Source organism: Cydia pomonella, unplaced genomic scaffold, assembly GCF_033807575.1.
Source record: "Cydia pomonella isolate Wapato2018A unplaced genomic scaffold, ilCydPomo1 PGA_scaffold_163, whole genome shotgun sequence".
Lineage (NCBI taxonomy): Eukaryota > Metazoa > Arthropoda > Insecta > Lepidoptera > Tortricidae > Cydia > Cydia pomonella.
In genome coordinates this window covers 106,283-227,969 of record NW_026907805.1, presented here as the reverse complement: position 1 = coordinate 227,969, position 121,687 = coordinate 106,283, and the positions used below count along the sequence as shown (strand labels likewise).

Below are 121,687 nucleotides of genomic sequence, written 5' to 3'. Positions count from 1 at the left end.
AAGGTCACGGTGGACGAATATAGGCCTCTTGGTGCTATGTGGGATCGTTGATATCGGCGTTAGGCTTTGTAGTGTCGCTCGAAGTTTCTCGACGAATTCGGAGTCCATGGTGACGTCATCGCGCGTAGGTAATAATAGTTCGCCGGGTAATCGTACACTGCAGCCGTAAGTGAGTAGGGCTGGGCTTACACCGGTGTCTGTTCGTAGTGCGGCTCGTAGTCCAAGTAGAACACTAGGTATTGTGTCGATCCATGACTTCTCGCTTTGTAGTCTAGCTTTGAGTGCGGCCTTGAGACTTCTATGGAAACGTTCTATCATAGCGTTCGATTCAGGGTGGTACGGCGTTGAACGGGTTCTTTCGATGCCGAGTAGGCGTGTGAGTGACGCAAATACTCGACTTTCGAATTGCCGTCCTTGATCGGTCGTGATCGTAGCGGGGCAGCCGAAGCGGGAAATCCAGCCTTCGTATAGTGCTTTGGCGACGTCTTCGGCGGTGATCTCGCATAAAGGTATCGCTTCGGGCCATCTAGTTGCGCGATCGATCATTGTGAGTAAGTAGCGATGTCCACTGGCGGCCGTAGGTAGAGGTCCTACAAGGTCGATGTGTATATGTTCGAACCTTGTAGTTGGCGGGAAACTTGAAAGAGGGCTTGAAGTGTGTCGTTGAATCTTGGCGCGTTGGCAGTGTACGCATACTTTTGCCCATTTGCCTACATCGGCATTTAGGCCGGGCCAAAAGTAGCGTTGTGCGACGAGTTTTCGTGACGTTTTGATTCCGGGATGACTGATGTTATGTACTGCGTTGAAAGCGGCACGGCGATACTCTTCTGGTACGTAAGGTCGTAAGTGCGGCGTTGATGTTTCGCAGAATAGTTTGTAGGTAGTTCCGGGAATTTCAACTTGTTTTATTATTAAGTTATCTTGCTGTGCGAGTGTTTTGATTGTGTTGCTATCTCGCTCTTGCGCTTCTGCCAGTAGTTTGTAGTCGATCGGAGATGGACAGGAGATGGCTTCGATGCGAGATAGGGCGTCGGCAGCGGCATTTTGGGTTCCAGGAATGTGTCGTATATCGGTTGTAAATTCACTAATATACAACAGCTGACGAGTGCGGCGCGGTGACTCGTTGTTTGTACTTGTTTTCGTAAATGCGTATGTAAGCGGTTTGTGGTCGGTGAATATGATCAATTCTCTTCCTTCGAACATTTTTCTGAAGTGCTTCGTACTTAGGTAGATAGCGAGTAGCTCACGGTCGAAAGTGCTGTATCTAGTCTGGGCGTCGGAGAATTTCTTGGAAAAATAGCCAAGTGGTTGCCAAGCGTCGTTGACGAATTGGTTTAACGAAGCTCCCGCGGCTTTGTCGCTTGCGTCACAGAAGATTGCTAGCGGTGCGTGGTGGGAGGGGTGCGCGAGCAAGGCGGCGTTTTGTATGCTCACTTTGCACGCGTTGAATGCTTCGTCGGCTTCGTTGTCCCAGCTGATTTCTGTCTTGTCGCGCTTCTTCGCATTGTGTAGGTATTTGCAGAGCGGTGCTTGAATCTGTGCGGCGTTTTTGATGTTTTCGCGGTAAAAATTCAACATGCCGAGAAATCTTCGAAGTTCGTCGATGTTTTTCGGCTTAGGGTAGTCGATGATTGCTTGCACTTTTTCGGTAGGCGGTCGTATGCCATCTTTGCTGACTTCGTAGCCCAAGAATTTGACCGATGGCTGACCGAATACGCATTTCGACGGGTTGATTGTTATGCCGTAGTCTTCGAGTCGGCGTAGTACGGCGCGTAGGTGTTGCTCGTGTGTTTTTTCGTCGGCCGATGCAACAAGTAGGTCGTCGACGAATGGGAACACGAAGTCAAGGTCGCGTAGTACTTCGTGAATAAAGCGTTGAAACGTCTGTCCGCAGTTTTTGAGTCCGGGGCACATTCTCGGAAATTCGAATAGGCCGAATGGTGTTATGATGGCGCTCTTCTCGACATCTTGCTCTGCTATTGGTAGTTGCTGGTATGCGCGGTTGAGGTCCAATGTTGAGAATATTTGTTTGCCGGCGAGTTGGTAGGTAAAATCACGTATGCGTGGGATTGGGTAGCGGTCGGGCTTAGTGATTGCGTTAAGCCGTCGGTAATCTCCACACACACGTAATTCGCCGTTCTTCTTAGGTACCACGTGAAGAGGTGATGCCCAAGGGCTTTTGCTTGGTCTGCATAGGCCCTGCTCCATCATGTTGGCAAATTCCTTCTTCACGAGTTCGTAGCGGTGCGGTGCGATTGGACGTGGTCTGCAGTGAAGTGGTGGTCCAGTTGTTTCAATGAAGTGTTCGACGTTGTGTTTCGGGCTGAGTTTCATGGATGTTAGGCGAGTGGTACCAGGGTAGTCGGCAAGAATGTTGTGGTACGACTGTTGCACGTCTATACTGCGCACGGTAGGTATGTTAGCGTCAGTACAGAGCTGTGCGTTAGTGTACAGTAGGGTCTTGCCGTCGATCAATCTTCTCTTGGTGATGTCCACGACGATGTGGTGGTAGTCCAGGAGATCTGCGCCGATGATGGGTTTCGAAACTGCAGCGATGATGAATTTCCACCGGAATGGTCGGCGTAGGTTGAGATCGAGTTCTAGCGTCTTCTCGCCATAGGTAGGAATGACGGTGTTGTTAGCGGCGTAGAGTTGAAATGGAAGTGGTTGCGCCTTCGTGCCGGGTGTCTTTGGTAGAACGGAGATGTTCGCGCCGGTGTCTACCAAGAAGACGAGTTTGCTGGTTCGGTCTCGTACGAAGAGGCGGTGGGATTTGGTGGTAACGCCGGTTTCCGCCGCAGCCAGCGTTACATTTAGTTTTCCGACGCTGGTGATGATGGCGGGATCGGCTTGAAGCTGCACGGTTGTGCGCATTTCTGTGCGTCCATGCCGAAACGTCGATGGTAATGGCAGTACGGCAGTGGTGAGTTTCTTGGGCTACGCGGTCTTCGATCTTGCGATTGAGAGTTGTTACGGGTACGTGATGGAAATCGTCTGCTTGAGCGGCTGTAGCGTTGATTGTAGTTTTCACGCGGTCTCGAGCGAAGCTCGGCGACTTCGAGTGAGAGTCTTCTTATTTCGCCGATGAGGTATTGCGTGTCGAGAGCTGACGCAGTTGGTTGAGGTAGTGGCGGTGGTAACGAAGGTGGTATGACGGCGGGAGGAGCGACTGCGGCGATTTGGTTCGATGATGATGGCGTGTGCTCCATCATTTTGTCGGCGAGCAGCGCGAGGTCCTCGAGCGTAGTTTTGATCTGGAACGCTTCGCTGACGGTGAGCACGGAGCGTACGTGTGGCGGAAGATGATCGAGCCACATCATCTGTATCGTTGTCTCGGGAAACTTGTCCTTATTCAACGTCTGCATCCGTCGTAACAGCTGACTGGGCTTCTGCTCCCCGAGCTCGACCTGAGATAGCAGTTTCTTCGTCTGCGCGCTGTTACTCTCCTCGTATACAGAGATGAGTCTGTTTTTTATCGCTGTATAATAATTCTCTTCAGGCGGTGAGTAGATGAGGTCGCTAATGTTCTGTATGTCTTGCTTTTCTAGCTGCGCGATAACCATCTGAGCGAGCTGCGCCTGGCTTCTCTTCAGCTCTGCCGTTGCCGCCTCGAAACTGCAAAACCAGAGTACTGGTTGGTCTCGCCAGAACGGTGGGACGCGAAGAGAGAGCGATATCGCCGCCACGTCGTGGGATAAAGTTGCTGCTGCTGAAGATGGGCTGCTCTCTTCTTGCGGAGTAACGTCGTCCTTCGGGTTGGGAGACATCTTCTTGCTTGATTATCTTCTGCTCAGTCGGTGGTCACCACTATGGTGATGTGTATACCATGTAGGCAGGTATCAGAAGGTTCTTGGAGTGAAAGACGTTTTTAGCTATGTACAAGATTGAATGAATTTATTTACAAAAATGCGCGTAATTTATACAAAATTAGAGAAATGTAAGAAAGAGATCTATATACAGGAAAGAGCGTGATAAATAATAGTAGCCGCGCGGGACGCGCGGGGTGAGGTGCGCGGGCGCGAGGTTGCGGCGCGTGGCCGCGGCATTCGCGCGCGCCTATAAAATAAAGCGAGCCAACGTTCCCGTCCTTTTCTCGGCCGGCCTCCGTAGGGTGCACATCGTGTCGTCGGTGCGCCGTGTCCCGCTCCGCTGCTTGACACTCGCTGGTAGAAGACACGAAGAGGATGCTGCAGGCTCCGCATATGCATAAACTGCCCTTGTCAGGGCAACATAAAACTGCTCTTGTTAGAGCAAACGTCACCGTTTCTCTGCTTAACCGCAGAGTGTCAATCGATCGATCTATAAACTGTTCTTATCAGAACAATTTCACTGTTTCTATAACGGACACGACGTCGGTCGATGTATATGTTTAAGTATGTATATATGTCCCCACAATAGTATAATATGATCTACTTAGTTGGGTCATAAGTTCTGTCACAAAGGTTTTGACTGATAAAATGTAATATAAAGCATTTAATAAAAAAAGTTTGCCATGAATTGAAAGCTTATTTTATACTGATCAAAACGTAATATAATTAGTTTAAAATTTAAGTCACGTCTTAATTTACTACTTGTTTACTTTGGGATTGATGTTAAATGCAAATACGCGGCTGGATTGCGAAAAATTATACTTTACCAAAGGAAGTAAAAATCAGAGTCACATTAATAAAATAGGTACAATCGTTTATTTGTTTGAACCTACTTTATTAGAATGTTATTTTATCACCTGCAATTAGTTTTCCGACAAGTCTGTACTTCAGCTAATACCCTTCAAACTTAGGGTATTTTTCAGTGATTTGCAAATTTTTGACTGCCATCCTACGAGTACGTTTGGTAAAACACGTACAGTTGCAGGTTGGCAATACCAATACACATAAATTATATATTTTAAGGAAGATAAAAGATCCAGCTTTTATTTTATGTAAGATTCGACCATGTAAACAAGAAAAATAAATAACTAGGGATCAAAATCATCTCGAACAGGTCGCGTATTTTATGCATGTTTTTTATAACATTTTTCTGAATATTGCATAGAATTGTGCAAAACTGAGACAGAAAATTTAGTTTCTAGGTAGGTAGTATCCTATAGCTTTTTTATCAGTCAAAACCTTTTTGACAGAACTTATGACCTGGCTAAGTATAACCTGAATGTAAGCCTTACACATTCCCGTCGTGATTTATTGCATTGTTATTGAAATCACGAAAGTTACTCGCACATCAGCGGTCAGCTGCGCGTATATAAGCAGGTGACTGTAACAGCGCGTGCGTGGAATACTGCGACGATATTTACGCTGCGCTGGCGACCTTTGAAAGTGAAACTTGTGACGCAACGACAGTGTGCTCTAATAGGGCAGTTAGTATTTCTCGTTTGTATGCGAAAAGTGTGGGAATATATGCATAGCAGCGCGAATGCAATGTGATGCGCTCAAGAAATGGTCCATTACTGCAGTCATCAAATTTGGAAATTGAACAGGAACTTTCATTGCTTGAAGATTTTCGGCCTGTGCTTTTAAAGTTTCGGAATAACTAAAACTAAACAATGATGAATTGTTGGTCGTAGATCTCTAAAATTTCTATTTGCTCTCCAGGATGGTTTTTAGGCAATGATTTGGTACCTGACTAGTTGTTTAACACTTAGTAATGACGGATACTTTGACTGAATGCGAACAAATGGGAAATTCGAATCTAAATATCTGTGTACCTTTTAAGCACGTAATTCTCATGACGCCACTACACAGGGAATCTCATTCAGTACGGATGAAACGAAGGCTAATGATAGAGGACCTTAAAAACCTTAACAGCGTACAGAGGTAAGGCAAGGCTACTTACATTTTCAGTAACGATTCCATCTTCTTCTCCATGGCGAAGATGGAGTCGGAGGTCTGCGCGGTGAGCACCCGGCAGAAGGTGCGCTTCGCGCACTGGTGGTCGCGCCAGTCCGTCTGCCGCACCAGCTCCATCGCCGCCGCCGTCAGCGACGACCCACCCTCGTTGCCGTCTAGGTGCTGCAGCTCATCGGGCATGTCTTCAGACAGAGACCGTCTTTGACGCTTCGTCCTCCGTAAATCCTTGCCGTGATAACTATCGCCCTGGATTAACACATCTCGCTTTGATCTCTTCGCTTCATCGGGAGACATCACCACGTACACGTTCTCACTCGGCATTTTGTAATTGTCATCGTACACCTTCTGTCGGCTGATGAATTTTTTGTCGATGTCGTACGGAGCGCCGGTTAGAGCGCGCTTGTGTTCCTTCTCTAACTCGTCGTAGTCCTCGCTTAAGCTCGCACTTCGCATTAAGTTGCCATCGAACAGCCTGCCCATAGCTACGGCGCCTATTCCGAGCGCCGCGCCTCCGGCCATCAAGCCTATAGCGGGCAACATTGCCGGAGCTCCAGACGCAACCGCGGCAACACCGATCTTATCCTGAGCATATCTCTGTGTTTGTAAAGAGTTTGACGGATACAGACCTAAGTTGTGTGATATTTTTTGCGTAGCCTCGACTAACGGATCAAAAATAGGTTGCGTTACTTTAGCAATAGGATCAGTTATCGGCTTGGCTAACTGATGGACGGTCTGGGTCGCGGTATGGAACGTGTCCTTCATGGAGTCGGTGAACTTCTTCCAGAGGGAGGGCTCGGGCACTCGCTTGATGTAGCCGTAGCTGTAGGGGTAGCGCGGGCTGGTGTGACTGCGGTCGTAGTACGAGAACTTGTTGTACTCGTCCTCGTAGTAACGGTTGGCGTTGGTGGGGCCCTGCGAGCGCTGCTGGCCGTATCCGTCGATGGGCTCCATGGGATACGGGTGAGCGCTCTTCGGTACATTCGTGGTGTAGTATTTTACTTTACGTTCCTTGTTTTCGTAATATTCTGGATTGTCGCGTGTGACTTTAGCGGGTTGCACGCCTAGATCGGGGTGCGCGTATTGGAGGACGGGGTTTCTAACGCTCTCGTCGAAGCCGGGCTTGGCGTTCTTGGGCGTGTACATGGCGGAGTTGGGGTAGTTGACCTCGCCGGGGTGCTGCAGCATGCGCCGCTGGATGTGGCTCTCGGCGTACTCGAGGTCGCCGGTGTGCGCGCGGGAGCTCCGCCCGCTGAAGTAATCGCGTTTCGATTCCTGCTCGTTAATTTGCTTAATATATTCAATGAGTTTCGAGTTGGCGACTTTCGAATTATCGGCTTTAGTGAAAGGACCGTATCCGGATTTCAGATAATGGTTTTCTTTTTTGTGCTTATATGCGAACGTTGGGTTGTCGCTGGTCATGTAGGGGCCGATACTGTCGCCCTCGTCGAACTTGATATTGTCGTGTTTGGTGAAGGGTCCGTCTTTCGGTTCGAAATTGTCGTCTTTGGTGAACGGGCCGAAGTTTTGCGCGGGGTCGGCAACAGATACGTCAGGATACACGTCAGCCTCCGGTATGGCCTTGGGGGGAGTATATCCTTCTGGGTACGGTTGAAGCTCACCGTTGACAACCCTCGCGTTGCGCCACGTTTTCTTGTCGGATTCGTCGTCGGGCATTCTTACGCCCTGGATTTCAGGAATCCCGTCATCACCGAGTGTCAGAATAGACCTGCCACGTTTGTTGAACTTGTCCAAAACCTTCTTCGTATAGACGGGGTCTGAACTAATAATAACGGGATCCGGCACTTTCGAAGACCGTCCTTCGCCATCGGAAACTTTCGTGCTGACGACTTCGATGTAGACAGGATTCCTGTCGTTCTTTATAACCGGATTACTGGGATCGAACCTATAGTTCTTAATAGGGCCTCCGTAATCCAAAAAGCTGGTCGATGTGATGTATACCTTTTTGTTCTCGGTTCTCTTCTCGTTGTCGTACGTGGGGTAGTAACTGGAAGTCTCCGGGTCCGCCTGCGGCTGTTTGCCGTCCTCCTGAATGTGGGACTCGGGGTAGACGGACACGGGCGACCAGTTGCCGTACTCCGCTTTGATGTCGCTGGGTTCCTCGGAGTTTTTACGGTTTAAGTAATAATCGAATCCAGCTAGGTCGCTGTTAAGCGATCCTACGTAATTGAGCTTTCTTTGGTCTCTGCTTTCGGTTTTGTTTTTGTTTTCCTCTGTGATGTTTAGTTTGATGTCATTTGCGTCCTTGATAGGGAGGGTGGTTGGGGCGATAGTTGTGCTGGCTAGGGTCGTAGATCTATCCTTTTTCTTGACTATAAGTTGAGTCATGTGCCCCGTCCTGGTGCGAACGTTGAGGGTGGTGGTGGCGTCGGGGTTGAGGCTGCGCGAGACCTTGAGCTCGGTGCGCGTGGTGCGCGCGGGCAGCAGCGTGGTGCGGATGACGGTGGTGGTGGCATTGTCGTCAGAGCCGTACACGCACGCCACTAGCCAGAGCACGGCGCACGTCCGTATTACGGGAATCATCTGGAACAAAAGAAACAACTGATAAGATTTAATGCCATTTTAGAAAGCGGGTTAATTTTGTACTTTTAACAGCTTCACTACGAGAAGGTGCCGAAAGACCCCATGCAAAGTATGGTTACGAGTTTTTGATTTTTTTGTTATTTGTGTACTAATATTATCCTACATACCAAATTTCAGCTTCCTAAGACTTCAGGAAGTACCCTAAGGGTTTCGATGATCATCAGTGAGTGAGTGAGTGAGTGAGTGAGTGAGTGAGTGAGTCAGTGACGAAATCGGGTTTTTTTTAGATATGAAAAAATCTAGAGTATGATAGCTATACAATTGAATTTTTTTGGCTTAATAAGTCCACTATTGACATTATATCCCGAGATTTTTGTTTACCTGGTATCATTCAAACCCAAGTTATGAGAGTTCAAAAAAACGACGAAGCGCTTCGAGAAAAGGTAAGTAGCGCCGTTGCACTTCGCTTTGCTCGTCTACCGCACCCCAGATGTTATGAGAAACTCAACCCTCACCCTCAGATAGAAAACGGCAGCATAAACCATGATAACGACGTGTCAGCCATTTTATGCAAGTAACTCAAATTAATTACATATACATGCGTGCGTGCTAGCTATTAGTCTATTCATTTATTGATATTACTGCGATTACCTGATCAGTTGATTACTATCAATACCTATATAATATTAGCCAATGAGCATTGGTCGCGTTTTCTACACGCATAACACTTAAACCCTCATAGTGAGTGAAAGTGGCAGGAAACCTATAAAGCTATGAAAAGCGGTGTGATTTTCCGAGCGTTTTAACATTAACACTGCGTGAATAATAAACACACTTGAGTGATGTTTATGTTTGTAAACAGGGACAATGAAAAGTGGCAATAAAAGTCTAAATGGTTCTTTAAATTTTCTTGTCATTTATAACAACAAAACATTGTGCACGAAGCGGCAAAGTATTCCATTTGCATTTGTATCGACTGTAAGTTACACTTCGGGTAATTTTACCTTTTAAGACAAGTTCCTGTAAAAAGGGAAAATAGAAAATGCGTAGTTTGGTTAATTGATGGAAGAAAAAGTATAGACATATTTTTTTCTTCTGTGAGTTTTTAGAAATTTAAGTAGCAACAGCAAACGGTGATCTTACGAAGATTAACCCGACCCAATATGGCGTTCAAATTGTCGTCTTGATGTATATATGACACCGTAAGATAATATAACGTAGGTTAGGTTAAATTAGTCTGTAATCTAACTGCCGTCAGTTTATAATGTAACTAGCGACATTATAAACTGACGAGTATTTACAATTTTACGGTGTCATATATATTGACGGCCGATCGTAAAGTTCCTGTGAAATGTTTTGACGGTGGTCATATTGAATTAAACCAATAGATAGGCAAGTTAAGTTTGTTAGGTTAGGTTAGATTAGGTTGGGTGCTTAAGGGAACGAGACAATGATTTTCACGTTTCACGATATGCCTAGGAAATTCATGATCTGCCTGATTTTACGATCAGCCGCCGACGTATATTTTGGTGCGAGCGAGTCATAACATAACTACCTATCAAATAACCTGACCTAACGTATTTTTTTTAAGTAGGAATGCCGCTGTGCTATGCGTCGGCGCCGGCGCACATCAAAGAGCGCGGAGAAACGCGGCGGAAAACGGATGAGTCAGCGAGAAACTCCGACTATTCGAGACAGAGAAACGAAAAAGAAAATACGGCTATATGTGTTTAAACAAGTTTCATGATTTTGGTTTACTTTGCGGCACCTTCATTCTCGATAGATCCAGTCTATAGATCCAAATTGGATCTAGTGAGAAATGTTTTTCTTGTTAGATCCAAATAAATATCTTGTTTTAAATACTTACTGGCGTATATTGTATATTAAAGAACGCGAAGTAAGAAACATTTCTTGTGCCGATAAATACATATGTAGCCTGTGCCGACATCGACAGTAACATATTTTGATTTACATAAAAATTATACTAAAATAAATGGTCACACAGAAAACTTGTCTTTTTTTTAAATTTTGGGGGACGACATGCGGCAAGTCAAAAATTTTCATGCATAGAAAATTTAATATTTAAGATCCCCTTCTTAAATGAATCTGTGAGTCAAACGAATTAACTCTCACCATCACATCATCTTCCTCGAATTATCCGGCATTCTTGCCGCGGCTCATCGGGGTTGCGGATCCGCTCGACAACTAATCCCAATAATTGGCGTAGGCACTAATTTTTACTAAAGCGACTGCCATATATTTGACCTTCCAACCCAGAGGGAACTAGGCCTTATCGGGATAAGTCCGGTTTCCTCACGATGTTTTCCTCACCGAAAAGCGAATGGTATCAAATGATATTTCGTACATATTAAGTTCTGAAAAACTCATTGGTACAAGACAGGATTAGAACCCGCGTCCTTCGGATTAAAAGTCGCACGCTCTTAACGCTAGGCCATGCACCAGCGCCACCAGCGGTCAAAATAACAACTTTGCAAAAGTAAATTTCATCATCATCATTTGTCGTAATTCGTACCTTTTTTGTCGTGTTAGACGCCACTATTAAGTTTTCTACTCATAAAAAAATGTTAAAATAATTAGTTTAACACATATTCACTGTCAAGAACCCGCCAGGTGGGTTCATTTTGTATTGGAAATGGGGCGCTTGGCACTGAAAGTATTAAGGTATTATTCGAATACACTTCAGTTAAAGCGTGAAAGTTTCTTTCGCAGTCATAATATTGGTCAGTAAAGTAATCATGAATTTAATCACCAAATGGTCCTCTGCCCCGCCTTGGACATCAGTCACGCTCTGATAATTTCCTTTATCCGACGACGATGCCATACAAACGTGTGGATTTACATAATAATGGTCCATTACTGACAACGATAGACCATGAAAGCTATTCTTTGTTCTCAGACGTGACAAAATACTTGTAAATGGCTGTTATGCAACTGAATGTGTTAACATACAACTATTATTGTGAGTTGAAAAAAAAGTTACTTAGGTATAGGTGCATGGGCAGATCAAATTAGAATTTTTCGAAAAATTTATTCCCAAGAATCTGGAAATTGTTTGAACATCTTTATTTAGTCTTAATTACGTTTAATCCGCGTTTGTACAATCCCAGGAGGTGTGCATAAATTTTTACTCTTTTTAAGTTTTTTGCTTGTAGATCGAAAACAGTAAATCCGACTTAAAATTTGTTTTGATGATAATTGATATCTGAGGATTCAAAACGCACCTTAATATGAATTCGTAGACAAAATTGTAAAAAAATGGCCACCATTTTGAATTTCTTTATTTTTGGTATGATCATGTTAAAAATACGATATCCTTGGCTTCACCAGTGTTGATCCATCCTTGCTGGTGGTGCCATTGTAATCGATGGTGGGGTCTTCTGCATCGAGTAGTTTGGCAATGCAAGGAACAATTTATATAAAGCTCTCAAAATGTATGCACACCTCCTGGGATTGCGCAAGCTCGGATTACACGCAATTTGGACCAGATGAAGGTATTAAAACGATTTCCAGCTTACTGGGAATTAATTCCTCAAACCGCTTTTTATGGATATAATGTAATTGGCATAACAGGCAATATAAGTATCTGAATGAAGGGACATAAATATATGACCACGAACTTTATTCGGGTCACACGAACAGGCCGCCGCCATACAATCGAAGTCATCTTAACGACATTCTAAAGTAACATGACATTTAACATTAATATATAGTTTTTGTTGCTAGAAATTGGAATTATACATATTTTTATACATATATTATTATGTTAAATGATATATTAAATGCTCATTGCCAAGTTTCATGTAATATTAGCATGTAGACAATTTTGTCCCTTTGGCAAACTCTACTTTTTTCGTGAGGGAGTTCCATTTCTATGTGAAAATGTATGTAGAGATTTAAAAAATCCTTTTTAGGGTTCCGTAGCCAAATGGCATAAAACGGAACCCTTATAGTTTCGCCATGTCCGTCTGTCTGTCTGTCTGTCTGTCTGTCTGTCCGAGGCTTTGCTCCGTGGTCGTTAGTGCTAGAAAGCTGAAATTTGGCATGGATATATAAATCAATAAAGCCGACAAAGTCGTACCATAAAATCTTAAAATTTAATTTTTTTAGGGTACCTCCCCTACACGTAAAGTGGGGGTGAAATTTTTTTTTCGCTCCATCCCTAGAGTGTGGGGTATCGTTGGAAAGGTCTTTCAAAACTAATACGGGTTTTCAAGAAACATTTTTTGATAAAGTGAATATATTCGGAGATAATCGCTTCGAAAGAAAAAAAAAATGTGCCCCCCCCCCTCTAACTTTTGAACCATAGGTCCAAAAAAAATGAAAAAAAATCGTGGAAGTAGAGCTTAAGAAAGACATTAAATGAAAACTATAGCGGACATGATCAGTTTAGCTGTTTTTGAGTTATCGCAAAAAGTTTTCCCTTCATAGTAAAAAGACTTATTTTAATTAGGTACTGATTATGCAAATTTGCCTATTTGTTTAACTCAGGTGAAAGGTACCGTTTCATCCCTTGGTTAACAATTTACTATACTTTAAGCTCCAGTTTAGCTTATTGTGACGGAAGAGTAACTACGGAACCCTACACTGAGCGTGGCCCGACATGCTCTTGGCCGGTTATATTTAATATTTTAACACCCAGAGTTTCTAAATGCTATTCTACCTTTCTCAGCAAGGACTACCTAATCAGCAATTAAGACTGTACTTATCAATAAATACAACTGGAAACGTTAATTTGACGACCGGTTTGGCCTAGTGGGTAGTGACCCTGCCTACGAAGCTGATGGTCCCGGGTTCAAATCCTGGTAAGGGCATTTGTTCGTGTGATGAGCATGGATATTTGTTCCTGAGTCATGGGTGTTTTCTATGTATTTAAGTATTTATACATATTTATGTATTATATATATCGTTGTCTAAGTACCCTCAACACAAGCCTTATTGAGCTTACTGTGGGACTTAGTCAATTTGTGTAATAATGTCCTATAAATATTTATTTATTTATTTATTATTTTATTAATTACATGGTACGGCACTGAAATCTAATCTGATACGCTGCTGTCTCTGTTTCCCCTCGACTTAAGTTACCACTTAACACACATCTATGGTACATTTGTTTTCAGTTGAACACCGTTACCCTGCATACTATACCATAGCCGTATAATTTGAGCCTAAAATAAATAGCTAGTGATATAGCCGAGGGATCCGACGAATATTTATTTTTAAAAGAAGTATATATTTATATAATAGGTAAAAGGTGCGATGACCAAATCTTCCGTCCCTCTTGACGCCCCCTTTTAATAATTAAATGTGAAACTCTCAGGAAAACCTGCATTTTTGATTTACGCTCTTTAACCTGTCTATAATATACAGAAAATTTCTTGAGAACTGTACCCCTAGTGTAAATAAATTCCATTTCGAAACGTGACGTGATTTCTAAATCCAATACAAAATGAGACTAAATGTTTGCGTTTAGTCTCATTTTGTATTGGATTTAGAAAGAGCGCGAAAAGGGACGTTTTGGAAACTCAAAATCCTATACAAAATGAGACTTAACGCAAACGCGTTCGTCACGTTATGATGTCGATCAAATTTACACTAGGGGTACTGATTCCACTTAATGGCTCGTAAAGAACCTGTCATTGTTTCTCGATTTCTTTAACTTTCCTAGAGGACACTTATCTAATGAACAAGAGTTGCACCGGCCATATTGTCGGTTTCCTAGAAAGTTGCCCTTTAACCGACTGTAACGAGCGGGCTATGTGTGCGTTGTGACTATTGTGAGCCGGCAACTGGAGCGTTCAGCGATTAATTACACAATGTTCAACATGACATACCTAGCTAATTAAGTAATTAGATATCGCGTGATAAGAAGGAGATATGTACGGCGAGCTGCAAAATTGTATGGACACATTATGAATTAACACATTCATAAAGTAGCCATAGTGTTCACTCGCCGTCAGATATATCGGAGAGGCCGAGGTGCTCAAAAATATCTGAACACGCACTAACGCCTTGACAATAGAGATGAGTTCATATATTTGTGAGTGCCTTAGCGGCTCCGATATATGTGCTGGTGACTGAACAGTCGAGTTCACAAATAAAACATCTTCACTAGCCAACGCTCCAAAATATATTTACACGCCTCTAAGATATTGATATTAAGGTCGGGTTGTCGTGTAAACTTATTTTTGGAACGTTGGCTGAAATTACTAAGACATTTAGGGGTTTCTTTATATTGGACATTTCAAAGCGTCGTATTGAACAACGGACTTAGCTTAAATCCAAGATGGTTAAACATTGAAATATCACTTTGGAATCGCATCTGCACCGAATTAGTGCGATAACCAACTGAACAGATCAGCGGAAGTCGGATGTATCATGTAAGTAATTAAATCTGTAATATCGATTAATTCGATAAATCACTTTCTAAATGACCTATGCTGATAGAGATATTACACGCATTCATCGATCAATATGATAGATGGTGTGGATGGACATGATTTGTTTCCGAAAGGTCAGGCGTGCTGGGACTTAATAACCATCCATACCGACTAATCACTAATACGCATGTATTATTATGTTCGCCGTTATCAACCTGATACAGTGACATTTGCTTTATCACGTGGATAGCAGCGTCCGTCCTACGCTACGCCCGCAAGTGCTTGTGCATTGTGCAAGAAGTGCCGTCATACTACGCAAGCGACGGCGATGTTACATTTGATTCTAATATATAATTCCACAGGAGTACACTACAAATGCCGAGCGCACGCGCGTGGGAGCTGTGTGATTAAATTATGCATTATCCATAGATGCATCCCGCCGTATGTAATATAAGATATAAGTGTTAATTGGAGTAAAATGTCTCTCAGTTTGTTTCTGCGATAAAAAGAAGATTAAAAAAAACAATGTAAGTAAGAATGTTAATGGTAAATACACTTGTCTTCTAATATAATTATTTTTGTAACATATAGCAATAAATATATTGGTGTTGTAGTACCTCTGAGCAATCATAAATATTATCATCAAATGGTACCCACGTTTCCAAATCTCTTCGCATTCCAAGGTACAGGCATAAAATTAACAATGTAAAATAATTAATCAATTTCTTAATTACTGCCTACTTATGTCAGCCTCGTTCGCCGATAGAATCCCCTTTGTCAATATGTCATAATAGACATGACATTATACGATCATCTTTACATAATTCTCGCGCTTTCCGCGTTTCCCCAGTTTCATTACAGGCATTGTGTAATTCTCTCACGGTCTCTATTGGAAACTGTTCCATATTGCTCTCGACAAAAAACAATTCACGTCGCCGTCTATCAGTCTAACTAACTTATGCCCTTTTGTTTATCAATTAATTCTTATTGTTAGAAACAAGTCGTATTCACGTTTGGTACAAGTATAATGCCTTGATAGACACGACTGCTATCGACTATCTACGACCGTTCATCACGGATTCTATTATTATTTAGAAGCTATAAAACAACCTTAGATATATGATTTTTTTGGATACATGGGTCATTACGGAATGGCAGTTATGACACTTTTATTAGTGGGTGAGGTGATTGAACTATATATTCTGATTGTGCTTTGTTACTAACATGTGTGAAAGAAGATAGAAGAAGTACCTTATTTAAAACTATCAAGAATTCAAGAAGAAAATCACCAATAGTGGATGTTTCAACCCACGAATGTGCCAGGAAGGCAGCCATCAGAGAAAAATAACAGCGTATGGAGCTTGTACATGTAAATAATGACCACGACTATGTACTCTGTCAAAAGTAAAAGAACAAAAAATATTATATCTATATGGCTTCAATATGGTTACATGTTTTATAACTAGATCGTTGTAAGTTCAAAGTTGTTGGTTTTTAAAGTTGATCATTCATAAGTGCCTAGTGGTTGTAGTTTGCCATCTGAGATTGATCGATCGATCGATGTACTGTATGTTACTTTAGCAGAGTCGCTGCTAACTGGTGTGGTGTGACATCATCTTTTTTGTTCATAATTTATAATATTATAATATTTCCAAACAATTTTTTGGCCTAATCCTGGCACTTTATCAACTAAAAATTCCGATTGTAACAGTTATACTGGCCAATGAGAAACATCAGCCCAAATATCGAATGAATTAAAGAAATTATACCTAATTATAGAACTTAGTAGCTATCCGCTGCATCCGTGTCAGCTGCAAGACATTACGCGTTAAGAAACCATTTCATGCTAAATTGTTTATACTTTCTAGAGAAATCGCCAGCTCCGTTCATAAAACTGTGTATTCAGCCATCAACGCTATCAAGTATCAATGGATATTTCTGTGAAATCTGTTCAATTTCATGGGATCTACGCAGAACGACCCAAGAGACGCAATTAAACAAGACGATTAAAATCCCAACCTAATGCATTAAAGTTACATTTGCAGATATGTAGGTGAAAATCACATTTGAAATGTAATGTATAGTCGCCATCAGATAAATCAGATCGGCCAAGGTGCTCAAATATATCTTTTTTTTTTTTTTTTTTTTTTTATTTATTATAACATTAAAATATAAAATATGTGTACCACAAAACAAAATATTCGCCAAACTGCGAGACAGTTTGTTGGCGATGAGCTCGCTCGTTATACTTATAAAAAGGTACATAATTTTGCACTGTCCTACCGTCCCGGCATGGCCACGCTGAACACGCAGCTCAACGATAATAGAGGATTTGTTCAGATATTTGGGAACACCTTGGCCGCTACCATGTTCAATTCAATTAATTTATTTAGACACATAGTTGACATAGTAAACTTACAGTACAGTCACCGAGACTTACATGTTAAATCTTAATTTTATGTTAAGTTTGTTCTTATTGTAACATAAAAATGTAATACAAATATAATCAATATGATATAACTGATGGCAACTGTGTTACTCGTACTATCTAAAGATTAGTCTTTGATTAGGCTTTAATTGGCTACGTGACAGTTTTTTGTAAATAATGTCAATCGATCTTGATTTTCCTGAGGATCAAATGTCTATATAGGACTCATGACATTTGAGAAGAGAGAGAATGAGAGTTAAAGTATGACGCTCGCACTCGACGATTGAAACGCCTCTAACAAAATTATAATGTAATGTGACGTCACATTACATTGGTCTGTCCTAAATGTATGGAAGATCAAGGAAATTGCCATTTTGACCTTGAAATATTGCGTATAGTTGGCATACAATTCATTTTTCAATAAAATGTAAGGAATCGAATGGTACCATTTCCTTTTTTGTTTTGGAAAGTAAAAAAAATATTTTTTACTTTCCAAAAGCCTTGTATTTTTCTAAAATCTCAATATAATTTTTTAAATTCCACTTTTTTGTAATGGATGGCTTTTTTTCTAACCATTTAGCTGAATTTTGTTATAATATTCGACATGTATCAAGTACCTAATTGAGTATTGAAAAACCGGCCAAGAGCATGTCGGGCCATGCTCAGAGTAGGGTTCCGCAGTTACTCTTCCGTCACAATAAGCTAAACTGGACCTTAAAGTATGGTAGATTGTTAACCAAGAGGTGAACTGTGGGTGTACGTCTTTTTACTATGAAGGGGAAACTTTTTGCGATAACTCAAAAACAGCTAAACTGATCATATCCGCTATAGTTTTCATTTAATGTCTTTCTTAAGCTCTACTTCCAAGATTTTTTTTCATATTTTTTGGAGCTATGGTTCAAAAGTTAGAGGGGGGGACACATTTTTTTTTCTTTCGGAGCATTTATCTCCGAATATATTCGCTTTATCAAGAAATGTTTGTTGAAGACCCCTATTAGTTCTGAAAGACCTTTCCAACGATATCCCACACTGTAGGGTTGAAGCAAAAAAAAATGTTCACCCCCACTTTACGTGTAGGGGACGTACCCTAAAAAAAATTAAATTTTTAGATTTTATTGTACGACTTTGTCGGCTTTATTGATTTATATATCCATGCCAAATTTCAGCTTTCTAGCACTAACGACCACGGAGCAAAGCCTCGGACAGACAGACAGACAGACAGACGGACATGGCGAAACTATAAGGGTTCCTAGTTGACTACGGAACCCTAAAAAGGTAGTGATATCGCCGCACGTATATCATTATTAAAGTTGTGAGAAGCCATTATCCGGATAATCCAGATGTAATTTAAGATATAAGATTTTCTCGAAAATAATCTGTTTAATATTAAGTAATAATAATCACTAGTTCCGCCTCGCTCGCACACCGGACGCTTTCCCGGGCTCGTTAGAATTATCTGCCATCTGTGTGTGGTTAATTATATCAAGACATTCCAGCCACACACCGTGTTCCAGCGACTAAAAGTCTCAGAAATCCAGTCAGATATACAAACTCTAATTACACATTAGAAGGTAAGCAACTCGAGTTCAAGGTACAATGGTTTTGTGAGATATAGAGTCGCTGCTGCCGCGCAGACGAGGATAGTTGGCCCATGTTCAAGAGGACGGCCGAGCCATGAAAGTGAAACCAGTGACTGCTAACTCTTGTATGGTAAACATGTAATTACGATCGCTATCGTCGAGAAAATATATCACACTTATAAAATGTATTACACGTAACAAGCTACGCTCTAACGCCTCGGTTAATGCTCAATGTGTGCAATTGGCCAATAATCTCGTTATATTCGCGACTAAGTAAATAATTTCAAATATTGATATATCCAACTTCAGATGAAGTAGTTTGCTTCTACCAATTGTACTTTCTCAGTGACTGCCATGAAAATGCTACTAGACCACCGATTATTAGTTACTCGTATAACGTCAAAAACTGTCTTGTGTTTGATCGTGGTTTACGAGTAAACTATTCTCAAGATGCTGAAGGGTTAATTCTCAAAATACACAGATTTTAAAAGAAAACTTGGCATGTTGTGGACAATCGTTAACAGCTTGTGTGTATTTACAACTAATGATTGTGTTCATAGAAAAGAAGTACCCATTAAGCCGCAAAATAATAAGGGTTGAATCCGAAAATTATTCTTGGTAGCCGTTCATTTTTGATATGTCCAAGGGAGGTACGTGAACCTTGCAATGTATGACGCTAAAATGAGTTTGGATATATATTTTTTTAACACAAGCTTACGGCCCGCCTGATGGTAAGCAGTCACCGTAGCCTATTGACGCTTGCAACTCCAGAGGTGTTACATGCGCATTGCCGACCCTTTAAAAACCTGTACACTCCTTTTTTCAAGAACCCCATACTGTATATATGATATTGATTAAAAGTAACAAACTCTGTTCACTTCTCGCTGCGCAGTGGTATATAGCAACCAAACTAGGTCGATGATAGGCGTTTGACCAAGTTCACGGCCACGCCGGATCAAGTTGGCCCTCGATGGGGTTCTAGATGTCTGTGACGGGGTCACTCGTTTCATCGCTGGCAACTACAGGTACTGTTAACTGACCTTACTGCAACAAGATAAGCTAGGTACTTCAATATAGTGTTGTTTAACCTGTAAACGGATTTAATAAGCTCAATAGATCAATCTCTACATTAGGATGCCCTTGACCTCGATGTAGGTAGGCCCTAGGTCTAGGGCGATAAATATTACCTGTTCTGTTTCCTAGCCAGCTGATTCAATTACGAGACATTTGATCAAGCCAGTAAACATCCTGAACATAGACACCGAAGCAGAAATACTTTATTGACTAACTATGATTGAATCTGGGACAACTTAACTTTCTTTTCAATGTATGGTAATTTTTCTGGATTATATTTATGACACAATTTTAACTGTGTTTGTAATCCGGTTAAGATACGTTCTTACTACCATTTAAATTGTATATGCTGTTAATGCTCTGAAGGAGTTGACGAAATCCAATATTTATTTATGCACTGTGCACAAAAAGTCGACACGGCCCGAAGTGTCCGTCCGAGATTTACGTTATGCCATTCGGGCTGCCAAACGCCTCATGCATTATTCGGTGGTAAGTAGTTCGCAATCGGCGCGGCGCCGGCACATGCATTATTCCGCGCCACGCATGCGCGGTGGCGATTTGGCTACGTATTTAGACAGCTTACCGAGTGCAGGGGCCTACATGTTTTACCACGGTAACAACTGATATCTGACACTAAAAATTTCCTGTTAATATTTATTTGTAAGACCTGCGGTAGTAGCATGGTTTCATTTTTATCGCCTGCCACTATGACGGTCAGTTCGCATTTACATACTTGTTAGAATGTGATAGGCATGGTGACAGGCGATAAAAATAAAGAATTTCTGTCATTTAACTGATTTTATGTTTCGGTGAACATGTCGCGCGCGTGACTAAAAATAAAAACACGTGAGTGGAATCCGTAGAACTAGTTAAATGTTAGTATGTCTCAGGACAGTTCAAATTCAATATCCGTCATCCTTCTTCATTTTACTTTTTTTAAATTTTTAGGACCGCATGATTTCCTTTATTATATGCTCGTAAAGTTTAGTTGTTTCAGTTGTTTGACTTCAAGTATTCTGTAGAATCTGGAATACGTTTTAGAGAATATATCTGAAACTCGTTAGCTTCTTTAGAAATAATGAACTATTCATTATAGGTCTGAGGTTAGGTCTTAGTCTTTATTACAGGTCTTAACACGCTTCAAAAAGACTCGAAAGATAACTTAAAAAAAACTCAATAGAAAACTCGGTGAAGAAGAATTAAGTTTTTATCATGGACAAACTAAAACAAGTGCTTCCTATTCAAACTCAACACAAAACTATAAGTTCTTCCCAACGAACTCGAGCTTTGTAACTATTACAGTACGTATAATCTCAAGTCTATGGAGTTCTTTAAGCAGGTGGAATGCGTGCTCTTATAAGCGCCCGCCAAAGTTGAGACGTGTTCTGAGACTGCAACTAGAAATGAGGTAATGAGGCTCATTGCATTTCGTTCTGAAGGCTTCGTTCGTATTTTCTGTTGGATTTCGCAATACTTACCAAGGACCGATAAATTGCAAGCATTTCGAAATGTGACAGACTTCTCCTTAATTGATTTCGAATTTCCACAGATCTAGATTGCAGACGCTTACGCTTAGAGATAATTGAATCGGCAAAAGGAAAGCCATCGCGTATATGAACAATACATGAGTGCGAAAGAGGCAGACTGCAAATTAAAAAGCGGGACCATTTTTGAGCTTCAAATCGGCCGCTAGCGGCCACTTGAATGTACCAAAACGTAAGGTTAGCAGAATAGAAATTATGAAAAGCTGAATTCACGAGATACGGTGGACGGTTATATCTTGGAATATACTGATACAAAGCAAATAATTTACGCAATCACTCGAACATGATGATAGATGATGATGGTAGATCTGTGCGTATTCCACATTTTCCTGGAGGCCACCTTTATGGGAAAAGTATTAGTAGCAAAGCAACTGTTTACATCGGGACACGAACATGAACATTTTATATAATAAGCTGCATGCATAATGGACAAGCACTCATGGAAGATGGACAACATTTAAAATTCAAAAATGTATTCTGCAAGTAGGCCTCTGTAGTAGGGCTCTTTCACAAGTCAAGATATAATGTTGATAGTGACACCATATAATGACAAGAAAAATGGCACTGTAGAGCCATATTCTTTGTAATACTTAGTTCATTTCTTATTTTAAGGCATTTTTGACTTTATTTATTTTTTATATCGAGAAAGTTCTATAAAATTCATAATCAAAGTGGAGTTAAATACTTTCCCAGTGCTGAAATGATAACGATTGGTTTTAAATATTTAAATTAGGTAGAAATTACAAAATAAGTATATATTGGTAGTTTGCGTTAACCATTCAGTTCATGATAGTTTATTAATAAAATAACAACTCAGGAAAATTTAAACAGCTAGGAAGTTGTAGATCCGACAGTAGTACTTAGTTATTAACGATAAGACCCATTTTTAGGGTTCCGTAGCCAAATGGCAAAAAACGGAACCCGTATAGATTCGTCATGTCCGTCTGTCTGTCCGTTTATGCCACAGCCACTTTTTTCCGAAACTATAAGAGCTATACTGTTCAAACTTGGTAAGTAGATGTATTCTATGAACCGCATTAAGATTTTCACACAAAAATAGAAAGAAAACAATAAATTTTGGGGGCTCCCCATACTTAGAACTGAAACTCAAAAAATCTTTTTTCATCCAACCCATACGTGTGGAGGATAGGTCTTCAAAAATGATATTGAGGTTTCTAATATAATATTTTTCTAAACTGAACAGTTTGCGCGAGAGACACTTCCAAAGTGGTAAAATGTGTCCCCCCCCCTGTAACTTCTAAAATAAGAGAATGATAAACCTAAAAAAATATATAATATACTAATGTATATGCAATATCGCATGGTAATCCATGCAAACTTTCTCCGAAAATTGGTTTGAATGAGATCTAGTAAGTAGTTTTTTTTAATACGTCATAAATGGTACGGAATCCTTCCTGGGCGAGTCCAACTCGCACTTGGCCGCTTTTTTTCAAGTATAGTGCGGAAATTTTAAAGCCTAAACACTAGACATAGTTAAGTAATGAACACAGCACAAGCCAAGGCCTATTGCGATTGTAAAGATAACACACGAATGTGAACCATAACTCTTGAATATAAACTCTATATTTGTAACACACTTAAAACTGGAAGCTACTAATACCTAACTACTTAGAAACGGAAGGAAAAACATTAGCATCCGTAATAAATAAAACAATTAATATTAATACGTATACATAATGTATGTACGAGGTCGATTATGCCACGTTATGTCATAACTATTCGAGGTATTTGATATTACTGAGTGAGAGGAGATAAACGAATGATGTCAGTATTGTCAGTTATTTATATTAATTTAAAATTTATTGGCGTCAAAAAATGTGAAGCGCGGCGCGCGTTTATGTCTTTTACACATCACATTGAGTAACTTGACAAACTGCTCAGTAGGAGCAGTCCAGATTGTAAGTATTGGGTCAACGTGGTGTTATTTTAGTAACACTCCTGTTAATGCTAATAAGAAGCTGTTAAACGTTTTATACCTTAGCTTATTCAACGGCATTAATTACAGATTTCTGCGGGTTGTTCACGTCCCCGACGAACTAGAACTTTTGTGGAATACCCCGGTAGTCGAGTTCATTTATGATTTCTTTCAAACTGAGGGTCGTGACTTGGAAATATAGACATCGACTAATGAGTTTCCTAGAATTTATTTTTCGCCGAACATACTTTTAGGATGCAATCCAAGACAATCAAGAGTTGCTCAACACAGCGTCGTCCCGAAGATTTAACATCGAACGTAATGTAGGTATTTATAAAACAAAATTTCTGACTCACTTGTACCGTGATGTTTACTAAATTAATGTAATTAAATTTTTTTTTTTTTTTTTTTTTTTTTTTTTTTTTTTTTTTTTTTTTTTTTTTTTTTTTTTTTTTTTTTTTTTTTTTTATAACGATAGGCAAGCGTTTGACCACGATCTCACCTGATGGTAAGTGATGATGCGGTCTACGGTGGAGCACGCTTACCTATGAGATACCTATTTACCCTAGCCTTGAAGAGACCCAGATTGTACTCATGCGGAAACACAGACTCGGGCAGGGCATTCCACTCCTTGGCAGTTCGCATAAGAAATGTTGAAGCAAAACGCTTCGTGCGTATTTGTGGAATACCTACCATGAAGCGGTGCCGGAGTGCCGATTGTCTGGTAGTCCGATGGTGAAATGGGGACGGAGGAATAAGGTTGTGCAGTTCCTCGGCACACTCTCCGAAATGTATCCTGTAAAAGATCGTTAGGCTGGCAACCTTGCGACGATGCTCCAGACTTTGGAGTCGAGCATTCGTCAGATCGTCATCATTAATGATTCTCTTGGCTCTCCTCTCAACTGACTCGAGCGCCTCAAGCTGGTATTTTGCTGAACCATCCCACAGATGCGAACAGTATTCCACACACGATCGCACTTGTGCTAGGTAAAGGTCGAGCAGTTGCCTAGGTGTAAAATACTGCCTCACCTTGTTGAGGATGCCCAGCTTTTTTGCTGCTAACTGTGCTTTCGACTCGATGTGCGGGCCGAAGTTGAGTTTCGAAGTCAGCGAGATTCCGAGAAGCTCAAGATGGTCGGTTATCGGAAGGGATACATTTCGGAAAGTAGGAGTCAGATGGAATGGACTCCGTTTGGAAATGATTTTTTCCTGGGTTTAGATCGTCATTGTACTGAAATAAGCATTTAAATTTATCTGACACTGTTTCTATAGTCTGTAATAGACTTTAAGGCCATGATGATTCCATTGAAATCATGTTCATTTGTATATTTTTGTTAAGGTGAGTGCTTGTCGTATAAGTCGTGAGGTGAGTGAAGGGTGTCACTTACTGGACATTATCATATGGGGCACTAGGACATTGACCATATGTGTTCAATCCCATTTTAAATATGCTAATCCCTGTTAGATCCTACGGAAGTGAATAATCGATGTTACGGCATCGGAAACCGGCGCGAATCGAAATAAGAAAGCATCGCATTCCGATATAATTATAAAACCGCTCGTGTTTGGGCGCGCGGTGAAAGCACGGTTACGTCAGGGGGCCGATTCGAACCAACATTTTAATCAAAAATAAATTAATTTGATACTTCATGGGTGACTATATATGTACCTATTGATAGGTTTCTCTAATTTTTTGGAAAAAAAAACTATATATATCTACTATTCTTGTGCTGTAGGATCTAATTAAAGTGGGCAAAAAAAATGTTTGTTTCGCACCAACATAATCCGTAGATGAGTTACTAAAATGGACCTTAAAAACCTTAAGGATAGTGTACATAAAGAAAAGCAAAGTAAAAAGAAAGAAACATAATACTACTACTATATTATATTGTGTAATTAGTAATGTATGGGTCTCGTTATGCGAAATAAATGTTTTTTTTTTTAAATACCCCTACTTTTGGGCTAACTATACTCGTCCCTCCCTATCGTGACATCAACCCGATACCTATTATCAGCGGGCGGTCAAGACGCTCGGTCATACACCTCAGCATGCTGTTGCCACCTCCGCGCACTCGTTTCAGCAGTGCAGCTATTTTTTTTCGCCTAATGGCAAAGAAGTCGTCAGCGGCAAACATGCCAGATACACTGCACTGCTCCCGCAGCCTCAGCAGCATCCTAGGAAATAGCGTCGGTTCCACGTGTTCGTTACACCGTGCAAACCTGGGTGATAATATTGCCTCTTAGTTAGTCTTACAACCATCACCGCTCACACTTAAAATTATTATGATTTATTACAATTCTATATGTGACAACATAAATTGGCTTTGAAATTTTATTGTAATTTATTTTTTATTTTATTTCTAAGAAAAACTTAAAGAAAAAGTAACAAAATATGATCCGAAATAAAAACAGTAAGCCAATTATAAGTTTTCACAGGTAGAGGTAATATCTGGGTTAACGCTGTTAGTATTCCATGTACTAAATAAATATGTTTAAATGCTGTTAGTCGCGCATGCATTTTTTCGTACTTGTTGGCTCATGTATTGGCGGGCGCAAGACAACTACACATACTACCTAATCTACCTAAGTATAAATGGCAGGCGCATTATCATTCGCCACAAAGTGGCATCATTTCGATATCTAAACGTTGGTTTGAATTGGCCTCCAACGCGCAGCCGGACGGCTCCGACCGGCTCCGGCTCGAATGAGATTCCCACGAACATTACATGTTGTACAATTATACCATATTGGCATAATATACTACATTAATATAAACATTATTGTTAAGGCGGCAGCCGTTCAGATTTTAATATATGGAGTGGTGGGGGATTTAATACGCACGTGACTTTAGCGTTTTCTTATATATATATGTATATTACATAATTGTAATCCGTACAGTCGAGTTCATAAATATGTGTAAATTTTTTCACCTTATTGCAAAGGATTAAGGTGGAGAAATGTGTACATATTTATGAACTTGACTGTACTATATATTGTTGATAAGTATTATAACATGTATGTACGAAAGTAACTCTGTCTTCTAATACCAAGCCACCAGAGTCGAACCAAGCTAAATCGGTAGCGACTTGGATAGCATAGACTGTGCAAGTGTTATTTTAAATGTCATAATTACATAGAAGTTTCCATAAAATTTGTAGAATATATCTTGAAATAACATAAAGACGCTTAATAGATAATTAGTGTTAACGGCGATCTTTAATTTGGAGATATGACGTAACGCGTTCATTAGAAGCCATTGCGTAAGTTTCGTGAAATGCTTTTCCTAAAAGGGGTCAGTGCTTATTAATAATTAATTAACTTTTTCTCTGCTGGTGGAGATGGTTTACATTTTGTTGTGCGAGTGTGTCGTCGCGTTAATAACGTCTACGTTATTGTTTTCTTGAGGCTTATCCTTTTTGGAAATAAATAATAGTCAAACACAAATAGCCATCAAACATGTCAAAAGTGAACTTGTACAGTCAAGGTTTTAAATATCGACACGAACAGGGTTCCAAAAATATGTATACACGTCCTTATTACCTATTCATTAAGGTAGTGTGTACATATTTTTGGCACTTTGTCCGGGTATATATTTAATACCTTGACTGTACTCGAAATTAAAAACACAATACTGTAAATGAGTAGGTACAACTAGTTAGATGGTTAACGAAGCTGTGACCCCTGAGGTCCCAAGAGCCCGTGCTCCCATATTTCAGTAAAGTGACCTCGCGGCCTTGAGGCCCCGAGAAGTTTGGGACCCTTGTAGGGCTTGTACAAGTACATGCTCGTGTAACAGACACCGCGAAGGAAGGGTTATTCTAATTAACTCCATTTCGGAAATAATCAATACTTTATTTTTATCTCATAAGGCCCTTACGAGCGTATACACTTACATATTGATTAATGTTTAGTACGAGTGTATACTCTGACGATCGGTGTTCGAAATGACATTGATATGTGAATGTCACAGTTTTCAATTGTTTGGTTGAATTAAATGTAATGCCCGTGTTACAACAACGCTATATGCAAAATGTTTTTACATAAACAAAATAATAAAAATAATAATATTTTTTTTTTTTTTTTTAATGGATACATTCGGCGCACGTGCAATATAATTCTCTAGATTTTGCCAGTTTTTAAGTAGTGTTTAGCATTGGAATAACAAACGAACAAACAAATGATACGTTAAAATTTTGACGACCGGTGTGGCCTAGTGGGTAGTGACCCTGCCCATGAAGCCGATCGATGGTCCCGGGTTCAAATCCTGGTAAGGGCATTTATTTGTGTGATGAGCACGGATATTTGTTCCTGAGTCATGAGTGTTTCCTATGTATTTAAGTATTTATAAATATTTATATATTATATATATCCTTGTCTAAGTACCCACAAGACAAGCCTTATTGAGCTTACTGTGGGACTTAGTCAATTTGTGTAATAATGTCCTATAATATTAATTTATTTAATTGTTTTTGAACAAACAGGCCATTTCGAACGTACACTGATATCAGAATGACATCTAACTGATTTCATTCAGCTAGCGTGCATTTCGCTAGTACTTGTCCGTACATGTATTGGCGCGAGCGAGACGCACGATAACTAAATAACATATAAAATATAATTCTCTTATCAGTGTGCGTTCTAATTGGCCTGTAAAGTAATGAAAAGGCTTTAGAAGAGCGCCGAGCGTCGTCGACAAATTACCTATGTGCGTCGGAAAGTCCACAAATTGTGAAAATATCGCATGAATGAATATCAAAGACTTTGATACTATCTTTTTCGTATTGGGATCGAAATTATCCATTCCCAAAATGTTTCCTTTATTTTCCGATATTTTCGAGAACTTTTCCAACTTTTTGGAAACTTTCCGCAATCTGCACATCTGTAACATCTATAGATCGCTTTTTTTGTATTAAATTATAAATGGGCAAACTGACAGTCTGACCGGCTAGCATGAGTGGTATTCTCGCGCGCGAGTGCTGAAGCTGCGCAAAATAAATGGAGTCGCGCGCGAGAACCCACTCACGCTAGCAAGTCAGGCCAGTGTATGTAAACATTGTCACACATATAACAAACAAATTAGTGTAGGTAGTAGTAATCCGCTCGCACGCCAGCTAAATATCTGACCTTGTTGCCCGAGAGCCGGCAGGTCTCGTATCGTAATGCGATCGTCGCGCCCACCATTGTTACTACTTCAACCTGCGCACACGCAAGGTGCCACTTATTAAATTTCATAAAGGCTCATTTAGACGGTGCGCATCAGTCACCTGTTTCACCAACTCGACACCTGACAATGATAATTTCCTGTACATTTCTAGGTAGGTAAGTAACGGCTGTATAATCTATCGCATCAAAATTTTCTTGTTTGACCGCAATGTACGGTGAACTGTCAATGTCAGGGAACAATTATTGTCGCCGTTGTGGAAAAGGGGTGCGCATTTTCATCGGACTTTGACGTTTGTGTTCGTTTCAACACTGTGTTGCTAGCCGTATCGAATCCTACACTCGCAATAGTGATTTTGTGCTGCCTCAGGATCCTTAACATATACATATATTTAATTTCGTCTTCGTTATTAAAAAAACACTTCCATTATAAACTATTCCTGGCTTTCTGTTTTATTTAATTTTAATTTCACCTTTGCTAAGGTTATTTTTGTAACATTTTAGTATTGTCAGTTTTCAAAAGTTATAGCGACAGTTGTTAAAGAGGTCAGCTCTCATTCTATGGCGATATAATCAGTTTCTGTATGTGTATACCTACACAATGTTTGTGATTGCGCCGAGTGATGGTCGTTAAACGCATTTAGCGGCGAGTTATCGGCGCGTGACGGTTCTCGCCGGCGCTATGTGGGTCACTGGCTTAGCGATAAATGACAAACATACGTATAAGATATATTATAAGAGATATTAATGCACACATGCTATTAGACTGCTATCCATGCTAGTAACTGCCAACGCCAAATACTTTTCTAAGCAGAGATGACATATGTAGACAGTTCCCGGTGAAAAGTATCCGCCACAATTGAATTGTTCTTTACATTACTATCTCTTTTTGTTGAGCTATCAGATAATGGCAGATACTCTTAATGCATAGTCTGATATGCTAGTTTTGATGCTGACTGTACGTGTAGTTCTGAACTGTAGTTTGTCATCGGAGCAATTATAAAATGAGTCGTTAATTGACGGGAAATAAAAGCGCATGCGCCTTTCTTTGACATGCATGCCGCGCATGCGCATAAAAGGCGTGATTATGGCAGTTGTGGCTGATTGAGACGTTCCTCGGCCAATCAATCAAATTACCTGACGTCCGTTAGGCTGCGTTTCCACTGCTAAGATATTTTCTATAAAAAAAATAAATAAATAAATAAACGTTTATTCACATTTCATGCCTTATAAATATTTACAATATACTTCTGCCAAACCACAGAGTGGTTTGTTGGCAGACGAAGCTCCTATAATATGCAAATAAGAAATAGCTAAGTAGGTACTTATTTATATCGTCACCGGCGTCAATAGTAGCGGATGAAAGAACGCGTCAAAGGTATCTGCCAGCCTGGTATAATCTTTTAAATAGGGGTAAATCTATCAGTGTCAATTTAGTTTAGTTTAGTTTTAATTTAGTAATAATAACTTTGTATGCACTATGGGTACTGACTGCCTGAAATAAAAGCCTTTTATTTTTTTATTATTTATTTATTTATTTTATTTTATTTATACAGTTTGCATTCAAAAGTATTTATTACAGTTTAATTTTTCTGCATATAGAGACGCATCTCTTTTGTTTTTCAATAGTCAACAGCCGATTGATATGATATTAGGTTCCAAACATCTGCTAAAAGTAAGAGCTAAAAATGCTTTGTTTCTGAAAAACTCTTTACACAGAGTAGCTATGGTGAGATTACAAAACTGGAAGTAAAAATCTCCTCAATATTTCACAGACAGCAAAACCAATCGGAAAAATGCCCTGCAATTGGGCTTTGGCTAATTGTATTGTTAACTGGAAAGTCAATGGATGAATTAATGGTTCCGATTCTCATGGGAACGAGAATGATTGGGCAACGGCAAGTGCACAATGGTTGGGTGCAACCGGCGGGGCGCGGGCGCGGGCACGTTGTACAGGCAGGGTGTTGGTTTAACACTGACTTGGCTAACAACAGTTTCTTTTTATGATATAGGTAGGAGGCAAACGAGCCTGATGGTAAGCGATTACCGCCGCCCATGGACACCCGCAACAACAGAGGGGTTGTAGGGCTTTGCCGGTCCTTAAGGTTTTAAAGTCGTGTCAGTCCGGAAATACTCCGCCGACAGTTCACTTCATAGTTTAACAGTGCGAGGAAGGAAGTTTCTGGAGAAACCCACAGTTGAGGACTGCCGACTAAATTAAGCGGTCGCGCTCCCATTCTAAATTAGGTAGTACGGGAGCGCTTATCCGCTCCGCTCCGTTTAGTAGTTGAGGCTTGAGGCTGTCTGTTTCTAGGTCTACGTCATAGCATGATAATAACAACTCTATCAATTGCGCGGTGTTACAAAGTGTCATTCCTTTCTGCCCTTTAGTTCGTTTACAAGAATGTCGTCCAAAATTTCGATTTGCTGTTAATTGCTAGTCTTCCATCTATGCGTTGCGTCACGTAGCTCACGCGACATTAAAGCGTGTGCACGTCGCGTGCAAGATTCCTCAGGCAAAACGTTTGGCATTCATCACGAAATATGTACCTAACTATGTAGGTACGAGTAGGTGTACTAATGAAGGTAGAAAAACCTAACTGGAACTTGAATGACGAAAAAGAAAATGGATGTTGGTGCGTTACTCAATATACCTAGTTGCGTTCATACATATAACCCGATTCCCATCATTGATTAACCTAATTTATTCATCAACGTGTCTACGTTTGTATGTAACGTTAGGTACTTTTATAGTGGCATATTTCATCATCATATCCATCATACTCTGAGTATAATTTATTAGTTACGGCTGTTTCAATTCGTAATAATTCTTGTTAATTAATTATGTATTATGCAGAAACGTCTACAAACGATGCCGTACTTAGAAATAAAGTCAAAGTGGAAACGTCACTGTCCCGGGCGATATTCAGCGGGTAGGTCTCGGTAGCTAATTGGTAGAGCAGCGAGCTTTTATCCCGGCGTTGCAAATTTGAGTCCCGCCCGAGACTGTGAGTTTTTCCACTTTTCCTTTATTTCTAAGTATTATTCGTATCAAAATTCAAGTCGTCAATTTATTGTATATAGACCTAACAAGTTAATTATGATAATGGTAATTTTTGTTGCCTGGTTTCAATTTTGATAACAATAAAACATTCCTATGTATTACATACTTTTGTTTGTAGCTATTCTATATGAACTCGTTTGGTTTAATCAAACCTAGCTGTAATCGCGTAGGCTGCATTTTGCATTCGAAGCGAGTCTGCTGTAGGTCAGTATCTACAAGCAGACACCCACATCGTTCATAAATACTCCGATTAGTGTTCGTATGAACTCGTAAATTACTCGGCGATAGATAACTCCGCCCTTATCATTTATAATCATTTTATTAAACGTTCACGATCTTTATATTATTAGCTCGCTATAGCTATTAGTAGTTGTGATAGTTTAAAGTTTGTGTTTACATTAGTTGACTTAAATATTCGATAGCCGACGTTGCTTTGTTATTGTCGGACATTCACGTTGTTATTTTTTTTTTCAAAAAGTATGGTACATTTGTAGCTTATATTGAGTTCGCCAAACTTGACATTTTATGGCGTTAATCGGAGATTAAGTCTAAGTCACAAAAAAGCGAGCGTTTTATAAAATCTTTTGGTAAGTAGATGTCAAACATGACAAAGGTCACACGTACGAAACGACGACGTATATACAAAACAAAACATTAACACGTTTACGAGTAAGATGAACGAAGACCGTGAAAGCTTACCAAAGTTTATAAACGTTTGCTAATATGATTATGAGTACGCCACTAGGCTCGGCACACGGCGGGTCATTCATGGCGGTTACATAACGTCACGCTCGCAGGTGATTGATGGCGGGTCGCGGCGACCTACCGCTTGCATAAGGCGCCGACCGGGCTTCAGATGAGTGAGCTTATGCCGATGTTTTAATAGCAGGCTTTAGACATTAACGAGCTCATGGGCCACCTAAACTGTAACTTCCCATATTTTTATATAGGAATCAAAATTTTCTATTTTCAAAATGAAAGTATCCTTAATTTCTTTTGTGTCCTGAAATTTCCGAGAACTCATCAAACTTTTTGGAATCTTTCTGCAACTAGCAAATGTGCACCTGTCAAGTTATTCTTTCTACTTCTTGATGTTAGTATAATATAGGAGTAGGTCAGTGTCGGTGACGGATGGCCTTGCTAACCATGTTACCATAGATAAAGCAGTTGTTAAATTCAACAAGTTGTTTCGTACTCTATAGAAGGTGTAACAAAAATAGTGGGCATTCGTTTAAGAGCATATTCGGTATCGTGTTCTGATTAGGAAAAAGAATAAGAAATGTTTTTTGACGCCAAAAATTTTTAGTTAACGAAGGGTTGCTCGACTAGAACGACCTGCCCCGTAAAAAAATGTTTCACGTCAAAAATGTTTTCTTCTACTTTTTCCTAATCAAAATACGATACCCAATATGCCGTTAAACGGATGACCATTATTTTTGTTACCCCTTGTAGGTCATCAGAGACTTAGGGCCAGTTGCACCGACCACACTTAACAGACTGATCAACGTCACTTAACAAACAACTATGAAAATTCCCATACAATAAAATTTAACGAATGCTTTAACGGTGACAGATGGTCTAGTACAACCGACCCTCAGATTTACGAGTACGTCTTTCCTGTAGACTTTAAGGTCCTTTAAGCCTAATTTTCGATTGGATTCAGATTAAACAACTAAACAAATCTGATCGCATACAAGATAAATTAGAAAAGAAAGGTATGGTTTGGATAGTGTCCGTAAATCTAACGTCATACGTTACTATTTTCCATGAACAATACGACTTAGTACCTGAAACCCAGCTAGTCGATAATGCTCAATAGTAAGCTAACTTTACCTGTCCACAATCCTACCAAACCCGTCCAGTGGACAACCAACATTTTCTACCCGAGTTACTCCAGGTCACACTTTCATGCACTTTCTTCGTTACGCAAGCCGAGGTCAACTCACCGTGCTGTCGCCGTAGAAAGCGAAAACTTAACGCATGCCCACACTTCACACTCACAAGAAACAAAACACTGCACTTGAAACTTATAAAAAATCAAAGTTCTCGTTCGGAGATTTGAAATTAGAATCTCGCACTGTTAGTCTGTGATTGGTGCGCGTCGGTTGGCTCGTCAGGTGCAACTGCGCCGGCGCCGCGGTGGTAGAGAGAGCGTGTTGTGCAAGAGGGAGTGGAAATGGCAGCGATCTGTTACAAAACATCTTTTTTTAGACGTGAAAACTGTGACATGTTTACATAAATATGAGGGTGGATTAAGTGACAGACGTGGAATTTATATTGAAAGTGTGTTAGTGTAGGTAATATTGTTTTTGATGCACTGATTTGCTAAATTCATCACATCTAGGTAGAGCTTTTGTAAGTCAATAGGTAATACATATATATGATGTCCATGCGCAGATCGCGATCTCGGTACGCAGGTATCATGCTCCATACTACTTGTGACTCTCATTTCTTTTATTTTGCTAAGCCTAAGAATTTTCATTTGTACCAATTGATAATAATTAATTTAATTTTCACTGCTTCCAGGACTATGTTAATTTTTTTTTGTATGTACATACGAATGTACGAGTGTCTACCTACTCAATATCAGTTTCACGCAAGTTTAGTAAAATAATAACAGTGACAGTTGGTCAAAAGCCTAGAGGCCAATTCAAACTTACATTGTGAAATTAAAATGATGTCATCGCCCGTGCGTCTCGCTCGCGCCATTACATGTACGGACAAGTACGAACGAAATCGCAACGGACATAATTTTCATGACACAATGTGAGTTTGAATTGGTTTCTTGGTTTAGGAACGTGCGGTAAATTGTCTGCAGCAGCGTTGCGTGTGCGTACGCAGCTGATGCAACGCGCGGAAGAATGGAAGGAATACGAGACAGACTGTCAAGCGAGATTTTTGAAATAACGTTCACCTGATCTGTGGACGTTGAATTAATCCCAACGAAGTAGATACAAACCATTGAATGGTGAACCCTTTGCTATTGTTTTTGCATGAGGCTTACGAGTCGTTTGTTAGCAACTTAGCAGTATGGACGGTGCGACCAGTTGTCAACTATCGTCTCTGTTGACCGACAATTTGTAAACCTGAAAAAGACAAAACGTCCTTCACTATGCGATGCTGAGTTAAAGGTACTGATAGAGTGGAGCATTTACTCTAGCAGGACATCGGGCATTCACAGTTTCGGTGAATTGTTTGACGAACGCGGGTAGGTACATTCTTCTGATGTTCACGAGAATGCTCATTACAAGTCTATCAGCATCTTTAATGTGTAACTATCGGTAGGTACTTACAGATTTGTAGACCCAGTTTTCTTTTATATTTATTTTATAATGTGTAAATGAACTACAATATACCTATACGTTAGCTTGAAATTGTTTAGCTACAGTCGTAGAGTTTCACAGAGGTAAATATTTTCCACTGTGTTTCAGTTAGCAAGTCTAGATGGCTTCGGCCCATAACCTCTTGGGCGGCGCCATACTCGTACACAAAGTGAATAGGAATAATTATGTGTTTTTCATCCCTCGTAGCCTACATAACTGGCCGCGTGCCACATTCCCGCGGTATTCAGGCTAACTTTCACTACATCTCCGGCATTACATATTGTTACCTAACACTTTGATTTGTCGATGTAAGGTGCCGACTGTCGTGGTACTGTTCTCATTGCTTGGCGCAACGAGTCCAGGTGACCGACAAACCTACGTAAAGTGACCTGTAGTATTGGCATTTTCACGCCATACCTGGTGCCTCAAGATTAGGAAAGCCGACCCCGCGTAGCGGGATGAGGCGAGGATAAAGAAGAAGACCTATTATGATAGTTCTTGCTGTGCGGATGGGATTATACATTGCATACTCCTACTCGTACATGGTCATATTTAATTGGAGAACAGGCACATGTCTGTGAAACGTGAAGCATCGTAACCGAGACCAGTGTTGTCAGGCGTACGATAATTGTCGTACACGTACGATAATTTAGGCTCCGGTACGTTGTACGTTCCAAAGAGCATTATCGTACGCAAAAGTACGATAATTTCAGCCCTTAGACGATGCCACCAAAAGTTTAGTTTTTGAAGCAAAATATGACACTTTCCTTGAGAAAAAGGCTACAATTAGCACCTTTTGGGTGTTCGGCTCCTTGGTTTACCTCAAAAATATCGAAATTTCCTGTAAACCGTTTGGATCTATCACAAAAATACACAAATATAAAACTGTTTTTTTGCGCCATTTAGACGAAAATTTTGTTTTTATTTGATTATACATTGGACGTGTAAGGTTATTTTGCAAGAAATTTTGGGAGTAGTGCCTTTTTGATAGGCGTACGATAATTTTTTCACCAGTACGATAATTTTGACACTCAAATACGATAATTCTCTTCCGCGCACCTGGCAACACTGACCGAGACCGAGGCTGAAGGAGTACCCTTATGAGAGTCTTCACATATCAGACAAGTCTAGAGGAAGGTTGGGATCAAACAGCCATGTTTTGATTCTTCAAGCCGTTCAAGTCTTCAAGATTCTAAAGTAGTTGAGTACGACGTTTTATTTTATTTCGATATTGAATTTCTGTTCTTGTTTTAGTGGAAAGCCGTGCTTATTAAGTAACTCAAAAAAAAAATTTTTGATTGTTGTCAAAATGTTTTTCAGCTAAAAGTGCTATTATACAAACGAGTATGATCTGAATGTCGCTGATTATTGTCTTTGGCTACTTAACGATATTTATACTAGTTAACGCAATTATTCGACTCGCCCAGGCTTCGTAAGCGATGAGATTACTCTGGTCATTGAAATTGAAGTTAAGGTGCGGGCTGACCTTAAATGACATGGTTTGTATTGTACTACGCACGTGGTATGCATGGGATGATATGATGCCAATGTTAGAGTGCGTCTGGGATGACCCACGAGCGGTGGTGTTAGGATTTTAAAGAAGTTTATGCAATGCAGTCTATTTAAGTATTTGCGGAGATTAATAAAGCTTTTTAAATTTAGGTTTGGGTCTGTATATATATTAAGAAGTTATAAGATACTATCTTCTATGTGAAGTTTTGGTAAATAAACACTCGATCTCGAATTAAAAGAAGAATGGTCTTCTAAAATACTGTCATAATTAGATTCGTTATTAAGAATATTTTCAACGAAAAGTATGACGTTGTTAAATTAGTTAGGTAGGTACCTACTTTTATTTACGGTGCTGTGCACGTGCACACATCACGCACGGTTATCCTGAGGCAGGTCGCTGTGGTCTGTGGTTTTACGGCGGATGCACGTTTGACCCAGTCACTAAGAGGATAGCAAGTTTAATCCTCCGCTCACTGCCCTTTGCATCACCTGTAATTATGTATCGCTCCTAAGGCCCTGACCTGGAAAATGCCCGGGAAAAGGAAACATGGTCGCCCTACATTTACTAGGTGCCTTTCCGTGGAGCAAGAGTGGCGTGGCAAGAGTTGGGTGTATTGGGGATGGGATGGGACGAGGTTAGACAAACTGTTCAGGACCGGAAGCAGTGGAAGAATATCATTCGAGCCCTACACCCCAAGAGAGGGTAACTGGACGAAAAGAAAAGAAGAGTCCTTCCAGATAAGGACTCTTCTCTTCTTTTCGTAAGCAGCAGAGTCTCTAAGTAGCAGAGAAGTAAGGTGTGCGGCTTCGGAATTGGAAGTCATGGGTTCGAACCTTGCCTCATTTCAATGAGTCCTGGTACTTTTTTTACTGTGTCCATTTGACATTTAAGTAGTAACTTACGAGAAGAAAAAATTTATGTGAAAACATGCATTAATTCGTGAAATGCGTAAGCTGTAGTTTCATGTTTTCTTGTAAAAAGTGGTCTGTGTTCTGTAGAGGGTCGAACAGTCAGCAAAACTATTTGCTTAGCACCCTAACGCAGACATATATGTAAACATGTTTGCAGGATAAATGAATTTTACCGGCATTCATGGCACCAGCCAAATACATAATCTCATTTTAGACCGGTGAGTTTTAATAGATATTGGGCATTTAGTTAGACTCACATGACTCTCATTTGGCAGATGAAAAACACTTAGACAGGAGATCATCTATCAACACCTTTACATTGTTGATAATTGATAAGCGATCAGCCAGGATTGATTCCTCATAACCATTTATTTTTATCGTGGTGAGGTCATGATCTCTATGTACCTACTGCACGTTTAGTCGTTCACTTAACAAAAGTCTAGACTTCTGCATGCGTCCGTTTCTCTTTACAACCCATCATAATAAATGACACGGCTTTAATGCGAGGTTCAAAGATCGCGTTAGTAACTTTTGCAACCATTTTGCAACACAATACATCGCAAATAGTTTCTTTGGTTGTAATAATTACATGTCAAGCTGCGGCAAATCATCTGTTTGTGTAATTCATTGCCTTTCGTTTTCTATTTGCGGGAAGGTATTAGTTATCGCTTCGAGTGTTGAAAATATGTGTTTAAAGTGTTTGGACAGTGAAAATGGTTTTTAGCGAGTGTTGCGTGATTTCCATGTTAGGGTGTAAACTTTTCTTTTGATATTTAGTGCCTTATCTGACTAGAACCTTTTATCACCTTCATAAATCTTGTTTTTTAACACATAAATTTGGCGAAATGTGTCCTTTATGAATTATAAAAAATCTTAAAACAAGTAAAAATCATATTGCTTGAGAACTAACTGTATATTGATATATATATATTGAAGTTTGTAAAGTAAAAAATACCTCGACCCATAGCCACACGCCACACCTGTCCCCAGAAGAAACCAGGAGTTGAAGATAATTCTTGTACTAGTTTTTTGGCTAGGTTTTTACTTATGACTTTGTTTTGATTAGTTTTAATTGTTGTTAATTTAGTGTTAATGTTACCTTATTTTTAGATTTAGCTGTTGTAATTTGAGAATACTTTATTTGTTTTATTATAATTGTTAATAAGTGTAATTAAAATAAGCTGTAGTTGCAGGCGTCTATAGGTTCCAGTGACTACTTGTCATCAGGCTGGCCGTATGCTTGTTTGCCTCAGACGTGGTATAAAAAAGTATGAATTTACTAAATATACCTTTTTATAAGGTTACTCACGAGTGCGCACAAGCGTTCTGTACAAATAACCTATGCACAGTAGCGCGAGCGCGGCCAAGCCACCAGTTGAGCAGTAAGAAAGCGCGAAGCGAGGCTCCCGTGAAAATCTACCTATTTTCACTTGTACGGCCACGGCTCACTCATGCAGCACTCTATCAACTGTCATGTCCATTGCCCAGACTATATTAGCCTGTATTTAATAATGAATAATTGAATTTTTGCATTTATTTATTATTGCAGGACACTTTCTGCAGCTAAAGATGAAAGGATTAACCGATGTTCTTTTATTATTTATTCTATTATATGTAAGTACTTTTAATGAAAATGGGTAATTTAACGCAGAATAACATAAATTCAGTCATCGGAGTATACACTTGGTACGATTCATCTTTGCACAACTCACAAGAAAAAATGGTGGTCGGCGTTCGCGATCACGTGATCTACGATTTTAAATTAAAAAAAATCTCGTGTGTTTATAATAAAATAGTATTCAATTGTATTTCTTATGATAAAATTATATACCTACAAGTAACACACCTTCATAATTTAATTTTGTTAGATGAAAGAAACTACCTTATTGTTTTCAGACATGGGCGTGTCAGCGGTACTGCTGAACATAATGGGCAACGGGATGGTCCTAAGTTTCCCCTCGGCTCTGCTGCCGGGGCTGAAGGCTGATGACTCCACCATCAGCACTGATCCCGACACGATGTCCTGGCTCTGTACGTGTCATCGGTACATTCTATAAGCTTATGTGCATTATTAGGACATGATTTACTAAATGAAATAGATTTCCCGGGTTTGGATCCTGGTAAGGGGATTTATTTACTTACGTGTTTATTACAGATAAGTATTTGTTTTGAGTAATGTATATTTTTTTGAATGAATGAATTTATTTCATAAACATCAAATTACATAGATTTCCTTAAATTAGAGACTCTGCTTCCTAAATAGGTATAACCTGTACTTTAGGATAAACAGCGCTCCTCCCCAAAAATTTAGTTGCAGGAGATTTTTTATTTATATAAAAAAATTCAAATAAAAAAAAAAATTCAAAAAAATTCAAATTTTTTTTATTCTGTGTCTTTATTAAACACATTATTTTTATATAAATAATATATATGATAAGTTAACTAATACTTATACAAGAATTATATAATAACTCCGATCTAAAGCCCCAACTTGAGTAATAATTTTTTGGTGTAAAAAATCTGGTTGGGAGTGTCCCCCCAACGAACATAATCTTTCGCATTCGACATTGTTTATAGTGTCCCAGCGAGGCTAGGGTAACGCCTTATTATATTCAGAATATTCGAACACTAAATTCAGCTAATTATTTCCTCGGTCACGTAAAAGTGCCCCTTCAGAGAAATGCCCACATTTCAATATATGTTCAACACGCGCCAAGCGTGCAATTATCTTATCAACAATCTTAACCATGTCACGCCGTCAGCCGCAGGCTCCGGGCACATTCCTTGTCATGATGTCGGCTATCGACTCGACTAATGTCTAATTAATAAACCAATGCATGCGAATAGTCCGCATTATAATATTAAGTGACACAGGCGAACTTTCAAACACACGCTCCCGGACGTCAGACGCAAATATTTTGCACGTAATACTAAAATTGAGTAACGTAACAGCTGAATACCGTTATGTACATCTTATTTAAGCAAAAAAAGACGTTAGCTTACGTGTCATAAGACACACTTGAGAATTTTGCAACTTCAAAACGGTTGCTAAAATATATCACCTTAAAAATGCCGCTTGCATTTCAAATACTATTTTGTATCCACGTTAAAATTGCGGTTTTTTAAGGTAAAAACATCTTTATATCATTAGAGGTAAGGTTTATTATAACTGTTCCTTGTAGCTGCCGTCAGTAGGTATAGTGAAAGCAAGCTGTGTGGTAATAAAACGTAGCTTTTGTTTGTGGTTTTAATCAAAGATGTGTGTGCAGAGCTTTATGACATGTGTAATGCTAACAGGATTCGTAAACAGGCTTTTGTTTAACAAGTTTGTATTAAAACATGTGAAAAAAAAAAAAGAAAAAAAAAAAAGGAGGAGAAAAGTAGACAATGTTGTTGAGTAATAAATTCATTCGTTTTGAAACTTACACTATATATTATGCATTATTTGCTAACTTTCATTCGCGCTTGTAAAATATGGGGAAAAAGGAAATGAACTAATTGAGGCTTGTAAAGTTTCCAGGGGGCTTTTTTTTATATTATTGGGGAGGGGGGGGATTTTTAAGGGGGCTAGTCGGTTTTTAAATTTTCACCCGTTCGGGGATAATTATTCAAGCTTTACAACATTTAAGAATGTGTAGGTATTATGTTCCAAATTTCAAATTCCTTTTGTCAAGACCAGCAGTTCGGATGGTGCGTTTTCTCTATGTATATATATGCGCGCCGTTTTCACGTTTTGTTTAATATTATGTTTCATCCACGTTAAGCACATAGGTACTCGGCTGTTGTATAGAGCTTATGGTTTAGTATCACATATTTGCATAACCTTTTGCAGAACTTTGTTAGCCTATTATATATAATCGAAGTCTCGTTATAATTTGAATTTACAAATTTACAGTTAGCTATTCCTATTAACCAAATCTCACGATTACAATACATCAAAGCCCAAAGCCCTAATAAAAGTAGCGCCCTACGCAATTGGCTTGTACCTTTTAATCCCATTAGACGCACCTATATTTCTTCAAACCCGTTCTAGATCGATCTCCTGGGACGTTATTCCAACACCCTGCAATACATATCTGGCGAATCGAACGTTCTGACCTTCTGACCAGTGTGATAAGTGATAATCACCAAGTAATGAAAGTTATTACTTGCAAGTATTTTAGATGAAAATAATTTACAATAACTGCTATTGCAATTTGAATCCTACTGCGTAATTATTAAGTAAGTTATTGTTTAAATGTTTTTTTTTTTAAGTTTATATCTTATAATAATTAGAATTATATTCTTTTATCGTTGGCCCGCGACTTCGAATGCGTGTAATGATGATGGTTGATAAAATATCCTATACCTATCTCCGGGCCTCAAACTATCCCTACACCAAATTTCAACTCAATCGGTCGCGAAGAGGTAACCGACAGACAGACAGACGGACAGATAGAGTTACTTTCGCATTTATAATGATGTATTAGTAGGGATTGGGTTACTAAGGTTTATTATGGTCATGTATGTATGTATGTATGTATAAACTTTAATTCGGCTTTTAAAGAGCTTCATAATACGGGTAAGCAGTTCCCTTTTTGAATGTCTGATACTCGTCCCTAAGCGCTAAACTGTTAAATGGGTATCCCTTATAACGTTTATGCCATTTTCAACTTTCTCTTCATGAAAATAGAATCAATATTGCTATTTTTTGTTAAAGTGAAGAACTGGTTGTGTAGCGCGTTGACAGCACAGGTGTCATACATTTTTGAATTAGGAAGGGGATTCCCTTTCATCTGCAGCGGTAGCTCTGAAAGCCCTTCCTAAAGTTAAGCAAAGTGAACGGGTAATCAATTGAAACGGAAAGCGAACCCATTGGGCTATTCGATAAACGACTAAGTCAGTTAAAGGAAGGGGTAGACGGGTCCCTTTCATTATAACACCTAAAACAACATGGTGCATCGCAGCACATTATCGCATCGTTTCACATGTTTCAGAAAACAGTAGAATCGGACCAGGTTAACCTTGCATGCATACTATCTCTCTTTGTTCTATTCAAGTGCAAAGTTAGGTTCGACGCGGGCTCTATTTGTATGTGTCTGTCAGTGAACTGGAGGGCTAGTCAAGATGATACCAGTTGATAGGAACAGCCAATGGAAACTTTAATAATGTACGGGTTAAATAGTCACTAGACTTTGTAGCGTTTGCCAATGTACGGTTGTGATATTGGCTAGGCCCCCTGGTCTCGTGGGCATTCGCCTGCGCCGGCGCACAACAACCAGCTCACGCGTCCTGCATTTACGCAGACGCGCGCCGCTTCCGCCGCGCACCGCCAAAAGGCCGCGTGGGCGTTTAGCGTAATCGACTGACCGGCAATTACTCTTCGTCTCCGTGGCAAAATGGCCATTAATTCATGGCAAATACTGCCGTCAGACGTGTGGGGAGCCGCCGTAATGAGGCTTGGGAACGTTGCAATCGATACCAGTCGTATTTAACTCTCATTACATGTTCTATAAGATATCAAGAGTATCGCCCTGCCCTGCACACGAACTAAAATAACTATTGACGTCCGGGAATTGTGCCAAACAAAAACATTCAAGGTGTTTGAAGAGCATGACATTTATGACAATTATGACGATTTTTTATTATCTCCCATTCTAAGGTGAATCCCTTAGGCTAGGTTCACACGGCGTTAATTTTCCCCGTATGCGGCGTGTATGCGGGAAAGCCGTCTAGCCGTGTGAACGATTTTGTACATTGTCATACAAATTTTGCTGTCACTATATGGTATTCAATAAACTTCCGTATACGGTATACGGGAAAAATTAACGCTGTGTGTACCTAGCTTCAATTTACCTGGATCATACACAATTGTCAAGTTAAATCATAAACCATTAAATATAGCAACCCTTTTCAAAAGCTACCCTACTAAGGCTGTGAGGAAGACTTCGTTTCTAGCGATAAGATCGCCTGTTACTATCCTTAATTTACACTGTAATTTCCTCTATGATTTTGTTTTCTTTTGCGGTAAGTACAGTAAATAATACTTACCTACTTATTTACTTACCTTTTCCGTCACCGACTGGACTTGCGCCTGTGCTCTTAATCCGTGCTGTCGGGTGTGGGACGTTGAATGAGCATGAGCTTTCACATCACTTTTATTTACCACCCAGATGTTCAGCTTTCGTAAAAAGTAAGTATAATGGACAATTTTAAATTCATAAATTTAACGCGATTACCTGTGTAACCATACAGGTTTATTAAAAATATTTGTCCATTAAGTCGAAAGTGGTGGACCCGCGCGATATCGATTTTTACACTATTTGATGTATATTAATTATTAACCATAGCTATGCGTACGTTTGATTTTATTCCATTTTTATTTTATGATTGTAAATTAGGCGCTCAAAACAGATTATCATCCAAATGTTTAATTGGTCCTAACTTTAAAAAAATCTAACGTTAATACACATCAAATTGTCTAAGAATATTTTCCATAATGTGAATATTCAGAGAAGAAAATGGAGATTACTTTTGTACGGAGAAGCGGCCGTCCATTTTCCTCTTAAGCTCTGGTTACCTAGGATAGCGGTGCCGTTGTGGTGAACTAGCCGGTGTGGTGCCGTTATATGTACAGCTGCCGTATCCATACTAAATACTACTCCATCCATATTGAGCCGTAATACTTAGTATAGATGGAGACGGCAGCTATATGACGGCACCGCTATCCTAGGAGCTTAACAGTTCGGCAATGGTTGTTGCTGCTGTTGTTGTTTGTGGTTGTTCCGTTATACATTCTGGGAGCCTGTCCAAGATGACAATCGTGTACCTATCGACGAACGCGAAACGATAAGTTAAAATGTGTCCATACATTATTTAAGTTTAGATTGGCGTTTTCTCGGGTGAACTAGGGGGGGCAAGTTGATATCGACGGAGGCCTAGGGGGGGGGGCAGACGCTGCAGAGGGGCATACGTTGTATGTAACGTTTGAGCTCTAGGAGGGGGCAGCTGTACTTGTACCTGACCATACTTAGCTATGCCTCTCATATTCATATGGCGTTGTTCATAAACATTTGTCAAACCGTTGATAATTGTTTGCCTCTATCTGTTTGTTGGAAATGGACAAGACAGCAGCGGCCTGTAAGTGGTTGCCAAGTTTTATGAATATAGGGTTGGGGTGGTGAATGACACTGTAATGAATGAATTGGAGTACGTAAGTAATAACAAAAACAAAAATATTTATTTCCTTTAGTTTACACTGAACGAAATAAAATGTTATCGTTATCGCAAAGCCAAGCAAAACAGAGAGAGTTCAGCCAAGCTAATTCCACACAGACTTTGCAGTCGCAGAGTGTCGCAGTGCCACCATAAATATATTATATTACTTTTACTATAAACGTCAAATTACTATGAAAACATTTACACATGTACAATAGCATTGCCACACTTTGTTATGTCACTGTGGCTATAAAATGAAAACATAACGTTTATAATGGTATCGCCACACTATGTCATGTCACTCGGATTATAGACGTTAAATTAGCTACTATGAAAACATGACGTTTAAGATAGTGGCATTTGTACACTTTGTTACGTTAATTCCGGTGCAAATTCGCGGTTCCAAAAAATCGGATAAGTTCACGGATTATGTATGTATGTATACACTTTATTGTACATATACATTATTACAGGAAACAAAGGAGACTTTCTTTTTGGAAACGGAAAATTTCCATTGCTATACAAAAATATGACAAGTTTCAGAAATTTTGCAATTCAAACCACACATCAGTATTAGCTTTGACGGACATCAGAAAAACGGTGGTCAATTGAATCTGTTGGGGTCCGGTCGGTCTGGGGGTCTGTGTAGCAGCCAGTGCAGAGTCTGCGCAAGCGCATCCGTGTCGTTGCAGGGCAGCTTGTGGCACGCGCGCCCGCGCCGAGGACCACTGCAAATAAAACATTTAAATAAAATAAAACAAAATGTCCTAATTGGCACGGATGGACTCGAAATTTCACCAATGCCCCGTTCACAATTATTCCAGTGAGCATTCCAGTCCAGTGACTGGATTGTTGGTCTATTTTTTTATTCCAGTTCGCCCAATCCAGTGCTACCTGATGCTGGAATAGTGTAGAGAGAGAGCCAATCCAGTGCTGGATTAAACGTTAATTTTGGTATTGTTGATTTTGGTACTTAAGAGTCTCCATAAATTCACTAGATGATGAAAATGACTGGAATTAATGTAAACGGTACGATTCAGTCCAGCACTGGTTTCGATTACTCGACTGGAATGCTACTAGAATAGGTGTGAACGGGGCATAAGCATTTACATATATCTAAGCACGGGCCTTACGAGCACTAAGAATGGTGCTAGTTCAGTCTAACGCAACTAGTTGATAAACGAGGCAGACTTTGATAGAGAGAGATTCGGGAGAGGCTCTCTGGAAGGTGTGTCCTTGAAGCCATTTAAAATTTGTGCTTGGTTTATTGGTGATTAATGGTGGTGATGAATTTGACAATAAATAATTTACTTTTGTAAACTGAAATAGATGTCATATAAAAAGAAAAAGTGGCCAAGCTCTCCAATGGCGCAGATCGGATTCGAATCTGCGTTCGGCAGTGCGACCGGCGGCTTAAGCTTACACGGTTAAACCCTGGGCCTCCAGGCTACCCGACCACGGCGATACCCATTCCGATGTCAGATTTGTATGAAAAACGCGTTCGTGTAAGAATTTCCCGCAGACGTTCGTTGTCCGTTTTTAGGGTTCCGTACCCAAAGGGTAAAACGAGACCCTATTACTAAGACTTCACTGTCTGTCTGCCTGGTGACAGACAGACAGACGAAACAGTTGGCACAGACAGGTGTGACAGTTGAAATAATTGAGACAGTTGAAATTTTCACAGATGATCTAACTAAAACAGAAGAAAATAATGTGGGCCCCATGCAACAAATATGATTTTTTTGCCGTTTTTTTCGTAATGGTACGGAACCCTTCGTGCTGTTTTTAGGGTTCCGTAGTCAACTAGGAACCCTTATAGTTTCGCCATGTCCGTCTGTCTGGCTGTCTGTCTGTCTGTCTGTTTGTCTGTTTGTCTGTCTGTCTGTCTGTCTGTCTGTCTGTCCGAGGCTTTGCTCCGTGGTCGTTAGTGCTAGAAAGCTGAAATTTGGCATGGATATATAAATCAATAAAGCCGACAAAGTCGTACAATAAAATCTATTTTTTTTAAGGTAAGTAACTCCGTACACGTAAATTGAGGGTGAATTTGTTTAGCTGTTTTTAAGTTATCGCAAAAAGTTTCCCCTTCATAGTAAAAAGACTTACTTTAATTAGGTACTGATTATGCAAATTTGCCTATTTGTTTAACTCGGGTGAAAGGTACCGTTTCATCCCTTGGTTAACAATTTACTATACTTTAAGCTCCAGTTTAGCTTATTGTGACGGAAGAGTAACTACGGAACCCTACACTGAGCGTGGCCCGACATGCTCTTGGCCGGTTTTTTATTTGTGTGGTAACTAGTGAAGTAATAAAAGTGTGTTAATACCTCTGTTGGCTGTGGTAGTTCTTTTCTGAATGCAGCTCACAAAGCAGCCGTCTTCGACACGGCTCGCTGATTGCTGGTAGGGGGGTGGTTGCTGGTGGGTGGAAGGGGTCCAGCACCTCGTCCGAGCGGCGGAACAGTCGTGGAGGCAGGCTGCAACAAGTGACAAGTTACTGTCAAAAAATTGCCGGCACACTTATTGCTGACTGTATAATCTTATTTGAATGTCTATCGGGGATTTCTCGAGACCTTTGTAAAGAGCCTAAAGTCCGACTTCATCATCCCGGTCCCGTTTTTGTCAAAACTCAGTTCTAATCATGGGATCCATGAGGAATCGAGGGAACTCTTCAAATGTGAAAGGGATACATATGGTGATTTTTGTATTTTCTTTAACAAATCAAGCGTTTACATTTAAAAAAGTGACACTTGATGAATTGGAACTGCTGATGATGATCAGAATGGAACTCTTCAACGACGCATAGTACACGTTTGGTGATTTGTCCTCTTCGCTGTGCTTGTTAAGCAAATTAGATTTTCAAGACAAATTTTTGTCAAGTTCGAGTTCTGATGGGGTCCATGAGGAATCGAGGGAACTCCTCAAATGTTAAAGGCATATATATATAGTGATCTTAGTATTTTCATCAACAAATCAAGTATTTACATTTGTAGAACTGACATTTGATGAAGTGGAACTGCTGATGATGAAGATGCTGCGACGATGGTTGAAGAGTTCCGATATTGCGGGTATCTTACCAGTCAACCATAGGGCAAACCTGAAATGTGTCAAGGTGGGTGCAGTGACAAAAAGAAACATGTTGCCTCCTTTTCTACATAATTAGGCGTAGGACGTTGTCTTTTTAATTTCATTGTATGAAATCCAAAATCAACATTAATCGTTCTTTCACCGGTCTCACTCATTGAAGTCGGTTTTTTTTTTCTTAAAAATTATTAATAAACTGTTTGAGAGTGGTAGATAGTTTGATAGGTACTTTAGACGCGTAGTATGACCTGCTACTTTTGATGCTGGCAGTACAGCCGTAGATATAAGTCCTGCATCCGGCTTTCTCGTTGTGCAATGTGCGCGTGCGCCGCCGTCGGCCCGCTCAAACAGGATATCCTCCGTGCGCTCAGCCTTCAAGATATTTCACTATAATACTACTATTCATATTACAATATTGTTCTAAACTCTTTCCTCAATATTCTAACTTATGCTCTGCGAGTAGACCTCAAGCGCTCTTTTGGATGTCAGTAAATAGTTATTTTCACCTCAGCAACTCGAACAAGCCTACTTTCGTCACTCCAGGGAGTGAGACAAAGAAGCTTTTTAATTTAGTGAAGGCCATGAATACAGGATTGAAAACTTTACTGAATCTAATTTTTTTTAAACCTTTTATATGTTCTCACTACGGGGATGAAAAGTTAATTGTATGTGTCACACGAGAGCATAGTTATTTTACATCTCGTGTTTTTGAGTCCCTCGCTACGCTCAAGATTCTAATTTAGAATCACTCGCTTCGCTCGTGACTCAATTATACAATCTTTCGCTTACTCGGGACTCAAAATCAACACTCGCAAGAAAAACTAACTTTCCTCTCTTGTTGCACAAATAACTATTGTTTTACAAGGGGGCAAAGTTGTTGTTTAAACCGTTCGTGCTAATATTGATACCTGAGCAAGTGAAAGATCCCAAAATTGAACCACGAGCGTAGCGAGTGGTTTGAAAAGTGGAATCTTGAGCGTTGCGAACATTCAAAGTTCATAATTTTACAAGGGTTAAAGAAATTTTGCCACCGAGTGAAACAGAAAAATTTTCACCACACCAACAGCAACACAAGAAAAATACTAACTGTAACATATACGATTACCACGAACACGAACTATATACGATTACCATCTTGGCGAGGCCCCCTGGTTGGCTGCAAATGCGTTGCCGATGACTTTAAGATGGGAGGGTGCTCTCTTCGTGAAGGTTTGAGGCTACCTTCACTTTTAAGATAAAGCTCATGAATAAACAATCAGATAATATCAAAGCAATGAACCACAGCACACCACAACCACAAATATGCCACATAGGCCATTTGATGGTATGAGGGGTTTGACAAAATACAAAATAATGACACTAGCGTTTAAACCTTTAACCTTTTCAGTGCGGATATATGCTCGTATTAGTCTACGTGACAGCGCGCTAATGAAAGAGACAGCTCTTTAAACCGCGTGGCGTTAAAAGGTGACACTTCTTTGATCACATGCCATCCATAATACGACTACAATTTGTTATGATATGAACAAATCACATAACTTAACGCCGAAAAAATATCTTTCACACTTTTTAGGGCAAAGGTTTCAAAAAAGACCACCTATAAGGCTATATCATCATCTATTTTTGTATTGTTTACGTTTACAGAATTTTTAGGACGTATTCATTGACGATGAGGCTTGAACTGAGGATTTATTTCAGTTTTGCCCGTTAAAGGGTTATATTATTATTACTTTACTTAAATCGTGTACCTAATCGATTTTTTCTCAAATTTAAAATAGTAGAAGTTTTTTGCCTTCATTATGTGCTAAGTAGGTAAGGGATATCGTAAGCGTAACTAATGCAATATATAATGTAATTATTCCAAATATTTTAACTTTCTTTACAAAAAAAAAACAGAAAAACAATAACGGACTGACAGACACAGACACGGCAAGCTGATTACCGATTACAAATACTTGAACTATTTCGTTTTATAACTAAAAAAACTGCGTATTAGTTAACTAAGTATTTAGTTTTTTTTGCCGTACTGATATCGGATACACTTTTTCGTCGGACTTAGAGCGTTTTCCCTCATTATCCGATCCGACATCGGATGTCGGATGTGCCATGGAGAAAAAATCGTTAGACAATACCCTATGGCATAAAGACATTTTATTTTTGTATTAACGCTTTATTTTAATAATAATAACCGAATAAAATTGAAAAATAAATATATAAAAAAGGCACATTTTAAATTATACTTCTTTGTGGTCTCTGGTGGGGTATCTGATATCCGATATCGAATCGGACAGTGTGAAACCGCTCTAAGCTGGCGCGGTGGCGTGAGGATTAACAATTAAAGAATCGCATCGCGATCGCGAGTGAATGGACAATCAAAATTGCTCGCAAAAGAACTGTTTACGTAAAATGTTGTCTTATACGACTTTTAATCCCCGACTGCGAAAAGACCGATCAAAAGGACTGTTAGTGTGTGTAGAAGGTTGTCCGCTACGACGTTTGGACGTGGAGAGTGGACGCGGATGTAGATGCGCACGCGATGGTATGGTTGCGTTTGCGTTTGTGTCATGCCGCCAGTGTCATTATGCGTCACGTTTTGGTCACGAGCGTTACGTAAAGTTGGTAAGCAAGGGGTTCGAGTTGTGTGAGAAAATAATATATTGTCAATTATGATGAGTACTAAATGACTTAAAGATAAGATAATGAAATTGATTAAAGAGGATTTGTAATGTTGTGACGCCCACTTTGGCTTTTTGCCGTGGGATCAACCTTCATTGGCATTTACCCTCCCACGGCTTACACGTAGGTACGTACCGCTTAGGCTTACAGATGTGCAAGTTGCGGAAAGTTTCAAAAAAGGTAAATAAGTTCTCGGAAAATACAGGAAAATTTCACAAGAAATTAAAATAAACTTTCATTTTGGAAACGGAAAATTTCGATTCCATACATATGAGAAGTTTCCGAAATTTTTCAACGTGCAGTATTGCGTTATTTTGGAAACTTTCCGGTAATCTAGTGCTAACCACCAATTATCTGTTAACCTGTTGCTACCGGTGGGAACCTATAATTGGCTCTTTGTTATCTATATATATAACTATTGTACAATTTATAGCTGTTGGTTCTCCGAACAATAAATAAATAAATAAATAAATAAATAAATAATACTTATAGGTACTACAGCATCTCAATATGTGCATCTACAGATTGACGAACGAGTGCAGGATTTGCTCGGTGCATGCAGAGGGAGCTGCGTACTGAATGTTCTGATGTTGAACTAAAGATTACTGCCATACTGGACGCGGCGAGACAAATTTGTTCATATAAAAACAATTTTTGGAGTGTGCGGGATTAACCTTTCACATGTGTGTGGTGGACTCGTGGGTTCAAGCCTCGGTTGTGCTTCACAGACCAGAAAAAAACTTTCGGCCCGGATGCCATGCCACTGGTCAATGCTAAAAGCCCACTAGCTTGAGGCCTGACCTTCGACCCGAGGAACTGCCGGTCGCAGGCAGCAGCAACGATGATGGCATTAGACAATTTGTGGGCGCCACCGGCACCGACCCAGTGATGGATTTAGAAGATGGTCAACTATTTATACAAAAGCTCAGTCGATAAGACTTACGGTTCAATGCCAGAAACTCCCGGACCCATTGGCCTAATTCCTGGCCCCATTCCCGGCCCGTGCCCCGGTCCGAGTCCCGGCCCGCCGGGGCCGGTGCTGTGTATGGTGACGACGTTAGGAGTGAGGGCGGAGATGATGAGCCCCACGGGGATGAATGCCGTCAGGAGATGCAGGAGACTCTTCCACGGATTTGCACTGAAAAAAAAGACAGGATATTTTTTTTTACTTTTAGTCAGGTAACAAGGTCCACATTACATATACCTTAATTTAAACATTTCATAAACTATTATTCTGGCGACAGAACGGCGTGGCTCCACAAATCGGTCAAGACTGAATTTCCCTAAAATCTGAGGGCTTACCGCCATCCATCGAAATATCGAAAATCTCTTTAGGCAGCTTGTTATTCGAGTATCAGTGGGTCAGATAACGATTTTTCGATGCTGGCGGTGGGCGCTCAGGAATTCTCATCTTATCTCCGTAAACAATATTTAATTATTTATTAAGGTATCATCAATTTGAACCATTTTTTATAATGTAAGTATTTCAAAGTCAAAACATATATAAATAAGTAAAGGATAAAGCTTTACGCAGCTAGTTACAATAAATCGTCCAAAATCTAGATAATTATCTAGGTCCCATTAGCACACAAGGTACCTAAAACCACAAAAAATAAATCACTTGATACAAAAGGTCCGCCATATTCAGAAGACAAATTCCATTCCCATCATTCAAGAGGGCGAGTCAAGTGGATGGTTAGATAATGCATACCATCGTCCACAATGTTGACCAACAATAAACCTTATTCCAAATACATAAGGTCTACCTATAGTCAGTCAAGAAAGTTTCTATTAGTACATAGGTCACGGTTATTTATGCACGCCTAAAATGGCTACTTGTCCAACATGACGGTAAGCTTATTACATTATTCATCGGCATTTATTACATCCGTCTATTAGGCAATGAAACTTTGAATTGTTTTATGTACCCATTACGATTACAAGCGGGATTGAGTCGCTTTAACTACTTCATCTACTTTCTTTAGTCTCTTGGCATTTAAAATAATATTAGATTCCGCTCTTACTGTGTAACTGGGAGTATATCTTGCTATTAGATTTCGTAGTTTATTGCAATACAACGAATTAGTTGTAATATAAAGCAATGATCAGAAAAAAAAAAAAAAGCGCTGGTGGCCTAGCGGTAAGAGCGTGCGACTTGCAATCCGGAGGTGGCGGGTTCAAACCCTGGCTCGTACCAATGAGTTTTTCGGAACTTACGTACGAAATATCATTTGATATTTACCAGTCGCTTTTCGGTGAAGGAAAACATCGTGAGGAAACCGGACTAATCCCAACAAGGCCTAGTTTACCCCTCTGGGTTGGAAGGTCAGATGGCAGTCGCTTTCGTAAAAACTAGTGCCTACGCCAAATCTTGGGATTAGTTGTCAAGCGGACCCCAGGCTCCCATGAGCCGTGGCAAAATGCCGGGACAACGCGAGGAAGAAGAAGAGAAGATAAAGCGATGATCAGAATATAAGTAGTTTCATTTTATTCAAGTTTGCTATTGTTATATTTATGTGGATAATTAATAAGAAGTACAAAGGAAATGTCCAATGTAAAGTAAACCCTAAATGGCTCAACAATTAAAGTATAATAAGCGTTTCCCATACTATACCGACATATAAACTAAAATAAATACTTTAATAAACTTTGAATTTACATAAATAAAGTGATGACTGATGACGCAATTACGAAAGCTCTTGACAGTCATGATCTATACATAATATCTCCGACCTTTCTTGCAATACAGCATCCTTAGACACCTGTGGCATGCAGCTGTTTTCTGAACTAGACGTTCGGTGCCGTCCGTAAATACCGGAACAGTGAATAATAACAGGTTAACAACACACTGAATAGAAAAGGGTCTCTATCTCGGACACACCTTACGGACGCTGCGGTAGACTGGCTGGTGCCATGTCCGACATGATTGGAAAATGGCCCAGAGGCCCACGGCACGGACTACGACAGATTGGCTGGAGCCCGCTCTGACATACCGGACAACAGAATAACTATAATATCATACTGATAGAAAAATACATAGTACCCGCGGAACACTCGTAATGTTTGTTCCATAAGAATGGGACAACACAAAGCATATTAATATCTGAAAGATACTGACTAGAAAAGAAACGTCTCCTACATCAGGTACACCTTCCGGATGCTACGAGTTACGACAGACCAGGGCAGTGCCTTGGCCAACAATATCGGAACAATTAATAGTAGCTGATTGGAAATGAAGGGCAATCTCAGACACATCCGCGGTAAAATGCGTGTCTCATCCGGACTACGACAGACTGGGTGGAACCACGTCCGGCATACCGGAACAATGATTCATTAACATCTCGTCGGAAAAAGGAGGGCCTGTATTACGTTAATGAAAGAGAAAGTGATTTAAGGAACCTACGTTTCTCAAAAATTGCTTACAATAAATAAACGTGCGTATTTAAATATTACAAGCGGTGGTGGCCAAGTGGATATGACGTTCGATTTTCAATCCGGAGGTCGCGGGTTCAAATCCTGGCTCGTACCAATGAGTTTTTCGGAACTTATGTACGAAATATCATTTGATATTTACCACCAGCTTTTCGGTGAAGGAAACATCGTGAGGAAACCTGCATACATCTGCGAAGAAATTCAAAGGTGTATGTGAAGTCCCCAATCCGCATTGGGCTAGCGTGGGGACTATAGCCCCAGCCCTCTCGTGCATGAGAGGAGGCCTGTGCCCAGCAGTGGGACGTATATAGGCTGAATTATTATTATTATTTATTTTCAAGATTTCTCTTTCTCAGCCTAAGCTGGTAATTATAGTATCATCTACGGGCCAGAGCCAAGTAGATGAAACGTCGGATCAGGTTCAATTAATTCTTTCATCTTCTTGCAGAAACCTTCGTACGATTCTGCAAGTATTTAGTATAGCTGCTTTCTGTAACTGTATATAAGTATTTGGTTTCAGGTCAATAAGTTTCAGACTGTGGTGGAGGTATTTAGGGATGATACCAGTGGTTGACAGAACTATAGGGACAATATATACTTTTTCCTGATGCCAGATCCTGATAATTTCATCTTTAAGGTCAGTATATTTTTGTACTTTTTCAGTAATAGTTTTATGTAGGTTGTGGGTGTTGGGGACAGCGATATCTATAAGGTAAGTGATTTTATGTATTTTGTCAGTCAAGGTTATGTCCGGTCTGTTATAGTGAGTCGTTCTATCGGTGAGTATGGCGCGGTCAAAGTACATTTTGTGGGTTTCGTTTTCCAGAATAGAGCTAGGGCTATATTTATAGTAGGGTGTGTTATTATGTGGTTTAAGATTATGTTTCAGAGCTAGTTTTTGATGTACGATATTTGCTACCTGATTGTGTCGATGGGTGTAGTCTGTTTGTGTAAGATTAGAGCATGCTCCGGTGATATGCTGAATTGTTTCTGGATGGCTGTGACATTTTCTGCATCTATCATCAGAGAGTTGAGGGTCTTTGATTATATATTTTCTGTAATTTCTTGTATTTATGATTTGATCTTGGATGGCAATTATGAAACCCTCTGTTTCAGGGAACAAATATCCGAGTTTTAGGAACTTATTTGAAGCTACCGAATCTATGTGTGACTGTGATAGGTGCTGGGGGTGCCTCCCGTGCAAAACTTTTTTCTTCCACTGTTCTAATCTTAAGGCATCCGGGTTAATTTCAGTAGTCGGTGTTTCCTGCTCTATCAAATTCAGAGGAGTGTAGTTTGCATCATTGCATACTACTGCTTTATGTATGTCACTGCTGTTGGCTTTATGGAAGAAAAATGTTTTGAGGTTACTTACTTGTCTTGCCCATAATGCGTTTATGTCTATTAATCCTCGACCTCCATTTTCTCTTTTTAGACACATTCGTTCTATTGCAGATTTGGGGTGATGGTTATTATGTTTTGTAAATATTGTCCTTGTGGCAATTTCAATTTGTCGGATATTGGTCTTGGTCCATTTAATAATTCCAAATGAGAAAACTAGAATTGGAAATGCATAACTGTTTATTGCTTTTATCAGGTGCCTTGCTGTGAGTTGACTTCTGCATATAGTATTGACCCTTTTTTTGTATTCTTCTTATTATTATTTAAATATTTAGGTTAGGTACCTTAAATAGTAGAAAGACAACGATAACTCTTGTAAGCTAAACATCGCTTTGTCAACTGACACTGCCAGGTATATTTAAGACACTAAGTACACGTGCCCTATTCATCCTCCGTCTAAATAAAATGACCATATCTGAAAATATCTCTACGTTAGGAAAATTTTACAAGGGACAAAGGAAGTTTTCTGAATATGAAACCTTTTCAAACATTTTCCCCGTGGAAATCTTTACAATTATGATATTTTCTGTCGGCACATCAATATTCCCAAATGACAATGAGTTACTTTGTATTTAACTCACCGTTTTTTAACTAAATTCTCCTTCTCATCGTGAAACGTCAGCCCGAAGTCTTCATCATCATCAATGCTCGGCTTGTCCTTAAATGCGTCCGGTTTCTTGTACAGGCCGCCTGCTGGAACCTGCACAGTACATTTATAGTCAAAATCATACGGTCCACCTCAAACAAATCTGTCACCCAATTTCCGTCCATTTCTAACTGAGGGTGTTCACAGTAGTAAAATATTATATATAATCAAAGCTTTAATACGCGCACAGGATAATTAATAGACTTCATTACATGTTTTTTCGACTACTAACTATAGTCTTTGCTTTACTTCAAAAAATTTGAACAGTCCAGATGTTGGCTTCAGGCGCTTCTAATTTAACTACGAAATTCGTAAAAGTATAGCATAAAGTGCGTAATTTGTAGCAAACGCTCGCGGCGCATTTACTGGAACTGGACATCTTAACAATTCCTAAACGACCCTAGATTGATACATATTTAGTGGTTGTCTTTGGACCTATTGTTACCTGCGCGGGTATGGGAACTGTAGGCCTCGACTCCAGTTCTTTCGGCCGCCATCTTGGCTTAGCCCTCGTCAAGATAGCGTCCTCGAACTTGTAGGGGAACCTCTCCAGCGGCGGCTTGGCTTTGATGGATTTGAAGGCGTCTTTATGTGAGCTGTAAATTTGAATACAGTCTAAAAATCAGTATTAACCTAACCTTTTGAACGCCAAGAACACCGAAAGGCGTTGTAACTAGTCGTGCCTACAGCGCCGTGAGTGCATATAAGTTTTATGGTGTATGCTGTCAAAGTAACCTTCACACTTTCAAGTAAGGTTTACATTAGGTCGCTAGCGCCCAATATGACCTTGGTGACTTTTTGTTTATGACGTGAATGGTGTACAGTGAGCAGTAGCAAATAGAACAACACGCATAAAGTATCTGCTATGCTCGAATATTTTGACAAATATATATATTCGTTACATTTGGTTAAGTTTTGGAGGAGGAAATAGTCGAGTACGAAACATCGTTTTTTTGAGATTTTTACGCAGGATTTTTCACCTAACCTGGCGTTGTCCTTATCGCAGTAGTTTTAGGAGCCGCTTCTGTTAGCGAGACGAATATATTCACCTAAAATATTTAAATCTCAGCCTCCTTATCCTCTTAAATTCAAAAGCTTTTACAATAATGTCTCCTACGGATAAATGCTTTCTCGAATTAAAATAATAAACAATTGTGTTGAGCATTTCAGGCTTTCACCTGATCAATATTTGGTGTCAACTGTTATGTCGCTAATTACTAAAACTTATAATCATAATCATAATCATAATACTTTATTGCGACCATGGTAATATAGATGTTACACAATATTATAAATAGTTTCACATGGGCACTTACCCGATAAAAGCAGAAGGCGGCTTCTTCAGCGGCGAAAACCCGTCAACCGTCGGCTTCGTCGGCAGCGGAACAATTCCAAAATCATCTTCATCAAAGAAATCCTGGAAGTGGACACTTGGTTTGAATTCCTTACTGTCATTCGCTGGCTTTTCTATTACTGGTTCTTCCTTCGACTCTGTCTTGTTGCTGTCATTGTTTAGTGTTTCAGCTAGAGAAGTGGCTGTCTTGACAGAGTCGGTTTGGTTGGCATGGTCGCTGGTGTTTCTGGAGACGGGGTAGAGAGTGGTGACGTTGTCGGGTTCCTCCTGAGTTTCTGTGACGCCGTAGCATGATATACTAGAGAGCAGCACCGTCCATATTATTAACTGGAACAATAAAATTGTCATCATTTTGGCAGTATGCTTACTTAAATTAATGTTTAATTTCATCGATAGTTAATTTCATAGTAAATTAGCGGAGATCATAATAAAAGTACAGTACGTGTGTAAACACAATTTTGCCCCTTTTGCCGCCCTTTATACCTTCTTATTGTTAGTATTTTTCAACAACCTTGGGTACGGTGATAGCCGTCATCTCAATACTTAATTTCGTTTTAAGGTTATTACTTAGTTGTATCGAGATGACAGCGGTCCCCGAACTCAAGCTATGTAAAAAAACTATAGTTAAGGATAGTAGCGACGCCCCTTCCGTAGCTAATTGCTGGCCGAGAGTTGCGCGCACTGTACTGATTTGGGTGAAAGTGGTTGCATCACAGCACAGCGCGTGCGCGGCGTGAGCCCACTGTGGGACCCGACACGATATAAACTTTTTTATTACACGATATTACCTTTGGAACAAATCAAATTATTTTAACAAAATATTTTGTTTTGTTTCTAAGTAGTCACATTACTAACTATATATAAATTATAAACTGATAGATGTCATATATTAAATAAAAAGTGACGGAGCCCTGCAGTGGCCAAGGCCAGATTTAAACCTGCGTCTTTAGCTAACCGAGCTAACGCCATGAACCCCTAGGCCACCCCGTCATAACGGTACCGGTCCTAATTTATCGACTATATGCCATTTTAGTATAGTAAGATTAGGCGTCTTTGACCAACTCTAAGGGCGAGCAAACATGCTTGCACCTTCTATACGAATTCCTTACGGAATTACGATATAGCGGGGGAGATTGGTGCTGCCATCTATACGTAACTTTAGGACAAAATCAAATAATTTAAATCAACCAATAAAATCCATTTATTTTGATAAGAGATGAACTTTCTTAGTTCAAAATTACATGGAGTCTGTGAGAATGTTAGATAACTTTGTTTTTTTTTTGGGACACAACATTTGGGTTCATCGATAAATTGTATATACAGATGTCAATCACAATGAAAAAATCAACAATGATCAACTCTGGTCAACGTGGGACTCGAACCCACATCTTAGGATTGCCGGTCCAACGCGTTACCAATTGCGCCAGCTGACCATCCGTCATTCACCGCGAATTTAACCATTGGAACTGTGCCAACATTACTAGCGACATCTGCACTTTAAATTTTACAACCTTAACCAACTCCAACCAAGTGACAACACATAGTTTTAGTGAGTTGAAGGGCCAGTACGTTCATGGGATTGGGATAGATTGAGATACGTAACACTATATATAAGATGTGTAGAAATAAGTTTGAAATTGTGTCCCCTTTTTTTTTTTTAGGAAACAAACACTTACATATTAATATATATAAGCTTAAGTGATAACAAACAGACCTTTAGTTTTCCATTGAAAATAAAAGAATACATAGTAAATTACAGATCGAAACAGGGAAGGTGTTAGGCATCTTCTTGTCTGTCACGCGTACAGGGACTTCAAAACATCGGTAGGTAATTAATAAATGCATGATATAGTAGAGAAACCAATAAATTTTTACCAATAAATTATGTCTATGTCTATAAACCTTACTGTTTTAGGCGATGCATCAATTACATCCCTAACACCCCACACACTCTCAACCTCTTAGAGGATGAATTCCGGGATAAAAACTATCCTATGTTAGGACATACCACACATACATAGGGGTAGGCCCCGGGATTAGGTAGGTAGGTTTAGTTGAAATTTGTGAACTATTAGTTGACAAGTTTAAACTAAATCGGTACAGCGGTTTAAGCGTGAAGAGGTAATATACAAACAGACATACATTTCTAATATTAAGTAAGTAAATATTCTTTATTGCACCAGCAATTATACATTTTACATACGTGTAAAACTTCAAATAAATTTTAAAGGAAAATAGAACCAGGTAACAACAGGCGATCTTATCGCTAAAAAGCGATCTCTTCCAGACAACCTTTAGGTAGCAGGAAATTTAGAACTCATACAAACATTACTAGAGATATTTGTTTTTATTTTGATGAAGCAATGGAAACAAAGACAGTGCTTAAGGTTATCGGAACTGAACCGATCGTGGCAACTCTCGTGCATTCTTCCCTGGTTTTTGGACCGGTGTCGACATGTCTGCCGCCAGGCCACCACCAGATACCAGTGCAATTATGACAGGTGTCTTATTGTGAACTTGTTTAAAGGAAAGCGCATACTTATGTGACTTGTTGGTTTGTAAGTCTGTTATTTACGTCGCGGCAGATTAATAAAAAAAGGTATTTAAACTGCGAGAAACACTGTTTCTTTCTTGAACTATAGTAACAGTACCAGTACCATAGAGGTATTTACTATAAAAGAGTACCTACGGATCGATTTTAGTTTTTTTTGAAACCCAGTTAGAAGTGGGACGTGGCTTGGTTAAGCAATAAAATAAATAGCAATGCTAATTTGGTTGTCAATAGATAGATAATATTTATTTCTCATTGAAAATATACATGTAATTTTTCCATAAAAAGAGCAGAAATTCACAAAAAGATCGTCAATTGTATACAAAAAAAAATATAGTTACAATAGTTGCAACATCAAAATAATACATAAGTAGTTTAAAATTTAAAGAGGTTTTAGTTAATAATCAAAAACTAACGGTTTGAAAAGTAAACCCTAAATGGCTCGACAATTAAAGTCCGTGACTGTACACGACGTCTAAGAATGAAACAATCGTTTATAGAGAACGCTGACAAAAACTTAAACTGTTTAAAAATTTGACGTCATATTTCGTCGCATGTCATCCTGATACATCCTTTTTCTCGGCTACACCCCGAAAAGTGTGAGTAGTAGGTAACTCTTGATTTTTCGAAAGGATATATAGAACAAGCAAATGCTCCAATGTTAAAATAGACAAGTTTTACTACAGACGCATTTCCGACATTCAAACCCTCTTTAATTTGTTTGCAAAATTGGCCTCTTCCTAAGACCCGGTTCCAAAGATTCAAACTCCAAAAAAAAAATGGACACAAATTAATGTAGCTTATACCTAGTTTTTAACTTTATACAGTACATATGGGGCTACTTTATAGCACTAGTGCGAGAAGTAGCATATTACGTTACTGTGTCGAACATTTAAAGGGCCATATGTACTGTAAAACGTTGTACGATACATGTGCGAATAGGTAATTCGCAACTCGTGTCGATTTAAAACACTCCCTTCGGTCGTGTTTTAATTTATCGCCACTCGTTTCGAATTTCCTATTTTTCGCACTTGTATCGTAATGTACTATTCTCTATCTGCCTCATTTTAATGAATCATCCTGCAGAATATAACTTTGTCTGAAGCTTCACGCTATAATCGAAGCCACCTGTTACCTCACCTCCATAATTATTTCACCGAAACTTTCCACAAACGATCGTTTCGATGAAAATGATGAGTAATGATAACGGCGGCGATCCCAATGATGAGGCGTGATATCGGAGTGAGAGCGGCACGAGCCGTGAGAACGCTGCCGTGGTGAAACGAGAACCAAATAGTTGCTAAATTGTTTAAAACTTACTAATACTATGTAATTACATAGGTACGTGGGTGTCGTAGGTAAGATTTTATTTTATTTTGTATTTTCGTTAAGTTTTGTGCAGTCGGTGGTGGTGTATGGCTACTTTATGAATGAATTCCATTCCTTATGTGTCTATGCAGTTCTGCAGCTTGCTGTACACACTAACCTTGGCTTGTGCTGTAACTGAACTGTTATTATATTTGATCTTTGTTATATTTAATTTTTTATAAGTGAGATATACAACGTGTCCCAAAACTCAACGATAAGCTGGCACCAGAGGATGGAGCTGCTTATGATTAGTCGAGAAAAAATAAGGAAAAAAATATATCTCAATTATTTTAGAAATTACAGAAAAAAAATGAAATTCATTGAAAATCGACATCCCTAATGGTATTTTTAACGACCATGTCTACAAATATTCAAATATTACTGTTTTTTATTTTGTTTTTGGAAACTTCAGTAGCCCTGCTATCTAACACAGTTCTTAAAAATACCAAAATACATGTAGTTTTTACACAAAAAATAATCAAAATTCATTTTGTCCCTACAATTTTGAAAGATTGTTTCTTACAGTCCACTTTCAATCATCATGGTGTAAAAAAATAGTATCGACACCACTATGGCAATTATTTTCAAAAGTTGACGCAACTAACCAAGATTCCAAAATGGTATAATACTTTGGGAAACCTAGTCACAACAAAAAACAACGAATTTTTAAACAAGAACCGACATTTTTAAATGTTGATATTAATCACTTTTGAAAAGGGTTGTTGTTGCAAGTTTTAAAATTTCAATGGAAAATGTGGGTAGTTAATACAATTTTCAAGTCAGTACACTCTGATCCTTTGTTCGCTGTGCACCGTTCCGTATTAATTGATGTCACTATACCCGTGCAGTGCGAGAATACTTAAACCAAGAGTATCCAGGGCGTTGGATCGGGCGACTTGGTCCTATCTTGTGGCCACCCCGTTCGCCCGACCTGAACCCCCTGGACTTCTTCTACTGGGGCTGTCTTAAAGACAAAATCTACTCAAAACCCATAGCAACATTGGACGAGCTTCGCCAAAAAATCACACAAGCTGCGGATCATATCAATGGTAGAAGATATGCACGACGGATAAAACGATCATTTCTAAGGCGATGTCATGTCTGTATTAATGCCGGTGGCAGGCAATTTGAACATTTACTGTAGTATTAATAATGTAGTAAATGAATTTAAAAAAAGGAAAAAAAAATGTACCATTTCTTTGCATTTATTCAACATTTTTCAAAAACAAAAATCCTTTTTTGGGTACAGTAAAAGTGATTACCGCCAACATTAAATAATGTCGATTCTTGTTTAAAAATTCGTTGTTTTTTTTTGTGACTAGGTTTCCTAAAGTATTATACCATTTTGGAATCTTGGTTAGTTGCGTCAACTTTTGAAAATAATTGCCATAGTGGTGTCGATACTATTTTTTTACACCATGATGATTGAAAGTGGACTGTAAGAAAAAATCTTTCAAAATTGTAGGGACAAAATGAATTTTGATTATTTTTTGTGTAAAAACTACATGTATTATGGTATTTTTAAGAACTGTGTTAGATAGCAGGGCTACTTAAGTTTCCAAAAACAAAAAAAAAACAGTAATATTTGAATATTTGTGACATGGTCGTTAAAAATACCATTAGGGATGTCGATTTTCGATGAATTTCATTTTTTTTTCTGTAATTTCTAAAATAATTGAGATATATTTTTTTCCTTATTTTTTCTCGACTAATCATAAGCAGCTCCATCCTCTGGTGCCGGCTTATCGTTGAGTTTTGGGACACGTTGTATACCTGTGATTGATACCTGTAATTGGCTCTGTATTTCTATTGTATCTTATAGAAATGTTTAAAGCTGTTGGTTTTCCATGTATGTAATAAAAATAAAATAAAATAAAGCACAAGCATCGTCACAAGCTTGTTGTAAATTAACACTAAACAACTAATTTATCCCGCAACAGGCTTCGTCAAAAACATCTATAAACTAACGGCCATCCTCCCCACCCGCTGTATGGCGATGGAAACCTGTTTGACCAGCGAAGACCCAGAGCGGGGATCACTACCCTTCTTTCGTAAACGCCTGCCCAACTTCCTAAAAAACTCCAGAGCCTCATTACCCCAGTGTGGCCAGGGTCCAGTAGTCTCCGCGGCGACTGGTACACAATACTAATTCCTCGGATCACTTCCAAGGAGGAGTGCTTGGCGTGTTTGAGCCTTAAAGTACGTAAAGTTGCACTACGTTTTTTTAAATTATCAAAATAAAAATAATTAAATTAATTTATTTTCGTGATTTCTACTCATGCAACCATTACCCGGAGAGTAATGAGTATAGTTTTATTATTAGTCGAAGTATTTATGTAGTATTGGTCGACGAGTAGAAAAATATAGTTACAGCTTTATATAATGTTTATATCCAGAGAGGAAAATGGGTTTGTGTAACCCATTTTCTACGTTTGTATGAAAAAGCGGTCGCGTCTTTACTCTTAGGCGTTATAACGCGAATTTATATCAAACGAGATGCAAGTATGATAGTAACGAAAAGTATAAGTTGCCCTATCATTCTAACATAGAGCTGCGGCCCCCATGTTATTATGGTGTAACCTCTCTAATGCTCGCATTATACAATATTTTCTTCTACTCTTCGAATGTATGAATTGAATTCTTGATGAATGAATGACTGGTTGAGTTAACCAAACTATAATTGCGTACCTTTCATGTATGGGCTCCACCTCAACTATAAGATTTACTTCGATACGCTGTAGTCAACTATTAAAAAAATTGACCAATCAGTTGCCGCCGCGCTCCCATAGAAAAGACTGAAGGGGCGCGGGGCGCGGGGTGGCGCGGAGTCGCGCGTTTATGTCTACATTCTTGTCTACTGAGATACTTACCCAGTTTCATTAATTATTTAGGGTTTATAGTAAAAAAAGTATTATTTTAGATTACTCGTAGAAAAAGTATTGTATACAATAATGGTATAATCTCGTATCATACTTAGGCAACTCAGCAAGCTTCGTTGCCTAAACACGCTACTCGACTGAAAAGCTCTCTACTACCTATATCACTATTGTATAAAATATTATTTTAATTCACTCATAATGAACTATTAAAATATGAATACGTAAGTAAAAGTAGTGTCAACTCTAACATGATAATAATTATGTAACAGAACGAATTGATACAGCACTAGGGATTGCAAACCGGATTGATTTTCAATCCGGCCGGATCCGGCCGGATTTTGGCCCTGATCCGGCCGGATCCGGCCGGACCGGATCCGGATTTGTATAGGAATATTCAAGTTAATTAAATAATATATTTTTATAGTTTTTTGCGTAATTCGTATTCATAAATCTATAATTTGAAGTTAATAAATAACTTCTTAACAATAAAATAGAACTGAGTAGTAAAAAGTGTTACAATGTGAATATATTATATCTTTAAAAATAAAATTTGAAGTCGGTTTTTTATTATATTTAACTATTTGCAAGTGCTCAAATTTCCGTTTACAATTATAAATTTGATTAGTTTCTAAAGCCTGGTGATGGGATGTGGGCCATGTGGGGTGGGAAATGAAACTTCTTGAAAGGACAAGTTTTCGTAACTGTTCTCTGATTGAATTCTTTGTAACGTTGACATCCATTCTAGTAACAAAAGAAGATATTTTACTTTTAATGCGCTCCAATATTACTTAGTTCTAATTTTTTGTCCGAGAAAGTAGTAAACTGTATGATTTAAAATAATAATAATTTACAGAAAAGTATATTGGTCAAATTATAGGGAATGAAACGCGATACGACGATCTCAGGTGAAAAATTATAGAGTGTAGGATTAAAAACCATCGCGGAAAGGGACTTCCTACGAAAAGTTACATGGATCAAATAAAGAATTGGCTAGACGTAGAGTAGCACGTACAAGGAGATGAAGGAAACTGCATAAGATTGGATGAAATTGTAATGACAAAAGATAATCTTTTTAAACATTAACCTTCTCTTTAGCATAAATTAAAAATGCCTTCCATGGCATCTCCATCCTTTAATTTTTCCTTCTATTACAGTATTTATGTAATCGTCATATCGTGCCACCAATATGAAAGAAGAAGAAATCCTCTCCAGTTCCCAGTCATCGTCATAATAAATATATTTTTATCTCACTAAATTTAAACTTTTTCATTCGTTTTCTGTTTTGTTCAACTTCATACCTCTCATCCGTCGCCTTTTCTTCTTGTAAAACGCACAGCGCATGCTGTATTTAATTTAGGCATTATTTTAATTTTACCGGATCCGGTCCGGATCCGGTGCTTTTTACCGGATCCGGTAGCTCCTGAAAAGTGCCGGATCCGGCCGGATTACCGGATCCGCCGGACCGGATTGCAATCCCTATACAGCACACTTTGACTTGATGTACCGCGACCTGATGTCATCATCAAGCTAAACTCAATTTTATTTTCAACAGCACATGGTACAGTTCCGTGTCCGATAGACGTAGAATGGAATAGACTATTTCACACGATCACGGATGAGTTGGGATTTCAATTATTACCGTTTTATAATGAAAGTGATTCAGGTGTGTATTAATGAGATCCGACATGCAAATTTGCAAATGCCGTTCAAGTGCGAATTGGGCTCGCGCTCTGTGAGTTCTGGACTATTACAGAATATTCTGACAGCCTCCTGGCCTAGTCAATAGTGACCCTGCCTAATCGTACGTTCGAATCATGGTAAGGGCATTTATTTATGTGTTAGACACAAATAGTTGTTTCTGAGTTATGAATGTTTTTTATGGAGGTATACGACCGGTCTGGCCTAGTGGGTACTTGGGTAGTGACCCTGCCTATGAAGCCGACGGCCCCGAGTTCAAATCCTGGTAAGGGCATTCATTTGTGTGATGAACATAAATATTTGTTCTTGAGCGTGTTATGGGTGTTTTCTACGTATTTATATTATATATGGATCCACTAAGAGTATAAGCTTTGATTTTGCCTTTAAGTCTTTCTTAGCATCTGTATTTTCACCTTGAACACTGTCCCAAAGTTCCTCATGTTGAAGATAGGCTTTGACAGCGAAACTCCAACTTGTCCAGTTGTCACGGCCTGTGAGCTTTTCTATGGCCATCATATGACTGTTTGATGCCATCTTTTACGTTTAAACACTGAATATTTCTCGAAACTAACGTTAACAGGTAGGGGGAAGCCCATAACCTGATGAAATAAATAACACAAGTAGACTTTTAACGATATATTGTAAGAAAATACAAATTAAAATATGCAAGTAGATGATGACGCGGCAACATGTACGGCACAGAGAGAGAGAGCCAATAAAAGGTGCGTGTCAATGCGGCGACCATGACACATTGCACCGACACTATTTGTAGGGGTTTGCGTTCATACTATTACTCTAACAATATCGTTGTCTAAGAACCCACAACACAAGCCTTAATGAGCTTACTATGGGACTTATTAAATTTTTCTAATAACGTCCTATACTATTTAATTTATACCAGTACTTATTTATACACGGTGCTCACGAGGAACCCAAAAGATTTGGACAGTGTATTACTGATTACATTTAGAGACTAAAATGTCATATAAACTTTTCTGGATTTCGCCTAGTTTCAGAGTTACCTAATACCAATGTAAAAAAACATCTTATCGTAATTTAGTGCAATACGCCTTTTTGATCGCGATGATGCTTCTAAATATCCTTATTGATAGATGTCAAAAAGTGACATGTAACCTTTGCAAGAACTAGTTTTACCAAAAAAAATATTTTCAGTGCCAGTTTTACCATAAGATTAACTTTTTATGTAGAAATACGTTCAAAATTTGAAACAAAAAAAAAAATTTTTTTTGGCGAAATTTAGCGAATCTCATAACATTTTTTCCGTCTTTTGGGCTCAGAAGTACGTGGTTAAAATCTTTCGGGTTCCTCGTGAGCACCGTATATATAACTTTATTGCACAATACAAAAAAGTACAAATGGCGGACTTAATGCCTAATGCGAATGAGATTTTTGACTTTCCAAAACGTCCCGCTTGGCGCGCTGTTCAAAAACCCATACAAAATGAGACTTAACGCAAACGCGTACGTCACGTTTCGCTATCGACTAAATTTACACTAGGGGTACTGATAGTGATAACATTATACTATATCGTCGTCTAGTAGTTAAGACCCACAACACAAACCTTATTGACCGTACTGTTGGACTTGGTTGATCTTTGTAAAATTGTCATTAAGTAATATTTATTTATTTTACGTTTAACATTTTTTTAAACTGACCCATGCCCGGTTTTGTTAGGTAGGAGTATGTTATGCTAGGTTCCGCTGTGCAGCCTTTGGGTACGCAATCGTTAAAATACGCAGGTTATAATATAGTCTCTCCTCATTATTATCTAACACTCTCTAAAATATATTTTACAGTACATATGGTGCTACTTTAGCGCACTAGTGCGAAAATTAGCATATTACGTTACTGTGTCGAACATTTAAAAGGCCATATGTACTGTAAAACGTTGTACGATACATGTGCAAATAGGTAATTCGCAACTCGTGTCGATTTAAAACACTCCCTTCGGTCGTGTTTTAATTTATCGCCACTCGTTTCGAATTTCCTATTTTTCGCACTTGTATCGTAATGTACTATTTTATACTTTCTAGAAAATTCATCTTATCAATTTATTTGATATTAGACTGGTTATTACACAAAAAAAACCGGCCAAGAGCATGTCGGGCCACGCTCAGTGTAGGGTAAGAAAAGCCTCGGACAGACAGACAGACAGACAGACAGACAGACAGACAGACGGACATGGCGAAACTATAAGGGTTCCTAGTTGACTACGGAACCCTAAAAACACATTTCTATAAATGAGATACGGAACACACTTTAGGTACTCACCTAGATAATAGAGTAGGTAACAATAATGCCTAGATAACAATAATGCCTAGGTGTGTATTTACAATTCTAAAACTTAGTGATAATTTTAAGATTTGTTATCATTTCTACGAGATTTTATGACGTAAATTACAAGTGGTTCTTATCAAGGAATAATTCTACTAAAATAATTATCATACCATGTAAAAGCAAATTGTGTCATCAATTCGTCATTTCTTAGAAAACGATTTCCCTAACTCACCCTTTCATTTACTGTATCTACATAAATAAAACAAAGTAACTTGAAATATTTTTTGGCATTTCAAGAATGAATTGTTTTTCCATTTGTAGTCCTACCACTAGGTATACCTACAGTAAATATATGTAGTAAATATATGTGTATATTGTTTACTGTTACAGAGAAGTAAGTATCTATTCGATATTTTATTTACACAAAACAAGTGGCTACATACAGACAGACACAGAAACAAGGGCAAACTTATCCCCTTGAGGGATCTCTTAAAGTAGAAGAGTATTAAATATAATGTATGGAAACATGATACTTATCAAAGTAGGAAAATTACTGTTTAATTTTTACGTCTAATTAAACTCTTAACATAAAAACTGACTCACCATTATGCAGCCACGTATGAACTAAACGCCTTTTTCCACACGTCATATTTATAAACTTCATTGTCACCCTGCTTGCGTCCGTGCGTCGAGAAAAGGGTGCTGTTGTCCCTGCTCGCCCGCCGCTGAAGAGATTTGTGCTCGTGTAAACCAGTGTAAAGGCCCTCCCCAGACCCCTGCTTTTTAACTGACATCAAACTTTTAAAGGAGGAGGTGCAATTCGATTTTTTTTTATCTATAAAGCCCCATTTAGACGATTCAAGAACTGCATGCGATTTTCGTTACATTGCGGCATTTGGTCGATCGACTGAAGTCATTGTTTTGTAGTTAGCAATGTATTAAATATTGCATGCAAGTTCTTGAATCGTCTAAAAGGGGCTTATGCCTCGTTTTCTTAATGATGGCAAAGGTTTGCGGACACATTATTTACTTTGCTGAAAAGTTAGATTACTCCTGATCCTTTACAATTTCATAATCAATAATTGCACATGAATTTCTGTTGCTGTCAAGTTATTTATTGTGTGCGTTTCTGTGACGACCGGTTTGGCCTAGTGGGTAGTGACCCTGCCTACGAAGCTGATGGTCCCGGGTTCAAATCCTGGTAAGGGCATGTATTTGTGTGATGAGCATGGATATTTGTTCCTGAGTCATGGGCGTTTTCTATGTATTTAAGTATTTATAGATATTTATATATTATATATATCGTTGTCTAAGTACCCTCAACACAAGCCTTATTGAGCTTACTGTGGGACTTAGTCAATTTGTGTAATAAATTTATTTATTATTTTATTATTATTTATTAATGTGTACGTGCACGCAGAGGGGTTTTATATACCTAGGGCAGTAAAATAAGAAATGTCTCAGATCATATGTAAGCTGAGGTCAGCAAACATGTGATCTCTGGCATTCTTATTTAGGTGTGTTTACTGTTTTTCTGTCCTACGGAACCGGAAAGCGGCAACTATATATTTAAGCGCAGTGAGCCGAAAGTTGACGCTTTCCGGCCGGAAGACAGAAACATTGTTTTATCTAAACTAACTCCAGCCTAAGCCTGCAACTTGGCAAGCGATGGAATGCGGAAATGCAAAGCGTCAAATTCCGATCAAAATTTAACATACACATGTACATAAAGTTTACATTGACACTGCCACACTTTGTAATTGCTAAGTCTGCACAGAGTTAACTTCGTCCAACTCTGAAACACGGTCTTAATGTAAAACAGCAATAGGAATAGAAGAAAAGGCGATTTTCCGGCGGACGAGCAGGCGGGCGGCGTGCGCGCGCGCACATTGTCTTAGCTAATGGGAGAGTGCCGGGTTGCGCAGCTTTTAAATTATGTAATTCTATGTTCGTGTCATGCCTCTATTTTACACGCAGTTTGGTTAGCACTTGTGGTATATACGGTTGTCATAAGGCTTCAGTGCATGTAAAAACTACTTTATGCAATAGCATTGCTTGATATGAGAAGGTCATAAAAAGCTGTAAAGGGCTTATTAGATCCACATGGCCGATGGGCACTTGCGGTCGGAGCCGCGACGTAGGGCCGGAGACTCTTGCAAGGGTCGTTTTCCGTTTCACGAAATATCAGAACACAGTAACCAATATTTGAATCGCGTATAACTAGCCTTAAAATGGATAGTTTTTGTTTTATTATTTTTGTACGTGGGTAGCTTCGCTCGCTCCTTCGATAAATTCATTATACGTGATATAATCCGTTCCCATAGTTTTATTTCATGAGTAACTATCCCGGTAACCTAAGACAATATAATATTTGAAATGTAAAAAAAAAATTCAACATCATAAATATCAAACATTTAACACTTTTGGCAATATGAGACCAAGTATTTTTTACATGTCTAATATTTTTAACGATGTTTTGATTCTTCTGATATTTCGTAAAAGAGAAAACCACTCTTGCTTGGGCCCGTCACCGGATCCGTTCGCATCTTATATGGTAGGTAGCTGGTAACATGATGGTTGCACTTTTATTGTCTATCGTGTCATATGCGTCTCCCGCTCTTACATACGAGTATTATTTCTTGGAAAGTGACGATCACGATACAATAACAGACGGTAAAAGTGTGACCTTCAGGTATTATTATGTCATAGTTATTAGATAAAGTGAAGTCGGTAACTTGTTGCAATTAAGCTATCAAAACAAAAGCAATAAAATATATTCAAACAATTTTAACAAAGCTTTTATATTAATCTATCTTATAGGTATTACCACCTCGATTCCTATTCATCCCAAATTTCTCCTTCAGCCTATAAGTAATAGTCTTGATCGACCAATGACTGAAAGAAGTGAATCCTAGCCAGCTTCGATGATTCCCAAAGAATTGGAACCTTCAGCCCCTACACGTAGAGATTCTTCTCGATTGCAGCAGGCCTCATGAGCCGCTTCCCCGAGTCCCACTTTATTTCATCCAGCAGTTCCTCCCGCCGACTTCGGACTACTATTGCCAAGTACAGGAGAATCACTGGAAAAAATATATTTAGTTATTTTATTAAGTATCAGAAATCATGCACCTCAGAAATAATGTCACTTCCGAATCTATTCAAATGGGCGAAGCAGTTAAACGATACGGATACGGTGTGGCAAATAATTTCCTCCCCTCGGAGCCGACTTATGATATCACTTAACTTGTCGATACTCGTCGATCAGATTCGGATGGTATGATATTGATTAAATACGGTAGGGTAACTTTAAACAAGGGGAGCTTTCTGGATTTTCGGCACCTGAATTAGCATAGACAGGCAGTAGTTTAGAAAGATATTGGGCCTAATTAGGTAGAGAAGATCGATGTATCTGGACGCTTAAAACCTACACGTAGAGACAGAAGAAATCAGGCAAGTCAGCTTAGTTAGTTTACAGCAACAAACCGAGAACAGAGCCACAATACATTTCTAGGGCACTAAGTATAAGGGATCCCATCCCGACCACATCCCTAGGCCAAACCCAAGGCTCGTCCCAAACAATCCTGGCTGCGCGCGGCGCTCAGTGGCATCCAAGTTGACGGCAATCGGGCATCATGGCCCCAGATGAAGCACACAACCCAAGACAGAACGAGATGGCGACGCACTGTGTACGCCCTCTACCCCACCTAGGCGACATAGGACTTTAAGTGAAATAGGTACTCACTGGAATAAAGGGAATAGATAGAGGTGACGTAACTCTCTCGGACGTCACCGCTGACGTACATCATGACCGTCCCCGCGCTGGACAGCAGGAGCAGGCTGCCGCATACTGTCCACGTGAGGAGCAGCCATGGCTGCATGAGGCTGGGACGCTTCTGGAAACAAAAGTTCAACGGTAAGTTTAACGAAAAAAGGCAAGTGTAAGAAACAGTTAAGCAATAATAACGAATGATTGTGGCTATCAATAATTTCTAAAGGTCTGACGCGTTTATACGCTCTGATCGGATCTGAAATATTATTGTTAAGTTTGAATTCATCATAAGTACTAAGTGTAAATTTTGAAATTAACATTCATTCATATGACTTATACGGGAGCATCATTCGTAGGATTACTGTTGAAGTGGCAATGGGCGGGCCACATAGCCCAAAGAACAGCCCTTTCTTATAAGGCATAAAATTACTAGAGTGGCGACCATTTTGGATCAAGGGAAACGCTCCAAGCTCTGCATTACGAGCCAAAACAAGGGCGTCCTTAATAAGACCTGTGCAAGTGCACAGGACTGGAGGCCTATGTCCCGTAGGCAGGGCTCTTGTGGCTGATCGATACAAACATGTTTTAAACATACTTGGAACAGTCCGCAGACCATGGCACAGCCACTGATGAACTGTAGTGCAGAAGTGACGGCAGCAACGCTGTAGAACAACATGGTGGCTGGTGGCAGCCGCAGCAGCAGCGCCGGCACCGCGAACAGCGTCGCTGACATTGCAGCAAATAGCTGGACAAACACAGAAAATTGAACAAGTGAATCCCGACGAAATGATTTAGACCAAGCGACCTTGCTAACCTATCTGCATACTTTGATATCGTTTAGTTAAGATAAAAATGCAAACGAACGTAAACCAGCGATACTATATTTGGTAATTCTAATTTTCTGAGGCCAATCATTTTACTCATTATAGACAATGCTACAGGTACCTCACTATTTATAACACGTTTATTTTAAAAATTATAATTGATAAGACAAGTGGACGATAAATAGTTTCATATCACTTAACAACACAGTCCTAAATTACCTACTGTTATAAGAATGTAACCGTTTATTAAATGTTTGTTTAATTTAAAAAGCGTCATGTCGTTATTGCCTCGGCAACTCCAAGAGTCCATATGGATATTAATATTAATATTATGTTAATTTTTGGCTCGATTATGATAACATTTTGTATGGAAAGCCAGATCTTGTCTGGACCTGAATCATCATCATTGGCCTTCGAGTCTATTACAGACTATACAAGCAGTGTCAGGCAGGGCGACAACGTTTTTCATGGCTGTGTAAGCCAATACGGGAGCGGCAAACACGCCCACAAGCCTGGCAGGTGTAGTTTGCCCCTGCCGAACAGGTGTCAGGCTGATGACGCTTGGCCCGCTTACTTGCGAGTGTCTTAAACCAAGCGTCGTCGTGAATTTTACGTACTGTCAGGAGTGACCCCTAGCGTCCTAACTTACGCCTATCTGTTTGGACTTATCACTGGTGACTGCCACTCCCCGTGTTGTTTTCCACGCGGCAAAGCCAACGTGGGTGAAGTGACCTCTCCACAGACACTGCATCGCCTGGGACACAAACGAAAAGATACAGGGTTGCCCAAGACCTGTAACTCTCTCTCGACCTCACCAACTAGATCCGCGGGAAAGACAAGTCAATACGCGCGGAGTCGGATCGGCTGCAGGTGCATAACGGCTGGCACCGAGCCGGGTTTGTTTCAAGTTTCCCTTCTCTGTTGCTATCTCTTCCGTTAAGCAGCAGGAGGACCACGTGCAGGCGAGATAAGCCGGGGCACAAAGATGTTATTCGTGCCCCTCCCTCCCTGGACCTGAATACGGGCAATTTTATTTATATGATTCAACCCGCTCGACTACCGTATGCATCCCAATGGCACATGCAGTACCCAATCCCACAAATCCTAATCCAACATGTGGAACTGCGGACAAACCTTCTAGATAATTATTTATAGAAGTATTGTGCAATTTATAGCTGTTGGTTCTCCGAACAATAAATAAATAAAATAAATAAATAATAATACAATTCTTTGACAATATACATATCTAGGTACTCACCACGCATACGATTCCAGTAATCTTAGCGCCGACATCGAGGTTGATGCAGAAACAACAACTATTCAATCTAAACACACTCATACTTTATTCCTTTACTATATTTATCTCACAGTAATTCTTCGACAGCAGTCTAAGAGTTATTTCTTTAATTAAAAAATATTATCCAAATAAAAGTACGAAATTCTCCACTTCAAACATGCGTTATTGGAAATTCAAAATATTTCACTGCTCCCAATATGTCTCTAATTGATAGGCGTTCAAAATATTCTTCCAAGTATCTATCAGACAGGCGTTCAAAGAATATTCCGTAACTAAATATCTTTATTGATTTTACTCCAAATGTGTTTATTATACTATTGTTGACAAGGGACTGGCGCCGCACAATCACTAGTTATCATTTAAATGATTAATTTCGATGATTTCATTATCCTCGCTGGCTGGTACCTAATCTGATAAGGGCTGATAAAGGCACCCACTTGAGACGACGTTTATAGCCCTTTTTCAATCGTGACGCGCAGCTATGCGATTTTTTGGATAGTGTTTCCTGATTCGGAGAGTCTCCATGTTACGCATGCCCGATGGTCCACGACCATTACTACTCCACAGTAGCGTTGGTCTTACTTAAGAGTCCTTATTCCTACAGACGAGCGTATTTTGTAAAATGCTTCCTTTTTCATTCAAGATTACGACGTAACTATTAGTATTTATTCAAAAACTGATAACGTACTTAAATAATCGTTTCCTAAACTAGGGGCTCCAACAGTTCAAATTTTCATTTTCTCTTTTAAACCTCTTTTTTAATGAGGTTTTTTGGGAGTCTTTTCCAAATTTTGCAGTGAGATGTGGCGTTTCGGTTCTCAATTTTGCTATAAACAAGAATCATTTGGTACATGACTACAATTTGATTCAACATATCTCGTACGAGGGGCTGGAATGATTAACAATCGAAGATTCATTTGAAAAAACTGATAAAATACCTTCCGAGTTTTCTTCTTTTTTTTGGCGAAAACAGGGTTTTATTATATTTTATTTCCGCAAATTGTACGCATATTTTGCTTTAAAAATAATATTATAGCAAACTGTAACTTTATGTTAACCTATAAAAAAAAAATCGTAACTATGGGACCTACATTGCCGTAAATTTATATTTTTTTAAAACACGTATAAATCACGCAGCAGCGACGCCCCGCTCTCAGTCCGCGCGGAGCGCGCTTAGAGGACGGACCTGTGCTCGATTGTCAGGCATTCGTTGCGATCGTAATCAGCTACGGAGTTCCGAGAAGTGCTATATACTGCGATTAGAAAATCTTAATAAAAGTTCATTTTTTACAGTATGCCTAACAGACTCGCTTATTGATGGATTTTCAGTGTTACTTTTTTTTAATACTAAGTCGGTGGCAAACAAGCATACGGCCCGCATATGTACGCCTGCAACTCCAGAGGAGTTACATGCGCGTTGCCGACCCTAACCCCCTCCCGCCCCTCGTTGAGCTCTGGCAACCTTACTCACCGGCAGGAACACAACACTATGAGTAAGGTCTAGTGTTATTTGGCTGCGATTTTCTGAAAAACGCATTTTCACTTGAAATTACGTTAGGGTTTGCATTATTATTTTTGACCCGGATGAAGTCCAAGTTCTCATGATGGAGTCAGGAGTTGGTCACCAGAACTCCTAATCTACTAATTATAATCCCATCGTGTTTGGGCTCAAAAGATTTGCCCTGACGAACACAATCGATCTAGATGAGGTCCAGGGTCTCATGATGGAGTCAGGAGTTGGTCACTAGAACTCGCAATCTACTCATTATAATTCCATCGTGTTTGGGCTCAACAGAGTTGCCCTGATGAGCACCTTCAATCTAGATGAGGTCCAGGGTCTCATGATGGAGTCAGGAGCTGGTCACCAGAACTCCTAATCTACTCATCATAACTCCATCGTGTTTGGGTTCAATAGAGTTGCCCTGACGAGCACCATCAATCTAGATGAGGTCCAGGGTCTCATGATGGAGTCAGGAGCTGGTCACCAGAACTCCTAATCTACTCATCATAACTCCATCGTGTTTGGGCTCAATAGATTTGCCCTGATGAACACCATCGATCTAGATGAGGCCCAGGGTCTCATGATGGAGTCAGGAGTTGGTCACCAGAACTCCTAAACTAGTCATCATAACCTCATCGTGTTCGGGCTCAATAGATTTGCCCTGAAGAGCATCATCAATCTAGATAAAGTCCAGGGTCTCATGATGGAGTCAGGAGTTGGTCACTAGAACTCCTAATCTACTCATTATAATTCCAACGTGTTTGGGCTCAAAAGATTTGCCCTGATGAGCACCATCGATCTAGATGAGGTCCAGGGTCTCATGATGGAGTCAGGAGTTGGTCACCAGAACTCCTACTCCACTCATCATAACTCCATCGTGTTTGGGCTCAATAGAGTTGCCCTGACGAGCACCTTCAATCTAGATGAGGTCCAGGGTCTCATGATGGAGTCAGGAGCTGGTCACCAGAACTCCTAATCTACTCATCATAACTCCATCGTGTTTGGGTTCAATAGAGTTGCCCTGACGAGCACCATCAATCTAGATGAGGTCCAGGGTCTCATGATGGAGCCAGGAGCTGGTTACCAGAACTCCTAATCTACTCATCATAACTCCATCGTGTTTGGGCTCAATAGATTTGCCCTGATGAACACCATCGATCTAGATGAGGCCCAGGGTCTCATGATGGAGTCAGGAGTTGGTCACCAGAACTCCTAATCTACTCATCATAACCTCATCGTGTTCGGGCTCAATAGATTTGCCCTGACGAGCATCATCAATCTAGATAAAGTCCAGGGTCTCATGATGGAGTCAGGAGTTGGTCACTAGAACTCCTAATCTACTCATTATAATTCCAATGTGTTTGGGCTCAAAAGATTTGCCCTGATGAGCACCATCGTTCTAGATGAGGTCCAGGGTCTCATGATGGAGTCAGGAGTTGGTCACCAGAACTCCTAATCTACTCATCATAACTCCATCGTGTTTGGGCTCAATAGATTTGCCCTGATGAAAACCATCGATCTAGATGAGGCCCAGGGTCTCATGATGGAGTCAGGAGTTGGTCACCAGAACTCCTAATCTACTCATCATAACCTCATCGTGTTAGGGCTCAATAGATTTGCCCTGACGAGCATCATCAATCTAGATAAAGTCCAGGGTCTCATGATGGAGTCAGGAGTTGGTCACTAGAACTCCTAATCTACTCATTATAATTCCAACGTGTTTGGGCTCAAAAGATTTGCCCTGACGAGCACCATCGATCTAGATGAGGTCCAGGGTCTCATGATGGAGTCAGGAGTTGGTCACCAGAACTCCATCGTGTATGGGCTCAATAGAGTTGCCCTGACGAGCACCATCAATCTAGATCAGGTCCAGGGTCTCATGATGGACTCAGGAGTTGATCACCAGAACTCCTAGTCTATTCATCATAACTCCATAGATTAGGAGTTCTGGTGACCAACTACTGAGTCCATGAGACCCTCGACTTAATCTAGATCGATGGTACTCGTCAGGGCAAATCTTTTGAGCCCAAACACGATGGAATTATAATGAGTAGATTAGGAGTTCTAGTGACCAACTCCTGACTCCATCATGAGACCCTGAACATCATCTAGATTGATGGTACTCGTGAGGGCAAATCTATTGAGCCCAAACACGATGGAGTTATGATGAGTAGATTAGGAATTATGGTGACCAACTCCTGACTCCATCATGAGACCCTGGACTTCATCTAGATCGATGGTACTCGTCAGGGCAAATCTTTTGAGCCCAAACACGATGGAATTATAATGAGTAGATTAGGAGTTCTGGTGACCAACTCCTGACTCCATCATGAGACCCTGGACTTCATCTAGATCGATGGTACTCGTCAGGGCAAATCTTTTGAGCCCAAACACGATGGAATTATAATGAGTAGATTAGGAGTTCTAGTGACCAACTCCTGACTCCATCATGAGACCCTGGACTTCATTTAGATCGATGGTACTCGTCAGGGCAAATCTATTGAGCTCGAATACGATGGAGTTATGATGAGTAGATTAGGAATTATGGTGACCAACTCCTGACTCCATCATGAGACCCTGGACTTCATCTAGATCGATGGTACTCGTCAGGGCAAATCTTTTGAGCCCAAACACGATGGAATTATAATGAGTAGATTAGGAGTTCTGGTGACCAACTCCTGACTCCATCATGAGACCCTGGACTTCATCTAGATCGATGGTACTCGTCAGGGCAAATCTTTTGAGCCCAAACACGATGGAATTATAATGAGTAGATTAGGAGTTCTAGTGACCAACTCCTGACTCCATCATGAGACCCTGGACTTCATCTAGATCGATGGTACTCGTCAGGGCAAATCTTTTGAGCCCAAACACGATGGAATTATAATGAGTAGATTAGGAGTTCTAGTGACCAACTCCTGACTCCATCATGAGACCCTGAACATCATCTAGATTGATGGTGCTCGTGAGGGCAAATCTATTGAGCCCAAACACGATGGAGTTATGATGAGTAGATTAGGAATTATGGTGACCAACTCCTGACTCCATCATGAGACCCTGAACATCATCTAGATTGATGGTGCTCGTGAGGGCAAATCTATTGAGCCCAAACACGATGGAGTTATGATGAGTAGATTAGGATTTATGGTGACCAACTCCTGACTCCATCATGAGACCCTGGACTTCATCTAGATCGATGGTACTCGTCAGGGCAAATCTTTTGAGCCCAAACACGATGGAATTATAATGAGTAGATTAGGAGTTCTGGTGACCAACTCCTGACTCCATCATGAGACCCTGGACTTCATTTAGATCGATGGTACTCGTCAGGGCAAATCTATTGAGCTCGAATACGATGGAATTATAATGAGTAGATTAGGAGTTCTAGTGACCTACTCCTGACTCCATCATGAGACCCTGGACTTCATCTAGATTGATGGTGCTCATCAGGGTAAATCTATTGAGCCCAAACTCGATGGAGTTATGATGAGTAGATTAGGAGTTCTGGGGAGTTCTGGTGACCAACTCCTGACTCCGTCATGAGACCCTGGACCTCATCTAGATCGATGGTGTTCGTCAGGGCAAATCTTTTGAGCCCAAGCACGATGGAATTATAATGAGTAGATTAGGAGTTCTGGTGACCAACTCCTGACTCCATCATAAGAACCTGGATGGACTTCATTCGGGTCAAAAATAATAATACAAACCCTAACGTGATTTCAAATAACACTGAAACTCTATAGCACTAATGTGCGCAAACGATTGGCATCTTGACTACGCAGCATGGGTGCGTAGCCACCATGCCAATCGATACGACAACGAAACACTATCTGTCTCTCTCTCGTACTAATATGCACAAACGATTGGCATCTTGGCTGGGCAGCATGGGTGCGTAGCCAACATGCCAAACGTTTACAATACGACAAGGAAACACTATCTGTCTCTCTATCGCACTAATATGCGCAATCGATTGGCTTCTTGGCTGGGTATCATGGGTGCGTAGCCAACATGCCAATCGTTTACGATATGACAACGAAACACTACTCTCTCTCTATCGCACTAATATACGCAAACGATTGGTATTTTGGCTAGGCACTAAGCAAGTGTGTGGCCAACATGCCAATCGTTTACGATACGACAAGGAAACACTATCTGTCTCTCTATCGCACTAATATACTTTATTTATACCTGCAGTCATTTAGTAACTTCTTCATTTTCCATTGGTGTGAAAGAGACAGAATAAAGAGCAAGGGTTATAGTACACTCTGTAGTCTGTACACTTAGTAGTAGTGTGCATAAAAAAAAAACTAACTAACTAACTAAAAAATACAACAAAATAAAGAGTGCCCATATGATATCATATGACACTAAAATTAATGTTGCTTGAAATTATATTGAAAACTATCAAGATTATTCTAGTCTGCATTGAAACGCGCGTCGCGTTGCCGGCGCTCGCGTACCGAGCGCCAACGCCATCTATCGAGCGTTATTTCGTGAAATCGGAGAACGCTCCAAGGATTAAGGGCTCTTAACCACCCAACTCGAGTTAACTCGAGTCCTCTGAGTAGGTACTCTGATTAAAGACTCGACTGCGTCTTATAGATTCTTATGATTAAGTTGAAACTCGTGTCCTTTTTAACTTGTTAGGGGCTCTCGAGTCTTTTGTAGAAACATTTTTAGGTAACATTCATTTTATTTACAAGAATATCAAAATACATTGTCTTCATGTAAAATTCATAGGTAGATTTTGATAAATCTTACAAATTATTGACGGATCTTTATTTGCCAGGTTCCAGTCCTTTTCAGTTGTGCTTGAAAAAGACTCAATAAAGGACTAGACTGTGAACTTTAACGTCGCAGAAGTTTTATTAGCGCAGAATCTCGAAAAAACGAGTCGAGTTCTTCATATTTAGACTCAAAAGACTCGATTTACTACCAACGCTATTGCAAAGATATCTACTTTTAGGAAATGTTTGTCGTCGATTGAACGGGTTCTAGCTAATATTTTTTTAATATAGGTAGTTATCATCGTCCTCAGTGTGAAATTTGTAAACCTTATTACAAGGACATAAGACACTGTTTTAAACTTTCACGATTTCTACACATTATTAAAAGAGAGGTATGGGCATTGTGAATGTCATCTCGCTTTGTGTGGTAGGGCACAGCGCAGCGGATGTCATTCCAGATCTAGAGCAGAGCCCAACTGAGGAAGTACCTTCACCTTACAGAAAACCGCACCCAAATTAACACTAGACCCACCGCACCCAAAAATACCTAATACAAACGGGACTTACGGTAATAAGTTTTAAATTAAGAGATAGAATATAAGAGAAGACCTCTCAGACCACGGGAATAACACCGTCCTCGTAACGTCGGAGGTAAATTTTAAACTTAATACGCGATTAAGTATGTATTAGTTAATAAGGACATAAGATCCATCAATCAAATGAGAGTGTTGCTGTTAGTACCCTGTCAGGGCATCCGCTAGCGAGGGCGGGTGCACGGACCGGGTGCACACACGCGGATGCCATTGCAGCCCGCGTAGCCAAAGTGCATATCGTTCACGCTCCGTGGCGAATGAAACGCAACTGTAACAGTCGCACTAATATGAAAGAGTGATAGAGAGAGAGATGACTACGCTACGCTACGGAGCGTTAACGATTGTAACGCTGGCTACGCGGCCAGGTAAACTCAGTCGCACGCGTCCGCGGCACTTAACGTTGCTTATGCTATTTTTCGATAGGTGATCCGCTCACCCGCTCCGTGCAACCGCGCCAGCTTACGGACGCCCTTAAACAGTCCTAAAGTCAATGTAGGTCAGATTGTATCATTCTTATCGCACCAGCAAGTCAATAGTTACTCGTCAACCTATCCTTAGGATTTGTCATAGTTGTGAAATACCCTAAATATATGTAGGTATCCTAATTATATCTAGAATACTAATAGATAAGCGGTAAGAATAGCCGTGCAACACATCACAAAGCTCATTCGTAGATAGCTCCAGGAAAGTCCCAGAGAGATAATATAAACAATGTTGTCTGATTCTAGTGTCATTCACGAAGACGCGTGACTTGACTCCTATTGCCATGTTATTAAAGGTGAGATTTGACAAATCTGCGCGTCATCCTCGATAACACGATCAGCTTAATGACGAACATACCTGCGGGAGGTCCCTGATTTATTTATTTAATATTTATATTAAGTAAGGACTGAAGACATTTCATAATATTATGAAATTAAGATTTAATTCTTTACCATTAATAATCCCGACTTATCAGAGGCTTTTGCTGGCACTGGCGCTGCGCGCTGGTGGCCTAGCGGTAAGAGCGTGCGACTTGCAATCCGGACGTCGCGGGTTCAAACCCCGGGTCGTACCAATGAGTTTTTAGGAACTTATGTATGTACGAAATATCATTTGATATGACACCACTCGCTTTTCGGTGAAGGAAAAACATCGTGAGGAAATCGGACCAATCCCAATAAGGTCTTTTGTTAAGGTTCCGTAGCCAAATGGCAAAAAACGGAACCCTTATGGATTCGTCATGTCTGTCTGTCCGTCCGTATGTCACAGCCACTTTTTTCCGAAACTATAGGAACTATACTGTTGAAACTTAGTAAGTAGATGTACCTATTATGTGAACCACATTAAGATTTTCACACAAAAATAGAAATAAAACAATAAATTTTGGGGTTCCCCATACTTTTAGAACTGAAACTCAAACATTTTTTTTTCATCAAACCCATACGTGTGGGGTATCTAATGGATAGGTCTTCAAAAATGATATTGAGGTTTCTAATATATTTTTTTTCTAAACTGACTAGTTTGTGCGAGAGACACTTCCTAAGTGGTCAAAATGTGTCCCCCCCCCTGTAACTTCTAAAATAAGAGAATGATAAAATTAAAAAATGTTTATGTACATTACCATGCAAACTTCCACCGAGAATTGGTTTGAACGAGATCTAGTAATTAGTTTAAAAAAAAAAATTGGGGTTCCCCATACGTGGTCCCTAATGAGTTTGATAATTACCGTCTTGTATTTTTATCGTAAAATTGAATATTTGTGGTTCACCTGTGAAAATATATACCACAATCAGCAAAACCTTGTTACACAATATTTTTTACCCATTTTTTCAATATTTCGCAATTAAATGCTAAGCTCCGTCATTCACGTATTTTGGAAATATCTCGAAAATACGTCATCAAGTCGGGGATACCAATTATTATTCAAAGTTTCTACAATGTCTACCATATTAAAATTGTTTTTTTTTTGTTCTGCACATGCTTGGTTTAATCAGTTAATAATATTGACATCATAATTATTTACAAATGACTTAAAAGATTTGAGAGCCGCACTCTGTATATAGCTCTAAAATGGTATAAGAAAGTATTTAATTTCAGTAGTATATTGATATAAATACTACCACAATGGTATGTTTTTAACATTGGCAACATGTGCGAGTGAGACGCGCCCCACTTTTGCTATCTCAAGTGGACCGTTTTCTCTGGTCTGGGAAGAACACCTTTCTGCCTCCGTGATAAGGTTCAATTTACTATAACAAAAAAAGTTAGAGTGTGCTCCACTTTATATCTCCATGATCACAGCGGAATCGAAATAAACGTCAATATTGACATGTCGTTTAGTTATAGATCTTTTAAAGATCTTAAACGTGTCTTTATCATTCTTCGAATCGGGCCGAAAGTTAAATTTGCAAAGGCACTCCCTTAAAGAGTAGGTTGTGTCCTATACAAAACTTAATGAACTGTTTACACTTAAGGAGTATTTGGGTCATTCCTGTTCCTACTTAATTGAATTATTGAACACCGTTATCTTGATAAAAAACCCTACTAATAATTCGAAATCCTTATCTTTCTACGTCACAGCTTATCGTTGTAGAAGGAGAGCTAGCTGCAAAAAATTCAGCTCATTTTATAACGATTACATTTATTATGGTTAATTTCTGGACTACCATATTCTGGTTGCTGAAGTCAGCGGTTAGGAAGCCCCTCCCTTCCTCCTTTGATGTGTAGAAAATTCAATTCGAGAAAAGGATGGTACGGCCTAGATGCTTTTTTGCTCGACTTGGTGGGGGCACTGCCGATAAATTAGATTTCAGATTAGGTACGGTTTTTTTGTGTAAGTTTGTAATAAATACTACTAACTAGAACTAATCCTGACTGTCATGATGAAATTGATGATTACACACAGATGACCCAAAAATACGTTGACAAAGTTTTTTTTTAATGTGCATATTGTTAATACATAATTTTACACAGCCAAAGGAGAACATTTTAAAGATAAAACATGTATGTTGACGGCACCAATCATGGGACAGTTAAAGATAAAACATGTATGTTGACGGCACCAATCATGGGACAGTTAAAGATAAAACATGTATGTTGACGGCACCAATCATGGGACACTTAAAAGATAAAACCTGTATGTTGACGGCACCAATCATGGGACAGTTAAAAGACAATTTGGAGTATTTTTGATATTTCACCGACATCTGTATAATTTCTAAAGCTTTATGCTTTAAAAGTTGAATGTCCAATTCATCCTTTATGTTTTCTATGTAATAAAAAAATATATGAATAATGAATGAAAGCTACTGCAATTGGTTTCAATAGTATTAACCAATTAAAACTGTGGTTTTTTACCCCAGTCATGGGATGTATGGTGCCATTAATTTTCAAACTAACAAATATCAATGAAAAATTAAACTTAAGCAGCTCTTTGGCTCTTGTTTATGGTAAAATGTTGCCAGCGATTAAAAACTGACGGTAAAAACTTGTTTTACAGAATTTGTCCATACCATCCCATGCCTGTTCCATTATGAGTTGTTTCCTATAAGTTATTTCAGTCAAATGATTTGAATTTTTAATGACATTTTATAAAAGACGTGTAAGTAAGAAAAATATCGGTAAAATAAATTGCCAAGAATATTCTTGGGCCCACCTGTACATGGTTCGGAAGTATACTAAAACTAGAACAAAACAATTAAAATTTGACTGCCGGCTCTCAGTCTACTGCGAATCATGGCCAAAGATATCACCTCGGCTACACATACACACCTATGTAACACCTATAGTTCTGCGTAACCATTTGTTTACATTCAGCTTTAGTGAGTTTGTCTGTTATTGCTAGCGTAGCGAACTGCATCCCTGTTCTCTTAGACACTGTATTTACCATAAATCTGTTGACTTCAATGTGAAATAGTGAAGTAACGAGTGAGGCGGTGCAATAAGACGCGATGGGAGTGCCGATGTTGAAGAACTGTTGCTTTTGCGCGAGTTTACACACAGGAATGCTCATTATAGCGTATTTGTATTCAGTGAGTATACGGCCTGCAATTCTAGTGCTTACAAATAGCTATTCGGTCTAACATTATTGAATTAAGTGGATTACCTAAGGGTATATTTTGTAATTTTAAGGTTATTTGAAAGAATCCAATCTCCACTGATTTGTTTGAGATTAGGTACATTATCTCAAAACAAAAGAAAATCATTTCATACTTTTGGCATTTATGCGTGTTGCGGCACATCTATTAGCGAATTCTATTTTGTTCCAATATACTCTTAGCGTACACTCAAAAAACATTTGAAATTTATAGATTCAAGAATGATATACTTTAACTGTAATTCAGAAATTGAGCTTATCGCCTGGAATAAAGAAGCGTCTCAATATATAAACGATTACTATTGCTGTTAAAAATAATCAGGCGTTAGAATAATGGTGAAGCGAAGTTAAGATTCGAAATGAAAATTATCATGCTGGAAGTCGCCAGCTACATGCTGACATGATGCAATTTCTAGGCAATTTCTTCTTTATACGTGTTTTTTTTTTTATACAGGTGGTAACAAAAATATTGGGGATTCTTTCAAGGGCATATTCGGTATCGTGTAAAGTTGCAAAATTCTTTTTTTTTAACTTTTTTTCACGGACATGGACGGACACCCTTGTATGCATTTTGCTTCGTTTATGTTTACGCATAAAAATATGTATATTCTATTAAGCTTCTGTACCGTTATTTGAAGCCTATTTAATATTTGAGAGTGCGATGCTGTTTGACAGATGACGTAGCGGTTCACTATAGGCTGACACCTACCCCCTTGGAACTCGTATTTCAAGTTTTACCCCGCTCCACCAGGCGCCCGTGGCGTACGGCCGCGGAGCTCTTCATTGGCGTTCTGTTTGTCGGAACGTTCGGTTCACTGCAAAAAATTCTTAGAAATCCTTAGATTCTTAGAATTTTTTGTAAGTACTAATTAAAAGTATTGTAAACGGTTTTACCGTTCGATTGTTAATATTACTTCAATGATTTGATGTACAGCTTGTGTTCGTTAATAATGTATTTAGCAAAGCTGACACCTCATCGATTCACATCGCGAGCGCAGCGAAGCTGTCGTGTAAGTAAGCGATTCTTATTTTATTTTGTTTACAGCGAATCGAATCATTTTATGCACGGAGCAGGTCCTTGAAAAAGTGTAAATGTGAATGGCAGTTTATAGGCCACAGTTTTATTGTCCTCCGAAAAGGGAGGTTATAACGGTTCCTATTACAGTATAGAACTGCCTAACTTAGGAATAACTAAAAAGACGCGCTCTGCGACGTCGTAGTTTATGCTAATCAACTTGTGATTTTGCATTAAGTAACCTTAGGGTAATTACAATAATAATGATCGTAAGATATATATGACCTGATATTTTCCGTGCATTTCCAGATTTTCTGGTACTGTGCTGCTGTGATACAAATTTTTTTTTTTTGCATTTAAATCGAAATATCACAATAAAGGCTGGATTTGGAAGTACCCCCAATTTTAGAATGCTTGAGAACTGGGGCTAAAACGCCTAAAATAAGCTAGAATAAGAAGTCATTAAAGAAATACCATGTTTGGTATTGCCATGGGTACCATTAAACAGTAAAGTTACTCTAGTATCATGCTGGCTACCAAATTAGGGTCCTGTCTGCCTTGAAGTCGACGAAGCCCCGCTGTCGCGGGGCTTCTATTTCCGCTCTGAGGGACGAAAGGTAACTAACAAACCTACATCGAAAACCTCCTTTTCGATCTTTTTGTTTATATCCTTTGGAAAGTTTTTTCTTAATAATATCAATTTTGGATGCACAGTACCGTCAATATCTTTGTGAATTTTATTTTCAATTAAGTTATTTGTACGTAATAATAAATAGTGCAACTGCAAAAAGTGCCTTCTAGTTAAAGCAAGGGATTTAAAAGTGAAACTCTTGTATGTAAAACTGACATATCCCCATTCAGTTGTGTTATTGTGAATTTCGTTTAAGGAGTTTTATTATATTTATATACGTATAAAATGTTAGTTTTTACATGTATAACTGCATACAGGAGGGGCACTATTTACCCCTTTGCTATAACTATAACCCTTGTGAGAAAAGGAGGTTCGAAGTATCTTTTCATGACTTAAGAACGTAATTGAGACTGGGAGGTCGGGTGGTTACAGACCGCCGCTGCTTGCACAGGGCATAACACATATCCTGCTGCGTAAGCAGAGTTGAACAATCTTGCATTATGTTAAATTAGCCTACTGTAAGCTTTCCCACCTGCGCAAGGTGTGGAGAAATTTACTACCATTGCGTAACTTATTGTACCTATACTACCTGTACCTATTATGGATATCCGCCATGGCCTACTACAATAACTATCCTGCTACTTAGCAGAAGGTTTATTAAAATATAAATATGTGCTGTTAAGCATACATACACTATTTAGCCAGCTGAAGACCTGCCGCCTGCGCAAGGTGTGCGATTTTCATTATCCTGCTACGCTAGCAGATGAAGCAAAATGGCTACTATAAGACCAGTATACTTAATACAATGAACATGGTTCCAAACGCGTTCCAAAGGCGTGTGAAAATGATTAGTCACTGGGGCTAAAAGTCAGACATGGTTTTGATACTGTTAGTAGATAAAAGTATATTAAGATCATACAACATGCCTGCGCAAGGCGTGCAACATCCATTTGCCTGCCGCGCAAGCGGGTATCAATTGGTTCAAGGTATCATTAATCAAATATTGGTACTACAAAGCATTTATGATACAAGTACCTACTTAACATGTATCTATTTCCATAAGCCAAGATTTCAACTCCCATGTAAATCTCCGCCTAATTCATAATAATAATTCATAATCATTTATTTGCACATAAAAAGCCTACGCAAGGTATTCGAGAAATAATTTTTACTATCGTTTTGCTGCGAAAACACACCCCACTAAACATGGGACTGGCCCAGGAAGACCATAAAACCCTAAAAAGATAAAATAAGCCTTGACACACTCACTGCCAGCGACCCGCTAGGCGTATTCCCTTTTAGTAGGCGCTTTGCGAGACATACTGTTTTCTCGCGTTATCAACTTCGCTCGTAACGCGTACCTAGCTCACGCTGGCACTGAATGTGTTAACTGGCTTTCCGGTGAGTAATATTAAAAATCACCATAAGTGGTTCATACCTCATACGTGGCCCATTCAGTCATGCTAATAATCTTGATAATATATAATAATAATCTTGTTCATGATACTGATCGTTGAATTAAAATTTTTTTTTTTTTAATTTGTTTTGAATTGCCTTAATCAACCGGCCGCCCCGCCGCTACATAGTTCTAATGATTTAAAGATATAAATATATTACCCTGGACTGGTTCAAGGCTCTTGGCCATTCATCATTTAACCCCATTTGGGTCAAACACAACAAAGGTTGGGAAAAATGTATCCCGCCCGTAGCAGCATAACAAGAGTGCAACAGCATAGCGTAGCTTGAACTCCGTTAACGTCGCGTTGTCTACAGGAAAGACGTGAAGGACTTAATAAAATGTCTATGACCCACAACTGGTATATAATCATAGCTCAATGCAACTCATCAACGCAGTCCAAATGAAAGAAAGCCATTTCGGTTATTAATCTAGATGAATACATCAGGCGTTAAAATATATGTCCTAGATGTCGGGACGACTTCTTGTTAATAGGCACAAGTGCTTTTTTGGATAACGGATACAAACCCATAAGGGTTGAGATACATACATTTACCTATTGGTTCGAATCTACTTTAAAAGACTGTGTTGTTATGATATTCAATATAAAACATTACAAATTTCCCGGGTGGAATTAAGCAGGCGTACATAAGCTACGGAGACTGCTTACCATCAGGCGGGCCGTATGCTTGTTTGCCACCGACGTAGTAAAAAAGGCAAGCAACCTCGAAGGTTATTTCTATACCAAGGTTCATTAATTGATGTCCTATGAAATTATTCCCATAAGTATTCAGTTTTTGGCAACAATAATGTACAAGACAAAGTTTCTGTATTGTATACTGTATGTTACAAAATATATATGTGAGAATCAGTGAGCTCACTGAGATAATATTAGAATTGCTTTAAATCACTGTTGATACAATGTAAATGCTAGACAAGTCTGCGCCATTGGGCATGGGCATGCCACAGGTTGAATTACCTACTTATATATAGTTCTCAAATCTCGTTTAAAGTAATGTAACATTAGTTTTTCTTCAAAAACATAAAAATAGGAAGACTACTTAATGCCAAATGATTAAATACTGATTATTTTAACGAAGGTCGTTGACCTTACTATCTAACCCGTCAGTCAATAACATATCCTTGGTAAGATAAATAGTTATGTCCATACATCGCGCGCTTCCTTGAGCTTGCACCAGGTAGTACAAGTAGGTAAACCTGAAATAAGGTACGAGTATATTTGTGGACAAAGCTGGGACTACCAGTTAGCATGGCTATTACTTATATGTTTTAAATTATGCGAATTGTAATTTATTCAAACACTTTAGCGAACGTAGATCTATCATCTACGCACAGGCCTAACCTTGGCTTATCAGGAACGCAGACATTGTAATATGTGAAATACCAGACGATACAAAGAACCAAGCGGGAGAGCACTCTCCTGGCAGAATTTTCAAGATTAAATTGTAGCTCACTAACTGAAATTGACGAGCTTTTAGTGCCAATAATACAGATCTTGTTTAAGATTTTAATCAGTCACTTTGTGTTTTTAATATGTATGAAACTAAAGGCCAAGTAAGTATATTCAGGTGAAAGCCTTAAATATACCTATACATCTTGCATGATGGTACATAATTTCAACATGATACTCGTAATAATGATACCTCCAAGAGGAAAATCCTAGTATTATTTTTGCTGTATTGCAGGCATTGAATTGATAAAGGTTATGTTCTTACCATACTGGCCATAATTATTGTACATGTAATAAAATAAAACCACATTATAGGCTGGTTAAAGTATGGGCTTAGGCCCAAAAATATTTTAGAATACTCTCTGGGGTAAGACTACCATCGTAGCGAATATCAAAGAAAAATTAAAATGGTTACAGCAAATAAGATTTGTTGTGTATTATGATTGAAAATTGGATATTCTACGAGCTTATTTACATTCTGAATGGCTATGCACTGTACACAACTACAACGGGGAGAGTGGTAACGGGTTGAACTCTTTTGGATGAGTAACATAAAGCTGTTAACCTTTTGAACGCCACGCCTATCGTACGCGACGCGTAATCGTGAACCTTGTCGGTATGCATGAAGGTTGATATGTGGCTGTAGCCGCGCGCGTCATATGACTTCTTTGGCGGTCAAAAGGTTAATAGCGCTACCAAATTAACCTACTATATCACTTACTATTTGTTAATTAAGAATGTTCAGAAGCGGGAAAATAAGGACAGCTAATGTTAATCCATGAATTAATTGTCCGAGAGCCTGATTACTTCTACAATATAATAGACACTATTGCATGTTGTGATAAGTGCACTTTTCATATGATTTACTTTGCCCTTAAGACTGTAGGATTTTTGGAAAACAAACAAGCAAAGCTCTGAAAAATGTATATAAAAATGGTTTTTGTGAGCCAATAAGTTAAATGGTATCCTGCCTCATAAGTAAATACCAATATTTGGTAACCAGGGTAAAAGACACTTAAAAGTGTCAATAATCAAGTTTATTTTCTTTTTGGCAAAGTAATATAAGGTCGAATACGAGTCAGTTTGTTAGAATGTGGACCTTGAAATCAATTGAAAGTATTGAAACACATATAATGATCTCAATGTTATTTTTGGATGGTTAAAATAAAAAGTATAATTATGTTTTCATAATTTATTTTAATAAACATACAGTTTTCTATATTTATAGGTCCTATCTATAAATAACATTGTAAAGTAAAATATGTCACTGCACACTTTAAGCCTTTTCACATTCATCCATGTACACGGATTGTTAAGTACACTTGTACTTGTTGTCTCCACCATTTTCACATATCAGTATAAATTAATCACATTGGCGTTTTCTGACCACCAGGCGATCACAGACACGTCTCAAATATTAAATAGGCTTCAAATAACGGTACAGAAGCTTAATAGCAGCGTTTTACCTTACAATAAAACGCTTATTAAGCGAAATACCTTATTTGAAGCCTATATTTTTAAATTCGCCTGTGGCTACAACACTCAGTTGCAATAAACCAAATCACTTATATAATGCCAGTCGAGGGTATTTTTAACTCACTGCGTTTTCTCCTACCATGCAGGTTGCAATAAGCAATATCTATAGTCTATACATACAGGTCAACTGGTATGTCTCTTCATATTGAAAACGAAATAATAAATAATATCAAATGCAATCCTTTTTGGAATGTGGTATATTGCAACTTCGTTTTATTTATATTTCGAGACCCAATGAAGAGCTCCGCGGCCGTACGCCACGGGCGCCTGGTGGAGCGGGGTAAAACTTGAAATACGAGTTCCAAGGGGGTAGGTGTCAGCCTATAGTGAACCGCTACGTCATCTGTCAAACAGCATCGCACTCTCAAATATTAAATAGGCTTCAAATAAGGTATTTCGCTTAATAAGCGTTTTATTGTAAGGTAAAACGCTGCTATTCATGCCGGAGGGTACAGTCACCTGCAGCAAAGAGAATTGATTGTAATAGAGAGGGTAAAGTCTAAAAAAACCTGCACCTTTGTTTGTCATCCAAAACAGGTTGCGCTGATTTGCGCCATATATTTTGCGGTCACTGAATTGTCAAATATCAAATTTTGACAATCAGAGTTGGAGCACAATGTATGGAGCTGTACAGCGCCATCTCGTTTACCTATCAAATTCGAAGCAGGAAATTGTCTTAGGTTTTACGCATCTTAATTAATGTATCTTCGCCTACAATAATGATCTTGCACAATGAAAAGCGTCAAAAGTCTGACAAGACGGTAATTTTTCAGCTACCTATATGCAAAGTAACGTTGCAAAATTCAATGGAAATTAGTAATTTTTAATCTATTTACAGCCAGCCCATCCCTTGCAAATATAATGTAGTTTATATTGAATTTCTTTCCTGGCGTGTACTCTTAATTCAAATTGGTAGGTGACAATTCAATTGCATATACCTGTATATTGATTCATGAGACGTGATCAGGTCAGGACTAACCCTACACACTCAGTAGATAAATGTGAATTGATTGTTTACCATCGTATTTAATAAATAAGTGAAACAACCTCATCTTTTATTGTATTATAATTGTAGGGTCACCATACATGTCGTAAATTGGATAAAAACTTTTACAAAAAAAAATACGTTAATCTTACTACCGAATACTCGTACGAAACAGTTGCTTATAACTTACACAATGTGCAATGTTGATCCTGCTCAGTGCTCACGTCTGCTGAATCACACTGTATTACCGAAATTTGGCATGGTCCCGTTTCAAAAACATATCAGTCGTGCATATTATTATTAACGCTTGAAACCTTTTAATTTACACTACTCCTGCGGTGGCAGCATGGTTCCATTTTTATCACTTGTCACTATGCCCGTCATTTTCGCGCTGACATACTTGTTAGAACGTGACAGGCATGGTGACAAATGATAAAGAGCCGACCATCTTAGCTCTACTGATAAAATGACGATTTATGAACTTGTGCAATTTTCGTTACATTGCGGTGTTTGGTTGATCGACTGCATTCATTGTACTCTGTAGTTAGCAATGTATCGAATATTGAATGAACTTTTTTGAACAGTCTAAAGTAGTCCAAATGGAACTTCAAAATGTATGTTCCAGATATGGGCTCTAGTAGAGCTGATAGGGTACTGTCTAATAGTGACGTTTCGTCCGCTGGAGTCGGTTCGCGGCGACGGCGGGCTGTCCATGAGCAAGTACGTCACGTTCGTGGTGTCGGCGGGCGTGACGGGAGTGCATCTGCTGTGCTCGCTGCTGCTTATACTGGCGGCATACAAGGTATATACAATTTTACCTAACAATTAACCTATTGCTATTGTTCGAGATAAGATGAACTTTAAAAGAAACCTAACGCGTTTACAGAAGCTGTCATACCTCACGCTGCCATGGACGATAGTGACCGGTCTCCTGACGGCGATGTACTTCGTGCTGTGTCTGACCGGCATCAGCCTCGTGCTGCAGGACTCGGGAGAGCAGCTAGGGATGGAGGCCGTCTTCATCTGCGTGCAATTCGTCAGGATCTGTGAGTATAGCTAGCTTGTTTACAGAAGCTGTCATACCTCACGCTGCCATGGACGATAGTGACCGGTCTCCTGACGGCGATGTACTTCGTGCTGTGTCTGACCGGCATCAGCCTCGTGCTGCAGAACTCGGGAGAGCAGCTAGGGATGGAGGCCGTCTTCATCTGCGTCCAATTCGTCAGGATCTGTGAGTATAGCTAGCTTGTTTAAAGAAGCTGTCATACCACAAGGTGCCATGGACGGTAGTGACCGGTCTCCTGACGGCGATGTACTTCATGCTGTGTCTGACCGGCATCAGCCTCTTACTGCAGGACTTAGAGGAGCAGCTCGGCTTGGAGGCCATCTTCATCTGCGTGCTGTTTATCAGGATCTGTGAGTATAGCAACTGTCGCTGCAATTGATTTATGGGCGAACTCACGTAGAATAATTCAGCAGCTCCTTGTTAGTAAAGCAGAAACGTATCTTCGCGGTTGGTTGAAGATTAGGAAGATTCACCTTCTCCACCTCCACTGATATCCAGATTTTTCAAAAGCACTGGTAGCTAGGACTGTGTACTGTATGTTTTTGATTTCAAAAATGTTTTCAGTGACGTATAAATATTGACGATGAAAAGATTTATTATGGCACGAACGCGGCGCATAGCGTGCTTTCAGATAGAACGGTGAGAGAAGTTTTTTTACACTTTACTAAAAATAGGTAGCTTCCATATAAGTATTTTCACATAGCTTAGGTATACTGTCATCTGTCATCTCCATACAATTTATCCTTAAAACCTTTGTTTGAAAAAAAAAGTAAAATTTGTTAAATATGACATTCACTGAGGGTTGCAAAATAGTCTGTGCCCGTTTATGACTTAAAGCCTCTGACATAGTAGGATTCTAATAGTTCGAGTTTACAATCCTTGAAATGGATTTGTGACGGCACCTGTACCTAAGCAAATACCTAAATTAAGAGGGGGCAGTTGTTTTTGTATTCATTTTTTACACGTTTTAATAAAGGGCAAATGCCATACTCGTAAAAAACACACGGAAACAAGACTATCTTTGCGAGGGCAGACTGTAAACAAAACCTTAAAAGGTTAACGTTGGCTCGATATGCATGAGCGGTAGAGAGGCAGATGAAATGATTTTCGTTTGTCGCGGTAGGGCTACTTGTTACGATAATGCTGCTATATGTTCCAGGCATCTCCGTGTACTGCATCATGGTGGTGCACAGCCGCCACAAGCAGATCATGGCGGAGGAGGACGAGCACCGCTTCCTACAATCAGGAAGAATCAACAAGGGGAAGAACGAAGACTATCCTCTCATACGAATATAGAACTGCTACCTTATGGCCAAATTTATTTATTTTAACCTATAAGTTTCCGTTTTTCCTTTTGAGGTAGATACGGAAGCCTAAAAACCACATAAATTAATTACTTTACATTTGTCGAGTATCCAGACAATAATAATTAGAGCATCTGTAAACTGAAATGATGTTTTTTAACTTTGTACGAGAAATCGGCGAATATAAAAAATTTCAAAACAATGATTCTACTTTTTAAAGAATAAATCAGTATGTATATGTATATGTTTACCTATGCTTTAGCGGGTATACGTTCATAGGCAACGAGAAGTATTTTTTAAGAGGAAGAAGGTTTTGTACGAAATAACTATACGAGTATTGTTTACCGAATCCGAATACCGAGTTATTTAAGTTCACTAAGTAGGTATTATAAATTGATGATTGTGATAATTTTATAAGTTTATTATTTAATTACCGCAAAGTGTGCCTAAACTGCTCTTCCAGTGGGAAATTGTGGTTTATAATTTACGATAGGGTTCACGACAGCGCGTTCTATATATGTTAACGGCACCAATGATGGGACTTTTAAGAGAAAATTTTGAGTATTTTTGTGTTGAGATTTTTCACCGACATCTGTAAAATTACTGTCGCGTTATGATTTAAAAGTTGAATGTCCAATTCGTCCTCTATGTTTTCTATGTATTGAAAGCTACTGCAATCGGTTTCAATATCATTAACAAATGAAAACTATGGTTTTTGCTCCAGTCATGGGATGTATGGCGTCATTAATTTTCAAACTAATAAATATCAATGAAAAATTAAACTTAAGCAGCTCTTTGGCTCTTGTTTATGGTAAAATGTTGTCAGCGTTTAAAAACTGATGGTAAATACTTGCTTTACAGGATTTGTCAGTACCATCCCATTATTGGTGCCTGTTCCATTACAGGGGTGTTTACTATAATAGGCGTAATAATTAACTTAAGATAATTAGTACCTGGGCGACCGAGCTTTGCTCGGTTATAACTATTTATTGTAATATGGTGGTGTATAGGTGATAAATGATAATCGTAACTACATTTTTTTACTAAATTAAACTTGTCTAAAACAATAAAAATTAAAAAAAAAAATATAAACTTGAACATATATGTTCAAAAAAACAAAAGTTAGTCACCGGGCGAGATTCGAACCCGTAACACTCGTTTAGCAGTCCGCGTCTTAACCCGCTGGACCAGACGGACAGTGGCCGGCTACACGAAATTAGCGACCATATCCTGCGACGAAAGAAAAACGCATGAAAACTCGAAAACACGCGTTTTCCCAAACATAAGACTAATCTAGATCGATTGTTTACCCCCAAAAACCCCCATATACCAAATTTCAGCAAAATCGTTAGAGCCGTTTCCGAGATCCCGGAATATATATATATATATATATACAAGAATTGCTCGTTTAAAGGTATAAGATATGTAATACTGTCTCACTATTCATAAGTGCTTGTTGCTAGGCCTACACGAATAAAGTATATTTGAACGAACTGAACTGCGTGGCGTTGTAAGAGTTATATTTAATATTTAAATTATGTTGTTTGTACTCCATTACTTTCCTCGCTTTCTTGTATGTGTTTGAACAGGTTTATAAGATTGATATATTTTTTTATAGCGGTGAATTTTTTAAATATGCTTTGCAATTTTAAACTTGATTGTCTGGGGTCCTTCTCTAAACTCGGCAGCATAAGCAAGGAATCTAAAAAAATCTGCGATGAAATAAAAAAAAGGTCTTTCATTACATTTAAAAACAATCCTTGTCACATAACACTAGAAGGAAAAATAATTACAAAATATATTCAGGAATTGCAAAATATTTCTTACTTTTTCCTCATAACCAAGCCAGGCAGGTAGGTATTAAAGCACTACATAATTTTTTTGTCCATTACGATTCAATGCGACAATGCAGCGAGTGTGATGGGCACCTTTGCATTCGAGGCAGCGCGATATGACCTACAGGCAAGTAGTTATTCATTCAGAACATTAATAAATAAATAAGCTAATTTTGAGGGATGTAAAGTAACTGATACATAAATATAAACAATAAATACATTGATAGTTATTTTAGGGTTTGTAATGTAGGTAGTTAATAAATACTTTGATAAACGCCTGACAGCGCAGGTAGATAGAAGACGCATTCTTGCAATACACGAATACTCCTGACGGTTGTGTTTCCTTGTGCTCCTGTAAATATAATTATCCCGGGGGATTTATTGAGTACGTTACAGTGGCGACGAGTCAATTAAATAGGAGATCTCTCGACGGACAAAAAAATTAACACTGAAGTTCGATATGTCGATCGGAAAGTTGAGTGTGTTCGATGTTAAGTGCGGGGTGTGGTCGTCATACGTGGATCGGCTCAATATGTACTTGAAGGTTAATAAAGTGGCGGACGATATGAAGTTACCAGTGCTTATCGCGTCTATGGGGGACGAAGCATATGAACTATTGGTGAATTTGGCTAGCCCGAAAGAACCTGCGGCGTTAACATTTGACGAGGCGGTAAAGTGCATGAGTCATCACTTACAGCCGGCGCCATCGGCGTTGGCGGAGCGGTTCCGGTTTAGACAAAGGAGACAGAGCGCGGATGAAACAATAGCCGGTTATGTAGCGGAATTAAAAAGATTGTCAAGATATTGCAAGTTCGGAGAAAAACTGGATGACAACATGCGGGATCAGTTCGTGTGTGGGATCAGGAGTGACATTATTCGCCAGCGGCTATTTGCGGAGAGTGACGACGTGACCTATGCGCGAGCGGTGAAGGTCGCGACCGCCCTCGAGGCGGCGGAACGGGACGCGGCCGCGGTGGAGGCGAAGGGGTCACGGGAATCGGAGGCTAGCGGGAGCGGCGGCGGCGGAGAGGCGGCCGCGGTGCATGCGCTCGCGCCGGCTGGCGGGAGCGGCCTACGCAAGCGGCAAGGTGGCGGAGCGGGCCCGGCATGGGCCAGCCAGCAGCGAGCGGGATTCGGGAGGGCCAACCGGCCCAACGGGGGCCCTGTAGTTGGGCCGCAACAACGCTATTCGTCTTGTGGGGCCTGTGGCGCACAAAACCATACCTACGGGAGCTGTCGCTATAAAAACTTTGTATGCAGCAAGTGCCAGCGCACTGGTCATTTACGCCGGGTTTGCCCAGAGTGGGGGAGGGCGGAGATAAGTGGCCTGCATTTTGGAAATGCACAACAGATGGAGCACGCGGAGACCAGCGGGAATGATTATGACATCGAACAAGAGTTAAACCATCTGTGTTTGAACGACTATAAACCAGTAAGTGTTTCTGTGTATACAGACAGTAAACTTGTTACTATGGAAATTGATACGGGCACAGCAATTGCCTGTATAAGTAAGAAAATGTATGACGACCTATTTAACTATTGTGAGTTGGAATCCGGTAATACTGTTTTCACATTTATCAATAATTATAAGTTTAAACCATGGGGCATGATTAGACCTACAGTTAGATACGGCAATATAACGAAAGTTTTGCAATTATTTATAATAGATTCCGGTACGACTTCATTAATAGGAAGGCAATGGTTGGCCGAATTAGGTATTAAGGTTCCGGATATCCCTATTCCCAAATTTAGCTGTAACTTTGTATCTGGGAAAGAGGAGTTAAAGCATGTGAATGACAAGATTGTTAATTTGCTCGACAGATATAAGGAGCTGTTCAGTGGCGGTCTGGGTCGGTACACGGGCGGCAAGGCGACGCTGGCGGTGCGCGAGGGGGCGGCGCCGGTGTTCCACCGCGCGCGACCGCTGCCGTACGCGCTGTGTGCGCGGGTGGACGCCGAGCTGGACGCCATGCTGCGCGCGGGCGTCATCGAGCCCGTGGACCACTCTGACTGGGCCTCGCCACTGGTACCAATTCCTAAGCCTGACGGCACTCTTAGATTATGTGCGGACTATAAATCTACTTTGAACCCCGTCTTACTGATCGATCGTTATCCTTTGCCTAAAATTGACGATGTGTTAGTAGGTTTAAACGGTAATAAATATTTTAGCAAGATTGACTTATCGCAGGCATACAACCAGGTGGAACTGGATGAGTCTAAGTTGTACACCGTAATAAATACTCATCGAGGCCTCTTCAGGTATAATCGTTTAGTTTATGGACTGGCATCGAGTGTAGGTATTTTCCAAAGAATAATGACGGTTTTATTAAAAGGAATTCCAAACGTTCAGGTATTTTTGGACGATGTGATAATAGGGGGAAAGACAGAGGCGGAGCATATTAACTCTCTGGAATTGGTTCTGCAACGTTTGTTAGACAACGGGTTAAAGTTAAAGAAAAGTAAATGCGTTTTCTTAACCCAAGAGGTTACTTATCTGGGGTACGTGGTCTCCAAAGACGGGATAAGGGCAGATAAGTCAAAAATAAATTCAATTCTAAAAATGTCTGCTCCACAAAATGTGACCGAATTACGTTCTTTCTTAGGTATGGTCAATTTCTTTGCGAAGTTCGTCAAAAATATTAGTTTCATATTAGCACCGTTGTATAACTTACTACGAAAAAATGTAATTTGGAACTGGGACGGGGAGTGTGAGTGGTCTTTCAGGGAAGTAAAGAAATTGTTGACAAGCGCGGAGGTACTGGCCCATTACGATCCAGACCTCCCGCTGGTGCTCACTTGTGACGGGAGCCCGAGGGGCGTCGGGGCAGTACTTTCGCAAAGGGACGAGAGGGGGCGCGAGCGGGCAGTTGCGTTTGCGTCGAGGTCACTTAGTGATGCGGAAAAAAATTATTCGCAGATTCATCGCGAAGGGTTAGCTATAATATTCGCGTTAAAGAAATTTCACCAATATTTATACGGTCGCAAATTTTTATTGCGCACTGATCATAAACCTTTGGTTTCGATATTTGGCGAACATAAAAACATTCCTCAAATGACGGCTAGTAGGATACAGAGGTGGGCCGTTATTTTGTCCGCGTACGATTACGAGATACAATACGTCAAAACTACAGATAATTGCGCGGACGGCTTGTCGCGGTTGCCGGAGGCGGGGCGGTCGGAGGAGGCTACTATTCCGGAGCAGACATATTTACATTTCGCTCAAGAGGCTTTACTGTTAGATTACAATGTTGTAAAATTAAAAACGGCTAAGGACGCCATGCTTAGTAGGGTTTTATCGTACGTTAGGGACGGTTGGCCGCCGGAATGTGACATAGACAATTTAAGGCCATATTTCAACAGGAAACAAGAACTTTACGAAGAGCTCGGCTGTTTAATGTGGGGTCATAGGGTAGTGATACCGGAGAGCTGTAGAGCTAGGGTATTAGAAATAATTCATGAACCCCATATGGGTATCGTGAAATCTAAAGCGATGGCCCGTAGTTACGTTTGGTGGCCCGGGGTAGATGAGGCTGTAGAGGCGGCGTGCCGGGCGTGCGCGGTGTGTGCGGCGCACGCGGACCAGCCGCCGCGCCACGCACCGAGCGCCTGGCCCTGGCCCGCGCGGCCCTGGGCGAGGCTGCATTTAGATTACCTGGGACCTATCAACGGTAAAATGTATCTCGTCGTGCTAGACGCCATGTCGAAATGGATCGAGGTATTTCAAGTGCCCAGTACAGCCGCTAGCTTTACAATAAATATACTTACGGAGTTGTGGAGTAGGTACGGGTTGCCTAAACAGTTGGTGACTGACAATGGGCCACCGTTTTCCAGTAAGGAATTTAAAGAGCATACCAGTCATAACTATATTGAGCACATATTCACAGCGCCCTACCACCCCGCGTCCAATGGGGCCTGTGAGAACGCGGTCAAAACTGTGAAACGAGTGATAAAAAAAGCTATATCGGAACAAAGACCCGTTTTAGAATCTCTTAATACTTATTTATTGCATTACCGTAACACAGAACATTCCACGACGGGAGAAACGCCTTTAATGCTGTTAATGAATCGTAGACTCCGCACTAGGTTAGACGCTTTAAAGCCAGATAGGGGAGCTAAGGTCCTAGCCGCACAGAAAAAACAAACAGAGGCGGCAGGAGGGACGCAGCGGAGGGTGGAGGCGGGAGACACAGTGTGGTACCGGCAATACTTACAAGGTGAGAAGTGGGTTCCAGGTACGGTTTTAAAAGAATTAGGGACAACAAATTATAAGGTTATTGATAAGGATGGTAAGGAAGTGCACAGACATATCGATCAGTTGAGACGGAGGACAAGTAGGCTAAGTTCGCTGGCAGGGCCAAATGAAGATTTGGTTCATACTACCCAGGAACTAGTGGTGAGGCCCGAGGAGTTGGGTGAGGGCGAAGGTAATGGTGAGCTCGAAACGGAGGGAGAAGAAGAGACGTGGCATGATGCCGACCGCGAGGATTCTCAGCCGAGCCCTGCTAAAGCACCAAACGCACCTGTACCGCCCCAGACTCGCACTGAGCGTCATGTGAGACAATGTCGTATAGACAATCCTCCTAAGTATAAGTACTAATTTAAAGGTTACCATAGGTTAAGTAGATAAGTACTTCATTTGGGGTTGTAATTGTAATTAAGTGTGGAGGGATGTAATGTAGGTAGTTAATAAATACTTTGATAAACGCCTGACAGCGCAGGTAGATAGAAGACGCATTCTTGCAATACACGAATACTCCTGACGGTTGTGTTTCCTTGTGCTCCTGTAAATATAATTATCCCGGGGGATTTATTGAGTACGTTACAGGGTTAAGCTTAGTTTTTGTATTTTATTCACATTTAAATAAGGAAAACAGGTCAAATATGGCTTATATTATCGTGCGCTGTTTTTAGTAACAACTTAACAAGATGCTTAGGTACTTAAGGCTGGGGACTGGACGCCAGCGGGGACCGGGCGACAAGCGGCATTTCACGGCCCTGCATATTCGCTCCGTGCAATTACTGTAATATCATATCATGCCCTGTGGGTGTGGGTCATATTGCTAATTTGGCAGTTGCCAAATAGTATGAAGATGTTGTACCACGAAAGTTCATATTTTCACCGAAATGTGCGCTTGCGCCGCCTTCCGTCGCTTGTATAATTCCTCTACCACACCAGTTGGTGTGGTGCGAAGTTTCGCACATAGCCAATATGGAATAAGAAACGGCCAAATGAACAGACACAGTCAATGCCAAAGATCCCTAGATCTTATTGTCACTGTGACAAGGTTCAAAATGGCACAGATAGTTCCTTGGAAGTATTTATTTCCCCTCAACCCGCTGGCGTCCAGACCACAGCCTAATCATATTAGCACGAACGCAACGGGAAAAACTGTTAATTATCAATCGATTTGGCTCCCGAGCCGGATATCCCTCATTGTTACTACCATCATGGGATCGAACACATCGGCGGCCCGGTTCTACAACGACATCAAAATATATTTTCAATTTCTCAATTTAATTATTGGGGTGAGTTGCACTTTAAATTCGAAGTCTAAGGAAAACTCATGGTTCATTTTAATTACCTACTAAGAGCATTATACACCGTGGGCTGGTAAAACCCGGCATATAATTATATATGCCCGGTGTATAATTATCCTATAATTCCTGAATTCGTGTATAAGTAATGTTAATAAAACCCCCTTATGTATTATGTAGTTTAGTGTTCGGATAAACATTCCATATTTTACCATTTTGGCACGGATTCATATTAAGGAGCCTTTTTAACCCTATGATATTAATTTTCAACATTATCAGAACCAAATGAAGAAATTTAAGATTGCGACCAGTTTTTTTTGAATTCTAATTATAGTCGTTTTAAACTGGCCCTTACGCCTCACTTACTGTCTACTGTAAGTAAAACCGCACGTCTTACTTACCTGCATAAAAAAAGGTTCGGTCACCTTAACCAGTTATTGAGTTACAATTCCCATGATACATAATTGCAATAAGATTAAAAATTAACTAGCGGAAAAATATCTTGTACGGTTAGTGGGTGCCGGCGAGTCGAACGCTACAGAACCAGTCTAAAATGTGTCATCGAGATGCGTGACAAAGCGCGTTATTAGACTTATTAGAGAGCGCATTTGGATTGCACTTTTGAGCGTTGGACTAGCCCGCGCTCAGGTGCCAATTAGAATTATTCGCCAATGACCGAACCTTATTTTTTGCACGTGTAGTTTTACTTATAGTTTCTATTTTTCTCCGTGAGCTTCTACGGATTATCGTCTTATCTATTGTTTAAAAACCGAAAAGGCGCGTGCCACTATGAAAAAATGGTGAGGCCGCATAGGTAGCGTTTATTGAATTACTACTCTATTGAGCACGGAATAAGATTCATTATGAACTAATACAGAATTCTAACAGAATAGCTGTCTGATCTCTATTGGTGCGTCTAAGGTAGGCGACTAAACGCTCTCAAACCAGCTTAACTTGTGACACTGCGATCCGAAACAAACATACGTATTCGAAGACCTCGCTTGCACTGGTAATGCGAGCGCACGGCTAGCTAGCGCCAAGGAAGCAATGTTATGTTTCTCGAAGAGCTGGTAAAAAACTAAAAAACAGGGTCGGATTTTCACAAAAATATATTCGGGTGGTTTTACGTTCTTTAATTTAAAGAGATAAAACATAACACTATTTAAATAGTAGTGTGCAGGTAGTACTGCATAAAAAAAAGGTTCGGTCACATCAACCGGGTAATTGAATTACGATTCTATGGAAATTGCAATGAGTTGCAATATGAACTGATGGAATAAAAACTTCCTACGGAACGGTGTAAAACCAGTCGAAAACATGTCATCGAAATGCATAAGGATGTTATCGAAGAGCGCACTTTTTTAGCAGCTTTTTTTGAGCGTTGGACTAGCCCGCGCTCATGAGCCACCTAGAATTATCAGCAAGTTTCGTGGCCTAAACACGGTACTCGACTGAAAAGGTCTCCATTAAATATATGACGATTGTATAAGATACTATTTTGCCTCGCTTCCTTCGCTCATACGATTATAATATTTAATTATTTATAAGTTGCACAAATTTTCAGTTATTTCCCGGGGTTGGCGCATTATCGTGCGGCATATCGATGGCAATATACACTCGCATATATGATGAAATCCTTCGGAAAGAGATGTGGCGGTATGTTTAAGTACTGTTTTAACAGAAAATCCACCTACCTACTAACCAACTTAATAATTAGAAAGGGAATATTCTCAATTCATTCGCATATTTTTAAAACTGTTTTACGTCACGTTTCTAACCTTTCAGATCGTCATTTTCACACATTGTGGAATCGGAACAAAACAATATGACTGCAGCTTTGATTTGGTCTGGGGCTATAATACTTGTCCTCGCTGTTTTTGGCTGCTGCGGGGCGACCTGTCAAAACAAGACAGTGCTTTGCATTGTAAGTATTTATTTGTTACTGACTTTGTTTACCAGGTTTACCAAAAATATAATCTTTTATGGCATGTACATTGGCAGTGGCATTTATCACCGACGCTTACTTACTTCTTATTATTTTTCGATCCTTCATTACTCACGGCAAGATGGAGTTGTCAGACGACCTGGTTGATGATTGCCAATTTTTTTTCAGTATTCCGCGCTTATGGGGCTGCTCGCTGTGATGGACTTCGGTTGGATATTATGGCAGTATTCAACAAGTAGAAATATGTTCACCATCAAGCATTCCTTCAGCCATGATTTTCAACTAGCTTTGCCGATCGCTTTACTCGTCATAACGGTAATTATATTTTTTGCCAAAAACTACAAAAACGCGATCCGAGCAAGCATCACATACAAATGTACTTTAAATGTAAAAAGACGCCATCGGTAAAAATGTTAATAGTATTGTCATTATCCTAATATAGAGGAAAAATCTAGCTAAGCGCAAATGCCGACAGCTCAGGCCGCGTAGCCAACAAGCGTAGTCATCTCTCTCTATCACTCTTCCATATTAGTGCGACTGTGACAGTTGCGTTTGGTTCGCCACGGAGCGTGAACGATATGCACGTTGGCTACGCGAGCAGGCGTCAAACTAACTATATTGAGGACCTGTCTGGCCTAGTAGGTAGTGACCCTGCCTATGAAACCGATGGTCAAAATCCCAGGGTTCAAATCTTAGTAAGAGCATTTTATTTGTGGGATGAGCATGGATATTTGTTTCTGAGTCATGGGTGTTTTCTTCGTATTTATATTAAGTATATATATGGGCCTTATGCATGTTTGCCACCGACGTATTTAGTATTTTTTTATATATATCGCTATCTGTTTAAGTACCCACAACACAAGCCTTGTTGAGCTTATTGTGGGACTTAGTGAATTTGTGTAATTATGTCCTATATTATTTATTTATTTATTTAATTCCATATTAATTTAAATTGTATTTTTTATTTAATGCATGTTAGTTATAAGATGCAAAATGTTTTGAAAAGATGTGTCCCGCCGAGTTTCTTGCTGGTCCCATATTGAGATACCGACCTACAATCTAGGAGGGATTTAATTCTTCTCGGGTCAGAGGTGTAGGGTTAGAGGCGGCGCCGGCGTAGTGTTATTTGACGTTCATAAGCGCATTGTAATATGCCTACTTGAAAAATAAACTACGTATCTTTACCAAATTCAATTTAAATCGGATCAGCGGTTCGAGCTTGAAGAGGTAGGAAACAGCAGACAGACTGACAGTTACTTTCGCATTTATAATATTAGTAGGGATAATTACGCCAGAAACGAAAAAATATTTTCATTCCAGGACACCTGCATACAGTCGCGATATGCGGAGTTAGCAAGAGTAAGCTAAGAGCAGTTTAAAAATAATTATTTGTAGAACAACAGAGGAAAGTTAGTTTTTCTTGCGAGTGTTGATTTTGAGTCGCGAATAAGCGAATCACGAGCGAAGCGAGGGACTCAAAAACACGAGATGTAAAATAACTTTGCTCTCATGTGACACATACAACTTTTCACCTCAGTAGTGAACGGGGCGGGAAGAACATATAAAAGATTTAAAAAAATTAGCATCAAGTAAAGTTTGTATTCCTGTATTCATGGCCATAACTAAATTAAAACGCTACTTTGTCTCACTCCCTGGAGTGACGAAAGTAGGCTTGTTCGAGCTGCTGAGGTGAAAATATTTTTTTTTGCAAAAAGCTTATTCTGGATTACTCCGGATATAAGTTTACCTATCGGCGACGTACAACGGTCTCCGCGGCACAGTTTACCGAACTCATATTGCGTGGTTGCCTGGTTGCAGACTGCAGCAACGACCCTGGGGTCCGTCCTGGCGGCCCATGCTACTAGAGAAGCCAAAGAAGCAACATTACAGCCGCCCCCTTACGAAATGGATCCTCCAGCGTATCCACTTTGCGCCGATTTTGACGTCACAAGGCGTCGAAGTGCCGTTATCATTGACATAATTTCATAGAAATATGTGACAGTTAGATTGGTAACAGTGGCGTAGTTAGGCGTGGGCGGAGCGGCCGGCCCCCTGCTTCTCGGCCTCGCACTCGCGGGAGCCAGCCCTTTTGATTATTTGGGACTTGGAACACATTTAAGCCACGGACTGGACGCAAGCGACGCGCGGTGCGGTGAGCGGCAAATCAAGGTAATTCAGACATTGCGCTTTTCTCATTTCTTTCAAGCCGCGCCCGCGCACCGCTTGCGTCTAATGTGCGGCTTGAAAGAACAGGGCCTCGCGCGCGGGCACACGCTACGCCACTGTTTGCTAGTTTTTTTAGAATTAGTTTATTCTATTTTAGACTCAGATGCAAAGTGAGGATACGATCCTATATTACTACAAATTCGGTACAAAAGCGGGAGAAAATTGTCCAACTGAACTGTTTTTTACGGTCAACATCAATAGAATGATGAAACAATGCATCAAAAGTATCTGCCATCCTGGAAAACATTTCCGAAACGGGAATGTGCGTGCATGAACTGTAGGGGGCAGTACAGGAGTTTGTTTATTGGCGCTAAGTGTACATGTCAATGTAGCCCACAAGATGGCAGTCCATACAATGCATAAGAAAACGTGAATAGCCTTGTTTTGGCGTGAAGTATCAATGTACAGTTTATGTTCCCGATTGAGGCCTCAAGATGGCAGAATTGGCAGAACGCGCACGGTCCCTATAGAGATGTATCTCTAATACAGTTCGCGGTCAAACGTATCTCTCACAAACTAAGTGTTCTACATATAGCGACATGGTTCTTATTGTTAAGGCCCCGTGAGAGAGACCTGAAAGAACCTGAACAAGTTTTTCTCTCACTCTCACTGAGCATAAACGTGAGCGAGACGGCTGTGCGCGCCCGGGATTACGGATGGGTATCATCTTTTTGAATTTGTTTTTTTTTTTAAAGTTTTAACAACAAAAACTGTAATCGATGAGTCCGATCAAAAAAAAAATGCATTTTTAGAAGTAGTTTTCATATTATTTACGTTGGTCCAAAAAAAATTACGTATTTTTAAGGTGCGTTTTAGGCCTTTGTTCGTGTTTTTTCCCATCGAGTGAAAGTCAAGAAATCAGATTTCGAATCGATGAAGTTACTAGAAAAAGGCCTCAAGCTATTTAGCTACTTAATTGAAATTTTGGCAACCGTATCGTATTGTGATCTAAAAAGCTACCATTTTTCAAAACTCTGCTGACAGAACCTACTGCACCTTAAGCTATTAGAGAATGTCAGATACTTTTGACGCGTAGTCTGCTCCGCTACATTTGATGCTGATTTTAATTACCTATCTGTTATCTGCGATATAAAAATCACAGCTATAGTTACGTCAATAAGCTGTAATTAAGTTTTACTAAATAATTATCTTCTTCTTCCTCGCGTTGTCCCGGCATTTGCCACGGCTCATGGGAGCCTGGGGTCCGCTTGACAACTAATCCTAAGATTTGGCGTAGGCACTAGTTTTTACGAAAGCGACTGCCATCAGACCTTCCAACCCAGAGGATAAACTAGGCCTTGTTGGGATTAGTCCGGTTTCCTCACGATGTTTTCCTTCACCGAAAAGCGACTGGTAAATATCAAATGATATTTCGTACATAAGTTCCGAAAAACTCATTGGTACGAGCCGGGGTTTGAACCCGCGACCTCCGGATTGCAAGTCGCACGCTCTTACCGCTAGGCCACCAGCGCTTCGTTACTAAATAATTATGACCTAATTAATATATTGTCTGGAAGATGTGGTTTTTAAGCAGTAAGACTTCCTAGAGTTTTTTTTGTGTAGTAAAGAGTATTAATATAATTATATGTTATTGTTAATATCATAAGATTCAGGCCACTGTTTGTTAACATGTTACCAATGTTAAAAGTTCACCACAGGTACCGTGTCAGTTCCTAAGGTTGTACCCACTTGAAAGATTATAAGTATATAGAATGATAATAAAAAAATATATATTCTATATTTTATTTCAACCGCAACCAAATAGTGTTGTGTTCCTGCCAGTGAGTAAGGTTGCCAGAGCTCAACGAGGGTGCGGAGTGTTAAGGTCGACAACGCGCATGTAACTCCTCTGGAGTTGCAGGCGTACACAGGCTACGGAGACTGCTTACCATCAGGCGGGCCGTATGCTCGTTTGCCACCGACGTAGTATAATTTTTTTTTTTATTGGTTCAGGATAACATCAGCCGTAAATATAACGAAATCATATTAATGCGTACATAAAAGAAGGCCAATAACAGTCATCCATTAAATTACATTATGTAGGTAACGATTAAAAATAACAAAAAATTAAACAAACAAATGCTCGAAACATACGTGAACAGTACTTGCTTTGGCGTGAAGAGTCAATGTAACGACAGTTTATGTTTCCGATTCGCCACAAGTTGACGAAAAAATATTATTAGAACAATTATTTATTCAATCAATCAATTTCTTGTATTAAGCTAGAGCATCGATGTCTTAGCAATATTTCACGTTAACTTGTGGTTGCTAGTTAAAACGCTGCAGGCGTATAAAGTAGTTCACTGAATTCGTAACCGATTATTAGATAAATATTGCTATACTCGTATTGATAAACTCATATCTTCTTCTTCAGTTGTCAATGCTGAAGATCGTGTCATCATGTCCTGTTGAAGACCAAGTTCCTACATAAGCTTCTATTCTTAGCCAACCGCGTAGCCCCGTGCACTTTTAATTGCATAGGTGCAGTGAGGTGCACACCATCTAATAGGAGGTGGGCCTTGACATACACATATACAATTTGAATTTAGTAACTCCATGAATTTTCATGGTAGAAGATAAAGAAGTACCTCGTACTCTGTCATTACTTACGCTACTATTATAACGCTTTCTTTCAGGGTATCTTGCTTACGGTAGCTGCAGTAGATAAATGACCATCAAAGTAAGAGTTTAGAGCGCAATGTTGTACACTGTTCTTATAAAGTACTCATAGAAAGACTGTTCCAAAGACAACATTCGTCAAACCTTATTACAACGAGCTAAGGTCTATTGCACATCTGGGGCCTTCGTGGTTATGAATGGTGCGGACAATCATTCACTTTCCTCGGGTCACGAAGTCGTGGCCCGGGGGTCAGTGCACCGGCGGGTTAAAGCAAAATAAATGTAATTGAACTGAGTGTTTTGAGCGAAATTGCTGTCTAAACAAATTCTCGTTTTATTTAGACAACTTAAATCTGAGCAAGATACGTACCTGTTTATAGCTCGATGAATGTATAAATGACAGATAACAATAGAGAGTAAATAAATAAATTAAATATCTACCCGCTCTCATTTCTTTGCGTTACAATTTAAAAGCTATTTTTTTTCTAAAATATAAAAAATGAAGTAGCTAGGCTAGGCACATAGTACCACTCGCACGTCTATTGCTCCATGTCGCAGGGTGACGAAGCAAGTTTTGAGTAGCCATAAAGTGACCCACTGCCACGACGGTTGTCCTGTTGTCCTGTACATTTTCTCATAATTTTCAGTTGTCAAAAAATTCGTCCATGTTTCACCATAATTCCCTATATGTTGACCATGTCACTATAGGATAAGACGGATTGGGTTATAGGCCCCACGCTAGCCCAAAGCGAGGCGAGGCACCTTTAAATTTCTTCTCAGATTCCTCGCACTTTGTTTTTATTTCTTTCTCGTATCAATGACTCATACTCGTAATTTAAATATACCACTTTCGTTAGCTTTGTAACTAAGCTTGTTAATTCTTTGTACCTACACCGATACGGGCAGAGCCATCAGATCTCGCCGAGAGATCTTGCAATGCAAAACGTTAAGTACGCCATCGTTCCAACTTTCGTTTCCGTAACAATAGTTAGTTTTATCGCCCATCAGCAATTAAAGACCCGTCAGACATGGACGAGACCACACTAGACAGCTTGTTTTTAGAGTTCCTTTTGCATATCAATCGGGATTATTTATTTATTTTAACTTTATTGCACAGAAAATAAAGTGAACACATGTCGGACTTATATATAAAGGCATGCTCAATATTATATACCAACCAATGGGCCAAAAAAACAAACAAATGTTTTTAGGTGCATCATTTTTTGCGCTGTAGCGTAAATTGTGTATCAAAATGGTACGAAACCCAACAGGACTCGGAGATGCACTTTAAATAGGCATTTTTACCTACCTACCTACCTACTTCTGTTTCATCCATAAGCACTAAGCTGAATTCTATTAAAAACTGAGATATTCCAATAACGTTATGCATTCATCCTAAGCATCGTAATCAGCAATCAAGATGAGTAAGAGTTAATTAGACGTTCCGATTGGCATTATCACTACATCATTATGATTGACCATCTTTGACGGGTCACAGTACGAGTAGATCGACAGACATTAAAGATTGAGTTTGCGCAATCTGTGTGTCACAATGATGACAGGGATAATTGCTCACGATTCTACGTCGCAAATTTTGTTTATCTAACTCTAGATTCTACGTTTTTTAGGTACCTCATTCTTACATCCTTCGCCATATTACGGATTTTCAGTGGTAGGTACTAATAGTAATTTATTTCACCGACTAGGAGTACCTACTTTTTGACAACAGGAGTTGAAAGTTTTCGAATGTCACCGTTTAATAGAACCTTGCTAGGCTTTATATTAATGATAAAATTGCATTGTTTTTGCGTGTAAAAATACCTAACATTATTCATATAGAGTCCGACTGTCCTTACAAACATTCGCGTTGTCCTAATAATTTTGTAGCTTAACTCTGACGCTTAGTTTTTAGCAACCTCTCATCTCTGGTGCAAAACCAGCAAAAGCTTGCGTCGCAAAGTGCGGAAGGGACGAACCGGCCTGTAATACATCCGTCGCTTGCGGAGCGCTCGCCTCAGAGGCACCAGAATAAAGGTGACGTTCGAATGTCAACTGCAGCTGCATTACTGTTGAGGCATCGGTGTTGCCGCCAGTATATCTGTCAAATTCCTTAATAAAATAATTGATGGAATGAACCGGTGTATTCCCAGTAATCCCCGCTGGGAACAGATGGGAATACACCAATGAACCTCATAAGTAGGTACCAGCAGTACCTAATGCCGCGACGAACGTAACTCATTTTAATAAAAAAATTGTAACATTTGGAGATTTCTCCGAGATACAAAAACAGCTGAATGGATTTCGATGAAATGTGGCACACAGATACAACCTGGAAAAGGACGTAGGATATTTTAATCACGCAATTCATCACCTAGCCTACGGGTTGAAGTTGAAGTTGAAATTTAGTATCAGAATACAATGGAGGACAACTTCTACGCAAACGGGGTCACACACAGAGGCTTGTTAAGCATACCTTTGGCCTAGGGTCTATCGCAATTAAATTTCATTATTTTACCTTTTATCCGACGTTTCAGCCAGGTTGCTCTAGCTGTGGTCACGGAAGACTGACGTCCCAGCAGTATGTCAATGGAGATATTAACCATAAACAACACTAAACTACCCGACCCCTACCCCCTAACCCCCAAAACTGTACTAAATGCGAGAGCTTGCCTAGCCAAGCGATAATCGTTTGTAGAAAACGCCGAACAATGTACAGTCAACAAATTAAAATTTGTGACCCATTTCGTACCTTGCCACAGTGACAATAATATGAGGTGTCTCTTTCATGTCGTTTGTCACTATGACAAGGTACAAAATGGGTCACAAATTAAATCTTTTGATTGTACCTGCCGGAATGATCACATCACTTTTATTCGCATCTGTCATAGCTACATTATTACTATTCGATTGGCATTTACGATCGATTCATATCTAGGGCACTTCTGAAAATGCTGAGAAATCAATATTAGGTCTATACGTATATTCTGGAGCTATACGGATTCGATTTGATTTGAGATAGCTCTTTAGCGATAAGGCCACAGCGATTGATAATAAACATAGATGTCGAACTAGCTCCGAAAAATGACCCCACACACATTGTGCCGAAGCGGGCGGGGCGTCAATTTTGTGCCGCGGAGCTATTTAGTTCGCAAATGGCGGCCCATTGTGACAGTCATAGTAAGAAGTATTCAAATTATATCTTTAACGAAAGAATTATGCCTTATTGTGCGGATAAATGATGTGCTAGTCGTTCCAACAAACACTGGAAAAAATATGGGATTACTTTTCACGTATAGTTTAGCTAGGATCATATTAATTTGATTTCTCTTGATCACAACAGGCTTTATATGGGGATGATGTTATGCATTTTAAACAACCATTGATATTAAGAAACTTTCATTTTTAATTTGTTCAGGTTGTTATTTTAATAATTTAAATTTGTGATAGTAAAATACGAGTCGCCGTTGTAGGTGGAGGTTTTTAGGGTTCCGTAGCCAAATGGCAAAAAACGGAACCCTTATAGATTCGTCATGTCCGTCTGTCTGTCCGATTTTTATGTGTACTTTCTTACTAAGTCCCGGTATCTGGCTGCTATTTATAACTTTTCGTTAAGTTCGCGGACGGCTGGACCGATTTGGCTAATTTTGGTATTGGAATATTTCTAGGACCAGGGAAGGTTTGAACGCTGAAAAATTATGGAAAGAATACGAGGAAAATAGTAAAAACAATAATGCTATTTTTCTCAAACTTTTAATGAAATGTTCACATGACTTACTTCAAATTAGGTTCGGAAATACTACATATCAGGTGCGATGAGTGAAGATGATATGTAAAGGAATTTCATACAGCCTTACACACCTAGGCCTGTAAGGCAACCTTCTTTTGTTTATTAAACGTCAAATTATGGCATTCAACCAACAAAAACCTATAAGCAAAATTCTGCCATTAAGTTTTTTTTTCTTGTTTTGTCTTTTTCGTGTTTTTTTTTCTTTTTTGTGTTCGTTAAATATTGTTTCTGGGATTCAAAGTGGAACAAAAATTTCATTATTTTTGCGCTACGACGTACGGTTTAGGAGATACAGCTCCATAAAGTTTTTTTTTCAGTCATGCAGAAATCTTTATAGGGCTGTATCTCCTAAACCGTGCGTCGTAGCGTAAAAATAATCAAATTTTCGTTACCCCTTCAGTGACCCGAATATAATATTAACAATCATCATCATCATCCAATTTTTTTTAATTATTTCATTGCAAGTTTGAGAAAAGCACTACATATACAAATCTCGGCGAGAAACGGGGGGGTTGCCAGCCGCATATCTCTATTCGACCTCGCTACGCTCGGCCTTCTATATCTAGGTACTTGGCCTGCAACCCTTCGTTTCCCGTCCTCTATAGTAATGTACTATTCCCATACAAACTGTTCCTATGACGACGTGTTCAATACGAATTTCTGCATGTTTGCTCTGATCAAGATGAAAATCGATATCTGAGGATCCTACAGGTCCTTTACAATGAATAAGAGGTGAAAATTAAACCAACGCCCGCCATCTTGGATTTCTGCATTTTGGCTCTGATCGAGATGAAAATCGATATCTAAGGATCCCAGCGACCCTTCATTATGATTCTGAGGTCTTACATTAACATCTTAAATTTCTCCGTGTTTGCTTTTATATGATGAATGATGATCATGATAAGAGCAAAAATATCGCCATATTCAAGATATCGGGCGTTTCATTCAAAATGGAGGATGCTTTTACCAAATATGACTTCAGAATCATAATGAAGGGCCGCTCGGGTCCTCAGATATGGATTTTCACCTTGATCGGATGAAAAATTCTAAAATTCAACTCGCGGCATTTTTTTTTTTATCTCAAATTCGTAAATAAAAGGCCTCTCGGATCCTCAGATATCGGTTTTCATCTTGATCAGAGTAAAACCCAAAATTCCAATTTACATTCATTTACATCTGACATATTTCTGTGCCACCTAACTAAATGTCGCAGATGCCCTATAAGATGAACGACACAATGTATTTATTGGTTCGAAGGCTTAATTGCCTTTAAACACGTGCAATAAACGAACAAATAATAAGCCTTTAAAATAAAATAATAAATTATCATACAAAAATATTGCATTTAAAACTAGTCTACATAATTATATTGCATGAAACTGTCTACCTAGAGCTGCGCTACAGCCAATCACAGCGCCTCATTTTATAATAGACCAATCGTAGTTCGGGTGGTTTAAATTGGCTAATCATGGTCAAATGAAGTTTCGTCGAAGAAAACAAGACCTGAACTTTGACGAGTTGCAATTGGTCCGTTATTATTATTGCGTGTTTTAATAGTGGGGCCACTTTTACGCTGATATTTTGTTTGACGTTAGTCTTCTATGTTTTTTCGTTCGCTGTAAGGCCACCATTTGTTTACCTCTGTCTTTATGCATTACGTTACGAGTGAGTTTCCTTGTAAATTTATTTTGAGATTGTGCAATAAAGAGGATTTGTATTGTACTGTAGATTTGTAGCTGATATACGAGGCAAAAGGGCGTTACATAAGCGACATTCTCGTGGAATGCCCCAGTTAGACGATTGTCATCTTGACGACGGCCCCGGGGGTCACAGGTCACAGCACAGGTGAGGCGAACACCGGTAGCCTGTGGAATCGCGCGGCGGAATGCGGGCTAACGACCGGCGCGGCGCGGGCGCAGCGGGCGGTGCCCTGCCGGCCAGCTTAGGGCTTTCTCTGAACCTAAACCTTGTTTTTATGTCCTAGCGGCACTAAGACGAATGTTTGTGCGACGTTTTGACTACAACCATCGGATTATTAGATTTTTAGCATTTGAAATACGCATCCTGTAGATACGTAAACGGCATCGGCAAGGCAAACATCTTATTCATACAATTTATAACCTGATAACCTTAAAACGCAAAACATGTACTGACATGACCACCACCCCACCTAAAATATGTATTGATAGGACCATCACCCCACCTAAAATATGTATTGATAGGACCACCACCCCACCTAAAATATGTACCTATTGACAGGACCACCACCCCACCTAAAATATGTATTGACAGGACCACCACCCCACCTAAAATATGTATTGACAGGACCACCACCCCACCTAAAATATATATTGACAGGACCGCCACCCCACCTAAAATATGTATTGACAGGACCACCACCCCACCTAAAATATGTATTGACAGGACCACCACCCCACCTAAAATATGTATTGACAGGACCACCACCCCACCTAAAATATGTATTGACAGGACCACCACCCCACCTAAAATATGTATTGACAGGACCACCACCCCACCTAAAATCCCTAAAATAAAAAGGTTGTAGATAGCAATAATATATTAGCCTTTAGAAGTTTTTCATACCTAGTTCGTTCTCAGGTGTTTCTTTTTAAATATTAATTCCTTTGACACATATTTTTGTGTCTAATCGATATTTTAATAAGTAAGTAATAGGAGTCGAGGAGTGTTAGGGTCGGCAACGCGCATGTAACTCCTCTGGAGTTGCAGGCGTACAAATGCTACGGAGACTGATGACCATCAGGCGGGCCGTATGCTTGTTTGCCACGGACGTCGTATAAAAAAAAATAAGATGTTTGAAAGTAAATAAACATGAACCACACATATCATCAGTGTCAAAACATTAATATATATATCTCATAAATATGTGAAATTAAGAGGCCAAAATACTCTGATTGACTCCCGAAAAGAGCCAATTAAAACTCCGAAATCGAATATTTTTTTATGATCAACTAGCCTATTATTATTATTTATGTCTCAGACAAAATGAGCGCTCACAGCTCGGGCACTACACGATACATGATTACGGTAATTAAGTGGGCATTAAATCAAATCACTTCATTATTTTAAAACACTTTCTTCACAATTAATTCAGTTTGCGCTTTGTCGCGCCCGCCGGCGTTTAGACCATAGACTAAATTAAAATAGACAGGTAATTTTTGTTAACTGGCATAAATGGCTTAAAATAGCATTTTTTTGTGCTGGGTCACTAAACCCGCTGAGTTAGTCAATTATTTTAATTAATAATGAAAATAACAATGATCGATGTTTCTTTGTTTTATAGGTCGAAAAACTATTAAAATAGAAAATTACATGAAAACTATTCGGCCATTTCTAGCTAATTTTGCAAAGGGGCATATTACGGGTTGGTCGGCGGGGGTTGTGGGTTAACCACGATGGTATACATATATTTGGTTCTTTGGTTCTTTTCTCCGCTCCACTGGATTACAATAATATTGGTTACTTCCCGCACGTCTCCTCTCATCTCCGCCTCAGTAGAAAGGCAGCCTTTAATTTCTCCTATTGGCTGAATATCTCAAATAACACAATCAGGTGTACTTACTTTAATAATTGGGTAATAATAATAAAATACTTTATTGCACACTATAAAATAAAAATTACAGAGAATTCATTGGATTAATGATCCTTATATGATATTAGTCCAACAAGGACAGCGGGTAGTATAAAAAATAAATAAAAATCATTTATTGCAGATCAATGATCCATATATTATTGATAGATTCCATCCGAGCTAGCTCTGCACCAAGTAAGCAGCGTCAAGGTGTGGCCCTCCCCGAACTCCGCCCATCTCCGCCTCAGTGTTAAGGCAGCCCCAACCCCCTGCTTATTATGTTGTCCCCCCTGTCTGCTCTATGAGAGCCTAACAGCGCACCGCGTCACTTTCTCGCACTCTCACTAATTCCAGTTGCATTGTAATTTGTAACATGTGGCCGTTGACCTGAAATTTGGATGTACAGTCGGCAGTCGGTACTTTTTACGGTTCCGTACCCAAAGGGTAAAACGGGACCCTAATAGTCCTAATACTAAAACTCCGCTGTCCCTCCGTCTGTCTGTCTTTTATTTTTTTATTTTATTTCAATAAAATACAGTGGATACTGTCTTAATATTAAATACAACGTCCCACAAAACTGTTTGCACAGTTTGACTGTGGGATCCGTGGGGCTATACCAAGGTAATGTTGGAACAAAGCTCTTTTAAATTTATTTTTATTTTTCTCCTGTCTGATAGTTGCAGGTAAGGCGTTGAGTAAGTATCAGCAGGCTGTATCTAATGAACCGTGATAGTTAGACAGTTGAAATTTTCACAGATGATGTATTTCTGTTGCCACTATAACAAAAAATACTAAAAAGTACGGAATTCGCGGTGGGCGAGTCCGAGTCACACTTGTCCGGTTTTTTTTGTGATACTCGGTGCCTAATTTTACAACCCATATAAAGACGTGGTTGCCTTTATAGGCGCTTACAACTCCAAAGGACCTAGACAAGTTGATAATCGTACATCGAACGCCATACGAAAAGAAAAATGATTTGGGATGACAGGTGCTGTGTGGTTAGCCACGTGGCTATTCCCATACATAAACAAACAAACAAACATTTATTCAGCAAATAGGCCACAGGGGCACCGAATGAAGTGTCTCACGTTAATGCCACTCAAAAGTAAAGTTACATACTTTAACATTATTTTACTTTCGATTGTCGGTTTCTATCTAGTTCCCCAGGGCTAAATAGATTCTTATAAACCTTAGCCTTGCCGAAGTCGAAAATATGCACTTGTGACCTACATATTAACGATAGTCGTATGGTTCGTATTGCCATCTGTGCGGAGTCTATTCGTTCAAAGTCTGCCCGACTTATTGTATGTATTGTGAGGACGTGAGCCATCACAATATTTACACAATGGACACTTTGTGTTATGATTATGATTACTGAAATGACCCAATTAGTCTCGTTACGTACCTTATTAGTTATTACGTATACAGGTAGAAACATATTGCACGATAACATTCAAAGGATACACATAAATAAATACAAAATCTAAATTATTACCCTTACTATTAGGGCAAGAAAACACTAGTTTTGAACACTATTTGCAACGATTTATTAATATTAAAGCGCAGCCCAGACGTTTTTCCATACGACAATCAACGCTAATGACAAATTGCGACTAACTTCACGTATACATGCATATTAGGTACATATAGACAACTAGCTCACGGTTCTTCGCATAATACTTTAATACCTCCCCTCGAAGACGTGAGCAAACCTGAGGGCCTACCGCGAACCACGTTCGACGTGTTGCCTCTCTGTCGCACTTGTGAATTCGTACGTAAGTGTGACAGGGAGGCAACACGTCGAACGTGGTTCGCGGTAGGCCCTCTGATTTCCGAGATTACGCAAGCATTCATGATGTTTAATAGCAGTTCAACCCTTCGTTAATATTAATACATCTGCTCTGCTGGCATTTTCTCCGTAAAGTCTCAATTAGTTCATTTGTATTTTAACCCTTACTGACTAATATATAAGACATACTTTAGACAAAAATAAATAGGTAGCTAATTGGGGCTTGGAGCGCGTGATAGCCGCCCTGTGGTTGTGAGACGTCACGCACGACCCCATAATGTAAATAAACAGGTTCACTCTACTTACAGCTCGATGAATAAACCAGTTCGTATTTGACCGCCCAAAAGCTCTGACGTTTTATTTATAAATACCTAAGTGCCTATATAGCTAAATATATAGCTAAACCTTATTAATTATCTCACCCCTTCTGTCACGCGTTAACGACTAACGCCAGAAGTACTGTCGCGGACTTTGATTGTGGAGCCATATAATAATAATAATGCCTGTTGCGACCGGTTCATGGGTGTCTATTGTTGCGCCTGTGAACGGGTTCCAGCAGGCGTTCTACATGACATTAAAGCTCTCCAAGGGGCCTCTACGTGTTGAATCTATATCCCCACGGAAGCCTATCAAAAGACCGGGATTTATAGGCCCGTGAAATCCAAGGAGATACAATAATAATAATAATATTCTTTATTGTGCACAATGAAAACATGATTAAATACAGCAATTAACATAAAAAACCGAAGCAACAACAGGCATAAGGTTTACATTATATTGGACATTTCAAACCGTTAGTATTGACCACCACACTAGTTAGCTCAGAAATTACCGTCCCCTACAATATTTGTAATCAATTATCAGACCGCATACAGTTAACAAATACATAATTACAAATCGTTTAGACGCGCAATCAGCTCGTCAGAACAAACAAACATACAAAGATTAGTGTTTGTTGGACACCTGCCGCATATAATAGAAAGTGTAATTATCTTTCGGCCATATAACGAATTAGATACATTTTATTGTAGACACGAGATGGCAGGAGATATTCATTAGCTTTAGCTTACCGATTGACGAACCACACGGGTTCGAACCTCTGATTGTACATATCACCCCGTCATCCTACCTACCTAGATTAATTAGGGACCATCTAGGTTAAGTATACAAAAAGTCATATCATATGGCAGTTTCTTGGTAAAAAGAAGTAAATTATAATATGTTGCCAAAGCACAATACGGGTTCCTATAAGATAGCGCCGTGTCAAGCGCAAAAAACAAGGTTCTTCGAGTGGTTAATATTGTGAAACACAGCCAACTGGTCAGTAGAAAAGGCGCGAAATTAAAATTTGGGAAAATTGTTTAAGGCAAAATTATGGGAAGTCAACTCCTGGCGCCTACATTTTTTAATTTTTTTGCCTTTTTCTACTGACAACGTCGCTGTGCCAGAGTATAGACTGATTACATACATTGGTGATTTAGTTAAAATACGTATAATATTGTGTTCCTGCCGGTGAGTAAGGTTGCCAGAGCTCAACGAGGGGGGGGGGGGGGATGCTAGGGTCGGCAACGCGCATGTTACTCCTCTGAAGTTGCAGGCGTACATAGGCTACGGAGACTGCTTATCATCAGGCTTGCCGTACGCTTGTTTGCCACCGACGTAGTATGAAAAAAAAGTGATAACTAATACCTATATGTTAATATTACCTGCTTGATGATAAAACTAGAAATCCTACATTAATTTAAGTCTTAAGCTAACTCTCGTCATCGTAAACTTATAGTAGTTTCTTTATTGAATTTTGGAAATAAATAAAATTTTCTTAAAAAATAGTTTCACACAAACGAAACGACCATTAAATAATTCGTTCCGAATTATACTAGTGTTATTATCGTATAAAATTTTAGTGCTAAAGAAGAAAGCGATTCTATCACCTTAGCCCATCTTTATCGACCATACAATAATCATTACAAATCCATTTCCGAGATCTCCAGTGATAACAGTAATTGGATTCGAGACCACAAAAACTATTCATTTTATACTCAATTATACTCATCGTGGGCACAATCAATTGCCTAATGTAAACCTTAATACAATGACATAAGGCCTACCCATGGTTAGTTATGAATGCTCTGTTAATCTGTTTCTCACGGAGAAGAAAGTTTCTCGGCGATAGGTATCGGTTTTTTTAGTGCTGATTAATGAGGTGTTGGTGTGGTATAATGTTTCCCGGGTTGATCGTTGGGTACGAATCATGAGTGAACTAAGTACGTCACTAATAGACCGAAAATCAGTCATTATCATAGGTACATCGGGGTATTTGGTGCGGAAATCTTTTACACTAGCTAGAAAATACCTATTTTAAATTCATAGTTTGGTAATTATTTTAGAATAAACACACGAAATCATTCCCGCACCAAAAACCCCGATGTATGGTCATTATATACCTCTCTACGATAGGATAAGATCCTTCTGATTTTTTCGGATCCAGATATTTAATTCAAAAACTAAAAATTGTGTGCCGATGTATTTGGTTTGGGTGTCTATTAGATGCTGCCTGACTCGTTGTTGTCTTCCCATGCAAATTGGTATGGTCGGTGCCCCAACTGAAGTACCCACGTCGCCAAGTCGCCATACTAATTATAATATAGAAAAGTGGATAACTTACGTTAGGGCCCCGACATTCGTCCCTTATCCTACGAAGACCCTTTTTTTAACACCACCTCGGTGGCAAACAAGCATACGGCCCGCCGGATGGTAAGCAGTCACCGTAGCCTATGGACGCCCGCAACTCCAGCGGTGTTACACGCGCGCTGCCAACCCATTAAAAAATCGGACACTCCTTTATTGAAGTACCTCATACTTTACATTTCATCTGTGTTTTATAAGGATCCTTCATAATTATTTATTGGTCAGAATACAGTACAATTTGGTCTTAAAATAATAAAAAGGAAGGAAAGTAACGTCTTAAAATAATAAATAATAGAAAGAAAAGGAAGGAAGAAAGAAATTAAAGGAATTCTTAGTTACTTTTGCATTTTCTCGAGCACGATATTTTCTGCTATGTGCAGTATAGCAGGTGAGGTTTGAACCAACAGACATACAATATAAGATCTAATTAAATCATGTCGAGGTGACTGTACTTAAGGAACCCTGTTTTGGCAAACTTTTACTTGCCATTACGTACTCATACGTCTGAATCGATTTCTTCTAACCGTAGGTACGTGCCGTTACTGCCACGACCTGAGTCAGTGGCCCAGTAAGGCGAACATTAGGCCTGAGGCCGACTACTCCTTTAAAGGGATATATTCACTGGTTTATAGTAATCTGTTCGGTTAGGTGGGCGGGGCACTGTGCTCTATACTTTTGAACAAAAACGGGACGGATAACATACCAACCACCACCAGCTGGAAGCAGGGAGGAAATTACCATAAATATGTTTATTTTCTGCGTGTTTGGATGGCTACCGTTCCTCAATCAAGCAACGCATCGCCACCTGACGTTTCCGTTAACGAGGTAACATAAGTTACATTTGACTCAAACACCTTATAGTATTTTTCAAACTCGATGGGTAGGGTGACAGGTCTTCGGACATATACATAATTTATAATCTAAAAACGCCAAATCTCGCAAAATCGTATTGAAATGACACATGACAGAGCATTCCCATCGAGTTTGAAATAGTTAGGTACATAAGTATTTGTTTTACAAGGGGGTAAAGTTTGTTTAACCGCTCGTGCTAATATTGATAGTTTGATACCCGAGCAAGCGAAATATCCCAAAATTGAACCACGAGCGTAGCGAATCCTTTGAGAAGTGGAATCTTGAGCGTTGCGAGGGTTTCAAAGCACGAGGGTTAAACAAAATTTGCCTCCGATTGAAAAACACAAATATTTTCACCACAACAACTCGAAGAAAATACTAACCATGAAATATCAAAACTATTCAACCAAATCAAATATTATACGAGTCACCCGGGATCAAATGACCAGCGCAATTTGTAAATTTTACTATAGATACATATAGTACGGTCACGTCTGAAAATATCGTTACGAAAAGTGTCAAAAATATGTATACACGACTTTATCGCCCATATCAAGGTAGTGTATAGATATTTTTGGCACATTTATATCAATATTTTCAGACGTGACTGTACTAGGATATTTTTAGAGTTCCTTACTACATACTGATATCG

The 121,687-nt window shown here is 39.6% G+C and overlaps 7 protein-coding genes and 1 non-coding gene across 10 annotated transcripts; 4 read left to right on the top strand and 4 right to left on the bottom strand.

Moving 5' to 3' along the window:
• Positions 1-4,503: 4,503 nt before the first annotated feature.
• On the bottom strand, positions 4,504-33,653 carry LOC133533418 (uncharacterized). The gene is made up of 2 exons (XM_061872396.1): positions 33,515-33,653; positions 4,504-8,384 (listed from the first exon to the last, which is right to left on the bottom strand). Exon 2 carries the CDS (start codon positions 8,382-8,384, stop codon positions 5,826-5,828), a length of 2,559 nt encoding a protein of 852 aa, XP_061728380.1. The 5' UTR covers positions 33,515-33,653; the 3' UTR covers positions 4,504-5,825.
• Positions 33,654-44,512: 10,859 nt separating this feature from the next.
• LOC133533427 (uncharacterized) lies at positions 44,513-57,638 on the bottom strand. 3 transcript variants are annotated; one of them, XM_061872408.1, is made up of 7 exons: positions 57,065-57,638; positions 56,194-56,344; positions 55,684-55,802; positions 51,213-51,407; positions 47,495-47,606; positions 46,837-46,986; positions 45,000-45,240 (listed from the first exon to the last, which is right to left on the bottom strand). In XM_061872408.1, the coding sequence occupies exons 1-6, from the start codon at positions 57,490-57,492 to the stop codon at positions 46,873-46,875; spliced, it is 1,119 nt and encodes a 372-aa protein (XP_061728392.1). In that variant the 5' UTR covers positions 57,493-57,638; the 3' UTR covers positions 45,000-45,240; positions 46,837-46,872. The 3 variants fall into 3 exon arrangements, with proteins under 3 accessions (XP_061728391.1, XP_061728392.1, XP_061728393.1); XM_061872409.1 differs by having other exon boundaries at positions 47,510-47,606; XM_061872407.1 differs by lacking the exon at positions 47,495-47,606 and having other exon boundaries at positions 44,513-45,240.
• An 825-nt stretch (positions 57,639-58,463) lies between these two features.
• Trnaa-ggc (transfer RNA alanine (anticodon GGC)) lies at positions 58,464-58,535 on the bottom strand. Its single transcript has one exon. It is a non-coding gene; the product is annotated as a tRNA-Ala (tRNA).
• Positions 58,536-70,631: 12,096 nt separating this feature from the next.
• Positions 70,632-74,965, bottom strand: LOC133533426 (uncharacterized). The gene is made up of 4 exons (XM_061872406.1): positions 73,748-74,965; positions 72,261-72,410; positions 71,639-71,789; positions 70,632-70,976 (listed from the first exon to the last, which is right to left on the bottom strand). Exons 1-4 carry the CDS (start codon positions 73,826-73,828, stop codon positions 70,852-70,854), a joined length of 507 nt encoding a protein of 168 aa, XP_061728390.1. The 5' UTR covers positions 73,829-74,965; the 3' UTR covers positions 70,632-70,851.
• Positions 74,966-82,555: 7,590 nt separating this feature from the next.
• Positions 82,556-94,154, top strand: LOC133533416 (uncharacterized). The gene is made up of 4 exons (XM_061872393.1): positions 82,556-84,620; positions 92,405-92,581; positions 92,666-92,825; positions 94,005-94,154. Exons 1-4 carry the CDS (start codon positions 84,540-84,542, stop codon positions 94,139-94,141), a joined length of 555 nt encoding a protein of 184 aa, XP_061728377.1. The 5' UTR covers positions 82,556-84,539; the 3' UTR covers positions 94,142-94,154.
• Positions 94,155-94,175: 21 nt separating this feature from the next.
• Positions 94,176-98,353, top strand: LOC133533424 (uncharacterized protein K02A2.6-like). The gene is made up of 2 exons (XM_061872401.1): positions 94,176-98,243; positions 98,335-98,353. Exons 1-2 carry the CDS (start codon positions 96,445-96,447, stop codon positions 98,351-98,353), a joined length of 1,818 nt encoding a protein of 605 aa, XP_061728385.1. The 5' UTR covers positions 94,176-96,444.
• A 1,065-nt stretch (positions 98,354-99,418) lies between these two features.
• LOC133533415 (uncharacterized protein K02A2.6-like) lies at positions 99,419-103,310 on the top strand. The gene is made up of 2 exons (XM_061872392.1): positions 99,419-101,510; positions 103,084-103,310. The coding sequence occupies exon 1, from the start codon at positions 99,451-99,453 to the stop codon at positions 100,579-100,581; it is 1,131 nt and encodes a 376-aa protein (XP_061728376.1). The 5' UTR covers positions 99,419-99,450; the 3' UTR covers positions 100,582-101,510; positions 103,084-103,310.
• LOC133533423 (uncharacterized) lies at positions 102,586-105,453 on the top strand. Its single transcript, XM_061872400.1, has 4 exons — positions 102,586-103,175; positions 103,305-103,443; positions 103,633-103,779; positions 105,283-105,453. The coding sequence occupies exons 1-4, from the start codon at positions 103,123-103,125 to the stop codon at positions 105,451-105,453; spliced, it is 510 nt and encodes a 169-aa protein (XP_061728384.1). The 5' UTR covers positions 102,586-103,122.
• Positions 105,454-121,687: the final 16,234 nt, after the last annotated feature.

Excerpts from the sequence above, each read along its gene's own strand:
- LOC133533427 (XM_061872407.1), bottom strand. The coding sequence starts at position 57,492 with ATGAAATTAAACATTAATTTAAGTAAGCATACTGCCAAAATGATGACA. Across the intron at positions 56,345-57,064 it reads CCGCCTTCTGCTTTTATCGG|CTCACATAAAGACGCCTTCA; the intron begins GTAAGTGCCCAT and ends TCAAATTTACAG. Across the intron at positions 51,408-55,683 it reads GAGAATTTAGTTAAAAAACG|TGCAAATCCGTGGAAGAGTC; the intron begins GTGAGTTAAATA and ends CTTTTTTTTCAG.
- LOC133533418 (XM_061872396.1), bottom strand. The coding sequence starts at position 8,384 with ATGATTCCCGTAATACGGACGTGCGCCGTGCTCTGGCTAGTGGCGTGC.
- LOC133533423 (XM_061872400.1), top strand. The coding sequence starts at position 103,123 with ATGGCAATATACACTCGCATATATGATGAAATCCTTCGGAAAGAGATG. Across the intron at positions 103,176-103,304 it reads CTTCGGAAAGAGATGTGGCG|ATCGTCATTTTCACACATTG; the intron begins GTATGTTTAAGT and ends CTAACCTTTCAG. Across the intron at positions 103,444-103,632 it reads ACAAGACAGTGCTTTGCATT|TATTCCGCGCTTATGGGGCT; the intron begins GTAAGTATTTAT and ends ATTTTTTTTCAG.
- LOC133533415 (XM_061872392.1), top strand. The coding sequence starts at position 99,451 with ATGGGTATCGTGAAATCTAAAGCGATGGCCCGTAGTTACGTTTGGTGG.
- LOC133533416 (XM_061872393.1), top strand. The coding sequence starts at position 84,540 with ATGGGAGTGCCGATGTTGAAGAACTGTTGCTTTTGCGCGAGTTTACAC. Across the intron at positions 84,621-92,404 it reads TTATAGCGTATTTGTATTCA|ATATGGGCTCTAGTAGAGCT; the intron begins GTGAGTATACGG and ends TGTATGTTCCAG. Across the intron at positions 92,826-94,004 it reads CGTGCAATTCGTCAGGATCT|GCATCTCCGTGTACTGCATC; the intron begins GTGAGTATAGCT and ends TATATGTTCCAG.
- LOC133533424 (XM_061872401.1), top strand. The coding sequence starts at position 96,445 with ATGTCGATCGGAAAGTTGAGTGTGTTCGATGTTAAGTGCGGGGTGTGG.
- LOC133533426 (XM_061872406.1), bottom strand. The coding sequence starts at position 73,828 with ATGAGTGTGTTTAGATTGAATAGTTGTTGTTTCTGCATCAACCTCGAT. Across the intron at positions 71,790-72,260 it reads TGGTCTGCGGACTGTTCCAA|AAGCGTCCCAGCCTCATGCA; the intron begins GTATGTTTAAAA and ends TTTTGTTTCCAG. Across the intron at positions 70,977-71,638 it reads TATCTATTCCCTTTATTCCA|TGATTCTCCTGTACTTGGCA; the intron begins GTGAGTACCTAT and ends TATTTTTTCCAG.